Here is a 141,387-nt window from a genome sequence, read left to right on the forward strand (position 1 = left end):
TTACATGTTATGTATCACTTGACAGAGGAGATCTGTATACTGATTCTTCAGAAGTAGAGCTAGATGTATTAGCAAACCTCCAAAATCCCAGTGTGCTGTACCTGCCACCACCAACTCACTTCCATCTTTTCCTATAACCTTTTGATCCTCCCCATCTGTTACGAATACCAGCTACTTCAAGGGTTAGACAGAATTCAAATAAGATCTTGTGTTGATTTAGAAGTGTGTTTTTTCAGCTAGAAATTGTATCTTCTCAACTATGTTCAAAAATAAGTAGTATGTTGTTGTCATCACTATAATATAAATGACTAATTATAATAAGGAGCTGGATGCCTATAAAATAAACAAGAGTTATGAGTGCTCCTGTCCTGTTCCTTCTAAATCATATAATCTGCATTAAATGTTGGGAGTAGGACTACCTGCATGATATTAAATAGTTAAGGGGAAAGCCTGATACTTTGTCATGGAAAAGCATTCTTAATAGGTGCTGCTTGACACATGTCATGAGAAAAGACACTTGTGATTGCCCATTAGATGAGTAATAGCAGGTAATTAATAAATTCTATTCTCACGTGATTCACAAACAATGAAGCAACCAAAAAGAGCCAGGTTAATTTCCAGTCTGCTTGCAAACAGGAGAAGAAAATCAGTATTTGCTTCATGAAAAAAGGATATACTTGAAGCAGGACATCGAAGGTGGAAAAGCTGTCCTATAGCGAAAACATAATGCCGGGAATCAGGAGACAGATTGTCATGGTCCAGCAGCTGCAACGTCAGAACTGGACTGGCCAGGAGAAATGTGATAAAAGAAATGTAGATGGGTCAACTGGGTTGCCTGAAAACAACAGAACTTTAATAGATAAAATAATAACTAACAGAAGGTGCACACAGTATGAGGTTAGCTCTAAAGGACCTGAAAATGGGGGAAACACAACAATATATAGTGAATGATTAGAGGGCAGGGGACCAACTATGAACAAGAGCTAAGAACACTACCTTATATGCAACATACTAACAACCAGCTAGGAATGGGAACTAAAAACATAACCATATAAGGCGTAACCTTATTAACATAAAAATTCCCAGAATCCCATTCTTCTCACCCGAACGAAAAATGTTTCTCCCATGGCTTTAAGTTAGTGGCTGTCTCAGGTTGGCTGACTCCCACATTTCCCCCTTTCTAATCTATTAAAAATAATGAACATAAAGACTTCCTAAAAATGTTCAACAAATAGCTTATTAAACATGGTAACAACATTAAAACAATAACAACAACTACAATAACTAACAATACAACTTCGACTACAGACAACTAGCCTGATAAACCCCAACTTTTAAGTAGTCAATTTAACTAGTCTTTATTGTCTTTGACTTGTAGTTTCTTGACTCTTTCTTTTAATATTTGGATGCTTTTGTGAATTAACTTGCTGTGGTCTTTCAAATTTATGCAGCACATGCCATTGAAGTCCTTGCAGCTGTGTCCTTGAGCTAGCAGTTTATGGTGGCCTTATTTTGCAGGGTGGCATGCTTGATGCTATCAATATTAGTTAGTAGCTCATTTAATGCTTTGCATGTAGTGTGGGTATACTTACTCAGCTAACACCTAAGAGTGTCTAACATTTTCAAAGCTCTTGCTGCAGCACTCCAAGAACTAATGCCAATGCTGCTATTCTCTGTCTTAAGACCTAGAAGTTAATTTTGTCTTTGTAATCTGCTTTAAATTGCTGAACTATTTTTTTTGCCTAATCTTTTTGTTACGAATTATTGTGAGGTTAGATGTCAGTAGAGTAAGCTTCCCTAAGCTACATGGTCTGCTCTTGATGTCTGATGAAATGGTGGGCTATGCTCTGCCTCCACAGATGAGAAATGTTTCAGATGGTAATTGTAATGGGGAATCACTGGATCAAGAGAGGATGGATGAGGTGTAATTAAACCACATGCTTTCATTCGTGTAGATAGGATAATGGGGAGAAATATCCCACCATATTTTTTTGCTCATTTCTTATTTGTTGGGTATCAGTGCCACTCAGTATTTTCTGTATTGCTTCTGTCTTATACACATAATGAAATTTAACACAAAAATCTATTTTAACAGAATGCAAAAGTTCTAATTTTTGGGGTTCTAGTGGTGCATGCAGTAGGTCCTAGGCTTAGTAATCCCAATTATTAATGGTGCATTGTGGAGATGATGTTTGCAGATGGCATCCTTAGTTAACAGCTACTCATTCGCCGGCAACTTTACTAACCAGGTGGAAAAGGGGTTGTCTGGAGTAGTTATTGATAGCTATTGGTAGTTTTTGCTGCGCGGCATTGGTTAGTGTTATCAAAACATTTTGCTTCAGCTGTGGGACTTCCTAGGTTTTAGTGAGGAATATAGTGTTGACTAGGATAGATATAGCGAGTAGGAGTCTTTTGCAGGTCACGTCTGAAATTTGGTAATACTAAGAATTTCAGTAATAGTAGACCATTAGGAATTAAGGGTTACTATTTGTAGGTTGTTGGAGTTTTGCTTTTCTTTGTGTAATCTCTTGGGATCTTTTTGCTTGTTGACTTGGTGTTCTTGTAGCGGCTGTAGGTACAGCTTGATGTTTTTAGTCAGAATCTACTGAGGATTTTTATCTGTGGAAACACAAGTATATCTCTTCTTCCAAGTAATCATTGGAAATTGTCTCAAAATTTGGCTTGTTTCTAGGTCTTTGATTAAAATTGCAGTTTTTTTCTTTTAATTGCGCTTGTATTATGTTGGAAAAATGTCTGATAATTGGTGCATTTGGTTTTATAAAAGAGTTGTTTAGAAAGTTAAATATATATATACCTTTAGTAAGCTTCTCTATAGTGGATAATGTCTCTCTTTCCTCTTTCTGTTGTTCAGTAGGCACTTGAGAGACCTATGGGCTTTCTTGGTAATTAATTGGCCTGTGGGGGAGTGTGGAATGCCTGTAGTGCGTTTGATTCTCTACAGCTTAAAAAATTGTTGTGTTTTCTGAGAAACATAGGTGGGTCTGTTATGAGTTTTAATTTCTTGTGGGATTCCTAAAGTTGAAAAGGCCCATAAAAAGTGTTTGATGGTATCTTTGGCTGTTTCTCCAACATGAACAGAGGTAAAAATTGCTCCTGGGAAGGTGTCAGTTGAAACATGTAAATATTTAAAATGGCCAAAAGATGTGTAGTATGTAACATCACTCTGTGAAATTTGGAGACTGTAGCTCTTGAGGATTTACTCCTGCCCTGACAGATGGTAGGGAATACTTTTGACAGTTGGGGCATATGGTGATAATTGCTTTGGCTTGATCTTTGGTAATGTTAAACATGGGTGTTAGTGTGGGAGCATTTTGATGGAAGAATGAGTGACTGAGTTGTGCCTGTTTAAAGATGTTTGGAAGTGTGGTTAGTATAGTCATTGTAAAGGTGTCAGCTTGTCTGTTTCTTTCTGCCAGGAATCTTGGTAATGAGGTGTGTGAACAGATGTGCATGACAAAATAAGGATGCTGTCTCTTGGAAAGAATGAGAATTAAATTTTTAAGTAAAGAATATCATTACTAACTGAGTTCAGAAATTAATTTTTAGCTCTTTTGACGATTTCTGAAATATAAGAAGAATCAGTAATTAAATTAAAAGGATCTATGAATTTAGACAAGGCTCTGTCACTCTGTCAACAACTGCCAGTCCAACTATTTGTGGTGACCCCTCCATGGTCTCAATATCTGACTTCTAATTATGTGTTACCAGATCCTGTAATACTATAACTCATTTATGAGACTGTCTAGGTCCATCTGTGAAGAGGTAATTGCATTAAGAGGTATATCACTTTTTAGTGGTTTGGGAATTAAGTTAAATGAGGAATGCAAAAATTTGTGTTTAGGGTAGTGAGTTGAAATTTCTCTGGTGAAATTTTCAAGTGCAATTGTAAATGTTCTGATTGCTGTCATAACTATTCCAAATATAGAGTAGTTATTAGTAAAAATATCATGGAAAAACTTTTTCCTGAAAGGGAATTTAAGCGTGACCTAGCTCTTATGACAAGCTGAGACATCATTTCTGGTTTTGTCGTTATAGTTTTCCCTGGCTGATGGGGTAGGAAAACCCATTCTAAAATTAACAAAGGAACAAGTGATTTAGAATCTCACTGAAAAACTGAGCATGAAGTTGAGGTTCTTTCCCCAGAATAGCTAACAAAAATGGTAAATCAGGATTCATTTGATGTGCTTGCTGAGTTTGAGTGGGTTGAGACACTTTGCCTAAGGCATTTTTTGCCTCATCAGTTAGATGTCTGGGTGAATTCAGTGCTGGATCTCCTTTCAGTAGGACAAACAATGGAGCCAAATCTTCATTAGTAATCCTAAGCAGGGATCTAACCCAATTGATGGTTCCAAGTAGTTTTTGTAATTCATGGAATGTCTGTGGATTTTCATTCAGTTGTAGTGGTTATGATCGCATAATCTGGGAAAGAATTTGAAATCTCAAGTACTTCTAAGGTGGCATTTGCTGTATTTTTTCCTCAGCGATGGTGAGCCCTGCCCTTTGGACAGCTGTGTTGGTAGCTCTTGGTGCAATCTCTAGGGCTGAGCTGGTTTGGGTAGTAATGAGGATGTCATCTATATAATGGTAGATGATGGTCTGTGGGTGTTTCTTGCAGAACACATCTAACACCTTGGTGACAAAACACTGGGAGATGGTTGGAGAATTCTTCATACTTTGTGGTAGCATGGTCTAGTGGTATTGCTGGAGTGCAGCTCCATGAGAGTCCACTCCAGGGACCACTTGGATCGTGAGATGACTGTCATGTCCGCATTGGTGCTTACTAGCCTTGTTAATATAATTTTCTTGTTGTTAAATTCTAAAGTGCAAGTTAATTGAGGTCTGCTGCATAGTAATGGGGACTTGAGTCCCCATTACTAGGGATTTTGGTGTGCTGTCGATGTTTTGTTTAGGGGGTAAGATTGCTTGTGCAATTTGTAGTCCTTGGGGAAAAAAACAAGGTGGATTAGGATACACAGCTAATACTGCAATCTCCTGTTGTGAAATTGCTGATAGTAATGATGGTAAAACAAAAAGAATATCTCAGTCTTTGACCTGTAGTTCCCCACATTAGCAGCTCCTGTGGCTGATCTTTAGGCTCAAGCTGTCCAGTGGAGATGCAGTCTGCTGAGTAATCTGTCAACATTACTGGCTTGGCGCTTCCCAAACCCAGCATAGCACCTATAGGCAAGGCTACTGGATACCCTAAAATGGTGCACTGAAGCTTTGGGCTACTTGCCCTTCTCTAATGGCAGGCATTGATGGCTGGGTTATTTGTGTCCTTGTGCAGGGCCATCCTGCACTCCGCTGGAAGTTTCCTGGTGGCAGCCTGCTAAAACTTCCCCATTTTGTGCAGAATTGGTTAGTGCTTTGATAATTTCTTTTGTGTCTACAAGTCCTAGGAGTGAGTTTTGCTCCTCACTGGGGGTAGTCCTTTATGAAATATCCCTTTTTGCTGCATCAAAAGCAAAGCTTTGGGTTCTGTTGCTGTTGCCTTTGAGGGATGACTCGCATTGTGGCAAAAGCTTCTGCAATTCCTTGTCCTACCACCTGTGCCTGAAAAGTGACTGAGTGTTTTGGTGTTCTGAGGCAAGCCTGTATCATTTGTGTCAAAGTAGGTTCTGGCTCAAGTGGTAAAGAACGTGGAACCCTTTTGCACTCTGGGTTGGCATTGGAGACAGCTAGCTTTCTGAGTACCATTCTAGCAAAATTTGTCTTTTGACTGCAACTTTGAGTCTATCAATAAATTTCATGTAGGGTTCATTAGGCCTTTGTCTGATGTCCACAAAGTCCAGGTTAGGGGTACTGTTATTGAGCACCTGCATAAGGGCCTTTCTGGCCACATCCTTGATGTCATTTAGGACAGGTCTAGGGAGGCACACAGCTTGGTCATTGGGTTGGGTGTGTGCCCCTTCTTCTGTGAGGCGATCTAAAGTTAAATTTGCCCATGCTTGGTCCCTAGCATAGTCTACTTTCCTTCCCAAAGGGTGTATTCTGTAGGGGATAACAGCATGGTCATTATGTACTGCATATCATGGGGCACTATGTCATGTGTGGTGAAAGTAGCCCAAATTAAGGTGTTGAAGTAAGGTGATCCCTTCCCATACTCTCTAGCAGCCTTACACAGTTCTTTCACCTCCCCATAGGCCAATGGCTCCTATATTGGGTTCACGTTTGCCCTCCTTTAATAGCACACCTTTAAGAGCAATAATAAATTTGGAGACTATATCCTAATTCCCCTCCTTTACTGCAGTCTTCTTCTTTCCCATGGAGCCTCAGTGTCACCAGATCCAGAAAGGCTGAGATTTTCCTCAGAGGAGGAAGATATGAAAAGGAGCAGTCAGGGATGTGTCTTCTAACACCTCTAATTCCATGCCTGTAGATAGGATGGATATCTTATCCTGCCTAGGATAAGACAAGGGAGTGAAGCTCAGAGGTATATGGTCTCCCCAGACTGCATCCTATCACCAGTGTGGAAGACCAAGATAGATGCACTGCTGCTTTATTTCTTTTGTATTCTTGATTTTTCTAGCAGTGAGCATAACTGCTCTTGAAATGATTTAGCAGGAGTGCAGGGACTTTTATGTAGTTGAAAATGTTATGTCAAGGTATGTTTCCTGTTTTAAAAAATGGTACAAAGAATAATTAATTCAGGTAAATCTCATGGCCAATGTTAGGGAGGAGGTCAGATTAAATAACAGCACTATTCCCATTTGGCTTCATAATCTACAGATCTATGACATTTTCTCACAGCACAATAAATTTTCAATTTCAGACTTTACCCTTCTCTACAAGATCCTTTTTATATTCAACTATAAGTTTTTTAGTAGGATCCCTTACTACCTACCTCTCCCTTTATAATAGCCCTTGTTTATCTTTAATAAATGGCTTTATGTTGTTTACTGTGCTTCACATTTTTTCATCTTCTTTGTGTGTTCTACACAGCACAAGTAGGTATCTTTCAATAAAGACTGCCTGAGAGCAAAGACAAGGAAAGTGAGCAAAAGAAAGACAGATGGGAGGGAAGGTCAGAGGAAGAAAGAAAAGACTGATGAGAATATTATTCCTGAAGGATTTGAAAACAATTTACTGTAATTCAAGAAAATCTTTAAATGTCAGGGAATAAAGTTCAACTATTTTAAAGAATTTGTAATAATCTTTCTGATTTTTTTACCACTCTCATTTTAATAAAAGTAGCTGATCATTTAAACTTATTTTTAACACACTGCAGTGGTGGAACATAGTAGTTATGCATACTTCTATTTCTTACCTTGCCTTCTTGATGATACTGTAAATTACTCTGGAGTTATCTTTAGCGTCAGTTGAAGAAGGCAGTTACCATGAAGGCAGTTACTATGATGGCATGTTACTATGAGTTACATGTTAACTACATGTTACTACTATGTTTTAAATTTATAACTGATTTTTTTTATAGTCATTGTTAGGATACTTATTTCACGAAGAAATGTTGTAAATAAATTTTAGATATGGATTAAGAAGAAAAAAGTAAGTAACTGCACAACACTATATTGCTAGCAAGTCAAACAGGATTGGTATTAAAGTGCAAAGTTCCTGAACATATTCAAGATTATAATTATGTAAGCTATAGTATAAATTGAAAGTGTCTTACAGAAATAATTATTTCAGTGCAGGGATAAAAAAAAAAAAAAGAAAAGTCCTTGTAAGTTTATTTCTACAAACAAACCAACAGAAAGAGGAAAATCTTTGAACTTTCATTGTATTGACAACATTATCTATGCTTTATACAGCATAGTGTTTTTAAACACTGTTAACTTAGAGACAACATCACCTTTTTTTCTTTTAACTGAAGAAGTGGGGATGAGAGGGGTGAGAGATAACCCAGCTGAACATTTTGTTGGATGAATTAGTTTTACTCCAATGCAATTGAGAGCTCTTGGAGACTGAAATACAGTAATATACCAAAGGATACTTGCTACTTGCTATGTTTCACAGTAGTCTCTCACTTTCACAGAGAAAAAGTGTGTTAAAGCAAGACAGAAAAATTTTAATACTATTTGAAGTCTGAATGTTGGTCAAGGTCCAAGTTTCAATGCTAATTCTGCTTTCTGTGGCAAAAAAATAAATCAGACACTCCTGACAGAGTTAAATTTTTAAAATTCAAACTGGCTGGTATGTCATCATCCTGTTAGAAATGTCCTGCAGAATTCCCATCCACTGGAAGCTGTGCATTGAAATAGGCACTAAGAACATTAAAGGCATTATGGTATGGCTAAAACATTTATTTAGATACTTATGAAGAGTGCTATTTTTGGTGAACCAAGTTAAAACTAAGCAATAAAGTACAGCCACCTACCACGAGGTGAATCTGAGCCAAAATGCTCTACCTCAAAGCATCTATAATCTCACCAGACATCACAAATCTCTACCTCTAGTACAACTAATTTAACCCAGACTTCAGTTCTATGCTGGCAGACAGAGTGCAAGTAGGTTTTAAGGTTAGGACAGAACATTTACTTCCCTTAGGCAGTGCTATATTTCCCACTTATGCTGAACTATGCTTAAGCTTTTTATCTCCAAAGGTTGACTGTTCTCAGGCCCAAATCTGAAGGATGCTGAGTAATTTGTGGGAGGAGCTGAAAGGTTTTAAAACCTATTGATGGCATTGCTTGTAGATGACTTTCGGCTCTTCTGGAGGGCAGATGTGGAAGGGGTGGCAGAATCAGATGCAAACATGTTAAATTTTCCTGACATAATAAAAACCTATTATCATGGCAGATTGAATTCATACCATAAGTCTAAATAACAAAAGAATTAGTTTTGCGCTATTCTGCCAGAAATAAGCAGCACACTATAAGTAAATCACATTGTTTATACTACTTATTCTGTGTGCAATGAAAACAAGAACAGCTGTTCCTTGATGGCTCAGTTTGTGAAAAATGAACAAATGTACACCGTTAGCTGTTATAATAGCAAAGGTTACAAGATCTGCCATCCTTTCCCTTACATTCTGTTTTTCTTGGCACTTACAAAGTCAGTTACTAATGCTCTTTCCAGTTTAAAAAGTGCCACAAAATACCTGTTGATGTAGAAAAAAAGGAAAAAAGGGGGGTACTGGGGAGGGGTTTTGAGGGGTTTTGGTCAACCTATTGAGGGGTTTTGGTTTTTCCACTGAAAGTAGGGAAAAACCTCATTGGCAAAATTTCCTTTTACAAGGTATACACAGTGTCAAATAACAGAAAATATAGCTTGTGCATTACATATTAAAGGACTAATCCTGGCTCCACTGACAGCAATAATATATTCTTTCACTTGATCTGAACAGGACTAAGATTCAAGAAGAACTGAATGGGCCTATAATGGGCAGCATTCTGGGTAAGCCACACAGCTGTCAGCAAACACCTCTTACAATCTCTTATTTAAGTTTATTAAGTTTCATCTTGAAATCAGTTAAATTCCTTGCCAGCAAGATTCTTCTGAGGACCATGTACGTCTGACACATGGGAATCTATTTCTCATTTCTAGCCTAAATGTACTGAAAATATCTGATACTGATTTGATCTCATACATTTTACTTTAATAGTTCTTCCTCTTCAGATCCCTTTTATTGCTAGACTGAAGTTGCTAAGCCCTTCTTTTTCATCGGTCTTCTCCAACACATCAGACCCTAAAAGTGGTCCTTTGGTGTAAGTTTTCTGTGCTGTCTAGGTGGCCTGGAAAGGCCCAGGGATGGCCTTGAAGAGCCCGGCGCTTCAAAGGACGAGGAGAGACTTCTGATCTTGTCTCGGTCTCGGTGTTTATTAATTGTTTATCTAAAAGATTTTCTTTCAGCCCGACAGAGGTCTGCACAGCAGCCAGCCATGAGCACACTGCAAGGCCCCGGGGCAGTCACTTATCTTTATACCCGAAGTTACGTATACAATATTTATCATTTTTCCCCAATACCTTCTACCCTTATTAACTGGTGCACTTCTAGTAATAACCAATCCCAAAGTGCCACCATCACCACAGAAGATGGAGGCCAAGAAGAAGAAGAAGAAGAACAGGACACGCCCCAATTCCTCCATCTTACTTCTTTAGACCCCCCTGTACCAAAATCCTAAACCCTGTGTTTTACACTTTAACTAACTTATCCCTTCACAATTCACCCAGTGAAACCTTCCCAGTCCTCATACAGGCGTCGTCTCCTGTGTCGGATCAAAGTCCAGCCACCAGACACTTCTGGCAACATTCCAGGACTCCCGAGCCCCCCAAGGGTGTTCTTGGCCACTCTGCACCTCCATCCTGAGGTGCTGAGATCCCACACTTTGGTCCCTTCCAGTTTCAATCAGTTTTTTTTGTAACAAAGGTCACTCCAAATTTACAATTATATCCAGGTGTGGTCTCAACAATATTTTGTACAATGTCAGGCAAGCATCTCTTTATCTGTAGATATCCTATGGTTTATATGGCCTGGATGACCTTTAAACACTTCCTTGCCATGGCACTTTGACAGTCCATAACAATCCATAAAAAAGATAGTTTCTTTTATAATTTTCAAATTAAATTTATTCAGGATAGCTATTTTCATATGTTCTTGCACTGAAACTGTAACTTTGATACCTCTCTCTCAACCATGTGTACCACTTTCAGTGTGACTTTAAAGAACAGTTCTAGCTTTCCTCAGCCAAAATTCTGGCAATTGGTTTCTAAAGGTATAGCAACGATATACATTATTTTCATAGCCAAGGTAATAGTCTCTTGCAATTAACTGTATGGCCTTAAGGTTTAGCAGTGTGGTATTATAAGATTTCTCTTTTATTGCCAAAGGTAAACTGCACTGCTCATTCTTAAATTCATGGCTTCGAACCCAAGGATGCATAACACTGTAGCTCCACTTTAGATTCTAAATAGCTCCAAAGGCAAAACCCAAACCATAAAAGTTCTGCCTATTGTTTCTTAGCTTCAATTATGTTTGTAACACATAAAGAAAGCCGCTTGCGTACAACAAAGCCAGTCAAGTCTTATTTTATGCTTTTAAAAATCAAGATGCAGCAGCTTCCAGAATTGTAGAAGACATTTAGGCTTCTGAAATCCTTCTCCTGACATTAGTGTGGGCCATTTCAATACTCATGATTAAGTAAAAAGTACAAAGAGGACCAAAGCTGCTACACGTAGGCTCTGATGGAAACCGGAGGATATAATGGCCACCGGAGCTGTGCTTGACAAGGCGCTACTGAGATGGATGATGTGATAAATAGGTATGATTCATGCTGATAAAAATTGAAACATTAATCAATATAGACACAGTAATTAATATTTGGGAATAATAAAATAGTTAAAAGTTGTAATACCAAAGAAGAGAGGGAGAGGAGGGGCTCCACCCCCACTCCCAGCAGATGTTCTCAAGGACCACAGGAAAGAAGCTGAAGATACAGTTGCTAAAAATGAGCAACTGGCCCTAGAAAATGCTAATTATAAGGGATTTATTGCTTTGATATGTAGATCTAGTGATATGTTAGTCTTGGCTTACATTGTACTGGCTTGATGCGCATGTGTAACCCAAAGGTGAATTAAAGGACACAGATGAAGACTACGAAATCTTCATCAGACGACCCCCAAAGACTTGTGCCACTAAATTGAGTGGCGGCGCATGCGTGGTAAAGGTGGTAATGAAGGCGGAGATAGAAGCATGACGAACCGAAAATAGGAGGAGATGGCATTGACACATGGCATAAAAGGGGGGAATCTTTACTTGGCAAACTTATACGTGATGTGGCAAGGGTCCAAGAGCCCTGCACTCCGTACCTCACGGTTATCTTTTGCTTATGCGCTATTATTGGAACCAAATTATCCCTTATTTTAATCAAATTATATTGTATCCAATTTTATATTTTTTATTTTAACGATTCAGTTAAAATTGCTACTACTTTTAATATTGTTTGGGGTTTTTTTATGATGGGATAATTGGGCAAACATAACAATGACAATTAAAGGGCCCGGACCGGGAGCACTGGCAGTGCTGCACACAACAGCGGCAGCAGGCAGGCTCTCAATGGCTCTTGGCTTCAGCTACACCCGAACCCTGATCAGGCGCCAGCTCATCAAGCACTGCGGTGGCTGCCTTCAGTCTCATCACAGCTGGGTGTACCATGGAGCTAGGAGATCATGCTGCTCTCCCTCAGAGAATCGATGGGTTTCAGCTTAAAAAAGCGTCTCGCAGCTAAGGAAGGTGGAGAGGAAACTTAGCTGGGCTGCGCCCTCCGTTTTGTACAGCATCGCCACCGCACTTCAACTGGGCTGAGGAACGAAAAAGAGCGGGGGGGAGGGAAGGAAACGCTTGCTTCCCGCCGAAACTACATTTCCCAGAGTGCCTCCGCCTCGCCGGCTTCCTGCCCTCCCATGACAGCTGCCTGGCTGCGCCATGGCGGAAGCCGGGGAGAAGGTAGAGACTGTCAATGCACTGTGGCCGCAGCGCCGAGGAGCGCGGCTCAGAGCGGGACGGCGGAAGCGCGGGACCGGGGCGGGGGCACCTGGGAGCGGAGGGGCGGAGGGACAGTGGGACAGTGGGACAGTGGGACAGTGCCTGTGCCAGGGGCAGAGGCCGGCAGCCAGCCCTGCGGGGTGCGGGGCCGTGGGAGGGAAGATGGAGGCAGCGGAGCCGGCGTCTGCCCGGGAGGGTGGGTTTAGAAGTGCGTCCGACGCCGCTGTGGAGCCAAGAGCTGTCTCTGCCGAGGGACAGAGAGACATGACCAAGTGCATTTCAACAAGGGAATTTTTTCTGAGAAAAAAACTTGAGGATTTTGGTGCTGTTTCCTTAATCGGGTGTTCTCCTAAAGCTCCCCGTCCCTAGATTGCTCTTTCCCAAGAAAAAATTAAAATAAAGGAAAAAGTGCAGTTCCTGGCCTTTTCAGGTACTTTCTAAATGCTTGTTTGCTGAGCCAGTATTTGAACAGACAGCTGAGCTGTGCAGTATTTGTCAGTCATAAATGCCCAAAAGTGAGAGAGTCTTGGAAATACTTCAAGGTAACTGGCCGTGAGAAAGTTAGAGCATCTGGTTTGCACCTTCCCTGCTGACAGTTTTGTTGGGAGGGCTTGGCTTCCTTGGGGGAGAATTTTTTCCCCCAAGACTGATGAGTTTTTAACTGTGACAGCCTTTGGAAGGATGAAACAAACTTGGACAAGTCTTCTCTAACAATACAGTAGATTAAACTAGCCTATGTTTTGCTCTCTTTGGATTGTGACAGGAGAGTTACTTTATTCATTTCAGTTTATTTCCTGTGGGTAGCATGCACACCTCTGTTGAAAGAGCTGTGTGTGTGTTGTGCGTGTGTTTCTGTAAAACTCAACTTTTGTATCTTTCAACTTCTGTCAGGTTTACATTATGAGCCTAAACACATAGTGGATTACATACAGTGTTTGTGAAACCAGGGGAAGGGAAAACCCTTTACCCATCATACTGGAGAGCCCAGTTAAGAATATTTTGAGAAGTTATGTTGGATCTTTTAAGTGAGAGATTATAATGGTGAGAGATTACTTCATATTTCTATGGTTTCCTGATCTGTGTTCCCTTACTTCATTCTGGGGCTACTTTAGCAACAGTGTTTGTCAGCTGCCTGAAGTGTACTGCTGATTTTCCCCTAGAGTCTGAGATTGCTAAAGACTGCTATTCCTACATGACTTTGGATTCTGGTTGTCTACAAATCCCTTTTTAGGGATTTCCTTTCCACAGTTACAAGGCTACTAAAAAGTGGAAGTGGAGGATAATGCTTTCAGTTCGTGCATTGGGAGGCAAGGCAAAGGAACCTAACAAAGCCCCAGGGCAATCATAACTACAGTTTACTGTTCAAGTTTGCCTAAACAAGTAGGAAAACCCAGGGAAAAAGCTTTTCATAGTAAGTTGCTACCAAAGTGAGTTTGTAGGTAAGTATCAATTCTAAGCACCTTCAGCTAAGTTCTTGTCAGAGAACAAATACAATATTTGCATTGCTTTCCTAAGCCAAAGCTCCCTTTGATTTTTTTCTATGTTATTTTTTTGCAGTAAAACATAAATGCCATGAAGCATTTACCTGTATTAGTATGCCATTTATGAAATGTAGTATCTGATATTGCAGTGCCTTGTGAATATAGTAGGGATACCAGGGTAGATGTCCTAAATAAAAATAGATAGATATTTTCTTAGTTCACATGGATTGATTATTGGAATCAATTTCTGGCGTGCCCTAATTTTATATGTCAATATCCTCTAGGGATGCCTTGCACATAACTTGTGGCTCAATTAAGTGGCTCAGGTGGGTGTGAGGACCAGCTGCTGTCTCAGTAAGTGAGCTTATAACTCCATCCTGCACGTGTGTTGGTCTGACAGCACGGTGTTAGATAGTGAATTCATCCTGAAAGTAAGTTTCTGTTCCTAGACAACAAAAACAATTGGAACCATGAGGGGCAGATGTAGTTGGTGTAGCTGCACTAGCAGAAATGTCACTTGCTGTAATTCCTTTGTTTGGGAGAGATTTTTTTTTCCCCCACTCTATGTGAATACCACAAAATACCACAACAATAGTGCTATTAATTTTGATTTATTAAGGATTTGAGTAGGTTGCTCTTGCTATTCAGAAGAGAAAATCATCATTTTTTATTAGCAATCTGATGATACTTTGTGTTGGACTTTGTGTGTTGTTCTAGCTCATCCAGTCAGCTGGCAATATTACACCACACTGTTGTAGTTCAGTTCTCACTTGGTTATTGTTAAGATGCACAAAGATTGCATGTAACAAAATTGTAATTTCCTGAAAAGTTACAGCAGCTTGTGATTGGAGACTGGGAGATCAACAGACAAGCAGTTGGGCTTGCAAAGTTCAACCTAAACTTCAAAGGATGCCAGGATTTTACTCCATCTTCCCTTGATTCCCATGTACTTTTTACTTGCAATTTCCCAATTCATGACACAAGTGTAGACTACACTGATAACCCTTCTATGGGATGTGTATTTTAGAGGTGAGTCTGTCTGTAGTGTGTAAAATGGACTAAATGGATGTCAGTGATTGTGGTAACACCTTGCATGAAGCTTCCAGTAGCCAGTAGGAGTGCTGCTTTGCTTCTGTCCCATCTGCTGTCATGGTCATGATGGGCATCAATGTGAGCCTCCACTAATGAAAAGGAAGCCTTTGCTTTTGGTGTACAGGTCAGAATCAGTGCATTATATAAACATAGAAAAGAAATAAATATGAGAAACAAAAATTTACACTGGTTGTCAGTGCATTAAATTTTCTCCCTTTTCCATTTTTCTCTAAGCTGTTGGTAAGGGTGTAATTTATTTTTTTTTGTCTGGTCTGGTGGAATTCTGTACCTATTAATCTTACTCTTCAAAGACTCCCTTCATCAGATTTGAAATGCTGCTTTCTCTCTTACTTGTTCTTTGTTTATATCATATTTTATTGTTAAAATGCTTACATTCACTGCTGGTGTATTAGTTGTAATCCTTTATTGCTATTGATAAAGATAAATACGTTAAGTAAATCTTAGTTTTGCTGACTTCTTTGAGGAGGCATTTCATCAGCAGATTTTCTCAGTGAGCAGATGAGAGATGAGCTGGAGTTGACTTAAAAAAATTTTTTTCCAGGGTAGAAAGAATCATCTTGCCAGAGAGATGTTTTAAAGGTACAGTTGTTTCGAAGGCAGGAGAAAGCCACATCTTGCATTAACATCACATGGGAAGGAGAAAGTCATTGAATGCTGGATTTCTATGGAAAATGGTTTGAAATTATTAAAGTTTAAAATAAGTCTATTAACAGCTAAATAGTTAAATAGCCGAGGGGGTTTGTGGATAACTTGAGAATGCTGTTCTGCCATGAAAGTCAAGATATGGGCAGTTTCTTTGCAAAATTTACTACTGCTTCTGGAAGAGGGGAGGATAATCTCAGGGACAGATTCTCAGATCCCCCAGTCACTCTCCCTTTTAGGGTAACTAACAGCAGAGTCCCTGCTGCTCCTGAGTCTCACTGAGACACTGAAATGAGAGTGCAAGCACAAATCCAGTATGAATGACAAGGATGGAAACTCTGAACTTTGAGTTGCTTCTGCTTTGTCTTTCATTTCTTAGTAAGGGTTTAAAAGTACTTCTTAAAGGGAAATACTGCTCTGTTATGTATATGCATAGCTATTTACACCTTTGTTTCTTGTGTCCTTTTCAGGAAACCAGGTCTTACGAGGAATCAACAGATGAATCTGAGGTAACCCTTCTTAACATGTTTCATACTCAGATTTGTCAGCATGGTCAGTGCTAGTTTTTTTTGTCAATATGGAGTGAAAAATACTATTTCAGTGGTTGTTTTTAGAAATTTGGCCAGTATTATGTACCAAGGATTGTTACTCTGATCTTAAATTATTAAAAAGAAGCTGTGAATTGCTATTAGAAGCTTCTTTATATTAAAAAAAACACATTCACCCCATTATTGTAAAATTATTTATGTTGAGAGATAAATTGAAGTGCATTTGCTTCTGTTTTGATAAAATGAAAATTTGTAAGTATAATTATATATGCAGTAATACTGCATCCAGGTAATTACTTTGTGGTTTTAATAGCTTCACAATCTCAACTTAATCATGTCCTGTAGACTCTCTATTCTTAAGATGATGTTTTGTCAACAATTGTCTCATTTTCTGGAGAGGTCTGCCTACACTGCTGTAGGTGATGGGAAAAGGGGGGCCTGCAGTGAAGAGAGGAAGGAAGCTGGAGAGAGTTAAGAGCTTGTCTCTGAGCAGTAATGTTATAAATAAAGCTCTCAGGAAGATTTTGTTTTTCACCAAGGGACAAATCTCCATGCTGGGTTTAAGCGCTAAGCAGACAGAAATCCTCATTTCTATGACAGCGGATAGTGCAGAGACTGTAGTGGTGGATTCTGAAAAAATCTTTTTGCAGTGGAAGGGGGCTTTGTTTCTTGTGAGATTTTTTTTTTTTTCTTTTTGCCATTGAGTGGTTGTCTTCAGTGGCACTGAATGGCAATACTGGTGAGAAGCAGAGGTTTTTGGCCCTTTAACATTGCTCTGTGGAACAGCTGCCCAGGCCAGACTTTTTTTTGTCCAGTGTGAAATGCCTTCATTCTGAATAGTGCTTTGTGATGTGGAGATAAACAATCACTGGGCAATGTGTCAGTAGAATAGTAATCCTCTCGAGGCTTGACATTCACAGGATAGTGAGCACAGATACTTACCTGCTGAGGTGCTTTTTTTATCTTAAAGCTTATTGCAATGAGAAAATGGCACTTTTACTGGCCTTTCAAGATTTCAGCTTTAGCAAATCATTATTTACAGCAGAATTAATCACAAATGGGTTGCCAGGTTGGTGGAGGTTTACTAATTTTTCCCTTAAGAAAAATAGGCATTATGCATCTTTCACAAAATTTAAAGTCCCAAAATTTCAACTAGACCTATGTTAAAGTTGACATCTATTCTTAATGTTAATTTCACATGCAGAGAGAAGTGAAAAGAAAATTTCTATATTGAGAATGCAGATATTGGGTCTAAAGAACAATTGTCATTCTAATGTCTATGAAAATGCTTTGCATTAGCCATCTTTAAGTCTAGTCTTTAGTACATTGATCATCAGTATGAGAAATGAGTCCTCACTTTTAAAAATTTCAAAGGTTTATTAAAAGCTTAACAAAATACAACAAATGAGTGAATAAGGAAGGACAGCATGCTTGGAGTAGGTGACCCAGCAGCCACAAGCTGGCCTACAGAATGGCCGCTCTGTGTTTTACACCCCGGGGGTTGCACTGGACAGCCCTGTCCCCTCTTAAAGCCTGTCAGTCAACTCTTCTTCGCCGTTTACTGGTGGAGATCACTTTCTTACAGCTTGGTTGGAGGTCAGGTGTTGCCATGCCGTGTCTCCTAGTGACAAGCCTGCCCCCCTCCCAAATGCCCCTGCGAGGGGCACAGGCATCTGCCCTCCTTCCACATGTCCCCATTACCAAGGCTGTCCCTTGGGAACAGGACCGGGAGGGACTATGGAGAGAACAGAGGACATCTAACCAACAAATCACAATAACAATACTATACATTGATAAAACTTCTCTTAACATGCACATAATAGTCATCTCTTTATTGTGAGAGCCAACTATCATGTTACCCATCTATAACAATCAGCAAATAGCTAATGGAATGAAACTGATTCGACTGTTTCTAAAGATTGTTCAGATAAAGCCAAAATGGTAAAAGCACAAAGTGTAAAAATGTTCTCAGTGCTTGCTTATATTACTTGAAGTATGGTCAGAGCTTAGATCAAACTGATGGCTTCACTCCTAACTCTTGTGATCATAAAACTGTAATTATTTCTTTTGAATGGCCTGTAGTTTGAATAATCAGGGATGTATTTTATGGTGGTGGTTCTAGAATCAGACTCTGATTCCTGCAGCCTGTGTTGTTTTAGCCACTAAAAATATATTTATGGCATGGACTTCATAGACATCTTACCATAGTACTAAAAATTTTTACATATACAGTTACTCTTGCAATAAAATTAATTTAAATTCTTTGTATGAATTTTGAATATTGTTGAATATTGTTACTAATTATTCCAGAGGGCACATGACACATATCCGACTTACATTATAGATGTGCTTTCTGTTAGGGAGAAATGCAATATTAAAATTTCCAATTTTGAGTAAATTATACCCCTAGATGTGTAAATAAGTATGGATTTTTTTTTTCTGATGTTTTTACCCTTCTGTGCCATTATTTTAGCAAAGGATCAAATATACATTAATTCTATCTCATGCAGGAACTCTCTTACTATCATTCCTTTAGCATCTTCTACCAAATAAGATTCTAGTGCTGTTTTGCTCCCTGCTTGGTTTATTTGGAAGGACAGGCTCTTTAACAATTGCCAGGATGCCCATTTGCACAGACTTGGTGGTAGAACTTGATAGTAAGCCTCAAATGTGGAAGTCTGCAAAAACTGATTGTCTTGAATGTATGTCATCTGAAAGCTCATCAATGTAAGTTTGGTTCCAGCAATGGCTGCACAGGAAATTGAGTTCCTAAGGCTGCCCTGGTGTAAAATACTTCTCAGATGTTTGAGTGTGTAAAATGCAAAGGTATCAATGAGCAGAGATAGTGCATTTGTTCAGATCTTTCTTTCAATATAGAAATAGCTGAAATTACTAGTAAAATTTGTAGAACTGGTAGCACTTGTAGAAGTGTTGTTACATTTCTTTCCTGGTAACTACAGTACAGTTGGCACTTTCCTGTCATGTTCTTATATCTGATTTGGGGTATTACATCCTTTTTCTTTTCCCGTAGTTGGACTACAATATATTATGCCAGGCTATGATGAGGAAGCTGTATATCTAATAGTCCTTTAATTCTTAGGGGAAAACCTCCTTCTTTTGTGAAGTAATTTTACTCAGTCTTGAAACACAGGTATTTTCTTTTTGTATGTTTGGCTTTAGACATTTGGTTTTGGTGTTTTTTGATGGGGTTTTGGGGTTTTTTGGGTTTTAAATTTTTTTTGAAGTATATTTGCATTACTTATCCCAACCTTGTCTAATCATCACATATGCAGCCAGATTTAAGGGTGGATCTGAGCAGGTTTGTTTGGCTGAAAAATCCTGGTTTCAATGTGGTTTCATTGGCTTACTTAATTTTGTTTTATAGCACCTGAAGCTATATGTTTGGACTGTCACATTTGATGAGATCTAAAAAGTAGATAGCAAAGTAATCAGGCTTTTGGCTATTTGGAAACTGTGGAGGGAAAAAATATCCATAAATTATGTACAGCCTGAATCTGAATTTATTTTCAAATTATTTTTCTTCCTTGCAATGCATCTGTTGCTGTAAAATCTTTTCTCAGTTGAGCTGTTTTCTGTCAGACAGATAGTTATGTTTTGCCAACTAATTAGCAAAGAATAAAAGACTTAAAATTTTCTCCTCCATTCTAATTTACTACAGGGATTATTAGCAGATTGTGCTGATCCATCATGTGACTTTTTTACAGGAAGCACCCTTTCAAGAACAAATGTCCCTGGAATTATAAATGCGTGCTATGTCCCAAGAAAAGATACTTGATTATGTAAGGCATAAGTCACTGTTTGTGGTTTTGTTTCTTTTTTTGATGCTGCACTACAGCAGAAATTTTTTTTTGCAATTGTTTGCTTATTAAACTACAAAAAAAAAGCCATGTGGGTGCAGATGTTCTGCCAAGAGGTATTAGAATAGTATTTTGTAAAGACAGTACACTGATATCTGTATTCTTGCGTTTTTGTCAGATACATCAATGTGTTAGTTATCAGTATTGCATATATTTTCATTCCAGCACTTCCATTTTTTATTTGTCCCCTTAACATTTTTTTGCTGTTTTGGTCACTGTTACCCTGGGAGAGGGACATGTTTGTTCATTTAGTTTCTTGATTAGTTATTTAAACACTATATTAATAAATTCTATGAGAGTTTGTAGAAAGAAAGGTATTGTAGAAATTCCTGGTGAATCCAGTGCTCCAACTATTTCTGGTGGTTTAGAAATATCCCTCTCTGATACACTTTTACCACTGAGACTAGTGGTGGTTTATTCTTTAGGGCTTTGAAAACAGATCAGAGCAGGAACACAGCTAGGAGAAAATGTAAGCCTTAAAAAAAGGCAACTAAAAAGCCTTGATATTTTCTTTCTCTTTTCAGTGCACTCCAAGTTTTAGTCTTGTAGATTGGGTCTGGATTAGGTCAAAGCAATTAAATCATTTCAAGTAAATAAAGCATCTGGTGAAAAAGGCTCCTTGTCATATTGTGTTTCCATCACAGCGTTCTCTTAACATGGGGTGTGGAGCACTGGGCTGGAAGAGGTAAGCTGTTCTGTGGATTGTAGCATTTGAAGGGGCATCAGCATTGCAAGAAAAATGGATGCTTGAAAAGTAGATGTGGCTACTGTACTTCAGTCTGAGTTGCCTTTTTTTGTCTACGGTTTGACCTTTTCCAAAGTAATTATTTTAATCATGCCACTTTTCCTTATTACTGAATAGTTGTACACAAGATTATTTTTTAAAATGTAAAACGGGAGAAAAATGCTCAAAAAATATATTCTGTTTCATATATTGGACATCTGAAGAGAGATTGCTTCTCTCTGTATGGCTTTAAATTAAATTGGCCTTTTGGGGAGAATGGAAGGAAAAGTTACATAAATTCCTAGTACTAAGTTCTCCTTATTGATGAGGAAATGTATCATGCAAATAATTTATCAGTTTGAATCAGTAGGGTGAACATAGTAAAATATTTATTGAAGTTTAAATGGAATCTTTTCCTGCATTAATTTGAAAAACAAGTTTGCAGTGACTAGTAACTAATATTATAATAAATATTATTGGAGGATTGGCTCGCAGGAAAGAAATGAATTATTGCAATATTCTTTTAAGATGTTCTGGTTTTGAATGAAAATTAAATACTTCATTTAATGAGCTATTAATATTAACCAGAAGTGCCTGTTCTATTTGTGTGTTGTGGAATACATAAAAAGTAAAAATGCTGCTGTGCTTACATACATTAAAAGCAATTGCAAAGCTACTGTGTTAGCAGAGTATGAAGACGTGGCTTTCCCAAAGCATTAAATGTATTTCACTGTATGGAATAACACTCCTGGCTGCAAAAAGAAAGTAATGGTGAAATTCAGCTCTTCCCCAGTGGTGGGTAGGTGAGCTTCAAAATCTGCTGTTCTCAAAACCGCACTGTCAGCATTTCCTATGCAGTAGATCACAAGGTGGCAACCGGGTTGCTTGAATAGTGTTCACAGGGGAAACAAATGTTTGCCCAAGTTCCTTACTCAGCAAAAGGACAATAAAAGTAGAAATCCATAGCTTCATTGATATTTGGACTGAGTTTGGATTTTTCTGTGCTGGAATTGGATTTGGACATGGAAGATGAAACAGCCTATCCTGTACTGCCTCTATAAAGCGCACTTGGTGTGGATGGATGTATCCTGTGTTTTTGAACACTGAAGTGGATTTGGAAGTTTCAAGTGTTCTTTTTCATGCACAAAACCATCAGCAAAATAAACTGAGGTAGTTCAAATGAAACCAAATTATATTATATTGACTTTCTACTACTATTTTTTTTAAACATGCCATTTTATGAGGATTTGTCATGGGCAAGTATGTCATCTCTGTGTTACTTACGCTTTGAAACTTGGCTGATGCCCAGCTCCTTCAAATCTGTAGGAGTAAATCTTCAATTGGTCTTGTGCAAAAATAGTCTAATATTCTGTATGTCACAACAGTTTTGTGAAGAAATAAAATGCTCCCTGTTTTGTCTTTCATCTGTGTCATTTCATACTGCAAATGCAGCCCATTTTGAGACATTCACAGGCAGCCATGTAATCTTAATTCCATGCTCCTGGTGTATATCTGCATTTTCCCAGAGTATTAAATAAATCCCTATGGAAAATGCATGGTGAGAACAGAAAGTTGCTGTGTGAAATTTTACCATCCTAATCCATATATACCAATTTTACAGCTAGGTACTGGAAAAGCGTTGGTGATTGCCTTATGAACAGTTGTAAAGGAATGAGATCAGAGGTTATTCATGTTTTTCACAGAACTACCATTACTGTATTTTAACCATAGAATTAGGGGAAAATATTTTTAGCAGCATAAGTCACAAAACATGCTGTCATAGTTTAGAAATTTCAGTCTTCGTGCCTTTTTTGTGTACCAATAGTTGCAGATTTCTTGTACAAGTTGAAAACTGTAATGGGTTTCTAGCTTTTATTCACTATTGCTCTATCTGCTTTTGAACCAGTGACTTCGGGATGAAATGCTCTTTGCTATTCTCATTCTTAAACCAGTTGTTTTTTTTTTTCTGCTTTGTTAAAATTTTCCTTTAGGAACAATTTTTTTTAATGAAAGTAATGGAGGAAAAGAGATTTGTGTTCTCTCAGTGAGCTTCCAGAGGGTCTGGTAAAGTGCTTAGGATTTAAATTCAGCACAGTAAATAAAGCAACAACTTGCACTAAAACCGTATTCCAGTTTTGGTATTGTCAAGCAGCCGGGTTAAAGGCCTTGGTCTGAGTTTTTCTTGGTATTCTGTTAATGTTAGAGATTTCATTGCATTGATAGAAATTGAGTTAGGATCCTAATTCTGAAAATAGCATAGATAGTCCCTTTATCACTGAGGTAGGAGCTGAAGTCTGGAAACCATATCCTAGGGATGGAGAAATGGTAATGATGAAGCTGCGCTTCATAACAGTTACACAGCCTGTTACAATAATTGTCCTTGTTTGTTCTGTGGCACTTGATTCTTCAGCAGAGGTGGATATATCATCCAAAATAGTGGGGGATGGAGTGCTTTCTTCTGTTTGGTTCTGGATTTTTTTTTCTTCTGAAAGAAGGCCAGGTAAGACCTAGAAATGGCCAATCAGGGAAGCTGTGTTTGCATCACTTTAGAACACAGAACATTTGTTTTTTCTTTTTAAAAAACAAATATGGGGACATCTACTTGAGGAGCTTTAATAAATGAGTTTGAGGTGTGTGATGGGTTGATGCTCGCCAAACGCCAGTGCACCTATGAAAATCATTTATTAATTTTTTTCTGCTATAGTTAAGCAGAGGGAGGGGAAAGAAAACTCAAGGGGTGAGATAAGGATTAGGAGAAAACACTTTAAGGGCAAAACAGGCTTAAAACTCTAAAAGGTATAAAGGAAGAAAAATTCGTTAACAGAATTAAAAGAGGATAATGAGAACTAAAATAAACTTTCAGAACACCTTTCCCCCCCATGCACTTCATGAATTACAGGGAAACTTGTATTATTGTCCTCACCATAGCTTTCAGAAGAATTTTAGCTCTGACACTTGGAGCACCTCCTCCTCTCCCTCCCTCCCTCTTTTTCACCTACCTTAGTGTTCTCATGCTTTTCTCATGTGTCTTCACTTTTCCCTTTTCTCTGACTCAGGAGAGAATTGGTGTTTGTCGGTGTGGTGGGTTTTAGCACTGGTTAAATACCAGTGCACTCACTAGAATATACTTACTTATTTCTTGTTCTGAGATAGGATTAGGAGGAAGGCAAAGTAGGCTCGAAACTTGGAAAGGGTATAAAGAAAACTTTATTAACAGTAATGGAAAGAAAGAATAATAAGAATCAGAATAAAACTTTTAGAACACTTCTCCTCCCCCCTACAATCTTTTGTTTCTCACTAACAACATACAGAAACAATTCAGTCAGTTTATCACTTCTAGAATAGTCTTTCTTTAGGTCACTTAGGGAGAGAAGTCCCTCTTGTTAATTTACGGAGACTTTTCTACAAGAAAACAGTTCTCTTGTGGCTTTTAATTTCCACAAATAGCCGTGCTGAAATCTGCAATCATGAAGTCCCTCCCATTTTTCACAGCCTTCCCAACAGCTAAGTTTATGGGCCATGTCAGCTTATGAGGTACTATTTTAAGGATGAGCTGTTCAAGAGAAAAGGTTCTCTTTATCTGTCTTTGAGATCATCTCTGAGAACAGAGATCTTCTTTCCCTGGGGCAGACATCTTCATCACTTTTTTTCTCTCTCTGTTCAAACTTCTTGTGGGATCACAGCTACTTCAACATTTGCTTACTTTAGCATAGAGGCTTTTGCTCATATCTACAATTTGAGCACTTAATCGCTCCATACTTGCAATGAGTTACAGGGAAAAAGAGTCTGATGGTTCAATTACATTCTTCTCTGTAGCTTTACAAGAGTATTTCAGCCTCAAGAGCAAGGCATTTTTTCATCCCTCCAATCTGGGACTTGACTCTTTCTTCACTGACCTTGGTGTCTTCATGTTGTTCTGCTATGTGTTCTCACTCTGTCCTTTTTTCTCACTTGAGGGAGGATTGAAGGTCTGCAAGTCTTACCTGTGCACTGAAAGAACTGGGGGCTTGCGTGGGGCCTGCAGATGGTCATGTGAGCCCAGCCAGGGTCGGTAGCTTGCGGCCAGAGCCATGGCTGGGCTGGGCTGGGCTGGGGGAGCGGCCAGAGCCGTGGCTAGGATGGGCTGGGCTGGGGGAGCGGCCAGAGCCATGGCTGAGCTGTGATGGGCTGGGGGAGCGGCCAGAGCCATGGCTGGGCTGGGATGGGCTGGGGGAGCGGCTGGGATCTCCGCAGCCAGGCCGAGGCTCAGCTGCAGCCCGCCAGGGGCCGATGGCCTCCCCTGCCCTCCCCCTGCCCAGCACCTGATGGGGCCTGGCCCCGTGGCAGAGCCCACCCAGCCCGGCCCAGCTGAGATGGAGGCCAGGCTGGCCTTGTTTCCTGCTCAAGCCAGAAGCAAAAGTAAACGTCTTGGGAGGTTTTGTCTTTAACATGTGTATTCACAGAGGCGCATTTAGCTTACTCAGTGGTTTAACAGATTGTCAGTTCTTAAAACTAATTACTGATTGGGTTTTTGTCAGACACGGAGGAAACTGCAAGCAGCTTTTCTTAGGAAACTGTTGAGGCACTTCTGTGAATGCCTCCAATGCAAAACCAGCACAGCGGGTTCATTTGTTCTCAAGTTCTACCAATTGAAACAGTTTTTGTAGAATTCTGCAGTGCTGAAAGGTTAATCTTGTCCAGCCTCTGCAGTCAGGAAATTGGTCACTGTGCCTCTCTCTCAGTTGGTGACATGGGCTCTGCCGGCACTGTGCAAGCCGTGGCGACTGCCAGCTCCACTCCGCGCCTTTTCCTCATTCAGGACACCAAAAAAAGAAAGGCTGCTGCCACTGCTTTTGTCTTTCTGTCTGCACCATGGCTGGTTAAAAGTGTCCAAGTAAATAAAGTCCATTACAAGCCATGTTGAGAGAGCTGCAGCCAGCCGGGGTGCAGCAGCCCCCTCTGGGAAAGGGGCCCTGTGATAGTGTTCACAGGGGTCTTAGGATGAGGGAAGAGACGAGGATCTGACTCCATGTTTCAGAAGGCTTGATTTATTATTTTATGATATATTAAAACTATACTAAAAGAATAGAAGAAAGGATTTCATCAGAAGGCTAGCTAAGAATAGAATAGGAAGGAATGATATCAAAGGCTTGTGGCTCGGGCTCTCTGTCCGAGCCAGCTCACTGTGATTCGCCATTAATTAGAAACAACCAACATGGGCCAATCACAGATCCACCTGTTGCATTCCACAGCAGCAGATAACCATTGTTTACATTTTGTTCCTGATGCCTCTCAGCTTCTCAGGAGGAAAAATCCTAAGGAAAGGATTTTTCATAAAAGATGTCTGTGACAGGGCCCCAGCTGGCCCCCTACTCAATTGTACAGAGCAGAGAGCAAGAGAGCTTCCTGCATTTTCTTCATTCTTGAATGTGTTATTATAGAGGCATTTCCAGCCTTTCTAATCAGCTTAGCAGAGTGCCAGTTTTCCAAGCTAGCCAATGATTGGTTTTGCCAGGCTTGGAGGAAGCCACTAACAGCTCCTCACGGAGAATCACTTCCACGGCTGACTTTTTCCCTCTTCACCAAAAATCAGTTATTGCAAAATCAGGTGCTATCTTTTTAAGGACCAAATTAAATTCTAAATTATACTTCATGTATTTCTTGATTGTAAAGAGTAACAATCTTCTAGAGGTTTTGCAACAATGAAAATTAAAAAAAAATATTTGTTGTGAATTTCCAGCTATGTTTTCAGAATTAATGATTATTTAAATTATTTCTAGACTATAACATGGGTTCCAGTTGGTGTGAGAAGAAACAGGATTTGGGCTAGGGTTTTTTCCTGACTTCCATGTCAGAATGGCAGGCAACAGGTTGTCTTGTGTGCAGTTTCTTTCAAAAGTGGCAGCATCAGAGGCAAACACCAAAGAAGCCTGACATTACAATGGAAGAACTTTGAGTAAATAGCTGTCTCCTGTACAATGATAGTGTTACATCCTCATTGCTCACCTCAGTAATTTGCATCTTTTGACAATTTTGACTTCGAAAACTTTCCAAAGAAAAACCTTTATCCTACCTCTATTCTGACCAGAATTGGTCATCATCTTCAAATAGATTTTTCCCAGTGATGCTGAGGAAATACAAGACTCTACTGGTATGCACACATAATGCAGTTAATAGTGGGTCAGATTACTTGAAGTTGAACATGTTTGCTTTAAAGGTAGAAGGAAGTGGACAAATGTCCAGAAATATTCCTGGGTTCCTTCTGATAATACACCAATTTAATGTGTAGAGTTCAGAACTTCTACTCCTCATCTTTAAAGTACAAGTTATATTCTGATGCTGCAGTCATAAGGCAATAGTAGGATTTATAAAGACCAACTGTTTTGTGACTGTGAAATAGGAATATAACGAGGAAGAGGGGGAGAAAGCAAATTTACCTCATCACAGGTGTAATCCAGTTGTTATTGTACTTAACGGTGTGAGCAGGGTAAGCATTTAGTAGGTAAAGATTAGGAGTTTTTCTTCATCCTCGTGTTCTTAAAAAAAGAAACAAAATAACCTATTAATTGGTTTTACCAGATAGTGCAGGGACTTTGGCATGGTCAGGGGCGGAAGTCAAAGGGATCTCTCAACTGTGTTGTGACATGATGATGTCATTTCCTTAAATTCATCAACAGATGTTAGCAATTTGTTACAATTTGCTGCTTAATATTTTCTACTTTTATTAGCCCTCCTGCATGTGTTAAGTCATGTGTTGCTCCCATGTGATATTTTCACTTGCAGCAGGTTTTTTTCCTAGATATTTTTATTCATTTGCCATATTCCTTTGGATTGCAAATGAGCAGTGTGTTCATTTGCATATGTCAATCTCGAATTAGTAAATAAAATTCCTTTATTCCTTCCATGTATTATAAGAACGTCTGTGTTTTTAATATATGGAAAGAGGTCGTGGAAATACAGGATGGCAATTGTCTGCATTGCCAAATCCATTTGCTCAGTGGTCAGTCTTGATCTCTGTCCTCTGAATGTCTCTGAGCTCTGTGGATCTGCTGCTGTGATGGGAGCTGTGGCCTGCCTTTTGCAAGAACCACCTGTAGTATATTTGGTGAGCTGTTCATGCTGGATTCTGGTGTCCTGTGAACAGCTGTTTTATGTCAGGCTATAAGCAGTCATTAAAAACCCTGTATTGGGAAGCTGTGTCATGAGGGTTGCCTGGCTGGAAGTGAGCTTCTGACTGAGGACGTGGTAGTTTTGGAGAGGAAGAAGATGGGGTTCTTGGCAGGCACACTGAAAAGTGTTGAAATTGGACTTGTAGTTTAGGCTGAGAGGGCTTGGTAAAGTGTTTGAGGGAAGTTAGGGTATCAGCAAAGATCCATCTGAGGATTACAAGGGGATGGAGCAGAGGAGAGTTGTAAGAGGGGGCTTGGGGAAGACTTGTGAGCCTTCAAGACTCTGCAGTCTTAAAAGTGGAGTTTAAGTGTTAGAGTGGGAGCCAGGCCCTTTATGTTTTTTGTATAATTGGATTATAGGCGGTTGGATTGACTGGTACTGTGAAGGCAGTCCTTCAGTCCTTTAACCTTCATAATATTGTGGTGGGGCAGAGTCACTATTTTCCTTTTTCATTTGTGTCCCAAAACTGAGAGTAACCCTGTCAGCAGACCCCATCCTACAGAGCTGTAATGGAGAGTTGCTCTGCCTGCATCTTGCCTTGTTGTCCAAATCAGCAAAGTTGAAGAATTTGCTCATTGTCCTAGCTGACCAAGGGTGTCTAAACTGAATCATTATTTCCAGGGTGAAGAAACTGTATGGTTTGTCAATTACTGTCACTAGATACAAGAAAAGTATGGCAAGTCTTAGTTTTTTTAGCATACAGCTACTAGAAAATGTTTTGGTGTGAAATATGATAAAGAAGGAAGTGAAAAATTATGCACATGGATATTCACGGGGTGATATTGAGAATATAGAGGCTTCTGTCTGATTGTCTGGATTACCAGATGGTCTGAGCCACATTTAGCCTGAATATAATGTGGGTAGAGAAAACTAGAGATGACACATAAGTGAACCTGCTTGTCTGAGGGACTTAGTGTTAGATATTTTCCCTGTAGATTTTGGGGAGTGGGATTCAGCAAATGTAAAATCAGATTAATCTGTAAATCCCTATCTCTTTACCTTGAATGAATGGAGATTAGTTGGGTCCTAGCAAAGGTCTGAGGCTGAAAATAGTCACAATTTCTTTATTGGGCCAAAGGAGGCATTATGACCCATTTGGTGCAGCTCCCAGATATAGAAATGCTGTGAAGGTTTAAATAAAAAGCTTTATCTATATATTTTGTTGGGTAGTACTTGTCTTGTCATGGAAATCTTGTGGCAGTTAACCTTAAGTTTGTAAGGTTCTTGTTGGGCTCCCTTGTCCAAAGTAAGGTTTGCACAGCCATCCTGGGTGCAATCCTGCCCTTCCCAGCCATTCTGGTGATGAAAAGGGTTTGCAGAGAGCCAGGGGGTCAGATGTTGGTGTAAAACCTCACTGATGATGTTCCTTTCATAGCAGTCTGGTTAGAAGTCATCCATTCTACTTCTCAGCCACACACCAGACACTTGGCTAAGTACTCTTTGCGCCCATGTCAAATAGCGCATTTACAGATGAAAGACCATTTCCAGCCAACCTCACAGGCCCTCAAAACTAAAGCTGAGACAATCAGTCAATGCCCTGATTAAGACATAATTTCTATTAAAAAAATTAGGATTTGGAGGTGGTTATACCTTGGATCAAGTCAAGATGTCAAAACCAAGGAAAGTAATAAATTATGTTGGCAACTGTGTTCTGCTGGGTATTTTGCTGCTCTTTGAGCTTCTGCACATATCCAAGAGAAATAAGGAACTATCCCTGGAGACTTCATTTTGGCGTTTGAGGTCTTTTTATGTTGGTTTCTATTTCTTTTTATATTTGTCATTGAATTTCTGTGAGAAGTGGAGATGCCCCCAGTGGAGCACTAAGGAGGTGTTCATTTTTGTATAACTTAAAATACTTTTTGTATTCATTTTTGCATAACTTAAAATGTTCTATGAGGTTTTATTTTAATTCAAAAATAATTTGAGTTGTTTTCTTTGGTTCTACTGGAGATTTTCATATAGTGTGTAAAATAGTAATTCTGGAGCTCTAATTAGCTGGTTTAATTTTTTTCTTCTGTGTGATAGTGATGACTATTTAAATAAATAAAGTGCTGATATGGTTTCTCAAGGCCTGACCTGTATTAAATGTCAAGAAACGTTACTCCCACAAATTTCCAAGTAGTAGTCTCTTCTCACCTTTTTGCAGTAGTATTGGGGTTGCACTTTCTGCAGCAGAGTGAGGTTTTTTGTTTGGTTTTGTTTTGTTTTGTTTTTTTTTTTAATAAGACTTTATAATGTGTCCTAAACATTAAATGTTCAGACACACGGAGGCAGAGCATTTAAATGACCCAGAAAGCTAGAGGGTGTTGCAATTTAGGAATAGTACTCCTTGCTTTAGTGCTCTCACTGAGACTCTTACAAACCACATGCTTCTTGCTTGCTCCCCTCCTCCCCTTCCCCTGGGGTGGGCTGGAGAGTAGGGGACACAAAAGGGAAAGATGATGGGTTGAGATAGGAACAGTTTCCTGGAAACAACAATGAGATAAGAAAATGAACAGTAACAGCACAGTGCTAATAACTAAAGTGTACAAAAGAGAGAGAGTGATTCACATGTGAAAATACTCACACCTGCTGCTCTGGGTTGGAACCAGCGTTACCCAACCCATCCTCTGATCAACCAGAAGGAACCCTTTCTCCTCAGAGAAGGGGTTCCTTCTCCTCAGTGTGAGTCCTCTCCACACTTGGCAATGGCATAAGTGGTGTAGGATAGCCTCTCTGTCCTAGCCATGCCTCCCCTGGTTACTGCAAAAATGAACTCTGTCCTGGCCAGGAAGAAATTAAGTAATTCACCATTTTTCTTATAATCTCTGAAATCAATGGAAACTTGAAAGAAAGCATGTAAAAGAAGAAAATTAACTGTAGAGTTTTTGTTTATCTTGTCTTTTTTTCTTTTTCAGACATAGCCTTTTAAGAAGGCCTATGACACTAGGTCTTTGTTGGAGTAGGGTGTAAGTGTGTCCTTTTTGAAGTTGCTTCAGTGATTTCAGCTGTCTTTGTATTGGAGTTTCAATGCTTTGCAGGATCAAAACTTGCAGGCATAAACAAGGCTGGAATGGACATTTAGAGTGATAGCAATTTTATCTGAGACCGGACAGAAGATGTGCAGCAAAGGGGAAGGACACTTGCCTTATAATGTATGCAATGTTTATTTCCATAAAGGCTTTGAAAAACTTTGAGGGCAAATTGTGTGGTAAGGATGACACTTTGGCTATCAGTACTTGTAACATAATTTGAGTGTCTGTAATCAATAGAACAATGTTCGTGTGACAGTCTGTCCTGTAGGCAGATCCTCTGCTCCAGGAGCAAATGTGGGCTAATGAAATAACTCTGGGAACTGCCCACAGGTTCCTTCTGGAAATTTTCTTCACAGGGACTGATTTCAGATTTTTTTTCTTTTTTCCTACTCATGGTTCCAGCAGAGCAGTTCCTGTCGGCAAAGCTAGGAAATATGGGGCCGAATATCTGAAGAAGGTTGTGAACCTGAGTTCGGAAAGGCTGGCGAGAGTCCCTTGCAGTGGTAGTGGCCTGTTGAGAGAGCTTGTTGCACATGTGTAGCTTTTGTTAGTTTTGTAAATCCGTTCCAGAAGAAGAGTTGATATTCCATAGGTACTGGGTGAATGAGAAGGAATTTGTTTTCGGTTCAGGAGTGTTCAGCAATGACAACTGGAAGAGCTCTCAGTATGAAGGAGTTTGTATTAGTCTTAGGGATACTAATCAGAGTATTTAATTCAGTTGGAAATGTGCTTTCAGTGAGAAATGTTTATGGATGCCTGTTCTTTACAGCATATTTTAGCGATATGCCCGCTAGCCTTAGCTTTAAAAGGCAAGTGAAAAATCAAATGGAGTATGAGTTTCAAGTTAGCATTCCTGTTGTTGAAAAATGCTCATTATTTATTTTATCACATCACCTTCCTCCTGACAGCTCTGTGGGTCTCCTTGCCTTTCAGAATTTAAGGCTGCCATGTGTGCTTTACAAAATTGCTTTACACATTTTGTGCAGTAAATATTTATTTTTCTCTTAAAACATTTGTCAAGAATATAAAAATTTAGTATTGTTATTTCAGATAATTTTAGGCGTTAAATATTGAAGTAGTATTAAGTGTTGGTACGAAAAGCAGTGTTACAAAATTTATTTTCAAATTTTTAGAATCCTCTAGGAGGGTTTAATTAAAAGTGTCATACAGTTAGTAAAAATACGTGTAAATTCAGCAATTGAGTTTTAAATTATTTTTTCCCTTAAAAAAGGAAAGCTGTGAGTTCTCTTGTATGGGGTAAATTTCACTCTGTTTGTATCTTAGCTTTACTGCAAGTCAGGACTTGTACTATTCCTCTAGGTTGTCATAGAAACACAGCTAACTGACATCTCAACTCAGGCTGCTCATGGTTTAATTTGTGGGTTTTCAAGATTATTAAAATTTAACAAAAATTATTGATTTGCTTTTATTAACATCGGCTTGTGTTTACTTTAGAAGTTCAAACTGCATAAAAGCTTTTCCTAGTAGAAAAATACCTTTAAAATTATTAAACCCTGATACTCTAAATAAGAGATCATCAAATTCATTTAATATATCAGTGTCTGAAGCAGTAATCTTGAATTTTTGAAAATCACCTTTTTATTTCATATTGTTTACAGCAAAGTGCTCCAACCTCATTTCAATTCACCTTTTAGCTTGACTTTTATTTAACATACAAGATACCTGTCAAGAAAGCGTGAAATAGGTACATCATCATGCCTAATATTTGGAGTTTTCATTTTATTAACTTACTTTGAAGCCATGGCAGAATGCTGGCAGAATGCTTTGGTGCACTGACTTTTGAAAGTATATATTTTTTGTATATGCATGTGCAGAAAAAATTACTTAGTTTTCACTCATAAATAAGACAGGTAAAACTTATTTAGAGTAACTTTATTTAATGGTCCATGGATGAATGATTTTATGCAAACTACTCCAGAGACTAGAATTAACTTTTCATGTTGGTTGCGCATTGGATGTCCTGGCCCCAGCAACATGTGGGATCTTATAAAAACTAGATGACTGGCATTCAATTTTTACTTTTATGGATTTATTCAATGATCGCCCATGCATTTCAAGTATAATCTTTGTAAGCAATGTATAAAATACAGTAATGTGTTAATTGTTATAATGGACACATACTTACTTACACTCTCCTTCCATCAAATGTATGCTTTTTACTTTGACTTTACCTCCTCCCTCTACCTTGTAGCCATTTATTAACGATCTGTAGGCATGAGGAATTTGACTGATTTATATACAGACCTGTAATTTGACATTGTCATTCTGTCTAGTAACAACTTTGTTCAGTGTTAGATTTACTGAATAAAATTGTTTCTTAGTGGACATTTTGACATCCCACTTCATACTCCTACGTCATGCACTGCTGACATCCCTGTATTAATCTCATTTGTATTCTGTCATAAAACTCTCATGTAACATTTTAAAACACTCTCTTTGCAGCATATTTCTATAAGCAAGGGACTAGGTATTGGGTGTCTCCATAGGTGTATATGGCTTTTTTGTGTTTTGTATGAGGTTATGTACATGTTACCATATATGATGGCAGCACACATAGTAAATGGCCGTACTATTTAATTTGGAAAAGAGTGGCTTTAGTACTGCAAAAGCAATTTTAAAAAATGTGGTTTTTTAACCTGTTAACATGTCTCTCTTCCAAATTTATTTTTTGCATCGTATCTACAAGAAAGTGCTGCACAAATGCAGTTCTGCTATAGGCTGATACTGTGCGTTTTTAGGAACTGGAAGGCAGTGGTTGGTGGGAAGTCAAGGCACTTCTTTAACTAGACCACTGCACTGGTATATTCTGGTTGATTAAGAATGAAAGATGTTTTATATGGAAAACATACTTGTTGGGGAAGATGAAACAGGAAAACCTTATAAATATGATTGCCTGGCAAAAGATTTTGGGAATATAGAAACTATAAGCGAGATTGAAATGAAAGCAAGCTTTGAGATACCTTAGTTACTGAACAACTGGAAAACAATGGTGTGGCCGGACTGGAGGTAATCCTCTTTTGATGAAACAAGACCCTCTGCTTGCAGACAGGTCCAAGGCTCAGAGGGCTCAGAGCAGACCCTACTAGCTTGGCAGAAGGGGTCCAAAGAGTAGATTTAGGGTTTAAAATGTAACACAGTATGGTAATATAATGATTCTTGTAGGCTATGTATAAATGCTATAGGATTTGCATCTTGTATTAGATTGGTTAGTGAGAATTAGAATATTCAACACAGAAGAAGAGTTAATGTATGGTAGCAAGAACCTCGCTCTTTACCTTCTCCCTCTCTCGGGCCTGCTCCAAGCTGTGGCTGGCAGCTCCCAGCAGGGCCCTGCACCCAGGCCCTTGGCAAGCAACCCCAAGTTCCACAACCTGGCTTCAAGGATCTCTCTTCTCTGTCCGTCCTGACCGTCCTGTCCCCCGTTGCTCCCACACATACTCAGTGTTGATGTATTCATTATAGTCAATAGCAAGTGTAGGAGAATATTATTGCAGGTATGTGTTTCCCAGTGAGGACCAAGGGATATGTAAGGGTTTGTGTATGTCTGTGCATGTATAAGATTGACTGAGACTTACTGAAGCCTGTGGAATCTCTCTGGCATTGTACCTCTCTACGCCAGCTGTTACAGATAGATGCCTATGACCAAAGAGCTATTTTTCAACTAGGATTTTATTTTCCTAAGTGATAAGCATGTTGGGTCTTCTTTGAGCAATAAATTTACTGCTTGGGGTTTTTTTTTGGTTTTTTTTGTTTGTTTTTTTTTTTTTTTTAGCTTGGATTCCTTTCTCTTCACTCTTTCCCCCATGGTCCTTCCTTGCATTTAAGTAGTGACTGGGTGATAATACCTAACATGCATGAAAAGAGCGGAACGCTTCAGTATTTACCAGAAAAAGATCCTAACATGCAGAAGATAAAGGTGATAGGAGTATAATGTGTCCAGGTTCTCTTCCCAGAAAACATATTTATAGTATTTTTTTTTTACCATAAGCCCATTGGTGGATTTTATACAATTAACTTATTCCTAGTGGATTCTTTTTATTTTTGTTCACAGCATTTTGCCTCTATCCTTCCTACAGAGGTGCAGCATCTTGTAAAGGTCATGAAGTTTCTTGTAATGTGCATGCTTCAGCTTTCAGTTCATTGTGGCTACAGTGGCACACTTTATTTTATCATCCTCCTTCATTATCATATTCATCCTTCTTGTATTTTACTTCTAAATTGCAAATTACTAACTTTGTGTAACAAAGTACACATGCACATTTTTTCCTGCTTTTTAGATATCAAGTAAGTGCCTCCTACAGCTAAATTGACATGCTGCTATACAGACTTTGCACTCAGAACTTTGGAGTAAAAAGAAAAACCAGTAACAAAAAAGCACAGCCCAAACCCCTTCAGATGATTAAACTGTGAAAGTTTGGCTTTTGATTGTAATGGCTGTTGTGAAGAGATCGCAGTGATCCATCTTCGCCTGTTGCTGTGTGATAGTTTTGGGGTATCTTTTAATTTGTTTTTTATCTAAAATAAACTTCTAAGTATTTTTGTTGTTTTTTCTCTCTTGCTCCCTTTTCTTATACTCCTAAAAATTTAGGAAGATGAGAGTGAAGAAGAACCTAAGCTCAAGTATGAACGGCTTTCTAATGGAGTGACGGAAATTCTCCAGAAGGATGCAGCCAGCTGCATGACAGTGCATGAAAAGGTATTATGTGACTTTGTGGCTGAGATAGCACTTCTGCTCAGTTTTATATATTTATCTGTCCTTATAGTGCATCAGTATATTTCTGTGTAGAAGTGATGCCAAATCTAGTTGCACTGCAAGGCATCAGTGACATAAACAAAACTTACCATTAACCTGTATTGAGAAATCTGCATTTTCTCAATGTTAAAACAAGTAGTTCACATGGTTCAATTAACAGCAGATCTCTCAGAATCAATTCCCTTCTTGTTTGTATCAAGTATTTTTCAGTGGTAAACACATTTTCTCAATGAGGAAATGAGGTGAGAATTCAAGATGCAGTGATTTGTTATATGAGATGTTTACATAAGCTACTAGAAAAATGCTCACTCACATTTAATAATGAAAAGTATTAAGAACTGCAATCAAAATGGAATCCTAACTTTTCTTTATTCAGAAAGGAAGTTGGCATATACAGTGCTTATTTGTACAGCCATGTCAGCAAAGATCAACTTGATCATGCCAGGAAATTAGCATATATTTGGCTGTGGAAGACATGTTAATGCAGTGGAGAAGAAAGTAAATATTGTGGTTTTTGTTTGCTCAGACTTTACTTTTGGGGAGTGTCATACTAACACTTCCCTGTCCCCCTTCCCTGATTCAGTATGTTAAAAAGAGAGGAACTGCACGTGCTAGAGATTTTGATGTACCAGAGGGATGATAAGGATAAAGACATGTCTTAATAGATGATACAGATAAAGACATATCCTAATAGCCAATGCAAAGTAAAGAAATTTCTAAAATAATTTCTATTTTATTCTTAAAAGAAATAAGCTTCATATGATCCTTTAATGATTTAAACAATTGCTTTTGTGTTTTATGAGTTTTCTTCTCTTTTATACATACTGTAAAACATATTAGAATATTGAGGCATTCTGAAGTGCAGCTGAAAATGTGAGTTAATTATTTGTCAACTACTAGTATGTAAAACATAGTAGCTATTTTCTGAATATATAATTTTTCACAGCCAGTAGTATCTCCTTAACAGTTATTGTTGAGGGATCTATCTTTATTATTTGGCTATATTTTTAGATTGACTTGTGCTATGTTTCTTTTCCTCGGAGGACTGTTGCTATGGCTCAAGAGGCTCTTAAGATGAAGCTTGTATTTTAACAGTGTGAATGAAAACAATAAGTCTTTTTAAAATGTTTTTGACAACTTAGAATTACACAGATATTTGGAAAATTGGCAAGCATTTCCTCTTTGTCTGTAGCCTGTTTCTGTTACCTTTTATTCCTGCATCTCAGGAATTTTGAAAGCCAAGAGTTCAACGGGATTTTTCTATAAGGATGTGCACAGATACAGCTTTTTGCTATAGTGTCACAAAGCGTGACAATACAGGAAAACTGTTGAAGTATCCCAGTACTTTCAGTTTTCCAGCAAACTAGATACACTACTTATGAGAAGAATCAATATTGTTACAAGCCAGGTACTGCAGTCTTTTAGGAATAGGTCTCTTGCAACAGAGAACTTAAAAATGAAGCTGGGTTATAGGCTTTGCAAGGGTATTTCTGTTTCATTCTTGTTGTTTTTTTCAGGATTTTTTTCCTGAACGAACAGGAAAAGTCTTGCTAAATGCTATCATTAGAAAAATTACTCAGTAATATGTAAAATATTGCTCTGATTAAAGCACTTTAACTTTTCTGGGAATCCTGAGATCTGGCTTCTGCATTCAGACTAATTTTCCCCCAGAATTTTTTTTTTTTTTTTTTTTGCTGCTAAAGCATCATATTTTCACCAGGCTTGCTGTCTGCACTGGATGACTAATCGTCATGGCACCTGGTGCATTCAAGCAGGCCTGTGCAGTGGAATAGTCATACCTAGTTATGTCTGCACACCTGATGTTTTATTAACCAGTATTGATTTTTTTACCCGGGGGACTTTTTTCTTCCTGAAAAAAGGCAACCTTGCAGGAGTGAAAGGCATTGCAGGGAATGAATTTCTAATGAGCCCCTTCTTTCCCTTTCTTGCGTCCTTTTAATGTAGCTTCATATTTTAAGTGCCTGAACAGAAATTTCATTTTAAGCAATTCCATTTTGATAAATCCTTTTAAACCTTGACTTTCTGTAAGGTTATTTTTTAAAGATTGTGCTGCCTGACTGACACGCTTAGCAGTGCCTGTAAATTTGAGCATTTCATTATAGGTTGCAATGAAGCATGCTCACATGCAGTGAAATACAGAGAATTGAGTAGCCTAGACTATTTCAGTAATGCTGAAAGTGGGAGCGTGGGGGAGGGGGCAAATAAAAGAAACCTCTGTCATAAATCAAGTAGTACTGAAATTCTATCTTTTCTGTTTAGGTGTAGTTCACATGGTTCAATTAACAGCAGATCTCTCAGAATCAATTTCCTTCTTGTTTGTATCAAAATAAGTTTGTGATAGTATGGATTTATGTCAAGATTTCTTTATTTTGCTGCTATTTTTTAGAATGAAACTCCTGAGATTTCCAAGGAAGTGTATTTGTCTTGGGAGTATTCTGTTTAGGAATGTTACTATGTGAAGGAAAGCAATCCCAGGAGTTATCTGTGTACTTAAATGCACTGTCATAGACCTTCCATAATTCAACTGTATTTTACCAGGGGCTTACAGTTGGCCTTTTGCTGTGTTTGAACACTTTTTTTTTTTTTTTTATTTTAATAATGAAGAAGAATTAAAAATAAAGCTCAAAGGAAACATTAGGATTGAAACAAAGCTGCAGAAAGGATCTAGGAACTATTTCAGATCTCTGTTGGTTCTTGCTCTCACGCTGTATTTTTAATTTGCTGCCACAGTCCATCAGCTGGTATATACAGACTGCAGACCCACCATTAGTTGTCAGTGGATGAGGGTCCTCATGACTCATTCTGACAGCTAACTTGCACTATCACAGTAATATGGGCTTGAAGCCCTGTTTTATTATTTGGGTACAGTTAAAATAACCTTTTTCTATAGAAAGTGGTGGGCTTTTTTCTTTTCCCCAGTGTTGCTAATCCTGGAGTTCATTTAGCATTGCACTATTTCTTGTGGTGTCTTTGTGTTTATGTAATCAATCTCTTTCTTTCACAGTTTTTGGCACTGGGAACACATTATGGCAAAGTTTATTTACTTGATGTCCAGGGGAACATCACACAGAAGTTTGATGTTGTAAGTATGATGTTATTCAGAACCCATTTACAGGCATGTAAAACTGCTGCAATGTACACTTAACACTCATGCTGCAGTAAGTCAGTTGCAAGTGCAACTACACTAGCACATTCCATAACATAAAAACCAGTCTATGGTCCTTGCAAAAAGAAGTTATGCTGGATGTCTTTGTGGTGAGCACATCTCAGTTTATATATAGGAAACTTCTTCATGTAGCAGAAGAGGAAATGCATATTTATGATTGCAAGTGGCTATTAAAAATGGAACCCGGAAACTCATTACTGCCATAAGGCATGAACCTGTTCATTAGCTGACTACTGTCAGTTATTAGTTTGTGCACTGTCACCTATCTAGTTGCCACAAGTAATTGAAAAGTGATGACCTTGCTGGCTCAGTTTATCAATTACAAATACGTAATGCTAATATTTTATGTAAATGTTTTGATGTTTGAATTATTAAGGGATTGTATTGATTGAAGGAAAAGAAGAAGCCTTTTTCCTTATTGTGCTTTGTGATATCAGATGAATAAAATGCTAAATTTAAAGCTCTGTTCTAGAGTATTAAATGTTCCTTTTTATTGTGGATATTAGTTCATTAGTTTCAAATTCCCTGTCTTTCTTGGAGAGTGGAAGGAAAAGAATTAGAATTTTTTTTTCTCCTCAGGTCTTCAAAAATGTTGGTAGCCAAGCACTGTTTTTTCATAGCAATATAAGCACTAGCCATAGAAACCACCACAAGATGTGGACATGTTTGCAAAGAGAATATACATTCTAAAGCTGACACAGCTGCATGGAAGGGGTCAAGTGTTTGTTTGTATTTTTGAAAAATCTAATTATGAATTTTGCAAGGGAGTGGAGCATAAACTTAAGTATAAACTTAAGATGCAGCTCATGAAGGAATTTTTAGATTTAATTTTATTCAGATTGACAATGACCTTACTGGGGATTCATTAAAGTCAAACTAATTATGAGCTTCTATTTCTTTTAATTTTGTATGTTCATCAGCCCTGTAGCTGAGAATGCTGACTGCATTTCAGAAGAGGAAAAGCTCTTGGTGTCTCCCTTGCAGTTCTTATTACTTTACATGCATGCTTCTTGATAGAGTTTCTCTAGGAAGTAGGAGAAACTTCTCTATTTGAGGCAGGTCAGATTAAATATACCTGAATTATTCTCCTCCATTGCTGCAGTAGAAAACAGAGTCAGAGACTCACTTAAATGGAGATTTTGTATTGAGTCTGGAATTAACTGTCCTAAACTTGTATTTGTTCCACTCAGTATAAGGTGCTTGGAAAATTTTAGTTGTAGAACAATATTTTGTCCACCACCAATGCATGTTCTCTCACACTGATTCCAAGAGATGAAATCATCCTTCTGTGAAGACTTAGGGAACTGCCTAGATGTAGAGCAAGGAACAAGGGGACCTGTTACCTGGTAAAGTCTATAAAACAAAATCCCTGCATTCTCTTTATACGCACCCTCTCAAATTTGCTGTTATTCTCTTTGTTTTTCTTTACTGAAAAGTCCTACTAGCGCCTGCTGGGAGGCTGGTTTCTTATGAAGTTAGTGTTGAACTATAAAGTTACTTTCTGCTCAAAGATGTTACTTTTCCAAACTTAGCCTGCTTCAGCATGATTTTTGTGCTGTGTCTCTTGTAAAGATGACAATGATTTCTTTTGAAACTATTGTTAGAGTACAAACTGCTTTTTGAGCTGGAGAATAGGAAAAAGAAATGTTTCTTGGATTCTACTCTTAATGTTTATATCTCTTTTTGTAATGTACATGTCTCCGCTGCAATAGATTATATCATGGATTAGTTGGAAATGGTGCTTCTTTTTTCTTTTTTTCCTCTTTTTTCTAGTTTGAAGAAGAATGATTTTTCTCTAGTACCACTTGTCTTTAAAAGTAAAGTTTCTTAAGGAACTACTAACTGTTGTAGGACAGAACAGGCTGCCTATGTGAGAAGAAAGCAGCTCTATGATGTACTTGGCTGCTTAAGCTGAAAAGTTTTCTGAATTAATAGTGTCAGCTGCTGAACCCATAGACAGTTTATTCTAACTGGCTGCTGTATGCCAAAGTATTTTCCTTCTAACCTGAACTTCTCAAGATGTTGAATTTCAGACTAGAGACATTACTACAAAACATTCACTGGGGGTCTCAGTTCAGTTCTCTCCTTCTAATGCCTCTTTATTGTGTCCCCTGGGGAATTTGCATTAAAGTATTGCCATGTTATAAATCCCAAATGAAACCTAACCCTTTCTGGAAAAAAAAAGGGAATTACTTCCCGAAGTCACGCAGGGACAAAGCATTTCTGTAAATGTGCTGGTGAAGACTGTTTTCACTAGTGGTGTTTTTTCTGGTTCTTTTTCTCTGATCCAAAAAGAACAAATTCCTTCTCAGACCCTTATCATTGGTGAAATGGCATATACAGCTCTATCTTGAAGTTGTTAATAGGGGAAGTACCTGTTGTTACTGATTATTGGAAATTAATATTATATATAATTTTTTCTGAATAAAATAGCAGTATTACCACTGAAATATTTTAATTGTTTGCAGTAAACGGTGTACCTGGGGAGTGTCTTTTATGTATTTTTCTTTTTGAAAGGATCTTTACAGCAGATGTTTCCTGTCTTGTGACATTGCAGAAATTAATAGTAAGGATAGCAATGTGATGCCCTTTGTGCAAAAGAAAACAGTTACATAAGGAACTGTACATCATCTGAGTCTATATCTCCATTTTTCAGGGGTTTTTTTTTAAAGAAAAGCTGGGATGTGAAAAAACTAATTTTTTTTATACATCTGTTAAATGTGTAATTATCAAAAACAAACCATATGTGGGAAACTTAAAAAGCTACTAGATTCAAACACTGTTAGTATGTAAAATAAACCAGAATTATGCAAGAGGGTTTTTTAAAGCATTTTTTAGAAATTCATTTAAATGTCAAGTGCATATTAAATATTCTTAGAAAATACCATTATTGCTCTCTTAGTCCTCTTGATTACTGTTTTTCTTTCCTAATTTCAGGAAGGCATGTTAAAAAAATATAAATGGTCTTGGAAATTGAAGAAATAAGAATTTTTGCTTTTATAATAAATTCTTTTTTTTCCATAATGCATCTGCATTTGAGCCAAATTGTAAAAAGTAAAAAGGTGCTCATATCAGAGGATTTGCAGCAAAATGAGGGAGAAAATTCACGAGTGTGTTGCATTATCTCCAGAATGGCCAAGTTTTGAATGGCAGCACTCATTTTCAAGACCGAACGCATTTATCATTTTAATTTGAGCTAAAAACAGCTGTAAGAAACATTAAAATATAAAGTTTGGCATCCCTAGAAGTTCTGGTATTGTAACACACTTTCTTGTTTATTGTTTAAAAAACCTATTAGGACTACACTTCTTGATGTCCATAGCAGGAAATCAGTGTGGTTATCCTGGGTTACAAATTCTGTAGTGTCTACTCTGCTTTGACCAATAAATATTCAAAGAGGCTTCTGTGATACTTACATTAAAAACTAAAAATTATTTTTAGAATGAAGTCTTACTCTCATCCAGCTCTTCAAATATCTGATGCAGAATCTTATACCAAGTGGACGACTAGTCTTTTCAGGCTTGCAACTCCTCTAGTCAACAGCAGTGGAAATGTGTGCTTTGAAACTGTTGTAAGATATTTGTGTTTTGGGGGGAATTGAGACAGGAGTTGGGAGGCTTTGGCCTTTTGTGTTGCTTGGGTTCTCAGTAGTTGTGCTCGTGCACTTGTTATACCTCTCTCCTCTTCGCCTAGCATTTCTGTAGCTCTTGCCAGGGTGGCTTGTCTTTGACAATGTCAGTTGCCTAAGATTTAGTGGTATGCATCCTCAATAATGTATGTTTGACAAACTGGTATTCTCTTGTATTAGGGTTCAGTGCATTGAGTGAGATGAAATGTGTCAAATACACTAAAAATTATTACTAAAAGGCAACAAGAAGAGGCAAGAAAAGCCTGCTAATTCCACTGACAAAGGATGATGCAGAACTGATTCACAGCACGTTAATTCCAAATGTCTCTCCATCTTTCTTTCCTTCTTAGACTGTCTACAATTTATTCATATAATTACTGCCTGAACTGACATCCTGTGGATTAAGGATTTGTAGATATGAAGAAAGCTGTACAAACATGTTTAGTTACGTAACAAATCAAAAAGCTTTCAAAGGGCAAGAAAACCTGTCCCCATTCTGGTCTTCTCATAAACATCAAGCTTAAAGCAAAAGTGGTAAGAAGTCTTGGATGGTGCCAGTGATAGCCTTTTAGAAGGGGGAAGATTGCCTATTTTATAAGTAACGTGCATTTGAATGTTTAATGCATTGAAGGTGTTTCAGTAGTGATGTAATGAGTCTAGAAAATGATCTAAATAGTGGTTTAATGCTTCTCTTAATACAAAGAAATTGAAGTCTTTTAGCATGCAACAGCTATTGTGAGTTATTCAATACAGCTAGAGTTTCAGAAAGAAACCTCCTCACAGCATATCTTTTTACAATGTGTTTCTTGCCTTGCCTTGCCTTGTGGTTATCTTTGTGATTGTCTCGCATTGTGTAGCACTAGCTCTTCAATTACAGTTTTTTTATAGGAGTGAATGTAATGCAAAAACACTACGTCATCTCTGCTGCCATGAAGGCTTGAAAGGGAGTTCCTTCTGTGGTGGTATTATTGCCCTTGAGTGTATTGAAGTTACAGCACTCACCAATCTCTGGAGCAAGACCTTGGTTGAAGGTCAGTGTGTGGCCTATTGGTTTTGCTGATAACTCAGCAGGTTGCAAAGAAAACCAGAGGTTTCAGTTGACTTGTTGCCTCTTGGCAAGAGTTTAATTGTTAACAACAAAAAAATATTTCTAACAAAGAAACAGCTGTTCTTAAGCACTAAGTGCTGCTGCTAGCAATGATACAAAACCTGCTAACTGCTGGAGGAGATTAAGCAACATCTTTCAATGGGGAAGGTAACTTACCTTTTCATTGTATAATGAAGTTGCTTTGGATGGAACTTTGCATGAGAGTTTGAAACTAAGATGATGTAAATATCACTTACTTTGACAAGCTACTTCAAAGTCCCTGTTTTTTATCTTTAATGACATCATTGTAATTGTTAGTGTCAGACTATGTAGGAAAACTTAGGAAGTGAAGCAGCAGAATTTAAAGATCTGGGTAGCTCTCTGTTAGGATTTCCATGGTGTTACTGTGCCTGTTAAATTTGAAGCTGAAATCCTGTTTTGTTTATAAAACCAAGTAGTCTATTTTAAGTGAGAGTTCCAAAAGCCAAAATAAAAATTATGGTTTTGATAGAAGCAAGTGTCTATTGCAAAGGACAAGTTTCCTTTTCAACCCTGGGACCTCCCAACAAAATAGGTGTTGCATTTTTATGTCTTAAAAGCTTTATGCCAACTGCTAGCTCTTTCAAATGGAAAAAATTGATACAAATGTCATCTTTTGGGATTTTTGTCTTAAGTCTTGAATGTCTACACTCAATTTAATATCACTTCTGCTTCTCTCTGTCTATCTTTTCATTTTAACTGCAAAGGATTTGGAAATCCAAAAGTTTTTACAGTAGTTGTGGGAATAATTCAGATGGCTTTTGAGTCTGGCTTTTTTGTATCAAGGCTTAAAAAGTATGTTTTATATGTTTCTTCTGGTACTGTGCTTATTAGGTTGCTTGTCACATGAACAGTTTCCAATGGGAACTGTGGAGCTATTGAAGATTCGGAACCATCTTTGGCAGGAACCATGGTGTACCTGTGGTAACCTGTGGTATCTTGCATAGACTGGCAGAAATTTTGGCGTCATGACCATTATTCCATAGATCTAGAAAAGTTTCTTGTCTGACAAAACTGAAATAAGAAAAAAACAACCTCTTGTACGTTTTGCACCTCATCTTTGTACTATTGTATCTGACTTTCCTTTGAAAGGAGTATTAATGAAATTTTTAGTTAACCAAAAAAATCAAAGGGATATGGAAGGTATTTGATATTTGATACTAATAGAAATGTTGTTTGGATTATGGATGAAATGTGGGAGTTCTAAACAATTCTAGAATCACTTATAATTAATTTTTGTAGCTCAAAACTTAGGAAGTGTCACCATTTCATTCAGTTATTCTTTCAGGATTGTACTTTCAATAACCGTAGCTTAGTGCAAAAATAATGTAAAAATTTTAGCTGGAGGTATGAGTTCAGCTACAGAAAGTCTTGTATGGTATAGTCATTTATTTCTTGAATGTTGTTAACTCATACGAGTCAGATGTGTGCTTGTACTGCAGCAAACAGTAACATGTATGCTGTCAATCTAATTAATTTCAATTGAAGTATAAAGCCCGTGTATTTTAGCAGCTGATTTTGGAGTAGCAATTGTTTCTGCCTTCTCTTTTGAACTCTTGACTAGCAACTAGGTTGCCCATGTCCCTTTTTTGAGAAGGATTACAGCCTCACTTTAGACCTAATGGTCCTTCTACAACTTCATTACCCTTCAAATGCATATTGTTTTCCTTTTTTTTTAACATAGAAGCATTGGAAGAAGTCTCCTTTTGTGTTCCCCAGTATCAATCACTTTACCTCAGACTGGGTATCTTCTTGTTTGTCAGCTGCATTTCATGACCAGCTCTAAATGTATTACATTTAAGATACCTTAGCAGCCCTCTTTAGTGTCACTGACTTCAGTAGAAATCTGCTATGTCACCTTTTAATGAGGTAAAGGACTGTGTTTACATACTGTTCTGTTACAAGCATCTAGACATAGGAAATAGTTCACTTTCTCTTGACTTCGTAGGATGCTATCATATTCTGCATGGTTTTTTCGAAAAAAAGCATTGAATAATCTAGGGTGAAGACATTTGAAAAGGGGAGAATGCAAAACATAAAGGACATTAAAGACATTACTAGTGTAGTATTTAATACAGCATTGTTGATCAATGAAAGCTTCCAATTTGTTTTCTTTTTTTCACCAGACCTTGTTGCCTCTTATTTCTGTGGAGGATCAAGCAGAGGACCTTACTGTAATTCTGCAAAGTAAATTTACATGTGTCACTTTCAGACAGTTTTGAGCAAAATTATTTGTGATATTATTAAGATACATCAAAATCATCAAAACAGGTTTTTTTTTTTTTTTTCCTTTTAACTCTTTCACCATCTAGGTGTAGTAATATTTGCTGTTTGAATGTGTGTCACATCTCAGGACTATTTAGAAAGTGGACCACTGTGCCAAATTGCTCTGGAGTTTTATTGGCACCAATGAAGCAGCAAGTTTCAGGTAGCACTAATTTAGTGTTTTCATAGAAGACTGATAACTCAGATGTGCATTTTCTAAAATCTAATAACACTTAAAAGCACAGGGAGGATTTGGAGAGGTTTGATTGTAAGAAAGCTAGTGTGTTGCTGATTCCTAGGGCTGTTTTCCTTTCAAATGGGGTATTATACCTGGATGGTATTTTTGTCCATAGGGAATGCAGGCACTTATGTGCATATATAGAATAATAGTAGTTGGCCTGTCAGAATTATTAAGAGTTCAGGCATTAATAAAATATTATTTACATTAGAAAATGTTTTCCTGGTTAGAAAGACTGAATTCTGGAGGACAATGTTTTTTATACAAGTTGACATTAATGATAGGGCTACAGCCCTTTGTTTCCATTAACAATAAAAATACAGCACTGTTAAAAATAGATAATGACATAACAGGGGCATAATATGATGAGCAAAACATGATGGCAAAACCAAGTAGTTTTTTCTATGAGGAAGACATAATTGATAATGAACTTAAAAATTCTAATAAAGGTTCCTTTCTGGAAGATGAGACTTATTTGTTTTAAAAGACATGCCAGTGTGTGTAGTACTTTATTGCACTTGTGATGGAATATTAAACATGTACAGTCCAGATTTGACCAGTGTCTGGTGTTAATACCCTCAGAATGGCTGCTGATAAAAGTACCTACTGTCAAGTGACCATCTCCACTGTGATGGTCTTCACTGTTGAAGAAGTTAGTTTCACTCAGTGTCCTCTGACACAGAGAAATAAAGATATAAGAAACGTCAGAAATTGGTATTTTGGTGTTGGAAGGTTCACCACTGTAATCCTAAACTGGCTGCTAGTTGAAGTCTAGTTGTTGAAGGTCTTGGCAGTTTTATGGATAGGAGCTTTGAAATGTCAGCAATGTAAAGATGGAGTGAATGAACGTGTTTGCTTTTTTAATCTACTTTAAATAAAGTTTATGATATGCAATCAAATGTACACTTCACTGGTATTGAAATAGAGCCTCTTTGTATGTAAATGCATTGAGGAACTTGTACAGGATCAATTAATCTTCATATTTAGCCTTGCCTATCGTACTCTCACAATGAGGATATGGCATACGATATACTGCTTACAGTAAATTACAGCGCCCTTCATGATACACAGTTTCTACTAGTGTGAGTACTCTCTGTCTCCCACCATCTTTTTGGTTTGCATATGCTTTTAGAATCCTGACAAGACATCCAATATTGACTGAGTATCTCTGGTGGACTTGTGAGACTTTACCAGATGTTTATAATTGCAAATAAAGAAAGTTCCAGAGTTGGTGTCCAAAGAGAATACAATGCTTTCAGTAATCAGAAAATGTGTTTATTATTGTATGTGGCTCTGACTTATGCTAGTCTGTATCAGTGTTGATAACTGAAAATTTACATGGAAAATGACACTGTAGCTGTAGGTGTTGGCTGAGCTTGAGCATTGATAACCCAGTGTAATATTTAACTATGCCAGGAGTATAACTGCTTATGTTGTTTTCAGCCAGGAAAGGGAATTCATTTCCTTATAATATTTCTGCATCTGTCTGATTCCATCAGTGGAGATATTTTCACTGATTTCACTAGCCACTGGATTTGGATAATTTTCTGTAGCAGAGTAGTTGACAAGCCAAAATAATTTGGAAAAGTACTTACTGAAATTTTCCATTGCAGGAGCTTACAGAAAGAAAAAAAAAAAAAAAGAGAACTATGAAGAAAATAATGGGCATGTGTGGAGAAACAGTGTTTCCAGGCTCCATGGGATGATGTCTTCTATCTTGTGTTAGGTCAGAGATTGGGATGAGCACCATGGCTGTTCAGAAAACCTTCCTGGAAATGATGTTGGCACAACAGTGCATGAGCCCTAAGCAGAATAGTCAACAGCCCCTTTGCTTCTTCAAAAGTTGTTTGGTGGATGCACCAATAAATTCCTCTCTAAAGAGAAAACCTCTCCTGACAAGAGCTTTCACTCTATGTCCTGCTTGGCTTTTTTCATTTGTCACATTTCTGAAATGTGGCTTATCAAGAAATGGAGTAAAATCTCATACTTTCAACTTCAAGGATGGAATTCTACAAAATTCTGTTAAATACATTAATGATGGTGGTAGTATTCCGTTAGAAACAAGCAGTGAAAGTGCCCCTTAAGTTACATCCTCAGTTTTAGATATTTTTTGGCGACTGTTCTTCAAAGCCTATTTTAATAATTCAGTAGCCTCTCTTGAAAGTTTATATTTAAAGATGAATTCTCACAAGTTCATTAGTTCATTGTGTTTGGCAAACTATTCTGAAAAGAAAGCAGTAACAGAAATTGGTGAACCTCTGCATTGCCAGGGGGTGTTGGGTTTTTCAAGGAAGATCTATCTATCACCAGCAGGCTTTCCTGAGCCCTCCCCCTGTACTTCAGCCTTCTCCATGGCTGTGTGATTGGGAATATTGCTTCATATTCTCAGATGGCTTCAATACACAGATAGCAACAAAGAAGTAGGGAAAGGCTTAGGACATAAAGTTGTTGAAGAGCCCTACAGTTATACAGAGGATGGCAAAGGGGATGTGCGGGGAGAAGGAAATGGGAGTAGTTTGCTTACTTTGGCACAGAGTTCCCAGGAGGATATCTCCTTACACTGCAGTGTTTTAATAGAAAAGAGATTTTTCTTTGGATCCATCAGGAATTAGCTAACAGTTCGATTCTGCTAGGAAGTAGTCAAGGCTTTCAGTATAGATTTGGTTTTGGTAATAGTTCCATCAATCGTAAACAAGCATTCTGATTATCTAGTAACTACGAGAGATTTAGGGAGATCCCTTGTTAATATTTTTTTTTCCCCTTGGATGTTTTGGTTTTTTTTTTTCTTAGTCCCTGCAGTTGACAAACAAGGTTAAGGGATTCACTGATGTGGAAAATATTGAAATCACTGTAGGTTTTTTGTTCTTTCTCACTGTCTTAGACTGTATTTCAGAGACTTCTTGTCCTCATATTCCCTTAGTTTTAGACAAGCTTTTGAGATCTTTGGCTTTTGTAGATAAGGTCTTCCTTCCTGCAGACAAGATAAAAGTTAATGTTGTTATTGTTCTGTGTCCTAGACCTTGTCACTCCCCTGAGCCTTCCCCCCTTCCTTTTCTTCTAACCAACATAATCTCCCATTTTTCATTTGGAGAATGACAGATTCAAGAGTGTTACAGGAAATGCAATGGAGCAATAGTTCCCACCAGAATTTTGTTGCTAATATTGGTGAACTAAACCTCTTTGGTGTGAATATTAGTAAATTTTCAGGAAATGAAACTTTCGATGTTATATAAATATAGAGTATGCTTCTTCATTGCAGGCAGTGGTGAACATCTTTTTCTTTAACTCCTACAGCTGCATTTTCAGTTTAGACTTTTGTGTTATTGTGCTTTGTTCCTCGGCTATGTGTAAATACATATGTGTGTACTTCTGTCTTTTTATGGGTAGATCATGGTACAGCACTAGAATTTGGGTTTCAAGATGCTTTTTCCTGTGTTGTATCAATGAAATTTTGCAAATATGCAAAATATTTGTGAGTCAGTGCAACACTGCAGCATTTGGAACAAGAAAAGTGCGTGGGTTCAGTTTCTTTTTAAAGACAGTTCCTCAGTACAAGAGATCTCTGGGTATGAGTGTTTTGAAGTCAAAAGAGGTGGGACACAACATATGATAGAGTTGTGCTCAACTGTTGCTGAGGATTTGGGATGCTTTTCAAAGCCAGTTCCTCATCCTACATGGAGCAAGGTTTGTGTTTTGTGAGGATCTTAGCTTAGTTATGACAATAACTGAGGTGGTTTCTGTTTGCAAATCAGTATTTTACACTTGGATACCTCCGCCATGGTGGAAATAATACAAACATAATAATGGTAGTCCATACTCCAGTAAGCTAACCATGTATACAACCAAGTATACAACCGTGGGTTGATTGATCATATTGCTGTACATTGGAGCTTTACATGCTTGTTTATGTGAATGGCATGCAGATGAAACATGAATAAATGAAAAGTATGCACATTTAGGAGACAGTTTTTTTATTACAATGCAACTTTGTACATGCAATTTGCCTTAGTATGGAGAACAGGCAAATTGCATGTACAAAGTTGCATTGTAATAAATCTGTACATAATCATTGTACAGATCCAGACTGATAGTCATGTAGCAGAAAAGACCTTTAGGTGTTTTTCTTCTTTCAGTGTATATATATATATATATATATATATATGTATGCATATGCATGGTATCATGTCCCTCTGAGGGAATCTGCAAGGAGTTCTATTGGAAATGGATGATTAGGAACTAAATTAAGCCAAACAATGCAAACATTGTATCTGAGAACTGTTTATTAGTGATGAAAAAAAAAAAAAAAGTAAAAGCAAAAGGAGTTGCCCAAACGAAAGAGGGCTGGAAAAGGCAGAAAAGAAGGAAGGAAAATGGAAAAGGAGGGGAAAGGGCAGGGAGAGAGGGGGGAGAGGAGACAGAGAGGAAAGGAGGGCGTTGCCACCTGCGGGTCCGGGGAAGTGCCGCCGGTGTTCGGGCGGCGGGCGGTGCAGACCTGGCTCCGAGCGAGCCGACGCGACTCTCGGGGAGGTTCCACAGACACGCGGGGCAGGCGCTCCGACCGGAGGCTCGGGACCCTGGACAGGGTCGGGGCGAGCATCGCAGTGCCGGGCTCGGTTGGAGCAGCCGGGTTGAACGCAAGTAGCTCAGGCAAGGACGCGCGGGCCAAGCGGCACTGTGGTGGTCGGGGACACGGGGAGGCAGGACAGGCGCGAAGGCAGAAGAGCCAAAAGGCAGACTGGGGTCAGGGCAAAGGAGGGAGCGAGCAAGGCAGCAAGGGCACATCAGCGAGCAGTGGTGAGCCCCTGAGCAGGCTGAAGCCAAAGGTAAAAAGTAAGTCTCAAAAGCCCCTGGCCAAAAGACAAGTCCCCAGAAAGACACAAAAAGCATAAAACCGAAAAGCCCCTCAAAGCAAAAAGCATAGTCTCCAAAACCCCCCACTGCTCGTGGTGAAATTACTTTGTGCTCTCTGGCACTTCCCCAAGCCTGCCTGTTGGCTGGAGACCATTGGCCCAGTCTAACCTTCCATGGCAGTCCATTGGTGGTGACCTTTCATCGTCTGATTGGAGAAGCCTCTCTGGAGAGTTCACTGTCTCCTACTGACTGTCCCTTGGGAGGAGGTGAAGTCCCATGTTGTCAGGTGAAATCCTCCCAGAGACAACGCTTACCTCCTGCATGTGGCAGATGTGCAACCCCTTCCCCATGTGCCCCTGGCAATCAGTGTTGAGATAAAGCTAAATTGGTTCTTCGCACACAGATAAATAATTATGTGTAAATTAATTTAGGAAAAGTTTATGAAAAGTCCTTTTAAAGAGTGGGTGAAAACACTGATTAAGGAGGTTGTAGAAGTGATGGGAACCTCTTGAAGTAAAATGAGCTTTGCTGTAAGTATGATTGAACACTGCTTTGCTTTTCACACTCCTAATGTGCATGTGGTTTGCCTGCAAACCATGGCTAAAAGGCATGAAGTCACAGACAACTATTAAAATGTTTAGATTCCTAGCTTGTAAATATTGCATTTCTCACAGAATTGGAGTGAAATCCAGTCTTATGTTTCATGTTCATCTAGTTCAAATCCATTGGGATGCAGCATTTGTGAAAGAATCAATTATCCATTTGTTAGTCGGGGGAGCTTTACAAATTATACATTAGCAGATTGATTTCTCAGGTTCACCATTGGGGGACTGATTGTATAAGGTGGGTTGATGATGAGTGTCAGGGGAGAAGGAGTTGCCACAAAGAACACAATTAAAAGAAGCTTTCTGAGTGGCCATGAATTTACTCCTAATTGAAGAGCTGACTTAATCCATAGTAAGAGCATTTATTTCAAGCATTTTACATTAGGTAATTGATTATCACATGAGGTACATTTGCTGCTAGATATTTGATTTTCCTTTCCTTTAAATTTAGGATTTTGCAAAAGTCTGCATTTAGATCTTTATGTGCAAGGTGTCTACTAGCTTTCTCTCCTACTACCTAAACTTTCTTTCGTCCATTAAGGTAATGTTTTTTTTTGTTCTATAGTGTCAGCTTGACATTATTGATTTTGAACAGTCAGACTTACTTATGTTGTCCAGAATTCCAAACATGTCTCCATCAGAAAGAAAACTGAAGCTAATGGAAATTCAGCTGAAGGTATTTCTTCCTTTGCTGGTGCTTCAAAAGTTTATGAAATTCTGAAGCTATTCCCAGGTAAATAATTTCCATTCCTAACCAACTGGACCAAACTTATTGCTGAACTTGAATTATGATGCTTGAGAAATTAAATGTGTATTATTATCTCTTACACAGTACTGGAAGTATGATTGTGATCACAAAGTTGTTGTGTATTTTTACTTGATGGGCCTAATGGTAGGGGTCCTGATAAGGTACAAAAAAGATTATCCAATGTAGTGCTAATAAAATAAATAGTACATTTTCAACATTTTATATACAGGTTCCTCTGATTTTATGACATGAGGCTTAAGATTAGATCATCTCTCTTACGTGTTCTAAATTTTAGATTCTTTTACATGTTACAGGTTTTTTCCAATGCACATTTCAAATACCTTTACAACAGTCAAGTGACCAAATTGCAGTGTGTATCATGGTTCCAACTGTGTTAAATAATCAGTGCTTCAAATTATGATGAGTTAGTGATGACTTTTATCTTCTCTAACCTTGAGTGATTCTTCATCTTTTGTAGACATGTAAAGGTAGATTGGGCAGGAGGGGTATTTATTCCTTTACTGTAAAATCCAAAGCCTGTTTTCTTTTGTCAGACAAATAAATTCATCGGTGTGTTAGCTGGACAAAGCTTTAAAAAAAACACAAGGGAAAGGCAGTTGTAACTTTATGCCTGAGTTTATAACATTTATTTAAAAAAAGAAAAATAAGAGCAAGGTGGGAGGGGGTGACCCACAATATTATATGTGTTCCTCCTTTATGAAATATCAAAATTATCCACAGGGTATTGGATGCAATTGAACACAATTAATTTTGATGCAATTTAATTTAATTAATTTAATACAAGTAAATTTGAAATAGTAAGTAGCTTTGCTGACTGGCACAAAAGTATATTTAAACAAATGATGGTTATGAAAAGAAGAACTGGAACTGATTCTGGAAGAAACACTTTAGTTTAGATAATATATGTACCAATTTTATCTGTGGTCTTTTCTTTCTTATTTCCTGAATAGATTGAGATCTTGATTTTCAAACAGCTTTCCAGTGGAACACAATTCTGAAAATCATAGGTTTGACTGTTATTTAACTCTGAACAAGAAGAGTCTGGTATTAGAGTTCTTCCTGAAACTTTATTTTAAAATGCATGTAATATTCAGCCTGGACCATCATCACTTTCTGAGCTCCACAGAAAGTTCTGACTTGTAATGTCAGCAGACAGGCTAATAGTCAATGTGCTAGTTTGACTTGAGTACAGAAAAAAATGTACTCTGTGTTTGCTTTATCTTGTGTACATCATTTCCTGTCAACACTTAGCTGGAGGGTTGTGTAAATGAGCAGGTCTCTTTTAGTTGAGTTCAGTTGTTTTCCCTGATTGTCATCTGTGTATGGTGGAGACAAAGAGGAAAAAATAATAGGAGAAAGAAAAAGTTAATAGCAACTGATGAAGGTGTTGGGCATGCAGAAGGCTTGTACCAAATTGCTACTTAAAATATATATGCTGTTATGAAATACTGTATCATTGAATTTCTGTTTAGAAATAGAACAAGTCTGGAAGTATTGTGCACTATTTTGAATGTGAGAAAAGTGCAAATACTCTGGAATCACCTTTTTTTTCCACTGACAACATTCTAGAATCTTAGAATCACAGAATGTTAAGTGCTTAGAATGTAAAGATTACATAGTCCTAATCTTCCCTGCCATGGGCAGGGACACCTGCCCCTAGACGAAGTTGCTCAAGGCCTTATTCAGCCTAGGTTTGAACAGCATCAGGGTTGGGATATCCACAACCTCTCTGGGCAACCTGTTCAGTGTCTCACCACACTCACAGTATATAATTTCTTCCTAATATGTAGCCCAAATTTTCCCTTTTTCATTTGCACTCGTTACTCCTTGTCTTATCATTGCAGTTCCTGATGAAGAGTCCCTCTCCAGACTTTCTTGTAGGTCTCTTTCAGGTACTGGAAGTGTGGGTCTCCTTCTTTTCTCCAGGCTGTACAGCCTCAGCTTTCTCAGCCTGTCTTCATAAAAGAGGTACTTCAGTCCTCTTACAAACTCCATGACCCTCCTCTGGACTTGCTCCAACAGTTTCATGTCCTCCTGATGTTGGAGACACCAGAACTGAATGCAGCACTCCAGTTAGGATCTCACATGAGCAGAGTAGAGGGGCAGAATCACCTCCTTTGACCTGCTGGCATTCCTTGTGATGCAGCCCAGGATTCAATTGTCTTTTTAAGCTACGAGCACAGACAGCTGGCTCGTGTGGAGTTTTTCCTCACCTGTAACCCCCAGGTCTTTCTTAGCAGGGTTGCTCTCAACCACTTCTCTGCCCAAGCCATTGGTGTGTCTGGGATTGCAGTGACCCAGGTGTAGTGTCGGCAATGAAGAGGGACGGGGACTCCGTGAAATAGTCAAAGAATCCAAATTTATTGTGAAGTACAACTGCTTATATACTTATTCTAGGAAGACTAATAATGTTTTACTGCCAGGATTGGGTTAATCATCATATAAACAAATTTATGCATTTTACAACATCTCTTGCATTTTACATCTCTTGCTTGAAGAGTTTGATGTTATTTTCTTTTTCTGGTAAGTCTGTCTGATTTAATCTTCTTGCAATCTTGATTCTATCCTCAAAGTTCTGTTTGCTATTACCAAGGCATCCTGTTATCAAATCTCTTATGCTAACCAGGTCCAAAGTCCATAATGTCTTGTGTGTACCAATAGTGTAGGACCTTGCACTTTGCTTTGTTGAACTTCATGAGGTTTGCTTCAGCCCACATCTGTCAAGGTCCCTCTGGATGCCATTATCCCTTCCCTTCATCATGTCAACTGCACCACACAGACTGGTGTCATCAGTGAACTTGCTGAGGGTGCACTTGGCCCGCTGTCCATGTCACCAACAAAGATGTTGAACAGTATCAGGCCCAGTATGGACCCTGAGGGACACCAGTCACTGATCTCCATGTGGCAATGAGCCGTTGACCAAAACTCTGTGCACATGGCCATCCAGCCAGTTCTGTATCCACTGAGTGGTCCATCCATCAAATCCCTGTCTCCAATCTGGAGACAAGGATGTCCTGCAGGAGTTTGAAATACTTTGCATTTACTCCAGGTAGACAATGTCAGTTGCTCTACCCCTGTCCACCAATGCTGTAGCCCTGCCATAGAAGGTCACCAGATTTGTTAGGCATGATCTTCTCCTTGTAAAACCATTTTAGCTGTTACCAGCCACCTCTTTGTTGGGTGGGTACCTTAGCATAGTTTCTGGTAGAATCTGCTGTGTGACCTTGCCTGGCACAGAGCTGAAACTGACTGGACAGTAGTTCCCTGTATCTTCCACTTTTCCCTTTTTAAAAATGAGGATTATATTTCCTTTTTTCCAGTTATCAAGGACTTCACCTGACACAATTTTTCAAAAACAATGGATGGTGGCTCAGCAACTTCATCTGCCAGCTCCCTCAGGATAAATCTCGTTGGGTCCCATGGACTCGTGCACATTCAGGTTCCTTAGATGGTCTCGAACCTGATCTTCTCCTACAGGGGGCTCAGGATCTTCATCCTCACAGTCCCTGCATCTGCTTTTCTTGACTTGGGTGGCATGGCTGGAGCACTTGGCAGTGAAGACTGAGGGACAGAAGTCATTGAGAATCTCAGCCTCCTCTTCGTCCAGGGTAGCCTGGTCTCCTGTTTTCTTCCCACATCTTTTCTATCCCTAGTATCTCTTTTGCTTGCCACATTCCTGTAGAAGCCCTTCCTGTTATCCTTAGTATCCTGCAGGAGAGGTTTTGCCTTACTGAGCACTGTTAATTACCTGAATAGGATCATACATTTAATCTCCAAAGTAATGCCATATGGCTTTCTCATTACAACAGATAAATTCCATCATCCTGATCCTCGTCTTCAGTGTTTATGTGAAGATAGCTTATGTAGTCCATTTTACCTATTTTCTACACTTCATTTTTTCAGAATCAAACTTTTTCAAAGCCATTTGACTGGAAAATAGGAATAGTGTGGACTGTAGGATTGAGCCGTCAGCTCCTCTGGTGTGTCCTGGTTTGTGTCATTTTGTCTTAGGTTTTGTTGCAGTAGTGTCTCCAACAAGGCCCATCACATTGGACTGCTGCCAGATCTGCTGTTGCTGTGATGCCAGTCTGATGGTGGATGTACGTGCTGGAGTTATGAGAATATGACTGGTTGAACACTGCGCGTTAGTGTATGACCCTGTGCCAAGACTGTACTACTGAAGACAGATGTTTTGTCTTTGCAATTGCAAAATAACAAATGAAGGGAAGAAACTTAGTGGGAAAGTTGTGTCAATAGCAACTTAGATGCTGCCCGGAACAAAAAAAACCATATCACTTCCATGATAAACTCAGTTAAACTTTCTATGCTTCTCCTCTCAGAAGGCCAGAGGTGTTCCTGGTAGTAGAGGGAATGGTGCAGAAAATTGATTTAAATTCCCAGTGAACTACTTTGCAAACAACACTCTGTAGAAAGACCACTTTGTAATAGGCAGTAATTTCAATATTTCCAGGTGCCATTTTGTGGCGAGACCAGGAATTATATGTTTTGTACACAAGAAAGCAGGAAAGCAAAAAGGCAGTGTAACTTTCCCAACTCATCAGACAACTATGGCAGTGCAGTGTTCAGTTGTTCAATCAACCTTGATTTTAAAAAAGCTTCTAGAAAATATAATTTGGGCATATGATATTTTCAGAGTGGATGGGAGGAAAGCTTCCCTTTCTCTGAGTTGGAATTTGTTGTGTGTGTGATAGATTATGGGGGAAAAAACTTTCCAGAGGGTGTGAAAGTACCTCAGTTCATCTGCTGTAGAATAGCCCATGTGGAGAGTGTGTTTTTATATACTTATTATATACTTGTAATGCAATTCCAACTGCCATAGCATATGTAAGGACCTGTGATACTTCAGACACAGTTGTGTAGCATCTAATGTGATCCCACAACTCCAGTGCTCTTCCAGTGACACTTTGTTTTTACACAAACGTATGATGGATTTCTTTTATCATGCTCAGAACCACAGGAGTAGTCTAAGTTGTGGTTCAATCCATTCTATTTTTTATGAGGATAAGAAAACTGGTTCTTAAAAGTGTAAGAGACTTACCTGTGGGAAGATCCTTCAGTGATTCTTGAAATGATGAGCTATTTGTTACAGAGGGTGAAATCAGGATCATGGTGCATAAGAAGTTTCTGGTGCCTGAATATAATTGACTTGGTTTTTATATGCAAGAGGATATGCATCAGGTTGTCCAAATGATGTTATGAGTTAGCCCTCCATACCTCAGGTATGAGTAGCTGTTTAAGCTAAGTAAACAGTAGCAGATACTGTCTAACCCTGTAGGTTAGAACCAAAAGTATATTTGGATAGGGAAGGGAAGATTTATTAAATTGGGATGGTTTTCAGGCTTTTCTCCGTATTTCTCTAAGAACAAGTAAATCTATGTTGCACTTCAATACCTTCTAATACTTCTGAGAACAGTATTAGAGCCAAAAATGAATGTAAGAGAAGGAATTTGAAAAAACAAATAATTACAGGCCTAGCCATCAGACCAAAATAGAAAGTCTCCAGTTGCCCTGATGTGTCTGTAGTCACTGTATTTTATCCAGAGTTTTGATAGCAAGAACTAATAGCCAGTGGTGCATAGGCACAGATGCTTAAGGTCTGGGAGCCTGGCACTTCATGGGAGTTCCAGGGCCCTGAGGCAGGTAACTGCAAAAGGAAAGTCAGAATTTTGGAGTGGGGCAGAAGGCTGGAAAGAAGTCTTTTGGCTTTGTCGTAGAAATACCTATTCCGTAAGGATTTTTTGATTCATGCAACTAAACATTACTCAGTTGTTCACACGTAAATCTTTCAAAGTGCAAGGAATGTTAAAGCATGTCCTTGGTGATGTAACTTTAAAAGTATCTTTTCCTTGTTTTCTTTCTCTAGAGCCCAGTGAAGATAAATCAGATCAGCCTGGATGAAAGTGGAGAGCACATGGGTGTTTGCTCAGAAGATGGGAAGGTACAACAAATCTCTTTATATATTTGTTGAGGTAGCAGGTAGTCTTAGTATTATACTAGGATAATTGTGATAACCTGTGGAGTTGATTCCTGCATTGAGCGCCACTACTTTTACCATACATTTTGAGAACTGAACTCACCTTTGAATACTCAAAATTAAAGTCAAATATATTTTGCACAAATATGCTGTAGGAAAAGTAATTACAAGAATGTCAATAATGTAACTGCTATTAAGCTGATTAACAGCTGTGACAGGAGGTCATGTCAACTTAATCATTACTGCTGTGCCAGTTATACTTCAGTGACTACTCTGCTGTTCCTGCAAGACAGTATTTTAATGCCTTTCTGCTATAAATCCACAAAATTGGATTTTGTGGACATGATTTCTGTGGGCTGGTGGTTTTCATTTTCACACACTTTATGAATGTTTCTCTTGAATTACAGAATATTTTGATAAACAATCATAGTTTATCAGAAGAGCAAAGTGTCTTACAACAGCCACATTAAATAAATGTAAAATCAATATATGTACAGTTTCTTAAAAAACCTGCTTCCTTGACTGAGGACATATATCATTTGTGTAGTGTATAAGTAGCAATTATCAGTGCTTCTCTGGAATGTTGAGCTCTGACATTTAGTGGTTTTGGTGATTGATTTTCCAGTTATAAGAATGTCTTTTTGTTTTTTCAGTGGATGACAGTATTTTCTAATGTTGGTTTGCAATGATAAAATTCTAATGCACAGTGTGTATTTAAGCTTATTTTTAATATAGCGCCCATACAAATGCAGTGCATTAAAAGTAATCTAAATAATTTCTCAATATCCAACTTACTTCTCAGGAGAACATTTCTTACATAGTAGACTTGGGGGAGGAGGAGTGTTGGTAATCTTAATGTTGCATTCAGTTGAAGTTCTTTAAATTAAATTAAATTAAAGCTGGAATTTGCAATGGAAAAAATGGGGAAAGATCCACTTTAGACTGTGTGCATTTGGGTTTTTTCATTCCAAATAGAGTTTTTTGTCCCTCAACAGGCAGGCAGCCAGTTTGTGTATCCAGGCCTTTTGTTTCTGAGAGATACCTTATGTCAGTACCTTGGCACAGTAATTAGGATACTAGTGCCTATCAAAGTGGTTATAGAATTTTACATCCTGGGTGAAACCCCACAAGAGTATCCTGTTTGTCTAAGCAAGATAAGGCAAGGGTCAGTAATTGTGCAAGCTAATAAAAATGTTGAGCTAGCATTGTTGGTTTAGGTTTTCCTATGGTGTTGGGGAGCAAGCACTTAATGTGAGGGCTCCTCAAATATGACTGTGGATGACTGTCAGTAATCCACTATGCTGCGGTGAGACTGCAAGCCATACACAATTTTTTTGTATACTAAGCTAATATTAAATACACCTATTTCATTTCAGATATACTGAAAAACCTATAATCACTACTCTGGTGTGGTTCTATTTGAAAAGACTTCAATACTTTAAATGGTGACTCTGTCTTCATTTAGTGAAATAGCAGTTGTGGATCCCGTGTATGACATTCATACTATACAAGGCAGTCTAAAATACAGTGCCACAGCCACAGGAATGTAGTGTCACAGGTACTGTATTCAGCATAGTTGCATTCATAGAGTCCAGGAACATTGATGCTTCACCATATTCTACACTTGTGAAAAACTCATCTGGAGATTTGAAAGATATGGGTATTTTAGAAGTTAGATTTTCCACATGATCCAGAAAGGCTCGTGTCTGTGAAATAATCCACCCCTAAAATTGATTAAAATAAATTGTTTTATGTTGTGCTACTGTATAAGAAAATGGCAGATTTCCAGCCAGATAATGTAGCACTTACAGATTCTGGTCATAAAAAGAGTGTAACTTTTGTTCCTTATAGCTCTTACCTTACTAAAGTGGGAGTGTTGCTATTAAAATACTTGTACAAGTAAAATACTTGTACAGTTAAAATACTTGTACAAGTAGTTACAAAGTCTTTATTAACTTGATTAAATATGTAAAAGTGGTGACAACCTTTTTTAAAAAGAAACAAGGGGGGAGAAACAGTAAAGCAGTACACTAAAACAGTTTGGTTTTCTTAAATCAGTTTTAAACAAAAAAGCAGATGTAAAGAAGAAGCCTGGGAATTTTGAGTCAGCTGCAAGTATATTCTACCAATTAATGAAGATATGTTCTCTTTTGCTATAAGCAGAGTGCATTTTCACATATCAAAATGGATCCAATATGATAGAGATGGAAGTCATTTATTTTCTTGCAGAAAGGCCTTATGATGAGAACCTCCTCCTCATATCTGTTCTGCTGGTATATTTTATTTTACTGCTTTTTTTTCTGACTCTCAAACTAGATTTGATCTAGCCGTATAGACTGGGGGGAGAGCACAGAAGAACAGTACAATTTTCTAACCTTCTTGACAGTCAGCATCCAGACCCAATGTCAGAACCTGTCCCATGTATGTCATGCATGTCCAACAAATGCTTTGGGAGCCACTTGCAGCGTTTCTGTACTGCACATTTGGTTCTTTGAAAACCTTCCTTTCTAATGAAGTCAGCTGCAGCTGATCGCCACTGGCATGGAAAGGAGCAGAAATCATAACCAACACCAGCCTTCTAGTCTAGCTGCTGGGTATTGAAATGTTAGGGTATAAGAGAATTTTGGTGCTCAGATAAATAGAACAGGAAGCAGGCTAGCATCCTCAGAATTGTAGAGATTTTTAGATTGTTTTTTTTCTATTAGTTTTGTATGTAGTTAATGGTATACTATCTTGAAAAACCTGGATGTGACTCCCGATTTTGCTAAAGCTTCCATGACATTACATAAGAGTGTAATTGGCACTCTTATTCTGGCCTGTAACTTTTTTATATGAAGAAATAGAAATTATATTGAAAACTCACGTGCTTACGTGTTTTAGTGTCATCTCTAATGCCTGTAACAACATTGATGTTAAGGATATCCATGAATTACATTGATAATTTTTCAAGAAACGTGACTTGATTTCCTGCCTTTTGGTCCCTGAAGGTTGCTTACTTTTTCCATATGTGGAAGCAAAGAAGCAGCTAGGTCTGGATGCACTGGAGTGGTGGGTTCTAGATATTTAAAAGCAGACAGGACTAGCAAAATGTAGTGGAATCATAAAATCCTTTTCCAGCTGCCTAAGAGCATCATGAACAGAGTGGGCATGGAAAGTGGAAATAGATAAATCCAATATAGGTTTGTAATAGCAAAAGAATCACTTTCTTTCTGAAGAATATGAGACATTAAGAAGTAATAAACTGTTAGATGATGTCCCTAGAGTAAACATGATAGCATGTATTTTTTGTGGAATTGTTTTTTTCCTCTTAGCTCACTCCATGTTGTTGTAATACTCCAAAAGAAATATATTGCTGTATTCAATGATATATTAGGAAAACGTTGAAGGCCCTGTTGCTAATTTTGATTAATTACTTTTAATTTGAGACGGGTGTTTTGTAATTTTTGAAGATTCTGCTTTCACAGAATTTGTAGTGTTATGTTTTAACTGTGTATTTTCTTTTTTTTTTTTCTCCTTTCATTTTCTGTCTTATTTTCTCTTTTCTCTGTGTCTTACTTTGTGTAGGCTATAGTACTGAATATGATGTGCCAACTGATGAAAACAAAAACCCAGAAAGCAAAATCCTCTAGACATAGGCCCTAAGGTTTTCTAGGCTTACAGCCAGGTTCAATTCAAATACAACCCTTTGGCTGGCTTACATAATCACAGCTTTGTGATACATCTCACAGTCTCCAAATATTGATTTTTCTAATCCATTGGAGCAGTAGCTCAGCCCTACACAGTGCATGCAGAAGTATTTTTAAAGTGTGTTGTTAAAGGCAATGTATTCACTAATGAGTAATGGACTGAGCTGATAATGCTTAGGAGATGTATCCAGGAGACAAGCTTGAAAGGAAAATGAGGTGCAGGGAGATGTTTTTAACTTCACGAGCCTGCTGAACTTTGAGCCACTCTAAGGATGTCCCAGTTCCTTGCAGATGGCTTAGTTCCTCTTGTAGTTTCCCTGAAGTTTAATATATTTACTTTGTCTTCTTGACCGTCTGCAGGAATTTTGGGTGTTCTTGGGCCCTGAATTGATCTCTTTTGAGCAATTAAGCCTCACATTTTGTGGTCCATTACTGATATTTACTGACTTTATTCTTCAGGTCTCTCTCTAAAGGGATTTATATTTTCTCATTACTGTTATTTTTTTATTTTTCTCCCTGAAGGAATCACGATGGGAAGAAAGAAATAAGGTTGAAAGATTTTTTAGAACTTTAGAGTCCAATGCTGAACATGCAGAGCAGAATTACTGAAGGGATTACCTTTTCCAGAAAATTTTCCAGAAAATAATGAGAGCCTATCTGAGAGCATTCTTAAGTAGATTTTCTGTCAGATACATTTCCTCACTGATCACTCCATGGGATGCTCTTTTTTCTCCCTTCCTCCAGTGGTGTTCATCCCTCCTTGGATGAGTTTGTTTCAAGAATTTTTGACAGTGGGTGGAAACCTCTTAAAAACATAATGAAAAAACAAACCATTTATTATTCTTCCTGGAAAACATAGTTAGTAAATCAGTTACTAATTTCTGGCCATAAGTCATCAGCCCCATTTTATTCCTAAATTCTGCAGGAACTAGGCAGTTAACTGTCTCATCTGAGAGTAAGGAAAGGGAATATTTCCTATTGAATGGGGAGACATGAATCCAAAAGAGGGCTGTACTTAAAATAATCTGGAGGTACCTTACTCTGTAGTCATATCATCTAATAGCATTTCATTAACACTTGATATCTCTGTACTTGTTCTGAATTAAATGGAAGGAAACATTTTAAAAATCTGTTCATTCTCTTGACAGTAGAAACTTTTTTTTAAATTCAGTGTTGATGCTTCTTCAGATGGATTAATTCTGATAAATATGATTGCTTATGGTTGCAACTCCTTTGCTGACTCTTAAATGTACTGATACCTCGATATAAGTGAGAAGGGAGGAATCTTCAGAGAAAGAAATTTCCAGTGATCATGGAACAAAACAAAATAGCACTGTATGCACTTGGGAGGAGGGGAGGATGCCTAGAAATATATGGAACTTGGATTTCAGGCTGGTTTTGCTTTATTGTCACAAGTTTCTTTTCTTATGTAAACCCTGTATTGCCTGGAGGGAAAAAAAAATCCTACCATTCTTTCTCAGAAAGGAAGAATTTTTAATTTATTTTCTCCTGAATGTTATTCTGTTGCTCTTACCATAGTGAGGTTGCTATCTGTTAAACAGATTGGATCAGCCTAAAGCGAAAGGAACTTATTGTTTTTACTGTGATTGTAACAAAAAAAAAACAAGAGGAAAAATATTCATAAAAGTATTTCTGTACTGCTGCAAATATTAGAGATATGTCACTGTGGAAGACCAAGCCATATCAATTAGCTCTGAATTGTTAATTGTGCCTTCCTTTAGGAAAATAAATGTCATGTTAGCATTCAAATTAATCTTCTAGTTGTTAGGTTTTTACTTTCAGAATTAATTGTTCAGTGTATATCAGGTAAATAATTTTCATTTTTCAATATACTTTTTCAGGTACAAGTGTTTGGATTATATTCAGCAGAAGAGTTTCATGAAACATTTGACTGTCCTATTAAAGTAAGTGCTTGTTTTAATCTATAGTAATTATGGTGGTGTTGTCTTTAATAACAGAAAGGTCACATGCAATATAAATGAAAGAGAGGAATATCACTTCCTGACAATGTTATTCAAGTAACTAGGAAATAGTTTTCTATCTCAATATAAAAGCTTTTGATCTGGTTAGGTAGGAAGAAAGCCAATCTATGTTTTGTAAGAAGTATTATTGAGTTTTTCAAATACAAAAGGAAAGTGAAAGAGAAATTGTCCTGTTTCAGGTGTTACCCGTCTCACCATATTTCTTTGTAGATTTGTGATACAAATTCTGAGGGTTCTGCTAAATGGGAGGTCAATACTTTGCAACCAGTTCATATCCATTAAACCTGCCTCAAAATAAGGCAATGGGCAGTGATACTGATGTGCCCTATCTGAAGGGAAGACTTGAGTTTAACTCTGCTTTAGAGAAGTGTGTCTGTCTGGCTGGTGAAAAAAGGACACCTACTAGGCATATGGGAAAATCCAGTACTTTTTAACAGGAGATATTTCTTGCAGGAGGAAAGGCGATATGGGCAAATGTTTGCATTTTGCTGCTTGGGGTCTTCCATGTTGCAGCTGCTCTTTGGGGTGTGGGGGAAAGGAATGAGATGGTTAAGTTTTCACACAGGCCAGATGTGAGATGCCAGACTTGCCTCCTAGGGCCTTCACTGCTCATACAGCTGGATCTCCACTCTTGACATTGTAACACATAAGGCAAAGGGACTGTGTAAGGTGCTACACAATGTTGTCCTCTGGCAGGGCTGAGGTATGTGTGCCCTTCAGGCAGGCCCCAGACCAGATTTAACTGGGGTAACTTGCTCACAGCAGTCCTGTTCTGATTGGTCCTAATTCTGCAGCTTGCTCTACAAAAAAGTAGCTGTTCAATGCAACATGATGCTCGGTGTCACCCGTGTCCTGCAGCATATAATATGAAGAATTATCTTCTAAGAAAAACAACCAAGTGTCTGAAGCAACTAGGCTTTACTTCAGAGAAAGAACTCAGCTGTAATACTTGATAATTGACAAAGGGTTATCTAGTTTAAAAAGTGATGTGGTGCTTTATGTAAACTCTTATTTAAGCCACAATCCTCTCTTTCCCTTTTCCCCCACCATCCCCAGATTGTTGCTGTTCATCCTCAATTTGTAAGATCCCACTTCAAGCAGTTTGTAACAGGAGGAAAAAAGGTAAGCATTCATAATGAACTTTGGCTACCTTTAAATAGCCCTTGATATAGCTCAGAAGGCTATGTATGTGAGTTATAACACCTAGAACAAAGACACTTGCTTTTTCCTTCTGTTTATGCATTGTATTCTAAAACATTGTTAATTAGAAGTGACTTCAGAGGGAAAGTGCAATTTTTATGTTAAAAACATGTCACAACAAGTTGAGATTCAGAGTAGAAATACCATTCTGTCTAGATAGCCTGAAAAAAGAGTAATTTATATGTCCTGGGCCAGATTTTCTCCATTTTAATTTGTTGAAGTGGGAGCAGAAGTTAGACCTTAAAACTGATCGTGTTATCTGTGGGTGATTTCTTGGGATGGAGTTTTGTTTTGTTGTTTGGAGTTTTATTTTAAGGAAATAAACGCAAGTATCTTCATCAGCTCTTGGCCATGGTGAGGGGTTTTGTTGGTTTTTTTTTAAATGAACTGAGGGGAGTTCTTGGTATAGTAGAGCTCACACCGTTCCAGGCACTTACATCTCTAGGTAGTCTTCTATTTAGATTCAGTCGGTGTTTTAAATGTACATTAAGTGTCTTATTAGTGTAGGATACAATTCTGACTTCCAGATTGCAGGTGTTTCCATGTCCTACAGGTATCTTATATCACATTGCATATTTTCAGTCAAAATATGAAAAGTTTTATTTGGAACATTTTCTTGAATTCATGGAATTTTATTTGCCTTCTGTTAAGAGTTAAGGATGAACAATCCTCACAGATGCATCAAACCAAATGCCATTGCATTGCTCTTACTAGCACACAAAAACTACAGGCTTCTAGTGCGGAATGCACCTTAAATTTCATTAACAGTTCAGTAAAATGTTTCAAAGCACAGCTGTGCTTTAGTTATTTAAGTGGTGTGTGTGCTTGACAGATTTTTCTGGCTGGTAGAAGTTGGTGTTGTCCTTAAAATAATGCACAGTCAGTATGTGTCTTTGTCAGCCACCAGTTTGTGAAGCTTTTTAGTGCTGATAAAAGGGGCATGGAAGGAGAGGAGCAAGGAATTAATAGAACAGGCTCCATCAGGTGGTAAAAGATCTTGCATTCACCTCATGCCGAACAGAAAAAAACATCAGGGAGTTAACACATTCTCTTTGGTTATCTTTGATTACTTGACAGGTTGTTTTATATTCTGTCCTCTGGGGAATGGTATACTCATTCTTAATACATTCATGCTTTGCTGAGGAACTTTCCTCCTCAGAAAAACTTTAATTGACATCTTAACATAAGGTATTTAGCATTGAAGCCAATGTCACTTGACACCTGAAATTTGATTTTATTGGTACAGAAAACCAACAAACAAAGCTTTTAGCCTTGCAGTAGAAGCCTTTCCCCTTCTCTCCTTTCCTCCAAAAGGAGCATATGTACTTCTGTAAAAGCAACCACAAAATGCTTTTTGAAAATTCAGAAAGCTAAATTCCACCTACTAAGAAAGCTACTTTCTTGCTTTTTCTGAACATTTACGCCTCTCCTGAACTGTAAAGCCAAAGTGTAGTATGGAGGCAGCAGGCAGCAGGAAGCTGAAGAGTGAGGAGAAGCAGGCTGAAGCATACAGCCTCAGGCTGTGGACCTCACCACTCTCTCCCTGTGTCTGGGGGATTGTGCCTACTTAAACAATGTTAAGCAACCAAGGTGAGCTCCTTCAGGGAAGGGGACAGTCCTCCTGTGGCTCCTGAGGCCTGTGCACTTTTAGCCTTGGCATGTATACACTAACTTCATCCCTGATAGCTGGCAGTGGTGGGAAGCGTGTTGCCTGTTGTCCTCATCCACACCAAGGTAAGAGTAACAGTAAGAGTATCTTAATTTTGGAGCAAATGTAAAAGAAAAGCTTTGCTTAAAGCTCTAATAGTATGCTCCTTGCCGGAGCTCCATTAAAAAACATGATATATATAATGTGAACTCTTAATTCAAAAGCTTGCTGGATCCATTTTTGTTTTTACTTTCTGAGAATGGTGACATAATGTATGCAAGCAATTTTAAAGTGGAGTGAGTTTTTTTGTTTGCTTTACCTTCATTTTTTTGGAAAAATATTCTTCATAACAATATAAAATGTGTAAAAAATACATTTTTCAGTTCAAAGATCCACTCAGGGCATCCTGGAAATATTAAGAGATGGAAGTGGGAAAAAGACCCTAGCAACATGCTTCAGGGATGCACATTGCAGGTCCTCAGTTCCCTACACAGGTGGATGTCTGGAACTTGGGTGAATTGCTGTGTAATGCTGGGATTTGCTACGTCTTAGAAGCTCAGCCTGACCTAAAGCTGACTTAAGAGCAGTGCTCCCTAGGGTATCTGGGGTAATTATTGTGTGTTGTAAGCTTAACTCTACTGTGCATTTGTTTATATGGTTGCTTAACTTTGCTTAAGTAGGCATATAGAGAAGCTTTTCTCTAAAATGTATTATGAACTAATTGAATTGTTTGTATATTAAAGCATTAGTTTTTAAAAGAAAGGAACTTCTGTTAAAATTGAGATAATATATATTGGGTTGGTAAAGCTTATTTCACCCGTTTTCCTAAGTGAATTTATATTATCTGTGCCTAGAAATAAGGCAGGTACTGTGGAAACTGACACTGTTGCAGTGAGAAGCACTAAGTGCCATACTAAAAGGAGGTGCTTCCCCGTTCCCCTCCTCATCTCTGCAATTAACCACAGCACCGTTGTGCTTATTTGGCAGATGACTGTAACCCTGAAATAATAATACTGTATATTGTAAATAATAGGGGATTTCTGTCCAGAGCAGACAATAGAGCTTCAAAGCAAGGGAGAAAAGACAAATACTGTGTTATTGCAGGCCATAACCTTCTACCTTTTAAAAAAAGCTCTAATCTCAAAAAATAACAGGGTAAAAGCCAGCTAAATGAGGGTGGTAAAGCTGAAAACAAGGTTTTCTTGATTTAACTCTTAGAGTGCTGGTCTTCCCCAATACATCAACTAAATAAATGTTTTTGTGAAGTCCAAGTATCCATTATGTCATGAGGGTTAAACAGACTGAACTAATAAAGAAAGAAGACTGAAGATTATTTCAGATGCAAAGTCAAGGTATCAGGTACTGTGACTTATGTAAAGACAAGGAGAGCAGGAAAAGTTGAGATTCCTCTCTTGGCAGAGACATCATCTCTATTAACATCAATAACTAGATACAAAGGTTTTTGTAGGGAAACATTTAGGAGAGTGGGTCCTCTGGAGTGATTGAGTCACCCTGCTGAATGTGTGCTAATGAAGGCGTTTTTTGAGTCTTCTCAACCTAGCATGGTAGTGGGGACCCAGCACAAATTAAGCAAATGTGTTCTGAAGTATAGGAGTAGAATATTCTGTATCATAAAGGGCTAGGTCTCCTCATTTGCCTAGGACATATATTTTGTATAATAAATATTGATTTTCATGTCCACTCTGAAGCATTTTAAGGGCTAGAGAACCAAAATAAAACTGATTTACCCAGTGACTGTCAACAGTGTCATCTCTCTATATCTATCTGTGTCTATAGCTACACAACATATTAATGGGTTTTTATATATGTATTTGTTGAAAATATATATAAAAACCTTTTTAATAATGTCTGTGTTTCTTTTGCTGCAGAAGATACACTATAAGAACTGATCTTCAAATACAGATGTGTCTATGTGTCTGATCGTGTTTGTCCCATTTATCCTCCTAGAATTAACATTTAAATATATCAATGCTTGTGTTTAAATATTAGACTCTTTTTTCTTTTATAAAAGCAGAGAGAACTTATTGTTATCTGGGGGAAATTTCTTATTAAAGAAAAAACAAACAAAAAAACAACGAAAAAAAAAACTATTTCAATGTCAGAATTTTGGACCCATGGTAACTCTTGCCTGAAATGCAAAACAAGACAATCTAAATTCCTTTCCACTCCAGGTGGAGCAACAACATATACAGAGAAAGCATGGTGATTGCAAACAGTGCAGAAGTGGAAAGAGAAAAGCATTGTTGAGGATCTGTGACTGCTGTTAGGGGTAGTGGAATTTCTATGTTAAAGTCAAGGAATGTCTCAGATATTTTTTTTTAATTGTTGCGTTTTAGTGTCAGCAGATGCACTTTGTGTAGTGAGTATGTAGATGACCTTACCTCTGAACCCTATGATGTGTACTTCATAATAACTGAAGTACTTTGACAAATTATTAAATTGTCAGGATGCTGTTTGCAGCACAGTCCATTTTTAGAAAGCAGATAGTCAGCTGTTTGGCATTATGTTGGGTAGAAGAGTTCCAGACAAGAAAGGCAGATTGCTTTGTAAGCTATAAAATGTCACTCAGTAAATACTCAAAGGTCTGATTTAAGTGAAGAAGGAGTAAATACTGTGGCAATTTCTGTCCATGCATTGGATAATTTACCATAAGCAGGAAACAAACTGTAGCAGCAGGTAAACCACAATAATACTGGTCTGTTTTTGCCTTTGGCTGCAATGCATAATGCCCAGATGTATCCCATATTATTAAACAGATGAGACTTGGATATGTAGTGTGTCCTGTTTGCTTAATAAGCTTTGCTTACATTTCTTCTTTATGGGTATTTGGATAGGTGTTTCTTCTTTTTCACTAAAACAAAAATTCTCCTTGTGCAGCAATAAATTTGGTTTGTGTAAAGGAAATGGATCATAGTCCTATGTGCATGCAATCTATAGTTTCATGTTTTACAAATGTCTGTGTAGAACCCTTTTTTTCATTGCCTGAGGTGGCAACTGAAGAGGATCTAAGTGTATGAAATGTGTCTCTCTGCCTGTAAGACGGCAGGATTTGCTTTTCAAGGTGTTAATTCTGTAGCTTTTTTTGAATAAGCAACAGCTGGAATGTGGCAGTTGAGTTATTAAAAGTGAAGCCTAATAAAAGTCCTGTGGCATTTGTTTGTATTAAACATCTCAAAATGTCTAGCTCCTCTGTCCATGAAGTACAGCAGTAGCTCCTGTTTCATCTCTCACTGTTGCCATCACATACCTCCTGATACTGCTGTGTGCCTCTGCCTCCTTGCTTGATTTCCCTTGACTGCACTTGCTGCCCTCCTCTCTGTTCACATCCCAGCTCCCTGCACAACATTTTGTGATGAAATCTTGAAAGCTCATCTTCAGCCACAAGCTTGAGGCTTACGTTATTCTCTGTCTTGTTTGGGCTCATTCCCGTCCCATCATCTGTTTCAAATACAAAGTATAATTTTTTATTGTTGCTGTTTGTTTTCCTAGGGATGAACTATTAAACAGTAAGTCTTCATGAGGCATGCTGTTCTGTGTTACTCTCTGGTATCTGTTAATCTTGACTGTGCCTGTAAATATTTGTTATATGCTGAAAACAATAAATAGCTGTAGTGATCACTTGTAACCATGGAAATAGCATTTTAGATTTTTGTGGTCTTGCCTGGCTGAGGTGAAAGTGGTGACAGAGGCACCAAAACACAGGACAAATGCCAAAGATAGGCTCATTCTCACACTTAGACAAATAACAGGACAAGGAAATTACAGGGACTTTTTTCCTAATTTTGATTTTGGGAGATAAAAACTGATCCAACAGTTCTGCAGTAGGGAATGGAAAAGTGGCTCTTCAGTTACAAATTGAAGACTTCAGTCTTTTTTTCTTCATTTCACTTTTTCTTCACTAAATCTTCTTCAAATCTTTACACAGAAGTCACTGTGTTGAAACAAAGTAGTGATGCTAGGCATCATTAAAAGTGTGTTTCCTTTGAAATTTCTGTGAGAACAGACAGATTTTATTTCAGTATATTGAAGCTAGTAAGTGGTAGTGAGAATAAATTAAATTGAACTACTTCACCATGTTGATGCTTCCAAAGTTGCAAATCATTCACCTTTTTGTTCAGAGGATTGGGAATTCCTGTACATAGTTTGAGACCAGGATTACACGTAGTTAGTGTTAATGCTAATTGCATGACAGGCTCCATTAAGTCCAAGCATTCATCTATTCTCTTTCCTGAATGCACTCTAAAATGGAATGTTGAGCTCTTCTTGGTGTAGATTAATCTCCTGTTGATAAAATATATGGAGAGATTTAGTCACTAATCCAAAATATGTATTCATGTATTCACTAATCAAACTTTTTTTTAAAACCAAAAAAGTGTCCTGCTCCACCTCTTGTCTCATACATTTCAGTGTCTCATTTTTCTTAATGATCTGGTGGACAATATGCAGTTAAGACTGGCAAAATAATTAGTGAGCTAACAGAAGATTGCAATGTGCTGTGAAACAGTGTGGGTGGGGACCTTGATGCTAAAGGTTATTTTATTTTAGCTGTATTATCAAATTGCATTGCATGCAAGAAACACTGAAAGAGTGTTCTAAGCACAACTGTATTGTATGTAACAAAAGACTAGAAAGTTTTATGAGAGCAAATGAAAAACAGGGAAAACAAACTATTGCAGAGAAGCCAAGAAAGTGGAATTTTGGCTGCTGTTGAAATATAAGTACTGTGAATGCTGACTACCATAATTTAGGATTTATGCAAATAAAGTCTTAAAATATTTTTCTCCTACCAAAATAGAGGGAGGTGGTAGGAAGAGCCCCTCCAGAAACCATGGATTTCTTCTTAAAAGTCTTTTGAAGTTTTAAATTACCTTCTAGTATGATCAACATTTCAATGTGGAGACAGAAAGGAAGGTTAAGAAAGAAATTAGGCTCTTCATTTTGAGAGAGATGCTTTCAGTAGGCAGCAGTTCCAAAATACATAGGAAAATTCTGGGTTCACAAATTCAATTTCCAGGTGCCATTGCTCTAAGAAATAATAAATAAATCACAGTGTGTATATCAACAGCACACAGATAATTGCACTGAAGAAAATTTAGTTAAGCATGTTTTGAGATTGCATTTTTTTTTTAAAGCCACAGTGTGAAGAGCCCTTTGGCCTCAGTGTTTGACCTATTTCAGTTGCTGATCTGAAGATGGGAATGATAGGGTGTTTCAGTGATTCAATTTCCATCCTTATTATAGCTGATACCAGCCTGTTGTCTTATACTGCCTTGATCTAAAAGCTTGTATTCTTAGGGTTGAGCATAGATGGAAGCAGGATTTTTCAAATTACCTTCTCTCTTCAGAAGAACTTTCTCAGATCACTTACTTTTCCTTGCAGTTTGTTATTCAGAGTCACAAAGAAGCATGATGTTCCCAAACCATGAATAACAAAAAAGATGCAAAGTGTCATACCAAGTTTGCTCTGGATTTTGAGTATAATAAATTAATTTAAATCACAATTCAGTCACAAGCAGAAAAAATTCCAAGTACAATTAATATAATTGACATCAGCTAGGTTTCACATCATCCACATCAGCTTTTGGATCTTTTTCCAGTAAGTCTCAATGCAAATACCATGTATTTTGCTGCTGTCTTTATTGCATGGTATAAGCATCCAAGCAGCAGTTCTTCTTCTTCTCCTTAGGAAAAAAGTAATTTTCAAGTCTGGATCAGCACAGCACCTTTTTTTTTATGGCATCTTTAGCATCTGAGTGGAGATCATTCATTTGGGCTGAGGGCTGGTCCTATGCTTAACATCTACCTACCAGTCTTCCAATGGAAATCCCTCCATATAGCACTGAATTGTGGGTGTGGATGTTACGCTGCTTTCAATGGCTTGCCCTGGTAGCTGTAAAATAATGTGTTCTGTGAGAGTTACTCAGTAACCTTTTCATATGTGGGAAAAAAAACTATACTGTCTGAAAGTTGGGCTTTCATGTGACCTATGTGAAGGACGCAAAATCATTTTGCTTGAATTAAAAGTTTGATGTCTGCAGTGCAATTCACACAAAAATTTCTCAATAGACTACCCTACCTATGCTTGCTTTAAACTCTTGGAGAAAATACTTGTCTTCTGGTGCCATCTGGTGGCTTTAGGAGACAGGCAGTCTGATAATTGCCATTAAAATCTTGTCTTTTGTTTAAAGATCTTATTTTAAACAACTAATATCTTAACACTTTATGTATTCATCCAAATACAAGTGGTGGGAAACCATATATAAAAAGTGCATACAGCTGGATCTCAGATAGGAAATATTAGCAAGAAGAGTACTCCATTTGAGTTTAAGCATGGTAGAAATCCTTGCAGACAGCTATTTCACACCTTCCAGTGTGAGGTGTGAGCTCGGGAGCTTGGGTTCAGGTTGTGCATATCTTTGTATGTGGGTGTACTCATGCAAAAGTTAGCAGGACTATGATCTCAGTAGATGCTTCAGCTTCATACTTAGGTATACCTCCAAGTGCTGCACTTTGCTTCTCTCAGAGTGATTCCTTGTAATCCTATTAAATAACTTAATGAGACATACAAAATCAGAGTGTTCGGATTTGGAAGGGACCCACAAGGATCATCGAGTTCAACTCTTGAGTGAATGTCCCATAACTGGATCCAACCATGCTTCAACTAACCGATATGGGCTGTCTTTCTGTGCGGACTTTCTGCATGTAGTTGGGTTTTTCTTTGCTGCTGAATAGCATCCCATAACATCTCTTATGCTTTTAGATATTCTAAAATACCTTCCTTAGAACCTGAGATTACCAGCACGCAAGTTTTACAGTCAGCAGCACTTGTGGTATAGTGCAGTTTGCACATGTGGGACTAAACCACAGTATCTCTAGACTCCGTGGAACACTGTGTAGTTCCACATGGAGGCAAGCAAAAGGTCACAGGCTTGAGGATCTTCTAATTTTCTTTGACTGCTTATTTTTTTTGGAGGCAAGGAGCCTATAATGAGATTGATGAATGTCGAGATCAGTGAGGTGACCTGGTTTCTTTAACAATTTTCTGAACTGTTGTCACTAGTGCTGTAGACTTAGGTTTGGAAATACCCTAATTTCTTTATCTTTAAAAGGTAAATAATTATTCTTACTGTTCTTTGGAGAAACTTGATGAAAGGCCTTCTGATTAATATTTTTAAAATTTAACAGGAATTCTGTAATATACAAGATGTTTGATGTAAATATAGTATAGCGAAATGTTTGATGTTTTTTGCTTTTGTTTTGTGATAGGTGTGTGTTTTTCATTACTCTTAATCCAAACAGAGTAAGGGATAATGTAGAAAAAATAACTTCAATGTCTGCATACAGTACTGTGACAAATATTTATTGTTGCACTTCTTCATAGTTGCTGTTATATGAAAGAGGTTGGATGAATAGATGGAAGCCTTCAGTTTTACATGAAGGGGAAGGAAATATAAGAAATATAAAATGGAGAGGGCACTTAATTGCTTGGGCTAATAATATGGTAAGTATTTTTCACTTTCATTACATGTACAAAAAAAATTTCTGTGTTGCACTGATTATTGACATTTTTCAATGCTAATTGCCAGAATATTCAGGTGAAAAGCTGTGAATTTGTAGAATTGAGTACAAAAGGCATTGAAGAATAGTGGTTTATATGTTATTTCTTTCTGGATATTTCATATGTTGTTTTCTGCTCATTAGTCAGGGTTCTCCAATATGATTGCCACTTCTGAAGAAATTAGGAAAGTAGCTCTACATACCACTGTGATGGTCACTAATGTACACTGTTATTAATTAGAATTTTGATTAGTGCAATTTATTGAAGCAAACTGAGGAAGGAATGCCTATGTAATTCCTCTTTATATAAATAATAGAACATCTCCACTCTCTTCCACCCACCCAAAAAAAAATAAACTGTCTGGATTTTGTCATTTGTACTGAAATGACATTGTCATATGCACTTTCACTATTGCAGATTATAAAAAAATACAGTAATAATTTCTCATTTTGTTAGGCCACTAGAAGAAAGTTAGAACAAAAGAGGCCTATTTTTTCTAAGTCTAAGTGTAATTTTAAAGGAAACCATTGCATTCATTCTGAGTGTTACATTTCACCTATCACAGTATGTTTAATTGATGGGTCAAGCTCTATGTTTTGCAGCTCAGCAGTGAGGGATATGTTTTTAATGTGTATAATGTCTAAATTCCAAAGTACTTTTTAAAATGTGTTGAAAGTACTTCTGAAACACTAGCTTTATTTTTCTATTGTTTTTCCATCCTAAACAGAGGCATTTATTAAAATATTTTAAACCATTGTTCTTTTTTATATTTCAAAACCAGTTTATTATGAAATTGCTAAAGGCGGACCTTTGTCTATTTGCTTCCCTTTAATAACTCTGTTAGAATGGAAGCTTCACTGAGGGCTTGACTGACATAACATTAGATTATTTGAAGATTTTGTTCTTTTCAGATCCATATAATTAAATACATATTCTAGGTATCTGCTGGAATGGATAGGACAAGAGCTATCCCTAGAGATGATGTGCCACAACAGAACACAGAGTACTAATAAAACATTGAGAGCCATCTGTCAGAGACAAAAAGCCATGATCAGGGCCTATATTTCAAAGAAAAATGAAATGACATTTGCCCTCTAAAAGATTAATATATTTGGTTATTGTCCTTTCTCTTCCCCTTTAATTTTTTAAACTGCATTCTCTAGCAAGGTTTTGTGTTACACTTCTTTTTTCCCAAATCAGAGAAAATGTTTATAGCCTTGCTTCTTACTGTGTGTGCATGTCTACCTAGTTTTTTATTTAGGTAAGGTCTAATTCTGCTTTTCCGATGCATAGGTAATCCAAGTTTTCTGCTTTTCCTTGCCTCTTCTCCTTCCTCCATGGCTAATAGTGCAAGTTTTACAAACTGAGACATCTAAGGGATAAATCCTTAGAGGCATTTGGCTGCTGGACTCCCATTTGGACAGGTTTTAGCTCATTCATGATGGGAAGTTGACTGTGGAAGGCCTTTCAATTCATGATGCAAATGGCACACCTCTTAGAGGAGAAGCCACTACTCAGGCATTCTCACACCATTCAAGGAGTCACACACACACTATCCCACACTATCCCACACTTTAACTTCAAGGACTGGAGTACTTTTTCAGTGGGCAGCTCCAAAGGGCCAACAGGGACCCTTTTGATTCCTTGCTCACTTCTTGTGCACCTGCTCGCAGACAGAGCATGGGAAATTACATAGCAACAACTAAAATATCAGTGAGCCATCAACATTGTTCTTACAGTAAATCCATAATTCAGCACTGTACCAGCTACTAAAAAGAAAATGAATAATTAATTAGCAGCCAAAAACAACAGGTGTAAGTTCAGAGCTTACCACCCGAGACTTCAAAAAAATCCAGCTACTTATGCTAAGCAAGTAAACCTAAGCAAGCAACATACTATAGCACACGATATTATAACTCTAAGTAGCTTACTCCTATGTAAAACTTACTATATTAAACAACTGTCTCTCAACACTTATAACCAAAGAAGATCCTACACTGTTAGTTTGAAAGCTACTTCAAACAAGAGCTGGTCTATCCCATATAAGATTTGCTGCCATGTAGAAAAACAGAAGGTGTGGTATGGGTCACTAAAAATCATCCTTGGAGACAAAGTGATAAGATTTATAAAAAGCAACTTTATTAAAATGCAATTCAAGCAAGATTAAAAATTGTATCAGATGAGCTCAGAAAACACAAAGGATAATATTTTTTATGTTACTTAGAGATCTGCGTTCTGTACATTGCAGATGTTTTGGTAAGTTGTTGTTTGTTTGTGTTTGTTTGTTTGTTTTTGTAACCTTGATGTCTGCTAGCTGATGAGTTGCTAGTGGAAGTGTGTTCCATGTTCACAGTTACTCAGTGACAAAGATCACTGAAAAAAAATCCCACACCCACCCTCATACCACTTACCTTGTGGTTAAAAAAGAGGCAAAATCTGGCTTAGACCATAACCCCCCTGGCTTAGACCATGACTTTTAAACAGTTGTATCTGTGTATTTGTACAGCTGAGGACATAGAAACTCACAATGAGGGGGGACAGAAATAGGCAGGGGAATCTTTTAAATCAGTTTTGCCACTAGGAAAATCCTAACATGGCATGGCATCATGGTTGCTGACCTTTCAAGGTCTTTTCCATCCCCCTTTTCTGTGATTTGAAGACTCACTCTCTAAGACCTACCAAAACATTTTATTTTTGAGACTTATGTTTTAAATTATGAAGAACAAGTCATAACTTATTTTGAAATTAACCTCCATTTTGCTGTTGGAAAGGTTATAGCTTACCTTGTCTAAATGATACAGAAAAATCTAATTATTGGTTCTTTTTTTCCTCTGTCTCTTGAATGACTTTAATCTTCCTGGGTTTTAATTTCTTGTTCTATTAGTGTAAGAGATTTCCTGAAGAGGGAATAAAAAAATCACAGAAAGTAAAAAAAAAATTAAAAAACCAAACATTGTTTAAATATGCTCACTTTCCTGTTTTAATAAGAGTTGAAATGCATATCTTGAGACTGAATTAGTTTATCTTAATGTACTGTTGCTTTTCTTTTTCCAAGGTGGAAATTTCTGTGTCTCTGCAGGGACTGTTGTGAAAAGGCTGGGATTCATTTGATTTCTCCAGGAGTAGCACCAGCCTAATAAACCAAACTGGTTCATGACTGGAATTGCTAGTCTGTCACTCATTCACTTAATATGTCTTTTTATTTGACATGTGAATTTAAAACATCTAAATTACTCTGATCCCTTTACTTCTTTTGTCACTTCCTGGGTTAGATGGGGTTTTGTATCAACAGTTTTTTCTGGTGGCACACTCAGCCCTGCTCTGAAATTTATGCCATAAACTGCTCTGACTGCCTTAGCGTACAAAATGGTGAGTAGGAGTTTGTCACACTGAATAAAGTTCTCTTGGTTTTAAACTTTCAGGGTGTGAAGATACTTGACATGATCTCCAAGCAAAGAATTACCAACGTGCCTCGAGATGACATAAGCCTTCGCCCAGATATGTATCCCTGCAGCCTTTGCTGGAAGGATAATTTAACGCTGATTATTGGCTGGGGAAATTCAGTAAAGGTGCAATTACCTGTCTTTGTAATAAATGCTTGCTATTATAACAGACAAACAGAGGATTGTTTCTGAAAAGTAAAGACAATCGAAAAAAATAGAATTTGGTTTGACCAGTGTTCAGAACTCTTGCTGCCTTAGAAATGTCATTGGACTCACCCTCACTAGGAGGAGGAGTGATAGGCACCCAGCAGTCAGACAGATCTCAGTGTGAGGGCATGCAGTGAATGTATTCCTCAGGGACATTTCACTCCTTGGAGAGATTTTGTCTTTGGAAAGCTTTCAGTGTGCTGTTGAATTCATTTCTTTGGACTAGCATTAAGGAAGAACAACTAACCATGAGGTATTTTTGTGAGGGGATTGGTTTGGGGGCTGAGGAGGTTGCAGCTGCTAAAACAGCCACATGATTTTGGTCAACCATGGGGGGAAAAAAAGGGTGGGTGGCAGGACAGGCTGCTTAGGGTTTTGTTATCTTTCAACAGGAAACTGGCATTTCAAACTTGTGTGGTGCAGACTGATTATCATTTGCTCAGACCAGCATATGACATGAGTTTGTTACAAGCCTGTTAGCTGTTTTCTAATAACAGACTGCTGCATCACCGCACAGTGGGAAATTAAAAGTGCCTGGTAGGAATAGATGGAAAGGGAGGATGGAGTGAGGTAGGTGACATGTAAAAAGCTTTTGGAGCGTTAAGCTTAGAGTTTTATAAATGAGGAGGTTTGTCCTAAGTTTGTCATCTGTCTTCCCCCTTCTATTTGCCTTCTAAATGCTTCACAACATTTGGTTATTTGCATTTCTTTGTATATACATACTCCCCTCTTGTAACTGGGAGGAGCAATAGCAAACTTAGTAAATAGGAATCAGGTACCTTGAAAGGTAATGAGACACAAAATGTGAGAAGACACCAAAACCAAACTCATAAATAAATGCCTCTGTGAAGAAACCACAGTGGGCATGTATTTTCATATTTCTTTTACGTGGTCCTATGTGGTCCTCTTCTCTTCCAGTGTATTTATAAGGCTGTGAACTACAGCCACTACTTTTCTGTGTGGTTTTCTTTACTGATGCATCATTACTGTTTCACAGCTTGTGTTTTTCAAAATAAAGAAATCCATATTGGAGAATTCCCAGAAATTGCTTTTATTATTGAGGCAAAGGTAGTGTCATTTTAGGAATTACAGCTTCCTTATTGTAACAATTCAAATCTCTTGTTTCCTAGATTTGCTCAGTAAAAGAACGGCATGCCAGTGAAATGCGTGACCTTCCAAACCGCTACGTGGAAATAGGTATGGTTGTATGAATTCACTCCTTCCCAAAAAGCTTTAGAAGTCTTCTACATGCTAGCCAGAACAAAACTGTTACACTTTGGAGGCAACATGTAGTTGTAACGTAAATGTCTCTTCATTTTTAGTTGCTGAGGTTGTCATAGTGCCCTCTTGCCTAGGTGTGAGGGTTTTTTCTAGAGAACCTTAAGTTCTGTGATGATGTAATATCAAAGATACTTGTGTGAACAGTGGATAACTTAACTTTCCCTTTATACAGATTCCTTTAGAGAACTTGAGTTTTCATCTTGCCTGAATGATTGATGGTCACTGTAGCAGTAAAGAGAAAATAGATACTACTTTATTTGATTATATGTTGTTTGAGTACACTATTCATAACATTTTTCTCTTTTTTTTCCCCCCATAAAAATCTCTGGTGTAGTGCTAGGAAATTGATTTTAATTTATTTTTGTTTCCTTTCTTGGTTTTTGAATTTCATATTTTCATTTGCTTTCTTATTTTTCTAGCTAATCTGATGTGAATAAATTTTTATTATTGCTGATTATTGGAAAAGTTCTTGACAAAGTGGAATTCAAAGAAAATTTGGAAGGGAAGTGGGGATGTAAACAAAAAGACACAAGTGTCCCCAGAAGTGTCTGCTGGGGAAAAGATGTATCTAGGAACAGATAGTGCTGGCCCTCTGAAGATAAGCAGGCCCTCTGACTCTGCAGATCAGAGTGGGAAACAGTTTGTAGGCATTGATGCTCCCTTGATTGTAGTAACATGAGATTGTAAATAGGGTGTTCAAGCAAGATCCTGAATCATGTCAGTTTGGAATGGTGTATGGCATATGTGTGTGTATGCTCTGTTTTCTGATTTCAGGAAGGGACTGTTCTAAAAAAGCTTCTGAAAATCATCTAGGAGACTTGTTAAGCTCTGCAGGGAGTCTGAATACTGAGAGATTGGTGGTGTGCCTGAGAATTAACTGAGACCTGAAAGCTATTTGATGTTTAGGATTACCTAGTGCAAACAGACTATTTAACTGCAGAATTCTAGGATATTCACAATAATTTTAACAAGTTTGATCACGAGTTTTAGCCTCAGATCTTGTATATAATATTTTCTGTATCTGTAAGTAGCTTTTAGAAAACAACTAAATTAGTTTGGTCACATACTGACAAGTGAACAGAGGTAACTTCTATTTCATCTGTAATGTGCTTATATGGATGGTGCTAGTTTTAGGTGACTGTCTATTGGAACTTGATTAAAAAGCATAAAAAGTTGTCATTGGGCTATTTAGGTGCAGACATGAAGGATAAAGACTTTCTCATCTTAAAATTTCTGGCCTGTGGTTTTCTCTGTAGTATAGAGGACTGGTCTTAATATAATAGAGGACTGATCTCACTTAACCTGTTAATGATGTGCTTGAGATTTTATCTTCTGGTTTCAAGTCAAAGCACTGAAATTGCTTTGATAAATGCCGTCCACGTCACTCTAGAACCTGGAAGGATTGGGACGGGAAAGAGAGAGACATTGTTTGTTCAGGTCTCAGTATAAATTAATAGTCTTTCATAGAGTCACACTGAAAGTCTTCTTGACTGCAGTATATCATGCCATAACATCCATTTCAATTTTACTTCATCATTACTTTTCAAAGGTATAGCCAGAAAATCTGATCTTATATCAGACCTGCAAACAGTATAGGTTTTTTTGCAAGACCACTAATATCCAAAGTGAATGTATAAATTTATATGCTTGCATAAAGTAAAGAATTTATACAAAACAAGAATATAACCCTTCAATGCAAGAACAATTGAGTATCCTTCAAATATTTTGACTCATAAGATCTTGTCAACAGACTTAGAAAAAGCAAAACCCTTAACACAGTATTACTTTTGTCATGTTTAGTGGTGTGGTGTTTTTTGAATTTTTTTTCTCCCTGCTTTTACAATTTTTCACCTGGAAAGAAAACCAGAAGTGGAACAGGAAACTTCATAGTTGCTTCTTTGGTCATCAGGGTAATACATATGGAGTCTATGATAAAACAGTGTCCTGTCACATGTCAACAGTTTCAGGTTTATGCTGTTTTAAAGCCATTCTGAGGGCCCCTAGTTCTATAGTGGTCTCATAGAAAACTGTGATGGCTTTAGTAGATAATAAATGCTCCTTCAGTACTTTGCAGTCCAGTGAACAAGGAAACAGTATTTCCTGCATTGCAATTTAGGTACATAGGATCCTGTTTAACAAAGTACTTCCTCATCTTCTGTTTGTCTCAAGAATTAGCTGTACTTGCTCTAAGGTGGTAAATAATTTCACTATCTGCTGTGATGCCGAACCCCACAATGTGTGAAAGCTACACCGCTGAACTGTTCTGCATGTTTTATCTTAAAGAAGATAATGCTGTGATTATCTGTAGGAGAAAATAGATGAATTATACAAGTCTCATGCACTGAGATTCATGTGGCATTGCTAATTCAATTTACATCTTTCAGTATATAAGTGGTGCTTTTCTTCAGTAATCTTACTATTGTTTTTGCTACAGTTCATTACCTCTGAGAGTCCCCATTCAGTGTCAAAGATAAACTCCAAGTGAGTGTTTCTATTTAGGTTTAAACATATGTTAGCTGAGCAGATCCTATCAGTTCAGCTCTGTCAGCAACTGCTGTGAAGTAGTGTATTGATTAGAAGGTATTGGTATTGAATTACAGGCTTAACGTGGACTAAATGCCATTGTGATCCTTCTTAAAGAGTGCTTGACCTCTGTGCTCACTCCTGAAGCGTGTACAAAAGCTGTAATGCTGCACAGCTTCTGCTCTGAACAGGGAACCCTTCCTCAACTGGACCCCAAGAGAAGGCTCGTTGCTAAATAACTAATTAGACTTTCCAGTTAATATAATACCTTTTCAAAGGAAAATAGGAAATTTAGTCTTCCTTGGCCTTGGCAGGATTTTATATACTTTTATGGAGAAGTACTTAATCTCTGCCTCAGTTACTCGTGTTGTTAATGATAGCATAAAATAGAGATAAACACCAGAATTATGTAAAAGACTTCAAGTTCATTATAGAATTTCTGTTCAATTTACTTTTGTCCAGATTTTGTCTGAGGAATCTCAGCTTAATTACAGGTACAAGCCAGGCAGCAATGTCTCTTGAATGCTTGTCTCCCTTTGCACTCTAGCGAATTTCCCACAAAGCAGTTTTCTGGTTTAAAAATTACATGTTTCAAGGCTATGCTTGTAACAATATATCTGTATGTTTTACAAGAGAGTAGCTTCACACCTGCATGGCAAGTTAGCATCATGCATTGAAATTGCACATTTCAATCTGAATACATGGGAATATTTATTTTCTTGTTTGTAAAGCGAGATTAATGGGATCTAATGTGCCGACATATTTGTCTTTATGTAGACGGAATGTAAGGCTTAATTGATGAATGTGATGATCAGGAAATTTACTTCATAAGGTGATTTATGCAAACATTTCATTTAAGCAAGTCTGCTATACTCTGAGAAGCCAAAAAAAAAGAAGAAAAAACCCAAACCTAGTTATATAGTTGATTCTACTTAGACTTTTGTTCATCTGTTTTGCCACAAGCCAAACTTATAATTTATAAATTTCTTCATAAAATGAGTCAAAATTCTTCAAGATTTTGACTTCTTTGTCATCAAACCTCAGAATTTCTAAGCCCCAAAATTCTTCAAGACTGAATATTTTTCCTGTTGGTTAACAAAGTGTTCTTGGTTCAATGGAAATAAAGAGTTTTTCAGAAAATCAGCTTTGTAGCTTAAGTGATATTTAAGTGAGGCCTTTTCTTGTCCTCTAGTTGGAACTGAACTCGCATACTGTTGGGGGGAAAAAAGTTATATTTTACGTCGAGTGCAACTCCATGCACAAGATAATAGCTAATCAAATCGTGCCATTTTGTATTCTGTTTTGGTTTGCATAAATTACCTAGCTCACTAAAAATATCTGCAGAATTTGTATTCATTGTTATAGGTCACAATGCACCATACCCTTAAGAGTGCTCAAGATGGTATCCCCACCACCAATGCTTTTAGGTGGAATCAGAGGTAAAACACTCTGACTATAACCAAAGTTTTACTCTTCAAAATCTGCTGTGGTAAAGCAGGGGCTGCTTTTAGAGGTTTGACTAAACAATATTGGCTCCTTTTAGTTTCAGTGTCGCGTACACGTGGATCTTTAAATCCCAGAGAAAGTGGCTATGCAGTTTAGGTAAATATTATAGCATATATAGTTTCATTTCTGTATTTTAGTGTATTTCATACATTTCATTTAATGAGCAGCAAAAAAGATTTACAGGTTTCTTCATTTGGCTTCCAGGTAATTTATTTGACATCTGTACATAGATGCTGAACATGGAGTAGATCCACTGTCAGCCTGTCTTCTATCTTCTCTTATGACAGGCATAAACATGTATGACACATGGCCATACCTCAGTCATTTCCATTTACTTCAATACTGCATTTGTTTTAATTATTTTACATCCTTTTCAAATTAACAGCATTTCTGCATTGCCTTTATGTTGGATTTCTTTTCCTCCTTGATCACAACTCAGTGTCCAAAGAGTAAGTCAATTTAACCTATTATTGTTCTGTGCAGCTGTTACTTCCATCTTCTTTTTTCAGTAAGACTTTTTTGATTAGCAGCATCAAAGGTTTTTATCAGGTCAAGAAGCACTGTCAATGCCAGTTATTCTTTTTTCAAGGCTGTAGATGCAGAGCTAGAGCATTGTGTTTCAACAACGCCTCTTGAAAAAGATGAGCTAAGAGAAAGCTGGTGGTGAAACCAAGGAAACTATATTCTGTTCAAAAACAAAACTTGAAGTGGTGATTCTTATTTGTTTGTTTATTTATGTTTCACATATCAGTACTTCTGTTGATCTTAAATACACCATTACATTGGGCATTACAAGCATTTTCACTGGCAAAAAGGACTTAAATTCTAATATAAGACAAAGAAATACACATGGATTTTAAAGCTGTGTCTATAATAATTATAAATGCTAATTCACCTTGCTCTTTTCCTCTTCAAATACAAACCGCAGTATTTTACATGCCTTTGAGACCGTTCTCCTAGCCCTTCTATAAAGCTGAATTTAAAGTTTCTTTGATAGTATTCTGGATTTCACTTTGTTTTTTTCTTTTCCATGTTTTTTCTCCAGCCTTCCATATTCTTTTAAAATGCTAAATACTAAATTTTAAACTGAGAATAAGGTATGTAGTAAGGTATCAGTTTTGAACTGATTTGTTTTAAATCATCACTGAGAGCAACATGTGACACAGTCAAAGTAATCTCATCAGTCTTGTAGGCTAGAGCGAGATAATTATGTACATGGTTACACATGTGAACCTCTTCTCTGTGAATGCATTGAGTGCTCTACCCCTGTGCTATAGTGTGGTCCTCCTTCAGTGATGCCAAAGTGTCAGCAGTCATTAAAAGAGAAACTGTGCTTGGTTATTCCTAGAGAGACAGGTGTCAAATATATACTCCGTTTCATTATATTTTTCTCCTTTTGTGAGAGGACAATTATTTCTCCTGTTCCTTCTTATTATTTTAGCTGAAGAAAATCAGCTTTATTTTTAATGTCATTATGCTGTATTTTCTGTTTGCCTTGCTAGAAAATTTTAGTAAATATATATATATATATTAGCAGTTTAATATGCTAAACAGTAAGGAAGGAAACTTTTTGTTTCTTACTTATGCTTAGATTCTCCTAAAACCATGTTTTGGGAGAAATTAATGAAGTATCTGATGCTTTTTTAAAAGCTTATACTTACAAGGCTTGCTAATGTAAGCACTTGGATGATTCTTGTTTTTGTCCCCATGAAAGAGGAGTTCACAAAAAGTGGTGCATTGTAAATCCAGCAGAATAAAAACAAAGAGCTGTTTGTGGCAGAGGTCTCATTTATTAAGTCTTTTTGTAAATACAGTTCAGCTCTGTTTTTCTTTCTCTTTCTTGAAATAATCTCATATAACTATCTCGATTTCAAGACCAATTTCAGAAAAGTATATTTTCAGTTTTATGAACAAGAAAAGGTACTATGAACTGTTGTTTTCTTTGTAATGATTGTATCTGTAAATTATTTTGTGATGTTTAAAGTGATGATAAATAAATAATGATCTTTGTGTTTTCCTGTATACCAATAGATGTAGCAGGTGCAATTCTCTTATGGCCACATGAACATGCTATGGATATGTAAACCAATGAAGTTGTACTACTTATCACTTATTTTATTGAGTTTGATTTTTGTTTTGCTTCCTTTTTCAATGTGATTACTGAAAATCAGACTGCACCTTCATTTCAGATGTTTCATCTCTAACAACCTGGAGCACAAACATTTCCTTTTGCAAACTTTAATGTAATTTAATCTGTTAAATATAGATCTTCATTTGATCCAACTGGGAAATCTCTGGGTTTGTTACATGTGTTGAGTCTTCAGTTCTCTAAAGTGGTGCTGTATGGTGTTGATTGTCTCTGAAAATCAGCAAGTTTTTCTTAGGCAGTAGTTCATACACTTTCATGGTTTTGAGTCTGTTTTTCTTTCCTGTATTTCAGTTTTCCAATTTGACACCGAATTCTACGTCAGTGGACTTGCACCTCTCTGTGACCAGCTTGTTATACTTTCATATGTAAAGGAGATCTCCGAAAAAACGGTAGTTTTTTTTATCTCAGAGTTTCTTCACAACATTAATTTGGCCTGTGAGTTGGGGCTTAAACTAGTCATACAAATATGATTATCTAAGAAAAAAATTGTAGTCTGCTGGTAGTGAACAGTGGAATGTCTCTGATCCATAAAACAAGGTCAGTGGAGGTGATGTTGAAGACTGATGTGCTTACCTCTCAGAAATCATGTTGGGTTCCTTCTTTTCTTGCAGAATGCAGAGAAGGTCTCTAGCTAGTCCTTCTTGCTCTTTTTTTCCTTCCTTTGTCCGTCCTCCCCCCCCCCCACACAGCTCCTTTTTCTCTCCTTTTCTCTCTTCCTGATGTTTCTGCACCAGAAGAAATAAAGAATCTTGTTTGGCCATAAGAGGAGCTTGCTGACACTGTATCTCAAAAGAAACAAGAGTAGGGAAGTTGATCAACTCAAGCATAAGAGTGACTGTGGAGTGGAATGAATGATTGTGAGTGAGTGGCATCATTGTCTCCCGTTCTTCTGAGATCTTTAGTTGTGTACCATCAGATCCATGTGTGGAGAGGTAGAATTTAGAATTCTTGTCAGCTGTCTTTACTGTGCATGGACAAGTGCCGTGTCTGTCTCCAACATTGATTTCGTATTGCCAAATAAAAGGCAAGGCAGTGGAGGAAATCCTTGAAGCTGCAGTGTGAGAATGGCAGATGCTCTTGATCATCTCTTTGATAAGCATGTCTGCATTAGACAACCATCACCATAGTAACCTTAAGAAACTGGGTGCACGAGTTGCTAGGCAATGAAATGCTGTAGGTTCAAACAAATGCATGAGCCTTCTGAAATCAGTGGGGTTAGCTTCTAGTTCTACTTCAGGATGTCAGATTATTATTTCTTTATTTATATTAAGGAGAAAAATAATGTCACAGCAATGTTTCCCAAAAGAGACAGCACAGTGTGGGAGAGTCGGTGAAAGACAAGAAAGCAGACAAATGGGAAAAGGAAGGGGGAGGAAGAGGTGGCTGAAATGCTAGGGAGCAAGGAAATTGGGACACCACTGCTAATGAAAAAGTAGTACAGGAAAGGAGCTAGTGTAAACAAGGTGGTGACTGCTAAAGGTTAAAACCATTTTAATTGCTTTAGGAGAGAAAGATGAAAAGGGAATTTCAGGTGATATAATGGTAATTGAACATAGGAAAAAGTTTTTCTCATGTATTTGCTTTTAATTAGCCTTTTAAACAAACTCCAAATGCTGGACTTCACTAACTTCTCAGTTCTCTGGGTAGCTGTAGGAGAAACAGAGGTACAGTTGTCCCTGATGGTGCATCTGTGTCCTGTTGTGATGGGAACTCCTTTGTTAGTGTCTTGGTTCACTTGTCTTGTTCGTGTGGAGCCCAAACTGCCTGAGCTTGCAGCAGAACTGCTGCTCACTACAAAAGTGTCCTTTAGTTGCAAGGAACACTTGTCTTCCTACATTTGATTTCACAGCTTGCAAATGACAGCTTCTTACTTATTCCAAATTAGATCACAGTTGAACTTGCTTTGAAAGTTTTTTTGGTTTGGGTATTTTTTTCCTGGAATAGTTAAATTGAGAAAAGACCCAAGTGGTGCTACTTCCAAATGAGTAAGTTAGAGCTGTTTAAATCCACTTTCTGTATGTTCTTGGTCTTTTATTCTATATTTTGCTGTAATTCACAGCCTGAAGTAGAAAACTTCAGGATTGTCTTGGACCTTGACTTAATTAAAAAAGCAGCTAGTTGAAGACAGCAGTTTCACTTGAACAGAAGGTGAAAATCCATTATGTCATTTTACCATAGCCACCTACATTGCACTTGAAAGTTCATTTTACTCTAAGTTCATCAGAACAGCAAAGTTTTTGTATTATTCTCAGATTAAATTTTCCCTGCTGCTGATGGCTGCCTATCAAATACCAGCTTAAAAAAAAATAAAATTAATACCAGAATACCAGGCTCATAGAGCTCTGTCCTTCAGGGCAGGAGCCCAGCTGGGTATGTGCTCTAAATTGTTCTGTTGCTTGTTGAATGAAACAGTTAATAGTCATCTGTGATAGCCCAGAAAACTTCTGTGTCCAAGAGCAGAGAAGGAGTGAGCAAACTCAGGGGTAGGATTGGACCTATGTCTATCTATACCTCCTCCTCCAGACTGGTCTCCTTCGAGGAAAGCAATCAAAGAGTAACTTGGGTAACTTGGAGTAGCTTCCCTCTGAGTTCCAGATGCAATTACTCTGTGGAGCACAGCTTTGCAACTTATATGATTTGCAGCTGAGTAGCCAGTGCAAAGTACTGCACGTTTGTGAATGTTTGCAGCTGTTCAATTTCAAATAGATGACCACCAGTTGGTATTGCTAAGGTAAATCATGTAGGAAGTGACTAAGGTGTCATTTTTCTAGGAAGTGGAGTGTTGTGCAAGGCCTAGACTTGATATTGTACAACCCCTGCCTGAGTCCTGTGAAGAGATCTCTTCTGATGCACTAACAGTACGAGGATTTCAGGAGAATGAATGTCGTGATTATCATTTAGGTAGGTATTCTCAATATTGTTTTGTTTTGTTTTCAGACCCGCTTAAAATAAGATTTGGGTGTACTTATCCTCCCTTTTCATTTTTATGTCATTTTTTTGTCATCTCCTTGAACAGCTGTAACTGCTTATGACACTGAAGTGTAGAGTGGAAATCCACAAGAACCAGTCATATGAAAGAAAATAAATGTGTGTATTTAAACATCATGATTTTAATGCCATCTATTAGGTCAGACATACTGGAGAAGGCAGAAGTATATACCTCATGTAATATCCAGTATTGTCGAAGGCAATATCTTTGAACAAGATTTATTCAACATATGATCCATAGGAGTTCTTTTTACACAAGAGGCTTCAGGAATAATGAAATGAGTGGCACAATGTCTGGAAAAGCTGCTCTAGAGGGAAAGATTGAATAAGTATCATTTCAACAGTAAGATGTACATGGGTCAACTTAAAAGGGGCCCATTGATATTTAGCTTCTCTGTACTGACAAAGCTGCCAGTTGTATTACAGACCTCAAATGGTAAAATGGAATTAATAGGAACTGGATTTTGGCAAGCTCCACCTACAAGATAGGTTTAATTATGTAACAGGAAGGGACATTAAGCCCTGGCACAATATATGCTGTCTTTTAAAGATGGGGTAGTTTTCTGATCTGTATGTTGTAGCTCAGAAAAATGCATGGCAAAGCTGATGCAGAATTCCTTGGTGAAGATTATGTAGCCTGTCTTTTACAGAAGCATTTCTTCTGGCTTTTAAAATCCATTAATCTGAATTTTAAGTATCTCCTCTGCCAGAATGCTTCAAATCATAGGCTTGGCAAACCTCTTTGTGTACATCTATGCCCTTAAGCCACTAGAAATATAGTATATCTGCTCCTGACCTCAAAAACATCAATGCTGCTATCAGTAGAATTGGGGTTTTTTGTACATCTTCCAAAGCAGAACATTGATGCCCAGAGCTGTACTTTTATGCTTTATGAATATTTTAGTTTACCTGAAAAGTCTAAATGTTATGTATGTTTTTAAGACAAGCATTATTTTGTGAATTGCTTATCACTTCAGGAGTGTATTTGTATGTGTTTATAGAAACTCATCTGGACAGTGAGTGGTTTTCTTTTCTGTACCTACAAAGTATTCATGTTTCTTCATGGCTCTGTCCAAATGATAACTATTTAGAGCAGTTGTCTTTTGCATTTGATTTGACCTTTTAGTACTTTTTCTTTCAGCTTACTCAAAAATAAAGGCTTATGGTGTAAGAAAATGCATTATACATATAGCCTTAACTTGCAGCATTGTAAATGCATTGCTGTAATGATGTACTGTGTCCCCAGGGGTTATGGCATCTATCATTTATGCTTTTGATGGCCTTGACCTTGATGGGAAGGATAAGTTTATTGCAGGCTGTGTAGTGTAATAGTCCTCTAAGAGTATAATAATGGGTTCTAAACCATCATAAAGTTTGCACATAGTGGATGAATCAGAATTTGCAATAAGTTGTAGTGGTTTTTTAAAATATATTTAGCCATTTAAACCACTTTTAATTTATTGGAGAATACAGCATCCAAACTAGTGTGTCCTGCAGGAGCAGCTTTGCTGTCTTCCTCTTTGTAAATTCCCCTCGAGGGTATGCTAAAAAGCAGAACTTTACTTAAAGAAAATATAGTAAAAATATTAAAACTGTGTATGCATTTGCAGAGTACTCGGAAGGTGAATCGCTTTTTTATATCATCAGCCCAAGAGATGTGGTTGTGGCCAAAGAGCGGGACCAGGATGATCACATTGACTGGCTTCTTGAAAAGAAGAAATACGAAGTAATTTTTACATCATTCTTTCCTTCAGACTTTCCTTGTTTGGAAATTGAAGTAGGATGATGGAATTTGCTAAGTCATTTGGATTGGATATTTCTGTTCCTACAGTGATTGAGTAAATGCTTGTAAAGGATGGGACTTGACTATGCATTACTCCATCTCTTGCAGAGTTAGTCTCACTACTGAAACAACTAATCAAAATTTGACTCAAGTGAGGTAGTTGAACTAGATGCTGAAAATACTGCTCTCATCATCAGTTATGAAATGTATTAGCTCACACTGAAAATTATTAAAGCTGGGTTTTGGCTTTAGAATAGCAGAAGAGTTATCTAATGAGCTGTGCTTTTAAAAGTAAAATATTATGGTCTTAAACTGTACCTGCACTTGCTGAAAGTAGTGTTGCTCACAATAAAGCTCATCCAATATTAAAAGACAAAGGTATACAGCTCTCTTTGAAAAAAAACAGCTCACCATTTGGTTGTGTAAATACTGATGTTTGAGTATGCATATCTAAACACCTAAAACAGTAATAATAAGTTCTTTCATACCATATGAACACGCACACAGTGGTCTGAATTCTAATATCCTGTATTTATTGACTTAGAACATTAGTTATGATGCATAAAGTTAACTTGCAAATTCTAATTTATGTTTGTTGTGTGCCCATTAGAAGAAAAAAAATGTGGAAAAGTCATTCAGCATGTATTGCTTTTGCTAATATAATCATGATATTTCTCATGCAGATTTGTTTAGTCCTTGTGGATGCTTTTCCATTGGAATAGCAAACTTGTATGATGAGTGTAGTTTTGCAATATATGTAAATCACAGCATTTGGTCCCTGAAGACTCCAGTAATTTGCAAGTGACAGCTCTGTGTGTGCCTTTATGAAAGCCATTCAAGTTAGTAGACAGGCCTGTTATGATATATCTTAAAGGTTTCATTTTTATTTGTAAAAGTGCCAGACTTTTTTCTATACATTTGAAAAAAATAGAAGGAGGAGAACAGCAAATGACACTTAAATAAAAATCATTCTGACTGAAGAAGACATTTGGGCTGGGGAACTGGCAGGTAGCTTTCCCCATTCACCCCTTTTCCTGTTGATTTTTTTCACAGGTTTTGGTAGTGAAGTGGTCTCTTTTGAAAATGATGAAATGTGATTGCATTGTGTGTTTTGTTGTGATTTGATCTTAATATAATAATGTGGAGTGAACCCAGATGGAAACAAAAGTAGTTTGCTCTTTGCTTGACTGCTTTTGTTTGGGTAGGAATTCAAAGCTGTTAATCCAACCATGGCCTTAAAAATTCTAGTGCTTCCAACACCCTACTCTGAAAAAGAGTTGATTTATACAGTTCTGTATTGAAAGTTTGTGTATGTGACTGGTATCTCAGTTTTCTCCTTTTTGAATATAGGAAGCTTTGATGGCAGCTGAGATCAGTCAAAAAACCATAAAAAAGCACAAGATTTTGGTAAGTCTCAAAACTTATATTCAAAATATAATATCATCTTTCTTTTAGAATGCCATGAGATGCAACAAATACATTCCCTGTTTTTTATAACACCAGGAAATAACTGTTAGGCATACTCCAACTGGCATCCGATTTCTTGGTTTCAGCTGTTAGTCCATAAAACATGAAAGGATCTGCATTTTATGAAGGTGCTATTGGCATTGAAAGGAAGAGAATTCCATTTCTCTGATTACTGATGGGGATTTTTGTTTGCTTTTACATTTGTATTAAATTTACTGTTGTTTGAAGTAACACACAGTATTTCACTATTAGAGATTGCTGGCAGGAGTGACAAATTTCCCCTTAACTTATACCTCATAAACGTGACAGGATTTTGTAAAAAGTTTAAGAGATGCTCCTTTTCTCACACATAGTTATTTCCTATGTTTATAGTCCCTTTCACAGAGCAACAAAGGGTATCAATGTTTAAAACAAAAGGGGAAATGGTGTAATAGACACAAAAGTGTCACTAATTTATCTTTTGTTTGTTTGCTTTGTTTAAATTCACTAATACTGATGCTGCTTTAAATTGAAATCTGTACAAAATATTGAAGATGTGTTTAATTTTTTGGCCAGAGTACTGGTGTTATAAGCATGCTGTATATCAGTATGTCTTAAAAAGTTATACTCTTGTGTAGTCCAGAAGTTCAATCAAGATTTAAATGGCATGCCATAACCTATCACAGAGTTTGCATTTAACAAAACTACTGTGTGACCCTTGCAAAAGATGTAAAGAGTTAAAGGGAATCCTGGCAATGCATTAGGAGGAAAAAAAGAAAGCCAGACAGGCAAACACCAAACTAAATAAAGAAACCCCACAGCTTTTTTTTTGCTTTGCAGAAATTTGCTCTGCAATAAATGATTAAATTCAGTGAAATACAAGCAGTTTTTGAGATTTTGGTCTCTAAAGCAAAAGCCAGCCGACTGTGTTGAGGAAACAAATTGTTGACATCAAGCCCTAAGTGAAGGATTAGTGGTGCACTGATTTGAAACAACTCATGCTCTCACTGCCTAGTGACACCACATTCAGAGTACCTGACAAGTCTGGTAGTCTTGGGGATTTTTTAGATGGAAGTAATTATCAACTGCTCCTCTGCACCTCTTGAGCAGAGCACAGAGATCCTAAAACAGCCAGATCTACATCTCTTTTCCTTAACCATCTTCTCTGTTCACTGGGAAGCTGGTCCACTGGAGAATGACGATTTCTGTCAGCCTCTTTCTTGAGAATGGTGAAGTTGAAAATACGAAGGTGGTTCCTATCGTAATGAAATCCTAAAATCTTGTGTATGTCCATTTTTTTTCTAACTTTGTAGTAGATTTACCAGTTGAAGTTGTTGCACACCCCTATTCATATTCTGCTATGGTCAGTTCTTTCCTTGATATGGATCAAAGAAATGTTGTGCCTCAGAAGATGCAAACGTTTAATTTTTTTAAGAAACAAGGACTTCATTGTACAGTTTTGTTTTTTTCTTTTCTCCTCTTTTTTTTTTCTTTCTAGAAACAATGTGCTTTTGTTAGTGATGTGATTCTTAAGCTATGCAATCAGTACACTGGGCTGTGTCAAAATGGATATGAGTGTTGAGATTACATTAGGAGGCTCATGCCGAACTTTTAATATATATTAAATGCATATCAGAAACATTTTACAACAAACCTGTGTGATGAACTTTGAGAAAGAAAATTTGGTATGTAATAACTAATAATCTTGTTAAGTTCGCAGTAATTACTTTATTGAGCAGCATTAGGATTTATATTCTCAACCAACTTTTTGCCGTTCTCTGCAAATTGTTTTGACAAAGAGCATGTCTTATACAATGACTGGTGGATTTTTTTTGGAATTAATTCAAGCACAGCAAGATCAGCTATGTGTTTCAAACAATCCTTAATAATTAGAGGTGGTATCTTCTCAGCACCAGTGAGGTTATGGGAATTATTTAAAAGAGCACCTTTAGTTGAAACTGTGAGCAGTCTATGCACGTATTTTGTATTGACTGTTCTGTGGGCCCTACTGGTAAAGGAGAATCAAGGGATGCACTTAGGGCCTTGAATTTCCAGTTGTATGCACTACTGTTACCGTAGTTCTGTACAGTAGTCAGGTAGTTCACTTCCAGACTTTTAGAGCTAATTCTCTGTTTTCATTTGCTCTAGGACATTGGCTTAGCCTATATAAATCACCTGATGGAGAAAGGAGAGTACGACCTGGCTGCTCGGTAACCTAGTATTAAAGATCTTCTTTGCTGGCTGAAGTGTGTCTGTGTAGGGAAAAGCAAAAACAAATTTTTGATTTTGATGTTTTTGCAGATGTTGATTTTCTGTGTTTTGGAATTTCTGAAGTTTCAAAACATAGAGGTGTATTGCAGTGCCATATATTTTTTTGCCTGTAGTTACCTAAAATTTGCTGTAAATTTTAACTGGAATTGAGGCATATATTTTTGAAAGTAAGCCTTGATTTTTCAATGTCACACTAGATTTTCAAGACTAAGGTTTTCTTTGGATTTTTATAAACTCAGTTTATTAGTGTGTCATTGCACGTAAGAGCATCAGAAAATAATTTGATTTTGTGTAGGTATAAACAAAAATGTCAAATATGGGAATCTAAAGTAAGGATCAGAAATTACCCAAGGTTTTTGTTTTCATGTACATGTAAGCATAAGCATATCTTTTTAAGTGTTCAGTTTTTCTCAGGGGAAATTTAAAGACTTTATTTTTAAATTTAATTTAATTTAACTTAATTTAATTTAAAGAGATTAAAGACTCATAAAGCTGACCAAGAAGGTGGCATCTCTGTCTATGGTGTGTGGATTTCCACTAGATGATGTTTAATCTCCCTTCCAATCCAAACCATGCCATGATTCAATGAAAGCTAATATGGCCCTCAGCACTATGGGTGAATGCATAATAAGCAGTTAATCCTCTTGGATGCAACAAAATTTTAAGGTTTGAGAGGAGAGCCTGGCATACTGTACTTAAAGTGGCGGTTGTCAAAATAAGTCACTTTAACAAGTGTTATGATAGGGAGAAGGAAGGAATCCTTGTAGTAATGCTGTCACATTTGTATTACTTTCTGTACCTACTTTTGTTCTCATCTCTTTCATTTTTCTTGCAGAAAGTGCCAGAAAATCCTTGGCAAAAACACAGAACTCTGGGAATTTGAAGTCTACAAGTTTAAAGAAATAGGTCAGCTTAAAGTAAGTTAATTTCTATGTCTGCACTCAAGTAATTTATATGTTGTACTTACTGTTTGTATTGACCAAGTATCTAAAGCATCACATTTAATGGCCCTGTTCTGGTGTTGCTGTCCCAGATCTCTGTTTGTTTCTAGACAGCTGTCTTTCCGATTGATGTGTAAATTACTAAAACAAGATTGGAGGCATAGTGCTACATATTTTACTTGTTGGCAGTCTCCAACGTGAAAGACCCACCCCAAAGCTTTTACTTGCTAAGAGGCTCACAGTTAAATACATCTTTCCCACTTACTTTTCATTCATTTCCAGTATGTCCTAAAAATACTACCCCAGGTATTAAGGAAAATAGACTCTGTGGGTGCCAGTCATTCTGGCAAATCCAGGTCCATTGCAACAATTACACAGCTTTAAGTGTTAAAGAATTGCAAAGGAGCAGTGAAGACCTGTGTTGTGTGCTAGAAATGGTGGTGAGAAAGGGGAGCAGTCTGTGCTGCCTGGTGTTTTCCCTAGTCACAAGCCAGCTACTACAACAGTACACATTTAATGTGAGAGTCTCAGTTAATAAATTGCACAGGACATAAAACCTAGTACTGTCACTGCTAAACCAATTGAAAACTTTATGCACACTCCCTTTGGTGACATGTGTACATTTACTTCTGAATTTTATGTCTTCCTATTCAAACTCAATGAGCCAAAAAGGACATACTATTAAGATCTCACAGCATGCAGTCCCTTGCTGGTTTTGAGCTATTTAATTCTGTTCAAAAACCAAAAGTGTTTCAGCATTACGAATTTCAGAAATGTCTGACTTCAGTTTCAGGGCCTCTCCAGTGCAAAACCAGCCTTGCCTTTAGTATGACTTCTTTGTGGTTTGGTGCACTCTTCACTACTTGGAAGTTGAAATCCTATGTTTCTGTTCCTTTACTTCTGTCCAATAAAGGGCTTGAATGCAGGTACATGTGACTTTTTGATACACTGCTTCTTCTTTTGGGTTCATTTTGGTTTTTAGCTGCAAATGTCTGGAAGGGATGTTTGTCTTGTCTTCACTTACATCATCCAGCAGACTGTAAAACAACAATATTTGCAGGTTTGTTGCAAAAACATCTCACCTCAATTACTGCCTTTCTAAACAATTGGCTGTTTTCAGCCTTTAGAATTTCTCTTTTCTTCTTAGAGCCTAGGCCCAGGATCTCTCAGAAATACATGAGATGCAGTCCATTACATTATTCAGCTTCAAGCTGCAGTTCTAGAAAATGCCTGCCTTATTTTGCTATTTCAGTTGCATAGAACTTGTCCTAGATTTCTAAAGATGTCTGAGTATCATAAAGGATGCACTAAATTAGGCCAGATCTGAATGAAGGGGTCCTTGAAATGCTTGGGATCACATGTGTGGAATTTTTTACCTATGTAACTAGCAGATATTAAACACCATATTGTAACTGGCCTATAATGGCTTTCAGCCCTGATGAGGAGACTATTGAGATGTGGAAACAGAGTTTATTTCAAAACAGAATTGTCTTATAAGTTGTTATATTGTCTTATAACCTGTTATATTGTCTTATAAGCCTGTTGTCTTATAACAGGCTTATAAGTTGTTGCCTGAAATCTGATGTTTCAAATCTAGCGTGATTTGCCAATAACTAAGGTGACAGTAAACTAAAAGCCTGAAATTTCCTTCCTGTGCAGAGGAATTAGTGATACCCCAGTGTCAAATTCCACGGGGTGAGTGATTTTGTGTGTGATTTTAGAGGATTTTTGAATGTTCTGTATTAAGCAGTCCTGTTTGGCTACCAAAGGTTGCATTTTGATATCTTGATATCTCTCATCTTCAATGAATGTCCTCTAGGAAACCTAGTTGTGTTAGTTTCAAGACTCTAGAGCCTTGCTGTGATCTGTTCCTCTACTGCTCCAGCAGTGGTGGCTTGAGGGAGTTACGTGCTTGTATTGCCTTTTGCTCAACCTGGAAGTGAAACTCAACATAATTTTAGTAAGGAGGTAATATAAAAGAGAATCTGTATTTGAAGGCATTCAAGAGCAGTTGTGGAAGGTGTCTACAAAAGCCCACCCCTACAGGGATGAGTACACATTTAAAGGTTTCAGGAAATTAGCATAATTGATTAAAAGCACCAGTTAGGAGGACAAGTGGTGATGTAATTCCCCCCCCAGGTCAAGCCTCTTCTCTGGAGCCCCCCCTTCAGCACTGTGCTGTGCTCTATGAAATGTATCTCAAAGAGTTGTTCTCAGCCTTAGTTCCCAGGAAGAACCAAGAGGGGCTTGTACCTCCTGGGGCTTGGAGCTCTGGAATTTGTTTTGTCTTTTTGCTTAAGGAAAGGCCATGGAAAAGTACTGGGAAAACTAGTCACTAGTACAATAGGTGACAGAGTTACAAATATACATGTGAAGAATACAGAGAACATATGAAAGAAACAAAAGGCAAAACCCAAATGGCATCACTTGTGCTCAAGTCACTTCAGTATAAAAGTCTAATGTCTCATCTCAAGCAGCTGAGGAAGGTGGATGGATTCAAAGGAAGATTTCAAACTCTGTGGCTGTTGTGGCCTGAGGGATACCCTCCATTCTGTTTGCTGTGACAGCAGTGACTTTCAGCAGTGGTCCAGGATCAGCTAGCAGCAGCAGTGCTTTCACCAAAACACTGGATGGAAGACATTTGAAAGACTTCACCAGAGTGTAGTGGGCATAGCAGAGAGAAGCACTATACTGACAGGCTCTTTCATCTCTTAGATAGCCTTTGAGGAATAAATAATTGATGATCTGGCTTCTTGGTGAGATGGTTTAGGCTATCTCATGTACAACCTTCATATGGGTTTTGTTGTATATACCTCATCCTTACATTTATTGATGAAAAGTCTGAAAGCAGATCTTGAAACAAGGGAAGAAAATATTTCTCTGTATAGTATCCCTTTTTTATTTAAAGTCACTTTACCACATAGTTCAAGAATTGGCACAAAGGCAGTCTGATTCAGAAGCTTTTTTTTCTGACCATGCTCCCTAAGTGCAGCTTAAAAATAAAATAGGAAGAGTTTGTAACCTCCAGCATGGGTCACCTTTGTGTCAAGGCTTAAAAATAACTTGTATGCTTTGTACGTGCTTCTTGTATGCTTTCCTGAGCATGGTGGTCAAACTGCAGGAGGTGGCTGTGTGTTTTCTTCAAAGCAGTGGAACACAGGGCAGGAGACATTTCCTTCACAAGGCAGCCTGGCTCACACACAAGGAAACTACACCTCTCTAGAGCTTGCTGTATGGCCAAACTACAGCCAAGAGTTGCAACAGTCTGTTGGGGGAGGTTGTTCATTTAGGAGGTAGCAGGAAGGCAGAAAGTGGGGGTGAAAACAGTCATTAGAGATTGTCTTCTGCCTTTGAGTATCCGGTTAATGTCTAGCTTGCTTTCTGTACGGTCAAAAGAGAGTTTTATGAAGGGGTCAGGAATATACCCCAGAGCGGCCATCAAGACTGTACCCTGAGTTAACTGATAAATCCTGTGACAGCTGGTGGGAGCTGGGGTTGGCAGCACTACATTTCAAAAACTGGCCACGTCCAGACAGCACAGGGAGGAGAGGTCTAAAATGTAGTAAGATGTTTTTTTCTCCTGCTTTGTTCAAACAACTTCAGTAATGCTGTTACAAGAAAATGCTGTTGCACCATGTGCCAATAGCGGGCAACAGGCAACATCTCTGAGTGTTTGGAGGAATTTCACTGGTGTTGGTCCCTCAGCTGCAAACCCTAAGTCCCCAGACAGCTAGTAGCAGTGGGATTTATTTTGGCAGGTGGAAATAATCTTGGCCCTAGTTGCATGGAATAGTAGTGCTAATTAGATGCTGTGCTGAAATTCCAGGGTATGAGCTAATTTATTCTGGCAGCTTCTCATCTCTTGCTTGCTGGAATGCAATTCCTTTACACCTTCTATACTTTAACAGATCACATGCCTTCATGCTTTTCATGGAGAGATATATTTTCAAATTAATTTTCAATTGGATATGTAAAAATAGCCCTTCACAGAATGTGGTGACCCCAACATAAGTCATAATTCAAAATTACACATATATTGTGCTTGTGTGATCAGGTTCTGGTAGTGGGAGTGCTACAGTAGTGGCTTCTGTGAGAAGCTGGCAGAAGCTTCCCCCATGTCCATCAGAGCCAATGCCAGCCAGCTCCAGGATGGACCTGCTGCTGGCCGAGATCAAGCCAATCAGGAATGATAGGAACACCTCTGGGATAACAGATATAAAAACAAAGAAAAAAAGTTATTGCACAGTTGTAACTGTGACCAGGGAAGAACTGAGTTGATAATACGAGAGAGGATACAACTTTGCAGACACTAAGGTCAGGGGAGAAGGAGGACGAGGTGGTGATCCAGGCACCAGAGCTGAGATTGCTCTGCAGGCCATGGAGAGGACCATGAAGCAGCTGTGTCCCTGCAGCCCATGGGGGACAAAGGGGATGCAGAGATGCACCTGCAGCCCACATAGGAGCCCATGCTGGAGCAGACTGTGCCTGAAGGACTGCATCCAATGGAAGAGTGGCCCAGATTGCAGCAGTTCATGGGCAACTGTTGCCCATGGGATGGATTAATGTTAAACAAGTTTGTGCAGAGCTGTCTCCTGTGGGAGGGACCCCACAATGGAGAAGGGGAGACTTCTCTACCTGAGCAGCGAGAGAAGCAATGTGTGATGAGCTGACAATCATTCCCTGTCAATCAGTCCCCATTCCTTGTCTTGCAGTGTTTCTGGGGTAAAGGACGTAGAGCCCAGGAAGGAGGAATGGATGAGGGAAGGTGTTTTTGAGATTATTTTACTTCTTATTGTCCTGCTCTGGTTTGGTTATTAAAAAATTCAATTACTATCCAAAATGGGAGTCTGTTTTGCTATGATGGTATTTGGTGAGTGATCCTGGATCTTAACCCATGAACCCTTTGTTATATTTTTTCTCCTCTATCCAGTTGTGGAGGGAAGTGAGAAAGTGGCTTTGTTGGGTACCTGGTGTCTAGTCAGGGTCAATCCACTCCAACACATTTTTCAGCTAATGAATCCTTATACCTTTTTGCAAGGCTAAGACTTAACAAAATGGATTTTTAAAACATTCTTGTTTTGAGGGGTCTTTTATGGGTTTTGTTTTCTAAATGACTGCTGATCTCTTAAGGACATGGCTGATTCTCCTATTCTAATTAGTATCTTGTCACCTGTCTCTCAAATGATAGTTCTTTCAAGTGAGTTATAAAATTCCAGTGTGTATAATCCTAAAGTAAATAACTTCTGAGTGCTGCTTGCAAGTATGAGTTTATAAGGTTTCTAGTGATTACCAGGGGCCATGTTTTGTGTATAGCCTTGTTCTTTTGTTTCACTTTTTTTTTTTTCAGTGTACCAGGATGTCACATGTCATTCACCATCTGACACTGTTCTCTTTGTTCCTATAGGCAATTAGTCGTTACTTGCCAAGACGAGATCCAGTTTTGAAACCTCTGATCTATGAAATGGTCCTGCATGAATTTTTGGAAAGTGACTATGAGGTACTGCAGCCTGATGTGTTCCACATCAATGTGTCCCATAGTTATTGCCAGCCAAATACCCTTAGCATTGAAGAATTCTGACAGCAAATTCTCTGATGTATTTAAACAGATTATCAGCGCACAGTTCCACAATAATGACAATATTTAAGTGTTGAATTTTAATTTTAAGAGAATAAATAAATATTCTTCAAAGCATGTGAATACTGTAAGATTGATTATTTATTAGACTGTTATTTTTAGGTTTTTAAATGTAGCATAAGTGGTTGAGATGATGCACAAAGCCTACAGCACCTGAAAGAGACTCAGCTTCATGAATCATAATAACATTATCCTAAGAAGGAAGAGTCTGTGTTCTGTACTGTACATGTCTGTGGGCACATGAAAGTTCCTTAAAGGTTAAGGACAGCAGGTATCATCTCAGAGGCTTAGCTGAAGCTTTGATGTTTTGAAATGCTCCTTAGGCCATTCTTTCTATTTCTTTTACAATCTCTTACACTTTTAGGGGTTTGCAACACTAATAAAAGAATGGCCTGGAGATCTGTACAACAACACAATCATAGTTCAAGCTGTAGTGGATCACCTGAAGAAAGATCCGCAGAACAGGACTTTGCTACGAACACTTGCAGAATTGTGAGTACAGTTTTAAACTCCTGTTACAAAAGTACATTTAAAATAGTGTACTGCAGTTTATTTGTATTTGTTTAGCTGTCTTCTTTGCTGCATTTACAGAGTGTTGGCTTTCTCTCCTCTCCACTCTGATGACTGCACAGCTTAGCAATTCTTTACCCTTCCTTGTAATGTTCACATCGAGTATGAAAGCAAATTGTTAAGCATGAGATTGGATTTCCAACTCCTCTTTCCAAAGTAAATAACTAACATTCCTCTACATGCTGTCAGAGGAAACCTCTTTTCTGAGGTGCACATTTCAGAATTACCCATGTAAAAATAAAATGGTGGGGGATTTTGCCCACTATTTAAGAAGTAGCGTGTTTAAGTTTACTGCATGGATGGAAATATGTGACTGGAAAACGTGCCAAAACTGATCTGATTCTTGGTCACTTCGTACAGGGATAAAGCTCTTTGATTTTCTCAGCCTGATCACTGTGTTATTTTCTCACTGCTTCTTTGAAGAAAGAAGAATTATAGTCTATTACTATGTTACAATCTGTCCAAAAGTTCTAAGAGAACAATGTTTTTTAAGCTCTGAAGAATGTTCCAGTTGGTTTCCAAGAATTGAAAGGCTAGCATTTTGTGTGTCTTCCCCTGTGAGTTGAAAATGGAGAATGAAAATGTAGACTACTGCAGTCCAAACACAAATGAAGGCCAATATAAACAGAGGTGAAATTAATGTTGCCTGATGTTTATTTCCCCTTACAAAAATTAATCACAGGTCTATTTATAGATATTTATAAATTCAAGTAGTATCCTAATGTTTTACATACCAGAGTATGTTTATATTTTCTCTCATAAGTGATTTCCCTACACTTAAGTATGTAATATTACATGTTTTATAATCCTGTTTCTATCAGGTACACTTACGATCAGCGCTATGGCAGAGCCCTAGAAATCTACCTAACTCTGAGGCACAAGGATGTCTTCCAGTTGATCCACAAGCACAATCTCTTCAGTTCTATTAGAGACAAAATTGTTCTGCTCATGGATTTCGATTCAGAGGTATAGTGATCCTAATGATTTTATATTCACTTTCCTCTAAATACAATTTAACAGATTAAAAATAAATGATCTATAGATGATGTTGAGGCAGAGAGTGTGTTTGCTACATCTGGATACATTCTGAGATAAGGAAGATTGTTTGCCTAGATCACAAAATAATTGACCCAAAGATTATTTTTTTCCTTCATATTTCCATTTGTGTTTCCTTTCCATTTCCACTTGTCACTCTCAGTGAGAAAAGTGAGTATCCGCATGATTTGGGAACATTATTGTGATTCTCAAGTCACAACATTGAATATCATTTCACACAGAGTATCATTTCACCATGTTAGTCTTTCGGTATTTTGAATCAAATAATGGTATTAATAAGCCAAAGAAAGGAGATAGTGAATGTATTTAAGCATATATTAAATGTACTTGCCATTTCCTTTCACCACAGAAAATTAATCTGCTTCTGAAATTTTACAAGGTTATTGATCTAAATTCCAAAAATCAGGAAGTGTTTATTCCATGATGAATTCTACCTTCTTTCTTTCCAGCTGGCTATCAAATCCAAGCAAATTAATTTTGGTGTGATCACTGGGAAGATAACCAAGTAGATCTCTTTTTTCAGTGCAATAGTTGTTTAAGCACTGTAGCTAAAATATGGATCTCTACTGTTGATGATCATCTTTAGTATGCCCATGTTTCTCCACTCATAGAGGAAAAAAAGTATAATTTTTGTTTGATTCAATAGAATAACTAGTATCAGGAATCTGTAGTTTGGTATTTTTTGAAAGTGAAGCAAAAGTTTGCTCTTGAAAGAGGAAGCAGAACCTGAATCCTGATGGCCACTTGACTTACATGGTCTTGTCTGCTTGATTAATGGTACTGGTCTCCAGGTAGTTTGGAGGAACCCAATTGTGAGGTACGTTGCATTGTGTGTTTCTTACATAGTCATCACCCTGCAGTTCTCTTTTGAGATGGAACAAATGGTATTTCTACATCGTTTGGCAATAGCTTTTTGTGACTGATGGTGATTCAGTGGGCATACTTCACCTGCAGTGTAGGTACACAGCATTTACTACTATTAATGAGGGAACTTAGGAGAAGTATTCTGGAAGAATACTGCGATGCTGTGCTGTCAGGATATGCTGGTGTTATGTAAATTGCTCTCTGAATTCTGTTGCTGAAAAGAGTAGGTCTGTCCATCTGACACTCGTCTGTGAATAAGCATAATACTACATAGAGGATAAGAAAATATGTGTGCCTGTTACCTACTTGAGTTCCCTTTCTCTGTTGTAGAAAGCAGTAGACATGCTTTTGGATAATGAAGATAAAATTTCTGTGAGTATAACAAGTTCATTGCATGGCAGTCCAATGCCAGCTTTTATTACCTGTCCTTTTTCCAGTCTTGTAAATGTAATGTTTATCACAGGTTTGTTTTGTTTCAGATTGACAGAGTTGTTGAAGAGTTAGAAAACAGGCCTGAGTTACAGCATGTGGTAAGTATTCCTGTATTCTCTTGATTTGAAATTGAGCTGAGTAAACTCTTGGCTGAACATACCTTTTACAGGTGTGTTTATCTTGTCAAAGTGAACCTGACACTGAAATGTCTTAAATCATCAAAGTGGTTACTTCTGCCAATTTCCTATTTAGCATAACCATAGCTTCTTCACAGTAGTTAAATGATCTAAAAATGTGTACCTGTGAGAATTTGATAATGTAATGCAGGCTTATTTACATCTTCTTATAGCATTGTAGGCACTTGTCTTTCCTGGTCAATTACTTCTTGTTTTTATTCCTCCTTTTTCCCTACCCAAAAATGGGATTGGTTGGTGGGTGCAGCTCTAAAATATGTTTTGCTGATCCATAGAGAAAGTGAATTGCTTTCTTTTCTGGAGCTGTAACTTCATACACTGTCAAATTGTTTTTGTTTGTACAGAATAACAGTATCACTGTAATCACATAACATGTGACTGTGGGCTTGGACTGTATTAGAGAGGGAAGTTTAACTTGCTGCTGATTACAGATAGAGTTCAGGTGTTCATCTGGTGAAGAGATGATGTATGGGTTAGAGATCTGGTTATGGGAAGCAGATCTATGAAAAGTGCAGTCCACAGCCTAAGAGCTTTCCAAAGGCAACTGACAGACTGTTGGTTTACAGAAGGGATGCATACAGAGGAAGGCAACGAAGATGGTGAATGGTCTAGAGGAGAAGCCACACAAAGAGCAGCTGAGTCACTTGGTTTTGTTCTGCCTGGAGAAGAGCAGACTGAGGGGAATCCTTGTAGCATTTACACTTTCTTCACAAGGGAAGCATCAGCAGGCATAATCTCTTCTCCGTTGACTGTGGAAGGACCCAAGAGAACAGCATGAAGCTGTGTCAGGGGAGGCTTAGGTTAGATGTTAGGAAAAGCTTTGCCCACTACAGTGACTGTGCACTGGAACAGTCTTCCACTCTGGGGAAGTGGTCACAGCATCAAGCCTATCTGAGTTCAAGAAGCATTTGGACAATGCTCTCAGGACCATGGTGTGGTTCCTGGGGCTGTCCTGTGCAGGGCAAGTTGGAATTTGATTATCTATGTGGCTCCCTTCCAACTCAGGAGTTTCTATTATTCCATTAATAATATTGAATAAGTGAGTTTGAATTCTGATTCTTTTTTGATTCCTAGTATTTACACAAGCTTTTCAAAAGAGACCACCATAAAGGCCAACGATATCATGAGAAACAGATCAGTCTTTATGCTGAATATGATCGACCAAACTTACTTCCATTTCTCAGAGACAGCACACACTGCCCACTGGAGAAGGTAAGCCCCAAAAATCTAAGCATAAGTCCTTGATTTTTATTAAGGTCCTGGTCTGTAGCTTGTAGTCTTGTGAATTTCAAGCTGTGTCTGGTAGTGCCCTCTACTGCCAATATGAGGGATCCTTTAAGTTTGTGACCATCACCTGCAGTTTGGTTTGCAGAGCTGATGACACCTGAGACTTTCCTCTCTCAGCTCACAGGGCAGAAATTCATGGGTATTTTTAATGCAGAAGTTCTGACTACAGTTCTGGCTACAACATATCTACTCATCAGTGCTCAGCCTCACTGAACATAGATTATGGGTTCAAGAAATTGACAATCATTTTGCCAAATCTAGGAGCTGTCTGTGTTAGATCTTGAAAAACCAGTAGCTGTAACTGTAGTTATTCTATCTTTTTGTTGTAAGGCCATAAGTTTCTGTTGAATAATATACACAATATACGTCACTGAACTAACAGGGCTAAAAGTATTTTGTCTTTGTAATTTGGGTAATACACTTGAGGTTTTACAGAGTACCAGGTTTCCATCTTCTAATATTTTTTTTTTTTTTCTATTTTTTTTCCTTGCTCTTTCTTGTCAAATTACAAAATGCATAAAGGGAAGGCCAATCTTGAGTTGTTTCCCCTGCCTGAATTAATGTGAAACAAATGGAAATTCTAAGTTTTCCAGTTTAGATGGGTCAGTATTTTATTATTTGTATTTGTTGCTGTTAATGGCTGAGCAGAGCAGACCTTACCTATCCATATGCAGCTATAATGATGACACAGTGGAGTATGAATGTTGAATTACATGGTTAACATTCCAAAGAAAACTAGTACTGTTCCTGGTACCTCTCTTGTTTTGCATGTTTTTGTCTACTGGAAAATACGTTCTTATATTATTATACATTCTTAGATTGGAGAATTGGGATTTGTTGAAACCATTACCTGAAACTAGATTGACTAGTTTAGGCAGTGAGCCTGAGAGGTTTCCAGCCAGAAACTTTGGTCTACAATATTGGCTTACTTGGTTTTAATTGTATGATTCTTAGTTTCTGCCTTATGTGTTATTCATGTGATCATGGTTTTATGTATAAAACCTTACCTGCATTTTTCTTTAATTTTGAGGCAAATTAATTTTAGTTATTGCATGTCCAGCCTCCTGTCTTTAGTGGCAGGTGGTGCAGAAAAGTCCCGTGTGAAACTGATCCTCATTGCAGGCATTGCTTTGCTGAAGATACAGGCTTTGAACAAGAATAGGTCAGAGACCCATCGGCTTCTGGAAGGTGTGGTGCAGTAATCACCAAAGTCAAGAGAGAATGTCAGAAAAAATGTGTAATTCTAACCTTAATGTTAAAATGTTAACATCTTTCAGTAAGAAGCTAAGGAAGAGACAAAAAGATGCTATTAATTCTGTAATTATACTTCTTACCATGCATGCTATATAATAACACTTCTTGTGACATACAGATCTTCATTCTAAGAAATTGAAAAGGGGACTAAGAATTTCCCAGTTACTACTATTTTCACTTCCTGTTAAGTGTATAAATTGCAAAAAGCAATTTCTGTTTGAAAAAAATCTGCTCTTTTTATTGTTGTAATGAAATTATAAACTCATCAAGAAGAAATAATTTGTGCTCTCTAGAAGTAAGCCACTTTTAGTCAAGTGCAGTTTAGCAAACATTTTAAAAATGAGCTGGAAGAGAAGTAGGAATGTTCCCTGTTTTCCTCTAGAGGGAGCATGACAGTCAGGAAATGGCAGTATCTAGAACTACTGAATACCTGGTGCTTTGTAGTTTACCTTTTAAGTGGAGAGGAAAAAGAGGGCTGTCAGCTTTGTATATAACTTATTAGTATTATTCATACCTTCCTTCAGCTGAAGTACCTAGTTGGTAATTTGCTTACCCCTAGCCCAAAATTTGTTGTCCATAATTCTAATCTTCAGAGTAACCCTTCTGAAATAATGAGAATTGGAAGGAAAACTGAATTCCTACCTCATCTTTGATTGTAGCTATATTTATGTATTTAAAACTTTGATTTCCAAGTGTGAAAGTTGGTGAACAGTTGTCTTTAGAGGAACGCTATGAATCTTGATCTTGCTTTCTGTTTCCAAATTGGAAACAGACATGGCATTGTTTATGGCATACCAGCCCTGCTGATTTCCTGTTACTACAAACTTGTTGGTAATCAGTTTGGTAGTTTTTATAATTGTGCTGGTTTCCAACTACACATAGATTCTGTAGCTGCTAAAGATACTTAGCCCTCAGGTCTTTAAACCAAATTTACAAGAAATGCTTTCTCCATATTCTTTCACATTTGTTTTTTTGCATTGTCTTCTTGGTACAAAATTTGGAGGGCACTCTCTCTCCTGAAACCATTCTGGTTACCCTGAAGAGATTTTCAGCCTTGTGTTATTAATGAATGTCAAGCAGACTTCCATCACTAGAGACTACGTAAGTCCACCCCCAGGAAGCGAGTCTTGGTAGTAGATAACCTTGGTGTTTTGTATTAACCAACTTTTGGAGGCAGAATAAAGTTGCCAGTAGAATTAAAGGCAGAGATTGACATAGTCCAGACTGAAATACCTGTTCTGTCCCCAGATTTATTCAGTCTCAGAGAATAATTTTAAAGAGAGTCATGGAAGTCACAGAGTTTCTGTTCTTAATTAAGGCCAGAGGACTTGGCAGTGCTTATTAAGGGAGCTGCATTCCTGTCAAAATGAATAATGTAACTACATAGAAAAATCACTTCAAGCTTCTTGCAGCATTTGTGATCAATAAAATCTCATGTTGCATGGTTTCCATATATTCTCTTCTCTCTTCTCCTACATTCAAGGCTCTTGAGATCTGCCAGCAGAGGAACTTTGTAGAGGAGACAGTCTATCTTCTGAGTAAGTAACTCAGAATAAAAAACTGTGATCAATTACAACACTTTTAAACTTGTAATAAAGTTTATGGTATGAAGATATATTGTTTAATATTAAACCAAATTAGCATGACTTAGAAAATAAAAAAAAGCACTGGATGGATATGATGTCTTAACTTCAAATATTGTGTTACTATGTTTTTTACTTGATGTTCTTCTCGTGTTCTGGAAGTGTTGCAGAGGCCATGGGGAGCAAGTTGGGTGGGGAGTTATTTCTGATACAATCTCCAAGAGAAGAGTAATACTGTTGGTTTTGAAAAGAGAGGATAAATTAAACAATTGTTTTATTCTAAATACGTCTTAAAAGCTTGGTGCTATTTTTTGCTGAGATGAAAGATTTGCTTATATTGCTTTCTATCATTTTTTTCCATTAAGTTAGTTGTAAATTAACTCCTTCAGCTGGCCAAGAAATCTACTCTGAATGAGAGGCATTGGAACACTTATATGTATGTTTTTGTATTAGTCATGAACAGAATAGTAAATATTTTTTAAATAATCTCTGGTTCAGTAAGAAGAATATTTTGTGGACCATTTCAGTCCAGTGGAGAGTAAGATTTACTAATAAATTTGTTTTGGAAGTAGTTCATATTTTCTGCTGCTTCTTCCTGTTTCCTCTTATTTTTCATGGGTGTAAGCTGTGCTATATTTATTGCAAATGAAGAGGGCTCATATGGGCCCTTGAAGCTGGTATTTCATGTTATAGTTTACATCTCTACACATACACACACTCCCCCTCATGTTAGATGTTGCTGCAGTTCAGAACCCCAAATAAGACCCAACACATCCTTGAGAAAGCCTCTAGGTCCCAGTCCAGCAAACTGCTCCAAGCACTTATTCATATTATACTGATTTGCATTCCTACATCTGAATAGACTAGATTGGGTCGTAGTTGAATTAGTCTGATTTCATGCTTAGAAAATTCTTACTGGAAGAGCACTGAACATGGTGAGCAATTAGCATTTATATCTCTTATTTTTCCTTCCAGGCAGAATGGGTAATAGCCGCAGTGCCTTGAAGATGATAATGGAAGAATTGCAAGATGTAGATAAAGCTATTGAATTTGCCAAGGAGCAAGATGATGGAGAACTTTGGGAAGATCTCATTTTATATTCTATTGACAAACCACGTAAGTGGGATAGTTTCTGGGAAGCTTGCATGTGTGTAATGCTTTTGCAAATAAAGGATTAAATTGTTCACATGTATGTTAGAGAAGGTGTTTTGGTTTGGTCAGGGAAGTTTTCTAGTTTGTGAAGGACAACACAGCTGTCCTACTGTGCATAAAAACTTGCAGTAAGGCAGTGTGAGAGTATGCTACACAATGAATAAGCTCTGCATGATTATGTCCTTAATGAAAAATCAAGGGGACAGTAGTGCTTTTAGTTTAGCAGAATGAGACTTCATTTCTAGACAGCCTCAAAACACTGTCTGCAGGTTTGATGAGGATTTTGCATACTATTTTATTACAACTGCTTCCCTTCGAGATTCTGAAAATGAAAAGCCTACACCTTTCTTGCCTCAGTAAAACAACTAACTAATTTTTTTCAGTGTTACATGGTACGATTGGTAATAATGAGTGCATTTTGCCTTTCATTTATTATATGAATAGCTACTCCAAGTTAAAAGGTTAGATGGACTCAGAAACATAAGCATCACTGTTGTCAAGGAGGCAGATTCAAAGTTCAAATGACTAAGAAAGCAGAGAATTTTCTTAACTGTCCACTCCACTGGTTTTTGCAACCCCTTCTGGGGCTTTAAATCAAGACTGTAAAGACTCTTGGAACCTCTTTTCTGGGGAATTGACAGTCTTCTAGAATTAGTGTCAGAATATGTATCTTTTCATCCCTTGGTTGCTAATTTTGAAAGGAAGAAGTGACCAGAATCTTTTAAATGTCAAGAAGAATGGCATTCTCAAATTACCCATACTCGAATGCATCACTAAAGTCAGTGACACCTTTAGAGCAAAAGGGATTCAAAACATACAGAATTCTCTCAGTAACTCTATGTAACAGTTTCTGCCTGTGTGTAGAGCAGCTCTACTGATATTCCTCAGTTGTGGGGGTTGAAGGAAAAACACAGCCTTGAGTCATCATTCTAGTGGGTTTTTTACCCAGATGCCCTTCAAAGAGCAAAAGACTTCTATCATGTCACTCTCATCAATGTTTAGAAACACACTGAAATCAGGTTAGGTGCTTGAAAGTTTGTTTTTATACCCTGGAACTGGGAATGGAATTACCACATAAAGTAGTTCTTAGTTGGTAGTTAAACACTATTCGTTTGAGGGCTCTTTTTATTGAATCAAAATGCGTTATTTACTTGTGAGTTTGTGCTGGAGACTCAGTTACTACTTTGCTGAATACACTGGAAGTTCTATAAGTTGCCAGACTGTATCTTCCTCACTTTCCCAAAGGCTTGTATTCAAGTAAATACAGCTGCAAGAAACATACAAAGACTGTAAAAGAGACTTAGTGTTTTCACTTATTAGAGAACTGTCAAGTAGCTTGTCACCTTAGTATCTTTTAATCAGGTATTGTGCTGGATTGTTTTTCTTAATTTCTTTGCCTCTTGTTTTTCACAGCTTTTATTACTGGTTTGCTGAACAATATTGGAACCCATGTTGATCCTATTCTTTTGATCCATCGCATTAAGGAAGGCATGGAGATTCCTAATTTGAGAGACTCACTAGTGAAAATTCTTCAGGACTACAACTTGCAGGTAGATGTTGCATTCTTCATGAGATACTAATTTTCAGAGAGACAGCAAACCATCTTTGTCACTGAACAGCGCAGTAAATTGCTATCATGATTTGTTCAGTCATTGGTCATGGACATTGTGGGCCCACACAAAACTATGAAATAGTGGAAATTTGCTGAGATTTCTTGATGGCATCTAGCCCTTCTAAATGTCTACCATACTGTCAGAAGCCTGGTGGGTAAGTACAACTGGAAGCATCTTGAGTGATTCAGCCTGTTTTACAGTGCCCAGCTGTTTAGTATTGGAAAGTTTCATGACCAGTACTTCTCATTCTGTTTCACATGAATGCAGAAGCAGAATGGAGGCAGAATGCAACATGCCCTCACTGAAACATTCATCAGGTGTTAGAGTCATATGTTAAGTGTCATACTAACTGAAGGAAGATGAACTTTTAAAATCAAATTCATGTCAGTGGTGCAGAATCAGTTGGTTGGAGCATGATTCTAATAATGCTGAGGTTGTAGGTTCAATTCCTGTATTATGGACCATTCACTTTAGAGTTGGACTCAATGCTGCTTCCAACTCAGAATATTCTGTGCCTGTGTTGCTGTTTATGCATTTTTTTTAAATGGACTGTTCACTGGATTATGGAAGTTCTTGCCCCACCATAATTACACAGATATGTGCAGTCCCCTGCGTGATTGGTTCTGAGATATGTTTGTAAGAGCTTACAAGAAGCATATCTTTCAGTGTTCCCTGTAAGTAGCCAGCAGATTGTGTTGCACTGCATATTTTAAATCTCTCTCCTACAGAAGGAGTCATGAACTTGAATTTTCTGTTATGCTGTTCTCCATTGCTCTACTGAAAAATACAGATGCCTACAGTGTGACTGTGCAGAGTCCAAGAAAATGTAGCTCAGTAGGCAGCCGAAACTCTGATTTTCTGAGCCTCAAATATTTGTTCCCCGTCTGCTGTTAGTCTTTCAACATTCCAAGGAAACAGATGCACTCAATGGTTACATTAAGGTCATGGCTGGTATCTTGCTAGGCCGTATCTCTCTTCAGGGCAAGGTTTAAGCCTTTCTAAGGCTTTTCCATTATTTTATTTTTATGTGAACTTGAGATTGACTTCGGCTATTTCAAATAAGCATTTTACATTTCTTCATCTCTCAACACTTGTAAATAGATACATGTTTGCATATAATGCATGTTTTAGCATTACTTCAGGTTTTGACTTCATTGGGTGATGTCCAAAGCTAGTATCCTTCCAAAATGGGGGATAGCTAAATACCATGCTGCATTTCAACAGTTGCATGTTAATCTTGCTGCTGTCAGTACCACCACTGATCCTCCTGTTCCTGGATTCTCATTAAATCAAAATTTGTTGTGTTTTCACGCAAACTGAGGAAGTGCTGTAAGCATAGCTACAGCTTTACACATATACAGAGTACATTGCATGGCTTCAGACAAAGCTGATGACATCAGTATGGTCATATTTTGCGGATGGAAATACAATTTCCATCCCCAAAATATGACAACAATTTTTTCTTCAAATACCTTTTAACAGAATTACTTTTGGATTAAAAGCATGTATTTAATCTTGAGAATGATATCTGAAATAATTTACTGTTAGCATTGAAATGATTTATGGATTCCAAATTAATTGATTTTGAAGTAGAGTCGGATAGCTCTAGGGCTAAAATTTAGATTTCATAGGGATAATAGAAATTAGTGAATCTTAATGTAATTTGTGCTTGGCTTTCTTGTATGATAGAAAAAAATATAGCCCAAAAAAAGGCAATATTTCATTAGAGAAGTGTAAGTTACAGTTTAAAATAAGTCTGTTCCTTAAGTGTTACTGGCAACATGAAATGCACTGTTCATGAACAGATGGTATATCTACATTGAAATTTAGAGATCTTATTGCTGGTCTTGCACACTCACCAAAGTAGCCACTTTTATAGAGGGACTCAAATTTCCTAGAGGGACTATTTTTGTTATTGCTGCCTCATTAGGTGTTTTAAAGCTAGTCTTAAGTGTGTTTGTGTGATGTGTGGTCATACCTCTGCACATGTTGTGTAGGTTCATGCTGAGAAGTCACTGACCTTTATTCTGGCCTGGCAGAACTCTGGCTTTTAGTAGAAATCACTTGATGTGTAGCATGGAGCATATACCAGACATTTTGAACTTACTCAGAAATACAAATTTCATTGGCTAGGATTTTCTATATCTTCATCTTTTTGGATCTCAAGCTCTGTATGCATATGTTTTATTGTTCTCATTTTCAAAGGCAAAAAGAGTCTTGTGCTAGGATCCATGAAGAAGGAGGACAGGTGGAAAGAGAATCTGCTGCTTGACTTGCAAGCCACTGCCTGACACAAAAACTGTGCTGGTCTTTTCATAATGATGGCTTCCCAAAATATGTTACCGCTGTGCCATTATGTTGTTTAGTTGTGGGCTCCTTTTGCAAGCCCTGATAAAATTGTTTTATGCCTATGTAAGCATGCAAATGCAAATTTCCTGTTATGCTCTTGAGTTTCCATACCAGTAAACTTTACTTAGGTGTGATGTCAAATACGGGTAGGAGTTAAAAGCAGTGCCTTTGACAGACTTTGTCCTTTTGAGAACAGTCCTTTCCATCCCAGCAAAACCAAGTAAATCAAACTGAGTGTCTACCAAACTATGTGCGACTCACAGTATGCATTAGAGGATCCAACAAGAAAGTCTACTAATGCAAATTTTGTTGTAATTTTTTTTAAAACATGGACTCTTCCTTGAATAGTTTTTTAATAATGTTGGCAGATTGCAGACTGATGGCTTCACTTTAAAAAATTGCCATCCACTAGATGAAATTCTGCCACTGCTCTATATGCTACTCTAAGCTAACCTCAGCTTTGTGGTTAACCTTTGAAATCTGATCACTAACAACCAACCAAGCATAGCACTAAAGCAGAATTAGATATTGTTTTGGGCAGAAATAAAACACAGATGATGTACGACTTTTTTCTGCAATTCCACCACGAGCTTAAAACTGAGCACACTTCTAACTATACCCCTAAGCAGAGAAATGTTTAAGTGGTTTTTTGAATTGGGATTAAACCTTGAAGTGATTTTTTTGTTGTTTTTTTTTTATCCATGAAGATAATTAATTTTGATGTTTTGTCATTGACATTGTTTGAGTTAATGTATTAAAACCATAGTGCATAATCAAATGACCCTGATTGTAATGATGAAAGTTTATTTACTGCTGAAATGATGCTGATTTTAGTGTTTATATACAGTAACATTCACAAATGACAAAGTTATAGTTCTTTGAATTTTAATAGGATAATATTTTATCACATAAAGCGCAGTCTGAAGCTTTTTTACTGCTTCTGAAATCTACTTTGTTGCTGTCATAAATTTATAGATAAATTAGACAGGTTGTCTTAAAGAGAAACCTGCTTACTTATTAGAAATTACACATTCCTAGTACATTTTTTAAGTGCAAATGAATCACCATTCTCCAGGTTTCTAAAGCATTGTATCACATATCTCCCAGAGAAGGCTGATAGTAAAATCTCCTTATTTGTAGACTTGTGAGTTAATTATAAGCCTGTTATGCTTTCCAAATCTATAAAATAGGTGTCTTTTCAGCTTTGGTTTGTATCTGAATGAAATGTAGGAACTGCTTGTGGTATTGGAAGAGTCTTGTTTTAGAAAGAACTGCTTCATTTTTCACCCTTTCTATGTCATTTGTTTAAATAAATCTTTCACAGATGTTGGTTTTCTAAGACTCCTTTCCCCCTAGCTTTTAAATACAGAAGCAATTTGTTTAGATGTAATACTTTGAGATTTTGTGGACTAGCCATTTTACTCAAACATTGACTTACTAGTTTGCACTTTGATTGAACCTGCAGGAACTCTGATGGGCAACAGACATTAATCCATTCACAAAATTCACATCTATTCATTCATAATAGAGTTTATGAACTAGAAGAACCTAATGACAATACAATGAATGCTGCTTGGAACAGCACCTGAAACAATTGTTAGGTTCTGAACTTGAACATAACTGAAAATGCTTTCAGACACCTTGGAGGCACTAGAGGGCAGGTGGCAGCTTGCACAGGGGGACATGTGCCTTTTGGCTGTAAAGACTAAAAATAATGTGGTTTTAGTGTGGCAGTGATGCTATTTGAAAGAATTTAGTTAGCTGGCCTTGAGAAACCTGGACTTCTTTGTGGGTTAAGCTGAATCAAGGCCAAAATTAATTCCCATAGTTTTGAGTATTTGCTTTAAAAATAACTCCATACTGCAGTGCTTTTCTTTCAAGATAATGTTAGGCTTGATTTACAAATGTAAATCAAGACTTTTCCAATCAAGTAGAATGGTTTATGCCTAATATCTTCCCTAATACAGCCAGAAAACAAACATTTTTCACAATAACAGTTTTGGTTTTAGCAATTTTTATTAATTTAATGAAAGGCATTATTTCTGCCTAAAACTTTCTGTAGGTGCATGCTACTGTCATGCTTGTGCTCACAATTACATGCTTTTAAAGGATAAATAAAATTCAGTTTCATCCTCAATTCTGTTTCTTCTTGGAAAGTGGTTTCATCACAGATTTATGCCCAATGTCAGTTTTAACTAGTTCAACTTAACCTTAGGGTGCACAGTTACCTATTTCTCTCCCCTTTATTAAAGCTCCCTCTCTCTGGACTCAAATTCCCTTTACTTTCTGTAAGTCTCAAATTACCCATTTTTGAGGTCTTCAAATAAATTTCTTCAGAAGTGCTGAGAATTTATTACATTGAGAATAGATATTTTACATTCTGCATTGCAATTTTTTCTTTTGTGTAATAATGGCTGCCTACTGTATTCCATTTCTAGCAAAATAAGGTCAGTCATTAAATGTGGTATGGAAAGATCTTAGTACTGTTTAAATAATGGGAGAAAGTGCATATTTCTTAAAATATACATTTTATCAGATATTTCTGTTACTCTTGGGTTTTAAGGCATCAAACAGTATTGAGGTTTTCCAGTGAGCTAGTGATGTCTGTTGTTTCCCTCTTCATTGTTCTTTCTTTTCAATGAATTTTTTCTATTAGCACACTGTATTTTAATTAAGAAATTCTAGGACACACTTCCATCTTCCATCCTATCTTTGTTTTGCTTCTTTCATTTGACATGGTCACAGCACCAAGGTTGTCAGACTTCAAGAAACATTTGGACAATGTTCAGAGGCACGTGGTGTGATTCTTGGTGCTGTCCTCTGCAGGGCCAGGAGTTGGACTTGACACAGTCCCATTCAGTTGTCCTTGCTAAAAGTTTCTTGTATTTTTTCAAACCTAGCAACATTTTTCTTTATTTAGAACAAAATTTTACATTCTTTGTTCCCTTTGGATAAAGTTGGCAAGGGAAAGACATAGTCAGAATGTTCCTGAGATTATCGACAGATAAAAATTATTCATTCTCTAAGTATTTGCCTTGTAGATCTGCATTTACTTGCTGGTGCTCTGAAATGTTTTACAGCTCAATGTCTCCAATACTGGAAAAGTCTCATTCACCCACTGATATGCCCAATTTGAAATGCTCACAGTGTTACTCAGTGTTAATTTTTTTTTATGTACTTCAGATTTGCAGTCTTATCTGCGTATCATTCTTAGCAGTGTGTCCTTATTACTTCAGAATGTGTATGTGAAAAGGTAGAGTTTTTGACAGTGTCCACCTGGCTGTAAAATCTATGATTGTATTTCCTCTTAGGTATTTGCATTAGCTGTATTTTGTACTGTCTTAGAATGCTTGGTATCTCCAGTAATATGAATGAGCAGAAGAAAGGAATGAACATTGCTTCTTTATACCTCTCTTTTAGTAGGGTTGATCACATTATAATTGACTGTGAGTGTCTTTGTGAAGCAGTTTTCAAAGGAATTGTTGTCTTGGAAAACAAATTTCCAAACATCAATTTGGGAGAAGGAAGAAAAAAGTCCAAAACACTTACTTGGGTTTGTTGTCTTTCCATACTTGCTCCATTAACTATTGTTCAATAAGGTTCTCTATAATTGTTATGCCCTTGCTTCTTCTGTGTTTCAAAACCATTTCAGGCAATGACAGGTCAATCTAATGAAAAATACCAAATAAGTCAAAAGGGAGCTGAGACTTTTGCTGAAGTGGAATGAACTAGGGACCTTTGGTTAGGTGCATAGACATTTAGTACTGCTTATTAAATGACTCCTCAGCAGGATATATATTTGGATAAAATGTATTTTGAATTCCACTGTAAAAATTCCTCTCTGTTGTTATTTTGTCAACACCATCTCATAGGCAGATGTTCATAATTATAATAATAGTATCTTTGTAAAGAATTCTATTTTTTGATGTTTGTTTTTGTTTTGTAGGGTTTTGGGGTTTTTTTGTGGGCTTTTTATTTAGATAGAAGTGATAGCAACAAAAAGTTGCTCCTTTGCCTCCTTTATAATGCCTTGAAAAGTTTTAAACATTCCTTGCACTCACTTTGGCAGCAAAAACAGAGTGGTGACTTGTCAAGATAGTTGATATACCCATCTGTTCAACAACCACTGTCTTTTATGTTCTTTGCACCAACAGATCTTGCTGCGGGAAGGATGCAAAAAGATACTCGTTGCTGATTCTCTTTCTTTGTTGAAGAAAATGCATCGAACTCAGATGAAGGGTGTTCTAGTGGATGGTGGGTACAGAGGAAACGTGATGACTTTCAATATTTTAAAGACTATTTTATATAGACTGTTTATATACCTCCTGACTGTCTGCTTTGGAAGGTGCACAAAAGCCTGCAATTTTTACCGTATCTGTAGAGTGTAGGAGGATACTAGATGCTTTTCCCCTTTGCAGAGGAATTATTTGTATCTCAAAAACTACAAGACCCAGCATGCAGCTGTTTCTCTTGATCAGTCTCTGCATAGCCAGTAAAGTATTTTGTCCTGCATTTCCTCTGTAAAGGTGAAAATGATGGTTAATACCAACATGGACAATCAGATGGTGATAATCTGCAACCAAAGCAAAAGATACAAGAAGCTTGCCAGAAACAGTTGAAAATATTTTGCAGGGTGCTAATGATGTGAACAGCACTGTAATTCACACCAGCTGAGTGTTAATAGCCAGAGACAGGACAGAGTACCAGAGCTTCTGCTCCAAAATGCTGCAGAGTTAACAGCCACCCATCCTATGCTCCTTGTTTCAGTTTGCCTTTCATCTCTTCAGCACTGTTCCTAAACAGCCTCAATCCTGCGTTCTGCCATCATCAAATCTAAATATTTATCATGTTTTATTAGAAATGTTCCTTCAGTATTGCTCTTCAATTTTTAATAGGTTGTTAGGCATCTTAAGTAAATGCTTTAGGACCAAGCTCCATTTCTGTAAGAGCAGTATGTTCATGCCTGCTTTATAAAAAGTAAACATGGAGTTTGTTAACAGAGCCTAATTTTCTTTTGTTTTGCTTTTCAGAGGAGAATATCTGTGAATCATGTCTGTCTCCAGTACTTCCTTCAGGTAGGATGCTTTTCTTGGAAAAAAAAAAAAGGTTGTAAAATTTTTTTTGTAAATTTCTTTAGTAGTATTTTAAGAAAAATTATTCATAAAAATGCGTAGTCTCCTTTGATGATCACTGTATAAATTTCAGTCTCCTATGCAAAGCTTGCTTTTGAAATCTGACATGGGAGGGAGTCTAACTGAACATTTTTTTGTTGCAGTAAACCCAGATATTATTTCTTATTCAACTTTGTCTTCCTTATTTTCTGTTTTGATTACATGGAATTCAAGGCAACTTTTAATTCCATCAGCGTACATATTCTCAAAGATTATTGGAACCACAAACTTAGGCCACCAAATCTTGTCCACATCTGTTGGATTATTCACACTGAACTTGTAGACTGTAAAATGTTTTTGCATGTATTTTTTGTCTGAATGGTGGTGAGTTCTTGGCTTCAGTCATGGGCACCACATTTGCAACATCTTAAAACCAACTAGCTTTAGACCAAAGTTGGTTTAGCTTAAAACCAACTACCTTGTAAAGGTAGTTGTAAAAATAGAAATTCAGGATGTTATTTCAGAGATGTTCATTCTTCAAGTCCAGAAATATCAATATAGTTGTTGGGTGTCTTAAAAAGAAGTAGTTTTACCAAGAGAATATCTGTTGTGGCCTGTTAAAGCAAGAATATATAACGCAAAGCATATGTACAGACATTTATTTGTTTTCTGGGTGTTAACAGCCTGATAGAAGGACTTACAGTTAATCTGGTTTCTACCATTTTTCACTTAAATAAATAAATAAAAACGATACTGGGATCATGTGTAGCAATATACAGGCAAGGAGAATCTGACAGAATTGAATGTGCTAGTGCTTTGAGGTATGTGTGTTGAGGTGAAAAGAGCCAAAGTGGAATGCAAATGATGCTTGTGAGTGAGATAGTTATTCTTCAGATATGTGAGTGTTGTATTAAGGGTTCTACTTTGGCTAAATATTCATTTGAGAATGAAAGCTGACATCTTGTACTTAGGCAGCTTGTTGCCAAATTTCAGGATCATGGTGTGCAGTGCAGGCTCTAGAACTGCTCAGTGTTCTGGTTCTCTTCACACTAGTGCAAGAATTTTTCTGCTATCTTTTCTTCAAAGCAGCTGCATTATTTGGTGGTAGTTTACTCTTCTCCCTGCCCAAATTTAGCATGTAGCATATATTGAGATGAAAAATTCCTGATAGGGAGGTATACAGTATCTCAACCACAGAAAAAATTGTTTTGGAACTCCATCACTGGCACACGTTTCCCGTGCTCTTAATGGTTTCTATAAATGAGTCAGAATAATTTTGAAATTGTTTTGAGAGATGTTACTTGAAGTTTCTCTGTGTATGACAGAATGTGGGCATATATTGCTGTAGCCACTAAATCATTTGTTTCATAGCCCTGTTGAAATTAATTTATTTTTCTGTTTCCCAGATGCATCCAAGTCCTTCAGTGTGGTAGTGTTCCACTGCAGACACATGTTTCACAGAGAGTGCCTGCCTGTATCTAACACGGTAAGGAATTAGCTTAATATGTCTGACACCTTTGCCAAAGATAAAGTGACACATTTTCTTTTCTCAGCTGTGGAGAAGGGCATGGGTCTATGAGGAATTGTATGATTACATGCATAACTTATGACTATACCACATAGTAGTATGTGACCAAGAAAAGAGTTTAAGGATACTGCAACTGAAGTTCATCCAATGTAGAAAGAAATCACTACTGTTTGAACAGTATTTTATCACTTTCTGCAATCAGAATATATAATGCAACTCTGAGACATACAGGGAATACAGTCTCTCTAATTTTTTAATTATCTTCCATTCCAGCTTTTACTTTAACTAAACATACTCAAAGATGAGAATAAAGGTATTTTCTCAAGTGAACCATATTAAATGATTCTGACCTGGAAGACAAAAATCAGTCATTTCAGAGTGAATATTTAAATATGTTTGTAATCATCCTTATGGTCAAAACAGTTTTTTCTTTGTAAGTTGTTTGGGGGGTTAGTTTGTTTGTTCAATTAACACAAAGCAAAAAATATAACTTATAGATATAACAGGATTTAAATATAGGAATGAAAGCATTCAAATGGTAACAAAATCACATAGAAAATTAAATGTAAGTCTTTGAGATTCTGTATCTATCTCTGAACATTAACATGCAGTGGAAAAATAGCTTTAGTGAATCACTTCATCTGTAAGTAAACAAAGTGCTTGTAGCCATATGGTACAGCATGGATACTTAAATATGTTAGGAAAAGCTGAAAATATTAGATCATTTGTACAAGTCCAACAACTAGTAGATATTTCTTCAATATTTACCACAAATTTTATTGTGAGAAATAATCTAAAATTTATCTAGCATTCTCAATTTTCTGCGGCAAGTGACTGATTAGGTGGGATTTTTAAATGTTACGTAGATATTATATGATATCTATTCATAGACAGTATGTATTAATAGAGGGGTGTATACATGTAAAAGAGCCAAATTTCCCCTGTTACATTGTAATATGTGGCCTTAGGTGATCCATCATGTTACTGAAATGTAAATAGTGTGTGCACAAAATGCGCACAGGGCTAAACACAGAGTAACAGTAAACACATCTTTGATGTCAAATGACAGTATTTGGGCCCTGATCTCAGTTGTTGGAAATCTGTGGAGCACTACCCAAAGACAGAGCTGTGACTAAGGCATGCAGTGGTTATTGGAGCTCACCAAGTGACTTTACTCTCACCTTTATATATGAAGATAATCAGTGATACTTTTCATTTTTGGTGTGGAGAAAGTTTGTCATTACTCCTCTGGCAGGTGGCAGTGAGTGCTGGGCTGTGCTGCCCTCTGACTCCAGAACAGCCTGTCTTACTATGTTTTTCTATATTGTCTTCCCTCACCTATCCATGACTGTTGATTGGGAACAGTCTGACTGTGAGCAGTAATGTTGAGAAGGGCATTGGCACTTTTAATTCATCTTCACACATTCTGATGTGGCTACATTTCTCTGAGAGATTCCTGTTTTCTTTTTTGATTTAGGTATCTTCTGTCCAGTTCTGCAATATATGCAGTGCCAAACACAGGGGGCCAGGAAGTGCAGTCCTGGAGATGAAGAAATAGCAGTGGCCTAGTTCTCCATGTCAGTCAGCGACACCAAATCTGTTAGGACCATAAGAGCCACTGTAATTTTCCATTTCTGTATATAATTTTGATTGTGATTCAAAAGTGGTTCCTGTAGTTTATCCTGTTTATTGAATATTTTGGGTAATGAAAAAATGTGAAAATCTTTGTCTGGTAAGTCTTCGTTATGCAATTCATACGTCATGGTTCCTTTGCTCAGCTTGTTACTTCATTCTGGAACAGAAAAAAAAAATAAAACGTGAAACAAAAAACCCATGCGATTTAGAGATTTGTGTTTGCTATCAGTTAATGTGCATTCAGTTTGGAACCACATCAGGCTTATGGTTGGATATTGTAAAGAAAAATTCAGCTCACCAGACTACTTCAGTCCTGATTTAGTCTATTTACCTTGAGACCCACAGGAGTCTGACTCCTTTCAGTGAAATTGCTTTAGAACTTGAAGTTGTGTGCCAACTCATATTTTCAGTTAACAAATTTGTTAACTGTGAATTCCATACATTGGTAATTTGCCCTTGTTACACATTCATAGTTCATTAGAAACTGGGTAATTTCTCAATTAATCTTCACAGTGTAGTAGTTTAAAGTGAGTTTTTCTCACGTTCAACTCATCCATAAACTTTATTTTTAAAGTCAGCAGTAGGTCTCTATGCTTATTTTATGTGTGGTTGAAGTGCATGGTTTCATTTAAGTGCAAGAGAAAAAAATGTATCTGACTTTTCAAAGGTAAGATCTTTAGAAGTTTCTTCTGGCATTAGCAATTTAACAACTAAGTTAAATAAGTCAACTGGATGTTAACAAAATAATATTTTTCATTTGAACTGCATTCTGTTTTGTTGATCCAAAGGAAGTGATCTTTGAGAATGTCTTCACAGTAATATAATCTGTTTATAATATATGCTGGCTAAATTGAAAATAAGCATCTTTTCCTTAAGAAAAGTAATCAGAACTCCCAAGTTATTTTTCTGGTTTTTAATAAGTTGAGTTTGAGAGCAAAAATATTTTTTTTTGCCATCAAATTAACTGTTAACTGTTTGAACAAGTTAACATGGTAACATACTAAGTTCTAAATCAATGGTATATACTGCAGTCTATCTGTAAAACTGGAAAATATGGTACCTCTAATACAACACCTTCTTCTATACCTTATTCCCATGAAAGTACACCTTAAAATAATTTCTAATGTGGAAACTTGGATTTCTAGTTTATGTATATTCATAATAATCTTTTAAAATCCTCTGGGCAATTGGTATAGCAATCTGAAGAATGATTTTGTGTTGTCCACTCTGCAGATCTGTATAATACTCGAATAAAAATTTATGTGTTTAGAAATGCTAGAATTTACTCTGCATGATTACATAGGCAAAACAATCATTAAAAGAATAGATCTTCTCAAAAGCATACTAATCTTTTGTGTTAACACAGGCAAAGTTTTTTATTTTTTTGAGGAAAAAATAAAAAAACTTGCAAATTATTAATGAACATAGATTGAGTGGAGTAACAGAAGGGTAGGAGGTTTGTAGTGCAGGACATAGTCTGCATACATCAAGCTTCACCCATAAGAATTTGTGCCTGGTTTTGCAGCTTTTTGTTTTCAGCAGCTAGTACTTATTCTCAGTTATATTGTTCTTTTATCCATTCTTCACTACACTGATCAGGAAAGCTGCTTTGATTCCTAGTAAATGAAACGTTCCGGTGACCTCAAGGGTTGTTTCACCATGATGCTTGAGTTAATGCATGCCATGCATGTAAAAGTTAAAAACTTTTTTAAACCCCTCTTCCTCAGTAGCTTTAAACAGTTTTTCTATGTTCTATCTTAAGAATGCAATAAGCTGTCAGCTTACAGGAGGAAAAAGTCAACCTACTTCCATAGCTGTATATGGGAAAGTGTCCTGTAGATTAGAGTTACATGATAATTTCAAGAGCGTTTTTTTTTTTCTTCAGCCTTGGCCTTAAATTCACTAAAGCATTTATCATTCTGTGACTCAGTTTGCTAGTCTGCCATCATCAGCAATCATACTGCATTATAGCCTGGCATATTCTTTGCATTATGCAAGTAATTTTAAATCACTGTATGAAAATCTAATCAAAATCTTCACTAAATCCAAAGCTTCTTTCATTTGGGCTTCAGGGACTACCCTTTTCATGTTTCTGAAGTCTAAATTTGCTCATTAAGATTCAGCAGGATATGTGCAGACTTAACTTTGATACACTCTTCTTCCTAAGAAGCCTTTACATCATAGAAAACATCTGATATTAGAGTCTAAAATATTCAGCTACCCAAGAGCTTTTCTTCTGAAGAAGAACTTTGCCTAAGAATTAACTGTAAAATTGCAGAACATATCAGAAAAGTACAGAGTAGCACTTAATCAGTTTCAGCTGCACTTTCTTCAGATGCCAAAGCTCTTGTGCTTCTAAGGTAAACTTCAAATAAACTTAAAAGTTATTTTTTCTCTGATACATCCATTTCTGTGTGAGTTCTTGACCAATAAAGGTAACTGAAACGATTTGTGGTGGATCAAGTAAGTATAAATTGGTTTATCATATCAAAAGAGAGAAAACTATTTTGACTTGTAAGCAGGACATCTCACCTTCCCCCATAAGAAATTATGTTGTTAACCAACCAGATAACTTAAACAGGACAAGCTGTCTTGTAGAAAGTTATTTTTATGCCTTGGGGTTTATACTGGTCTCCCAACCAGCAAAAACCATCTTGCTGTTGAAGTGACATCTGGCAAAATAGGTTGGATTTCTGACTGACAGACACTCACTTTACAAACTATAAAAGCCACGCTAAACTTTCAAAGAGCAGAAATCTTCTATACATTTTCCTGGAAATGTATGGACCTTTCCCCATGAGTAGAGATGACTGCTTTGCAGTTATTTTCCAGGGGTTAAGTGAAGTAATCTGTGTACATTACTGTCATTTTGGCTGTAAGTTAAATTTGACTCCTAATCAATACTATTTCTTTTGGTAGCTTTACTATAGGTACCTTGATACAGGGCAGCATTATGCTGTAATCTACTAGTAGTTCTTAACTTTTAAAGTTTGTAGTAAGTAATTCTGATCAAGATTTTTATGTGTTATTTCATGTCTGTTTAATAAATAGTTCATTTTATAAATAGACCTTGATCTGCCATCCTCAGAACTTGCCAAAGTGATTTCTTTAATTTAAACTGTTGTCAAAATCCGAGCCTAAGGCAGGGCTTGTTTAAAGCTCCCGCTCATCCTGTGACAAGCTAAAGTGAGTCTTCAGATGATTTTTCACATCTGTCCTGCTTTTATTACTTTAAACCCCCAATGCTGTGTGATAGGCTTGGTGAAAATGTTGGCCTACACTGAAGATTTTGGGGGGCCCAAGAGAGTGGGGAGCTGGAGGAGCCTACTCAGCATGAGGCTATTTAGTCCTGCTGAGAACTCAGTTAAAGTGGACAGCATCATGATAAAGGTTGACTTCTTCAAAAGGAGGAGTTTTGCAGAAGTCAACCTTTGGATCAGCGATGTATTGAATCAACTGTGTATGGCAGTTGGGCAAGAGTCTGCTGCCCACCATGACATGATTCAGTGGGTCAGTTAATGCTTCAAGAAGTTGTTCTTTAGACAAAGGTATGTTTTCTAAAGCTGCTCTACAGGAAGCCTTGAACACATTGGGTATTGTGTGTTGGAACATGAGTAAGTTCAGTTTCTGACACTGATCTTGTGCTACAGAGCAAGGGCAAAGACAAAATGAGTTGCTTCCCCATTTTTGGATGCATGTTATATTCCATATGGTATCATATTCCATACATTTTGGCTGATAATTGGGTGGAGGTTGTCAGTATTCTGCATAGAATGCACAGGTTGGTCCAGCAAATTTTCATCATAGGAAAATTAATCACTTTCCATCTTAGGCTTAATGTTTATTCAGCTGGAGTCTTTTAAGCAGGCACTGTTCTTTTTTTTGCTATTGAGTAGACTACCACAGTGGTTTTCTGCTTGCTGTGTAGAGTTCCTGACTGTAATTCAAGGGAGCTGGAATTGCAAATAACCTCTTGAATAAAAACGTCACAGTGGATTTCCTGCTTCTGAAATGATGTGATTTAGCATTCAAATACTGTATGTCTGCAGTCACCTTGGAAAAACAGTGCCATCTCTGCAGGTTGGTTGCACTGGTCCTTGCCTATGCTTTAGAAAACTACTTGCAGAAAAATTCTTACCTAATGCTGAACAGGGGTGATTATCTGAATGAAGAAAAATCTCTCTGAGAAGCTAGTTTCCCATCTCCTGTTGTATAGTTCTGGCCTCTTATTCAGGCCAGGCATAACATCAGGGTTTCTTCCTCTCTGGAAAGCTTCCCTCTCAAAGACTGTATCTTTGCTAAATACTTGCTGTAAATCAACTGCTGTACTTTCAAAATAACTTAAACAAGGTTAGTAAGAAAATAAGTACCTTATTTAAAAAACGATGCTTTAATTATATACTTTTGGAATTGTCTATTCTCCTGTTTATTCCATGAAAGATAAATTTGCCTTTGGAATTAAAAATATCCATAGATTATGGTTTTTCTGTTCTTCATGACAATGTGTGCTTTTTTTTACTGTAATCAAATATTAAATTATGCAGAAAACAGGACATCTGAAGTGTCTGAGGCATCAAATGTAGAAGAGAATAGAAGTTCTAAGAGAAGTTCATGAGTCATAGTGAGAATGACCTAAATTTAGCCTTTAAAGCCTTCCATAAATGGGGATCATAATAAGTTTTTGCAGTAGAGCCAGGTCTTAGGCATTCTGGTACGTTCTGACTGCAACATTCACCCAGGAGTCTGTAATGTGAATGGACAAGGCCGCCAGTGCCATCTGCTCCTGGATTGTGCTTAGGACCAGTCATGGTGCAGGAGTCAGAAATGGGCTGAGTGGAGGCTGATACCTCTCCAGCCTGAAGGATCTGCCAGAGGTGGAGGTGTAGGAGTATAGTTAAGGGCTAGGAAGTGGCAGGAGCTGCAGAGGGCACTTGAATTGTTGGTAGGATTTTCCTGCCCTTGCTTTTACTCAGATCCCAGTAGAATTTAAATCCAGTTAGATTGATAAGGTAATGATATCTTGGTATCTGATAGCCGTAAAATCACATTTAGCAAGATGTCCACTGGATGACGTTCCAAATAGTGTTCACAAAGGATACAGATTTATCTGTTTCTCATGAAAACGATGGATGGAAGCCACAATAAATAAGTTGAGAATTTTTTAAAAATTTTTTAATTGAAATGTTCTTAAAAATGAGTAATTGTCTCACATTTTATTGTGTTGTTCTTGCAATAAAGTAGTAGCATGGGAAGGTGCAGAAGACAACAGTGTTTTTATTGTGTAGGACCCATTCAGTAGCAGCCATTTTTGCATGTGCTGGCACAAGAAACACTGAACCACTTTTCAGTGTGTCCAACTCTAGTGTGTCTCTATTGAGTCTTCATCTGGAATTTTTTCAAAATCATGAAGATCTTTAGTTAAGCAAAGTCAAAGCTGGAAAGCATTTTCCCTGTGTTTCCTTGAACATTTCAGCCAAAAATATATTTCTGGCATAACTTAGTTCTGTGCTGTGCAGACTTTCATTCTCTTTGCAGTATCAAAAGACTTTCCTGTGATGGGCTAAGAGAAGTATGTTCCATTTACATTCTTTCATAATTATTCTTTCTCTCTTTTCTCCTTCTCTACACCGCTTACCACTCCTCTCTGAATATTGGAGTGGGTGCCTATTTTTTAATTGTGTAGTGATTTTCAGTCATTATCTGCAAACATGCTGTGCTGTGTGTTAAAGTATATGCTTTGTATATCCTGTGGAAGCTACCCTGTTCATCCTTAGTTCCTGGGGGATTCCATTATCTGGTGTGAAGCTAAGGAAAACATTTTCCTTCAGAGGCAAACTTTCCAGGACAACATTTTCAGTGGTGCAAAGAGAATCACTGAGATAGGAAGGGACTTTTCAGATCATCTAATCCAATTCCCCTGCTCCAGCACTGCTTGCTCCATCACCTTCCCAGGGATTGATTGAGTCTAACAAGCCTGTGGTTTTCCTGATCCTACTTCTTGCTCTCTAAAGTTAATTATATGGTTAAAATGAGAACTAGAACTTTGAAGAGTAAGATTTACTTTTTTCCAGTCTTCAAAAACCTCTTCTGATTGACATGGTCTTTCAAAGATAATCAAAAACATCTTTTTCATGCTGTGGGCTTTGTGCCTTGGTGTTTCATAGTGTTGCAGTCACACCAGAAGTGAAGCCAGTATAAACTACTGTTGGGCTAAATCATGTTCCCCAGCCAAAGAGGAGATACCTCTAAATGCTTGGCTTGGGCAGAAGTATTATTCACAGAAGCACCACTGAATTCCTTAGCAGTGGTAAAAATGCAGCAGCCACTGCTCTCTTGGTCCAAGAGCGGCCACATGGCTGGGACCACGCGGCGGAGATCAGAGTGGCGGGGCAGCAACACGCAGCCACAGCTATTTTGGCATGGCTTGCAATTGTCTTTTATTCCTTAGCCACTTTTAGCCAGCCATACTGTGAACAGAAGGGTAAATGTGGCAGCAGCAGCTCTTCCATTTTGGCACTCCACATGGAGAGGTGCTGAGTGGAGCCGGTGGCCAGCACAGCCCGCTTGGTACCAGCAGGGACCACATGACCAGCAGTGAGAGGCATGGCAAGCAATTCCCTGGACAGGATCAATCTTTCAGTGTTGCAGAACTCTGTAACATCTTTTCAATTAACAGAACATGAGAACAAATGAACCTATGTACACCAGTTGTCTCCCGAGTCAGAGAAAACGTGAAGACACATGAGGAGAACTATATGGCGATACTAAGATCAGTGCAAAAGGAGGGAAGGGGACAAGGAAGTGCTCTGAGTGTCGGAGCTGAGATTCTTATTGTGATAGATGAGTAATGCGATGATTGACTCTCACAATTACCAACAAATAGCATGTGTATAGGTTAAGAAAAGTTTTATAGATTTATAGTTATGTTTTACCCCCTTGCATTGTTACCAAGAGACAGCTGAGGTTGGGACATCTGGGAGGGTCAGTCACTATGGCAACACCTGACCTCCAGTCAGGATTTGAGGAAGAGATCTCCACCACTGGACAGCGAAGAAGGGTCAATGGACAGAACTTTGGGAGGGGTTAAGAGGTTAAATAGTTAAAAGGTGAAACCTTCGTTATGTGGGTGAGCACATGGTGGGGAAAATCCTTTGCTCCCGCACAACAGCATTTTCTCTATTCAGTCTTCTGTTGTATTTGGGATAAGGTTTAATAAACCATTCTAAAATTATGAAAAGTGAGTAGCCATTTATCACAGTTTTGGGGTACTCATCCTGGATAAACATCTTGCCCCAGTGGTGCTAGGAAGTTTCTAAAAGTGGCACACCCCGGCCACAAATTTGGCGGACTCTATTGGACAATCCCAGGACCAGCGGTTGTTGCAGGCTGAAGCCCAGAGGCCACAGGAGGCTGGATAAAGTGATGAAGAGGGGTGAGTACTATTTTTTGGCCAGACAATTACTCCGTACTTCCAATATAGGAAAGCAAACTCCATGCCATACTATACTAGGCCTGTCCTGGTCCATAGGAGTTTTAGGATATTGGGTGGTTGGAGGGAAGGGCAGGATATGTGGTGTGTTGTGGTGTGTTGGTATGTTCTGTTTCTTCCCCCCCTTTGTTACGATGGTTCTGTCCTCCCAGTTTTCCCCACCCTAGTTTCTGTCTATTACTTAGTTGCTATGGTTGCCCCTATGTCATGTAATTTCCCCACCCTGTATCTCCTAATATGTATTATTTTCCCTCCTCCCTGGGCCCAGTCAATCACTCCCCACCACTCCCAGTCTTCCAGAATGTTCCTCTCAGTGGGAGTAGTGATTGGCTGAGGTCCCGGGGCCCCTCCTTTATAATGTATCGATTAGTTCTCCCTTACAGTCTATTATGTTAAGCACGTCCCCTGACTTCCCCTGATTGGTTTTTTGTAAATCCCACCTCCAGTTACCACCTCCCTTTATAATCCCATGCCCAACTTTTTTTTCTCGCGCGGTCACTCCCTGCTGGTCGCCCCCCGGGACATTAAACTCGTTTGACCCCAGAGAGTGTCCGGCTCTTTTCTGCTCCGCCCTATTCAGCAGCTCTACCCCGAGACCTCGTCCTGCAGGCACAGCCCAAGGCTATTACTGCCGAGGAGTGCTTGAAGCTGCCAGCCCTGGGGCCTTGCCACCGGGGCTGACACCCCCTGCTGCAGTGGGACTGTTGGCCACCTTCTCAGCTAGCCAGGTCACAGGGTCTCCGGCCAGTCATCGCTGCAGTGGTGAGGAGGAAAGCGGGGATTTTCCCCCATGGCCGGCGGGACACGTGAGGTAGAAGGGTTTGTGAAGGGTTTTGTAGCACTGAGGCAGCGGCGGGTTTGGGGGTGGCATGGCCAGCACTGTAGTGTTCCGGGCTGGCTGAGTGGCAGTGTCCAGCGGTGGTTTCGGGGGAAGCACCGGCGGGCCAGGCATCAGTGGCACCAGTGGTGGCTGAGCTCAGGCGGGGGCGGCTCTTGGGTGCAACCAGCTCCATGGATCCCAGAGCCAGCCAAGATCGGGCTAGAAACGGGACAACCACTGAGAGGTTTGCTGCAGTGGGGTTACCCCACAGTAGGTGTAGCACTTCATGTGCCACAGGGAGCTGGGACAGAGCGAGCCAAGCTGGAGCGGGACGGGGATGGAAGCCCCTGGACTATAGGGGTTTTTTTTCAGAGGAGAGGTAAAGCTTTTTTCCTAGTTTTTTCTCTCTCTTCCCCTTTTTTTCTCCCTTTTTCCTCTCTGTCTCTCTCTCTCTTCCCTTTTCTTCTCCTTCCTCCTTTCCTGGTTTCTTTTTTTCCCCTTTCCCTCGCCCTTCTTGGGGAGGCAGGCCTTGCTGGGAGAGTGTGTAGTTGGCTGATTGGGGAGGCAAGCTCTGTCAAAAGGGCCTGTGGTTGCAAAAGTGGGCTCTGTCAGAGGAAGACCTGGTCAAGATGGGATCATGGGTGAGTAGCTAATCCCCAAAGGAAGAAGGAGAGATTGAAGAGGAACCAATGGGCATACCCCCAGATAATCCACTGGGAAGGAAGCTAGCCCGGTAGAAATATGACCCCAGCACCAGAGATAAGGATGAGAGCAAAATGGTTCAGTACTGCGTGTTGGAATGGACCAGAAAGGAAATTAGGAGTGTTCACGTATACTGGCCAAGATATGGGTCAGAAGAGGAATGGATATGCCAATCATTAAACATGTACGTAAGAGCTAAGAAACCATTCAATCAGGAAGAGAGTGACTATGCTGCTTGCTGAGAAGGTGAGCGTGTTTAAGGTAGCAGTACATACAGAGTGGGACCTGTTATACCACTTACCCCTGCCACATCCAGTTGCTCCAACTGCACCTCCCCTGCCCTCTGATAGGCCTAGCCAGGAGCAGGGTAGCACAGAGAGAGGAAAGCAGATCAGAGGGTGGGAGCCAAGCATTGGGACTGTACCCCCTGAGGAAAGTACCCCTGTAACCATACTCTTAATTCCTCTGACGTGAGAATGCTTAAAAAGGAATTTAAAAGACTATTAGAAGACCCCATTGGATTAGTGGAGCAGTGAGACCAGTTTCTGGGGCCCAATATTTACACATGGGAAGAAATGCAATCAATAATGACCATCTTGTTCCCACCAGAGGAAGGACAAATGATCCAGGCAGCTCGGATACGGGAAAGGGACCATGTGCAAGGACCTCCTGGGGATCTGAAAATGCCCACACTGTGCCCCACCTGGGACCGCAACAGCACTGGGGGGAGGCAAGACATGGAGGAATATAGAACAAGGATTATAAGAGGTATCAAAGAGGCAGTCCCATGTAATCCAAATGCCTCTAAGGGTTTTGACGAGCAGCAAAAGAGGGAAAAAACCCCAACAGAGTGGTTAGAAAGGTTGAGGAAAAATATGAGGCAGTATTCGGAGTTGACCCTGACGGAGTGACCAGACAGATCTTACTAAAGATAAATTCTGTCACTCACGCCTGGCCAGATATAGGGAGAAAGTTAGAAAAGTTAGATGGTTGGCAAGAAAGGAGGTTAGAGGATCTTTTAAGGGAAGCACAGAAGGTGTATGTAAAGAGAGACGAAGAGAAGGCCAAGGCAAAAGCCAAGTAATGGTAACTGCCATTAGGGAAGGAAATGAGCACATAAAGAACTACCCAGGTAAGGGAGGGAGATTCTGGGTATGGGAAGATGGAGGAGGGATTGGGACTGGGCACAAAAGGGAGAGTTTGGGAAACAGGGAAATGAAGGACCAGTTTGCTTTACTGTAAAAGAATGGACATAGCAGAAAAAATTGCCCCCAGCGGGAAAAGGACCTGAGGGTCTATAAGACTGAGCAAAAAGGGGAAGCAGAAGATGAGGGGTGTCAGGGCCTCTATCTCCTGGGCCCAGAATATCATCAGGAGCCCTTGATAACTTTAAAAATAGGCCCCTAGGAGGAAGAATTTGAATTCCTAGTAGACATGGGGGCTGAAAGAACTTATGTTTGTAGAATCCCAAACAGGTGCAAAAAGGGTCAAGATACCATACAAGTAGTAGGTGCAAAAGGGGAAGGGTTCAAGGTCTCAGTTATAAAGGAAGTAATGTTTGAAGGGGCAAATCAAGTAGGAATTGGGGATGTTCTATTAGTTTCAGAAGCAGGGTGCAATCTATTAGGGATTTACAGGTGAAGTTAGACATTGGAGTACTCCCAGAGGAAGAAAAAGTGGCAGTTAAGCTTCTCTAATTACGAGAAGAGGAATGAGAGCAGAATTCATGAGATAGTGTGGGCAAAACTGAAAAATCTAGGTAAATTGAACATGAAACCTATACTAATGAAAATAGTTGATGACAGCAATCCAGTCCAGGTACGACAATATCCACTCTCCCTGGAGGGGAAACAAGGACTATGGCCAGTTATCCAGCACCTACTCAAAGAGAGGACCTTAGAACCATGTATGTCCCCCCCATAATACACCCTTATTACCAGTAAAGAAGTCAGATGGGACTTACAGGCTTGTCTAAGATTTGAGAGAAGTGAACAAGTGAACAGTGAATCAGTACCCAATAGTGCCTAACCTCTATACACCACCGAGTAATATCCCCCCATCACACCAGTGGTTCAGTGTGACAGACCTAAAATTTGCTTTTTGGGCATGTCCACTGGCAGGGGGAAGTAGGGATATATTTGCCTTTGAATGGGAGGACCCCGATTTCAGGAGGAAGAAACAGCTTCAGTGGACTAGATTACCCCAAGGGTTTTCCGAATCCCCAAACCTATTTGGTCAAGCCTTGGGAGAAGTACTATAGTCCCTCTCCATCAAAAAAGATAAAGCTCATCCAATATGTACATGATTTGCTTCTCTCAGGAGGGGAAGAAAACAAAGTTCGGGAATCCACCATAGCATTGTTAACTCTTCTGGGGAACCAAGGACTTTGAGTATCAAAAGGCAATCACCAATTTGTAGGGAGGGAAGTGAAATACCTAGGACGTGATTCATCAAGAGAGCGGGTGGCTGAACCCTGAGAGAATAGCAGGGAAAGCCTCTCTCCCATGGCCAAAAACTAAGAGGGAAGTTAGAAGGTTTCAAGGCTTGTTGGGATATTGTAGACTATGGATTGAGGGATACATGCAGGCCATCAAGTTCTTGTATGAGAAGCTAGTAGAAGAAGAGATTAGGTGGGAGTAAGACGATGAACAAATGTTTGAAGTTTAAAGCAAAAATTAGTCAGTGTACCAGCACTGAGTCTTCCTCCAATAGACAAACCTTTTTATCTGTTTGTAGATGCACAAAGAGGGGTAGTTCATGGGGTACTAGCCCAGGACTGGGGAGGATCCATGAAACCAGTGGTCTATTTACCTTATTTACCTAAACTACTAGATCCTGTCAGCCGGGGATGGCCAACCTGCATTCAGGCAGTGGCAGCAACTGCCGTACTTGTAAAGGAAAGCAAAAAATTAACCTTTGGGGGAAAATTGAAAGGATATGCTCCTCACTCAGTTAGAAGTATCCTAAGGCTGAGAAGTGGCTCACTGATTCCTGAGTGCTAAAATATGAAGCCATCTTAATAAATAGTGATTTAGAGCTGATTGTGAGTAACCAACTCAACCCTGCCTGGTTTTTGTATGGAGAACAAGATGAGGAATTAATACATAATTGCCTAGAAGTTATAAACTATCAAACTAGAGTAAGAGAAGACCAAACAGATCAACCACTCCAAGGAGGGAAACAATTGTACATTGATGGACCTTCAAGGGTAATCCATGGGCACTGGGTATTGGGGTACACTATAGTGGATGATGGGTTAGTGGCCATAGAAAAGGGAAAGTTACCTTCCAACTGGTCACCCCAAGCATGTGAGTTATATGCCCTAAAATGAGCTCTGGAAATATTAGCACAGAAAAGGGGAGCAATATATACAGACTCAAAATATGCTTTTGGCATAGTGCTTACCTTTGGAAAAATTTGGGAAGAGAGTGGGCTATTAAATTCAAGGGAAAGGGACTGATTCACAAAGAACTTATTTTAGAAGTGTTAGAAACCTTACATTTACCAGAGGAAGTGGCAATAGTATATGTTAAAGGGCATCAAAAAGAGGCGACTCAAGAGGTGCAAGGCAACAATTTAGTGGATTTCAAAGCTAAAAATGCAGCTGAATCAGGGACAGAAAAACTAATGATGTTGTTAGTCCCCATGGGAGAAATACAAGAAGTCTCAGTGTTTAGTGGGGCAGAAGAGGATGAACTCCTCAAAATAGGAGCCAAGAAAAATAAAGAAGGGAAGTGGAGATTAGCAGATGGGAGGTAAATGTAATAAACCCCTTGCCAAGAAAATGCTGTAAGGCATAGATGGAACAACACATTGGGGTACACAAGCACCAGGTGATCAATTTCTAAGGGACTGGGGCTGCATAGGAATTTTTGGGATAGCTAAGCAGGTGACTGAATGGTGTGTGGTATGTCTACAAGTAAATAAGAAGGTCATGAGGAAAACACCCAGGGAAGGGCAAGAACTAGGCTTAAGATCTTTCAAAACATCCAAGTAGACTTTACTGAGCTTCCCCAGGTACCATGGTGGAAGGTTTTGCTAGTGACAGTAGATCACTTGACTCATTGGGTAGAGGCAGTACCAACCCACTGTGAAAGCCAATGCCAATGTTGTGAGTAAAACACTCCTAGAATCAATCATTCCCTGATGTGGGATGATAAACAGGATTGATTCATACTGGGAAATCCATTCCACATCGAAGATATTGCAATAAGTGGTTCAAGCCCTGGGAATGAAATAGGAGTTACACACACCATGGCATCCATAGAGTTCTGGTCAGGTGGAGAGAATGAATCAAATTCTTAAAAGAGCTCTAGTTAAGCTAATGATTGAAACCCAAATGTCATGGATTAAATGTCTCCATGTGGCCTTATTAAGAATTAGTACCCAACCCTGGTCAGATTTGGGGGTGTCACCCCATGAGATGTTGTTTGGGTTACCCTTCTTGACCTCACCCCAGAAGGTTGCCACCTGTGAGGAAGGGGAAGGCAATGCCAAGAAATATGTCTATAGCATGAACCTTAGAAGGGCTAAGACATAAAGGGACAATTCCTCAAACTGCTGCCCTGGATTTCAGAATCCATAATATTAACCCTGGGGATTGGGTGATAATCAGGTTGTGGAGAGATCAGCCTCTAACTCCTGAGTGAGAAGGTCCCTTTCTGGTGCTGCTTACCCCCAAATCAGCCGTGTGAACTGCAGAGCAGGGATGGACTCATGCCAATAGAGTTAAAGGCCCAGTGGAAGAACCCAAAGAATGGATTATAACATCCAGGCCGGATGAAATGAGATTGACTCTCCAGCAGAGACCAAGAGAAAACCAGGAAAAGACCAAGACACCCAAAAAGTAGAATCAAGCTTTCACCAACCAGCCCAAGAACTGTTGGGTTTTTGTTTGTTTGTTTATTTGTTTGTATGTTTTAATGAAGAAGAATTATGAGCATCTGTTGAGGGGAAGTACACAAGGGACTGTAAGAGGTAGTGGGACAGCATCCTTAAGAACCGCAAGTAAAATAAGGCAAAAGAAGGAGGGCAAGACCAGTTTGGCCCCTTTGTTCACTATCAAGAAGACTCCATAGCCCTTCTGGTGGTAGCAACCCCGTAGGCATGGTAAGGTAGGGACAAAAAGCCATGCCAGACCTCTGTAATTCCCCAAATATCTTTGAATAAAAAAGGGACAGGAGGGCAAGACTGAGTTGGCCTCTGTACTGACCTTTAAGACACCTCCTATGGTGTCTCCCATAGGCAAGATAGAGGGGGATAAAAGCCATATTGGATCTCTAATGTCCTTCTGTTCATTCTGGATAAGGGTGTCTAGGGAAATTTTTGTTTCTTTTTCCTTTGGTTCCCTCTGTCCTTGCCCACATCAACAGATGCTAGTATGACTCATTGAGATAAATTGTTCAAGCCAAATAATCTGTAGAAAAGGAAAAGGGGGAATTATGATAGATGAGTATTGTGATGATTGACTCTCACAATTAACAGACAAATATCATGTATGTAGGTTAAGAAAAGTTTTATAGATTTATAGTTATGTTTTACCCCCTTGCATTGTTATCAAGGAACACCTGGGGCTGGACATTTGGGAGGGTTGGATTGTCACTATGGCAACACCTGACCTCCAATCAGGATTTGAGGAAGAGATCTCCACCACTGGACAGCAAAGAAGGAGTCGATGGACAGAACTTTGGGAGGGGCTAAAGGGTTAAAAGGGAAAAACCTCCATTGTGTGGGTGAGCACAGGGTGAGGAAAATCCTTTGCTCCCGGCACCATAACACTTTCTCTATTCAGTCTTCTGTTGTATTTTGGATAAGGTTTAATAAACCTTTCTAAAATTATGAAAAGTGAGTAGCCATTTCTCACATTCTGCAAGCCATAGTGAGGATATAATACAACAAACTGTTTCCCTGCAATTCATGAAGTGCATGAAGGGATGCAGCATTTCCCCACAGCCCAGGAAAAAAGGCAAAGCTGTGATCAGGTGGGAGGCTTGAACAGAGAGAGAGAACCCTTGCTTCTAGAGAAAGAAGAAGACCCTTGCTTTTATACTAGAACAGCTCATCCTCATAAACAAAACCCCATTGTGAGAAACACACCTTTCTATTTAAAATTTTTATGAAAGTTTATTAAGGCATAAAAGGGATAAAATCCAGTGCTGGGGTGCTTGGCTATTTGCCAAAAGCGCCCTGTTAACTTAAACCATGTTCCTGTATACTGTTACATTACAGGGGGTACATGCATATTCATAAGGGTTTATACATATTCAACCATTCTTTTGAATTTAGATGTTCTTTTGCTTTGTTTTAACCTTTGACTTGTCTTCATGCCATCTTGTAGATTAAATTAATACATTTTATTTCTTCTTGTAGTTCCATCCTGTTGTATTTTCACACCCTGATATTGAGGGTTAATTTTTTTTTTTTTTTTGGTGCTCTGGTTTCTGTTATCTTGTCTTTCAGATAGTCCCCAAATGTGGGAAATCACCTTATTATTTTACACCATTTTCTGAGTTAGTTACATGAAAAAGCATTTCAGCATTTCACAGTGTCTATTATGCTATGGTCTAAAATTGTATATATTACACTAATATTTATAAAAGCTATATGGTGCATACATAAACTGACATTATTATATAATATACATTATATTATATAATAACATACATTATTATCTCAAAAGTATCCACAGTAACTTGCCAGGACATGATCATATGAGATTATACTATATCAAAAGCAGTAATTAAAAATTGTACTATATCAGAATTTTTGTAATCAATAATCACTTGCAAAACAAAAGTCAATACATAAATGCAAAAGCCAATAACAATATTTGTTTTTTGTAACACCATGAACTAAATGGCCCACGAAAAAAAGCAGTTGTGGGAAGACTGCCCATGGGAGAAACTTCACATTGCAGCAGATTTGGGCAGGACTTCTACTTGTGAAAATTAGAACCACATTGGAAAAGTTCACAGAGAGCTGTCTCCCCTGGGAACCACCCCATGGCATAGCAAAAGAGACTCTCCTCCCTACGTGAACTAAAGAAGAATTTTTAGAAATAACCAACTGACTAAAAACCCCATGTTTTTGTCTCCCTGCACTGTTGGTGGGAAAGAAAGAAGGGCTGGGGGTGGGGGAAGGAAATGAAAATGAAAAGTTTGAGTTCTCATCCTCTTTTAATTCTGTTTATAATTTTTTCTGTATGCCTTTTAAAGTTTTGAGCTTGTTTTGCCCCTAAAATGTTTTTCTCCTAATCCTTATCTCCCCCCATGAACTTTTTAATTGTTCTTTCCCCTCCTCTGCTCAACTATAGCACTGACATTTGGCCAGCATCAACTCCCAACAGGGATGGATCCCAGCAAATGAAATCCAAAACTGGTCACTAATTTCTGGTGTGATTCATTCTTATAATTTGATCCTGGTGTACTGCAAAATTCTGTATATCTTTGAAGGGAGGAGGGGGGAAAGAAAAGCAAATCTAAAAGAAAAAAATTTCTAGTTCCCTTTTTATCTATTGTGATGATGGCATTATTATCTCAAGAGTATCCACAGTAACTTGCCAGGACATGATCATATGAGAAGTAACCTAAAAGGAGTTTGAAATGTTGAACACTTAGGTCTGAGACTTCTGAATATTCCCAGTAGATGCAGCATGAAAATTAGAAAGGCAAAGTCCCAAAAGATTCTCAAGAAAACAGTGTTGCAAAAAGGGATTCTGTGATTATAAGGTGATGTTTTCCACCTAAGCTGGTATGGAATTAAGTTTCTGTCACTGAAATAACTTAAAGGTGTTCTAAATCAAAAACTAGCAAGGAACTTTGTTATTCTTTACCCAGAAGATTCAAAGAGTGAAGCTGCAAAATCTCCATAAAGCAAACAGACAAATTTTGATAAATTTCACACAGGGAATATTAAAAAAACAAACAAAAACCCCTAAAATCTGTAATTTGGTAATATAAGATACAGAGTAAAATGTAATGTGTTCATAGAAGTGCTGTATGGAAGGGATTTCTGAATATCATCTAGTTCAGGCTTGAGGCTTTGTTGAGAAGGAGGTATCACAAAAACACCATGGGACCAACATTAAAATTATGATATTTATATTATATTAAAACAGAAGTTTTAAAAAAGAACACATAGATACATCTCTTTTATATCTTGCATTGGGGAAAAGTGAGTGTGGATAATGAAGTTATGCCTCCCATCAATCTAAGTTTCTCGGACTTGATGAACCTGTCAGTAACTAATTCAGATGATATAATTTTTTTACATTTGAAAAAAATCTAAAAGCTCATGCTAAAATCCTTCAACAAGATTTTAAAAAATCAAGGACCTGAAGGCAAGACGTGATGCATTGTGAGTAACTTTGGTGATGATACCAAACTGGGAAGTGCTGCTGACTCTCCCATGGGATAAGAGGCTTTGCCTTGCAGAGGGACCTGGATTGATTGGAGTATTGAGCAGTCACCAGTGACATGAAGCTGAGCAAGACCAAGCAAATGCTGGATTCTGCACCTGGACGGAATAATTGCAGGCACAAGTCTGAAGTGGGAGAGGAATAGCTGGAGAGCAGCCCTGCAGAAAGGGGTTTGGGGGTGCTGGTTGGCAGGAAGATCAATGGGATCAGCAGTGTGTGTGCCCTGGCAGCCAAGGGAGCAAACCTCATCCTGGGGTGCATCAAACACAGCATCAGCAGCCAGCCAAGAGAGGTGATTATCCCACTGAATTCAGCGCTGGTACAGCCTCACCTCGAGCACTGGGTGCAGTGCTGGGCCCCACTATTTAAAAAGGATGTGAAGGTCCTTGAGCATGTGCTGAGAAGGGCACCAAAGCAGGGGAAGGGGCTGGCAGGAATGTGCTCTGGGGAGCACTGAGGGCATTAGGCTTGTCTGGTTTGGAGAGGAGGAGGAGGCTGAGGGGTGACCTCACTGCTCCCTACAGCTTCCTGAGGAGGAGAAGTAGAGAGGGAGATACTGAGATCTTCTCCCTGGTACACAGTGCCAGAACATGCAGGAATAACTCAAACTGTCTCTCATGTGAAATTTGGACTTGACATAAGGAAACACTTCTTTACCCAGAGGGTGGCCAAAACATGGGGCCTTACTGGAGAGGTGGTCAAGGTCTCCCCCAGCCATGTCTGTCAGTGTTGAAGAGGCATTTGGACAGAGCCTTTAAAGCCATGCTTTAACTTTGTTCAGCCCTGAAATGGTCTGGCAGTCAGACTAGATGGTCATTATATCTGTACTGTTCTATTCTATTCTATTCTATTCTATTCTATTCTATTCTATTCTATTCTATTCCCTGTGCTTAGCATAAGTTGAATAATGAGACTGTTATAGATGACAGAAGTTTTCTGCTCCAAAATCGCTTGAAATAACATAATACAGGCTAGTATGTTGACTAGAAATCCAGAATCTTCTTTTAGATATTTCCAAGCTGCATCCTACAGGTTCCTTGAAGGTCTACATATAAGGTCCAATAGATCACATTATTAAAACTTACACAGAGCATGTGAATGTCTTTCATCTTTTTTGCCTCTCATATGATACAGAGGTTTGTTCCAGAAAAGGTTAAGCTGTGCAGCTGAAATTGCTGTGGGCACAAGACAGCTACAGTATTTAGTTCCTCAAACTATAGCCCTTTTTTTTTCGCTTGCGTTTATCTCCACTACTACTTCACACAAATAATGTGCAGCTAACTTGAAGACAAACTTCATAATCAAAAGAGCAATTAATCTGGGATTATAATGGCTCCATTTAAAGTTGCATTCATGGCTCTTCTCTTCTGATATGCGCTCATCAGGTACAGTCACTTTTCCCGTGGTCCCTGTAATGAAAGACTGTTTGGGGTTAATGAATCAGAGGAAATATTTTTCCATTCAAATTTTTTCTAAGGTAGCAGATCTATTTTGATGTTGATTTGAAGTCAGTTAAAATGCTTTGAAGAAGCAGGAAGGTGATCTGAAATAACTCCTCATGGAACCTCAGTGATTTCTACATGGGGGTGAGTGTCCTGTGTTAGGCATGAAGTCCCCAGGGACTCTGGTAGTGACTGGTGTCAGGCTGGTGTGTCAGCAGAAAACCAGCCTGTGCGTGTGTCTCTGACATGCTCTGCATGAGCTCATGGCAGCAGGCTCCCCATCCCTCCCCATGATGTCATATTCTGCCCATTTACTGCAATGACTGCAAGGGACACGTGCCAGCCACGCCCGTGCACAAGGTCCCTACCTTAAGCTGTTTGATCTGCTTCATTTGGTACCAGCTGTGCCAGGATGCTAAACTCTCACCAATGAAGGAGCCAGTAAAAACAAGTTAGCATTCCTACTCTAGGCATGAAGGAGATGTGAAGCACAATCCTTGTTTTTACTCAGTGTAGAAAATTTGGATCCTTATTTCCCTCATGCCAAGATTTGTCCCTTGGTTTGTTTCTCTTCTATCCTCCCACTGCATCTCACTGTAGCAGGCATCTGGCTGGCTGCTACTCGGTTTTACACATGGATGGTGGAGGTGATGCACTAGAAGGGAGCATTGCAATCCCTCTGAGACAGCCATCATTGCTCCACTGTTTTTAATCTTTCCTTGGCATTGGAAATGTCATTGAATTGGGAGGAAACAGAATTAATGATTTCATTCAGCCAAAACTTCTCATTGAGAATGTCACTGCAACACTTTCACCTCCTCAGACTACTGGGTGGTACACCAGAAGCCCGTACCCTAATATAGCTGCAATCCTGAGAAGTCAACTGTTCAATTCCTGCTTCACTTCAAATGGCCAATAAAACTCACTAAATGATAGATGGGTAGGTTTCAGAAGGATGGTGAAAGGAAAATTAGCTGATGCTAATTCCAAGAACCCTGGACACCAAAACAGCTTTGATGCCTTAGAGACCTAGAAATGAAATAACACACTTTTGAGATAATATTAGTATAGGAGGTAACATAAAGGCTGGTTTTTATTGGAGGCCTCCAGGGGCAAATACAGAAAATGTCCACCCCCCACATGGAGTGAAAATA

The 141,387-nt window shown here is 38.1% G+C and overlaps 1 protein-coding gene across 2 annotated transcripts; it reads left to right on the forward strand.

Moving 5' to 3' along the window:
* Window positions 1–12,358: 12,358 nt before the first annotated feature.
* On the forward strand, window positions 12,359–121,574 carry VPS41 (VPS41 subunit of HOPS complex). Of its 2 annotated transcripts, XM_059477746.1 has the most exons (29): window positions 12,359–12,421; window positions 16,167–16,205; window positions 35,619–35,726; window positions 38,809–38,886; window positions 58,337–58,411; window positions 63,996–64,058; window positions 65,193–65,258; window positions 74,387–74,506; window positions 77,986–78,132; window positions 79,344–79,410; window positions 85,964–86,061; window positions 88,444–88,573; window positions 90,271–90,386; window positions 91,794–91,850; window positions 94,038–94,099; window positions 94,996–95,077; window positions 100,506–100,598; window positions 101,101–101,228; window positions 102,128–102,272; window positions 103,557–103,598; window positions 103,706–103,756; window positions 104,927–105,064; window positions 107,877–107,931; window positions 108,952–109,092; window positions 110,542–110,678; window positions 117,245–117,344; window positions 118,121–118,165; window positions 119,608–119,687; window positions 121,207–121,574. In XM_059477746.1, the coding sequence occupies exons 1-29, from the start codon at window positions 12,401–12,403 to the stop codon at window positions 121,285–121,287; spliced, it is 2,565 nt and encodes an 854-aa protein (XP_059333729.1). In that variant the 5' UTR covers window positions 12,359–12,400; the 3' UTR covers window positions 121,288–121,574. The 2 variants fall into 2 exon arrangements, with proteins under 2 accessions (XP_059333729.1, XP_059333739.1); XM_059477756.1 differs by lacking the exons at window positions 12,359–12,421; window positions 16,167–16,205 and adding an exon at window positions 35,106–35,126.
* Window positions 121,575–141,387: the final 19,813 nt, after the last annotated feature.

The sequence above is a fragment of the Ammospiza nelsoni genome, chromosome 1 (assembly GCF_027579445.1).
Source record: "Ammospiza nelsoni isolate bAmmNel1 chromosome 1, bAmmNel1.pri, whole genome shotgun sequence".
NCBI lineage: Eukaryota > Metazoa > Chordata > Aves > Passeriformes > Passerellidae > Ammospiza > Ammospiza nelsoni.

Excerpts from the sequence above, each read along its gene's own strand:
- VPS41 (XM_059477746.1), top strand. The coding sequence starts at position 12,401 with ATGGCGGAAGCCGGGGAGAAG. Across the intron at positions 100,599-101,100 it reads TTTTGGAAAGTGACTATGAG|GGGTTTGCAACACTAATAAA; the intron begins GTACTGCAGCCT and ends TTACACTTTTAG. Across the intron at positions 103,757-104,926 it reads GGCCTGAGTTACAGCATGTG|TATTTACACAAGCTTTTCAA; the intron begins GTAAGTATTCCT and ends TTTGATTCCTAG.